Source organism: Hemicordylus capensis, chromosome 5 (assembly GCF_027244095.1).
Source record: "Hemicordylus capensis ecotype Gifberg chromosome 5, rHemCap1.1.pri, whole genome shotgun sequence".
Classification (NCBI taxonomy): Eukaryota; Metazoa; Chordata; class Lepidosauria; order Squamata; family Cordylidae; genus Hemicordylus; species Hemicordylus capensis.
The window spans coordinates 4,673,425-4,794,462 of NC_069661.1; the positions used below are offsets into that span (position 1 = coordinate 4,673,425).

Genomic DNA, 121,038 nt, shown 5'->3' on the forward strand with positions numbered 1-121,038 from the left:
GGGCTGAGGGCTGGCTGGAGGTCTCCTGGGGGGGCAGGGCCGCTGGCTGGAGATCTGAGGTGGAATGGCGTATCTACTGCACCATTGGTGGGGGGTGCCAGCAGTCTAACCGCCATGTATGCTCAGCCAGTATAGTTAATATTTGGAACGGAAGCTGATAGTACAGACATAACGCTATGAGAGTCTCTAGTGCTCTCTCTCATCCAAAGGCAATTAAGCCTGGGCAGTGCTGCCCTTGGAACTCCTTGCCACTGGGAAATGGGAAGCATACAACAGTATGATATGGTGTAGGGGGCCTTTTTGAATGGTTTGCAGATTAACCTTGTCAATATTGTATTGGGGATGTAAATTGTCAGGGTGTTTGTTTGTTTGTTTGTTTGTTTGTTTGTTAAAGATGGACAATCCCCATTCCCCCTCCACCCCTTCTGGCAAACCTAATTGGTTTGGAAACTACCATCCTAATGTGAGAAAATGTGAATGATTCTTCTGTGGTTACTCATTCTTGTGAATGCCCCCTCCCTAACTCCAGAAGTGAAAACAAAGTTCAGCCACATAAAATGTGATAATTGAAAACAAACAATGCATTCAAAATGGTTGAATATCAGTTACTCCACATCAGGAGACAGCAAACCTTTACACACCCTGGAAGAGTGATGGAGATATTGCCACCTTGTGGTGCCCTTTTCCAGGTAAACTCGACCTCACTTTAACAGCTATAAAGGTAAAGTGTGATGTCAAGTTGATTTCGACTCCTGGTGCCCACAGAGCCCTGTGGTTGTCTTTGGTAGAATACAGGAGGGGTTGACCATTGCCTCCTCCCACGCAGTGTGAGATGATGCCTTTCAGCATCTTCCTATATTGCTGCTGCCCAATATAGTACCAGCAGGGATTCGAACCAGCAACCTTCTGCTTGTTAGTCAAGCATTTCCCCACTGCACCACTTAAGGTGACTTAGGTATAGGAAAGGAAAAAGAGAAGAAGTCTCATTCATGTTAAGAACTTTTATTCAACACAGAACCATAAAATAGCTCTTGTAATAACACATCGTTGTCATTTCTTTTTTAAATACGCATTGTTTACATTCGGCAAGGTTTAAAAGCAACAACATCAAAGTGCATTTACAGATGATGGTTCTGCCCCCAAAGTGTTAAAAAATGAAGGTCTCCTGATGGGGTCTTGAGAGTCACCAGGAATACTGTAAAGACGGCATGTTCTCAGGTCTTTCCCTCAGCTGGTGAAAGCGCCCATCTTTCTGCACCACAACTTCATCTTTCTCACTTTGTCCTTTGCCATTTCACCCCAGAATGAAAAGAAAACCCGTCTCTTTTGGCAGTGCAAAGGTTTCCCTCTCAGTCTCACAGGCAGGCCTCCAGTCTCTGGAATGGGGTGGTTCTCAAAACATGGATCTTTCTGGGGGGACGGGAGTGGGAAGGACAGATGTGAAGGGCCTTTTCACACAACCACCTAATTCTCCATGTGCCAGGGGTTCTCAAACTTAGATCCCCAGATGTTGTTGAACAACAGCTCCCAAAGGCCATTGTGGAGGGGGATGATGGGAGCTGTAGTCCAACAACATTTTAAGGTCCAAGTTTGAGAACCCCTGGCATATGTATTTACACAATCCACACACCCTTCCTCATTGTTGTGCTTTTGTTACAGAGAGGTCACATTTCCCCAAATACTTGGTGTCATCTTTTGCATTTGGAAGAAAGCTGACCTTTTCTCCAGAGAGGTTCTTCATGGCCATTACAAGTTCTGAGTGGAATGTAGGTGCACCAGTGTTGCAGGTATCCACTAGGAATCACTTGTTATGTAATCAACGACAAGGACTGCAAACCCTTCTACTCTGCCTTCACCATTTTCTGAACCTTTTGCTTTTAACTGGATACAAAAAAATTCTTTTGAGGTTGTGCACTCCTGTGGTCTAAATCCCCAGTGCAGGAGTGCACAACTAGTCAAATGTTACAAAATGAGAAGCAGCAGAAGTAGCTTGCAGCAAAACTTTCTTCCCCTCAACAAGGTTATCCTTTTAGGTGCAGAGAAGGTACTGTAGCTTTTTGCTGAAGAGTGCTGGTAAGAATATGAACAAAAATGCACCTGTGGCTTGCTTTCAGTGATCGTGTGGAAAGGCCTTGCATGCTAACTGGGTCTGGAAAGAAAGCTCAAGGACTCTTGGAAAAATAATCCCCAGTGATATCCTATCACCCTCCAAAAAAACCCAACAACATCTGTTGGCCCCCTAAAGTAGTGCAGGTCCCAACATTTACAGATACCCAGAAAAGTCTTGAAATTTGAGAACCACCATCCATTCAGGTAACTGGCACGGTTAGCCTGTTGATTGCCATATCGTATGTCTCCCTGTTGTCCCCCACCCCTTCACAACTCCCATAAAATCATGTGCTCTCTGTGTTATTTGGGATCAGTCTCAAGACACAGGGAAGGAACATTTTGGTTCTCAGAACACTGGCACAGTTCCGCTAAAGACTAAAATATACATATATTTATAGAATTAAAAAAATAGCTTAAGAGCTTAATCTTTCTTTCTTTCTTTCTTTCTTTCTTTCTTTCTTTCTTTCTTTCTGGCACACTAACACATTTTCAGTGTGATTTACAATGATTGATCTAGAATGTTTTAAGTGCTTTTGAGAAAAATATTCTTTTCCTGGGAACAAAATCCCTTTGATTCGCTATTTCTATCATAGCATTTCCCACTCACTTCATCATGAGTTGCTGTTCATTCTGGGTAGGACCCCGCTGCTGAAGGAAATCTGGGAAGGGGAAATCCTACATTCACTTCATCATCTCCTTGTTCAGTTGGATTCAGAAACCACACAAGATGCCCAGATATAACCATGACTCCATTAGGGTGATTTTTCTGCTCAAATTGACGTGGCAACATGGTTTGAATGGTTCAAGTTATTTTTTAGCTCTCTCTTCTGAATAAAATGTTTTGAGGAACCTGGTTGTGCATGCATCAGGGAGCATGTCCACTTGTGGTCCACCCTCACCACACTTTTGCACATCTACCATGACTTGGGAATTCATTGCAGAGTTCACATTGCCTAAAAATCATGCAGCATGGGGTAGGTCTCAGACTTGGGAGGCTCTTGACTCACAGTTTTGCAAGCCCTGGTTTCATGAGCCTGGGTTTTTTTCTCCCCCCCGCCCCTGCAATTATTAGGTATTAGGACCTAGTTGGCTCTTGTTTGGGAACCCCTTTCAGCTGCTTCTGTAGTTTTTCTTTGCACCCGGCAGTCTTCTCTGTCGTTGCCCCAGAACTGTGGGACGAACTTCCTGCTGAGATTAGACCTGCTCCATCCCTAATGGCTTTTAGGAAGCAACTAAAGACACATCTCTTCAGCCAAGCTTTTTAGATATTTAGCAGTTTTTGGTAGCAAGCATGACTTGTCCTCTTAGCTAAGCAGGGTCCACCCTGGTTGCCTATGAATGGGAGGCTAGAAGATGCTCTGAGAAGAGCATCTGCATGCTTGCACACAGAAGGTCCCAAGTTCCCTCCCTGACAACATCTCCAGGTAGGGCTGGGAGAGACTCCTGCCTGCAACCTTGGAGAAGGAGTCTGTGCAGACAGTCCTGAGCTAGATGGACCAATGACCAACCCATTCTTTAGGTTGAATGATAAGTTCTTAGCATTATAAGTTCTATGGGTATCCCTTGCCCCCTTCTGAAGCTCTTCTTGTGAAGAAAAATGGTTAAACTGGACCAGACAGCTGGCTGGACCAGATGGGTGGAAAGCTTTAGGCAGGCCTCCAAGCAGGCGATGATGGTTTCAGACTGTCTTCGTGGCAACAGGCACAAAATGGCAGAGATAATAGCGAAGCCAAAGAATGCGAAACAAAGACAGGAGTCTAGATGGCCCCAGTCTGTGCCAAGTCTTCCCAAATGCCTGCCATAATCAGCCCTCTCTGGCGATGGAATGAATGGCCCTCAACTTCACATTTACTACTTCCATGATTGATTTTATTTTTATTTATTTATTTAACATATTTGTATACTGCCCAAAATGTATTGGGGATATTAGGAAGTCAAGAGTGATCAATAGGGTTTTCTCAACCTTATTAACTGCGGCAAAGATGTCTATAGCAGCATATTGGAAAAAGAATATGAATCCTCCAATATCAGATTGATTTGTTAGAAGATGGGATATAGCTATGATTATGAAACTTATTTATTATATAAGAGCTAGACAAGGGGATATATGACTCTCATTTCATTAAGAAACGGTCACTTTTTCAATTTCAAAAAGAATCTTCTCCTTTTGAATTGTTCAATCCATTAACATTTACATTGAATATTTTTATTTTGTCCATGATTCTAAGTTCTTACAATCATTTTCATAGTCCTTCTCCCACCCCACTAAAAAGTTTTTTGAAATTGAAAAGAGCAAAAAGCAGATATCATCTGCCTTCAAGAAACTCATATTAAGTTGAGTAATGTCCATTTATTGGACTGTTAATCTCTGGGCCAAAGTTATGTGGCTTCCAGGGATACAAAAATAAAAATTAAAATGGAGTGGTGATGTAAGTCAAGAATTTGTTGTGTACATTGGAAGAACAATTACAGGATACATCTGGCAGATATATTATACTGATGTTCCAAACTCAGCAACAATATAAAATCACAGTAGCCTCAATTTATGCTCCAAACGATAACAAGAATGAATTCTATGATCATTTTTTTCAGTACATCCTTATTCACTGTTTTCTTTAATCTGAAATGTAAATGTACCATTACTTGTATTTTAATTTTGGTTGGATATAAAAATAGATAAAAACACATTAAAATTTAAAAATTTAATGATGATCTAAAAGTTATTTTTCAATTATTTTAATGGGTAAATGAAATGTAGTTGAAATTTTCATGTCAAATTTGTTTTATTTTAAGTTAAAAAAAGAAAGAAAAGAAAAAGAAAAGAAAAGAGTTCTCTAAGATAAGCCCCACAATACCACTCCATACTTTTATGTCTTTGCAACTAAGCATAAAGAGATGAGTGAAGACAAATCTGAAGTATATGGTTTCCATTTGTTATTGGCCTGTGAAACTCTGAACACTTGATATTTTCAAATTTCAGTTAAGCAAGCATTCCCCTTGTGGAATACTACATTAAACCAATTAGAAATACTTCCAAATTAAATCATAGATGGATATAACCCAACTTGCTATGAGGGGGGTCTTTTGCGAGTATCAAACTCAGGAGCCAACTGAAGACATGTGAATTAAAATGTGTAAACAGGGTGTATAGTTCCTCTGAAAGTTCTGCAAAATGGGTTAGCAATAACATTTGTAATGCAGAGGAAGTAACTTGATTTCTATAGTTGGGGCAGTCCTCCTGGGTACAGTGTTGCTCAACATTTTTAGCAACCAGCAAAAAAAGGAGCTTATCAAGTTTGCAGTTGGTGCACAACTCGAAGAAACTGCAAACGCTGTAGAGGACAGGATTCAATGTCAAGATGACTCGGATACCTAGTGGCTCAGCTTCTCAGTATATGTAATCGGTGTGATCATATGTAGGCAAACATCATTTTGGAGAGCAGGAAGAAAAGCCTTCCAGTTCTGTTCAGATTAATTGCAGCTCCAGGCTTTAGACTCTGCCTCTGGCCTCCTTCAGTCTGGCCAGCCACTGGGACCTGATCCTGTCAACACTGAGTGCTTCGGACTAAGACACTGGCTGCCACTGTAGGCAGCACAGACAGGTGTACAGGCTTTGGCAACAGGTAGGGAAGATGCAAAGGTCAGGGGGTTGAAGGGATTGGCTGGAGAGGTCTAGCTGGAGGCTTCTGGAGGTTGGAGCATCTGGGAAGGCTACAGACCACCAAGTGGCCATTAGGGAACAGGGTCTCGTATTTTGTAGAACCAAAGGAAAGACTCAGATTGGAGCCCAGGATGCAGCTTCCTAAAATCTCAGCTCTAGTTTTTTTAAAAATTAAAAAAGCAAATTCCTATTCCTTTTGGATATTAAGCTATTCTTGAAACTGTCAGGATAGCACCCAGTGACATCTCAGAAGCCAGAACCCGGGGGGATGAACAAGATTTCCCACATGGGCATTACCCTGCACAGCTCTTTGCACTTCCCATGACTAGCAATAGCTCTTCAATAAAATCAGAATGAATTGTGCAAAACAGTAACCCTGGCAAGATAAGGACAGTTACACACATTTGTCCAATGTGTTCGCTTTGTAAGCCCAGAGACGACGTGTTTTATCCAAGATGTCAGCAAGCTTTGTTGCCAACCTCTAATCTGAAACGGCGGCTCGGGGAGAAACTCTCTTCATCCCTCGGTTCGGCTGGGTATTATCAGATGGCGTCAACAAGCACTTCGTTTTTAAAGAAGAAGAGGAATCTGCAAGTCTGCCGAAGATTTGGCAAGGCACCTACCCAATGATCTTTGCTGCTGCTGCGATTTAATATCTACGGAAGAAATCCTTGGCAACAGCATCACCGCTGTATGGGTTAGTTTGGCTCTGGAGAACCAGGCTGTGTTTTAGGGGACGCTTCTCCTGCACCAAAAGGGAAGGGTGCAGTGATGTGGCTGGGAAGGGAAACAGTCCTCCGTTCCCCAAAGAGGAGGGGCCTGTACTGCTTTATCCAGGGGTTCTCAGACTTGGGTCCTCAGCTGTTGTTAGACTACAACCCCCATCATGTGGATGGCTGTGGAGGGTAGGCGCTCTATTTCAGCAGCATCTGGGCACCCGAAGTTTGAAACCTCCACCCTATTGGGCCACTGTCGCTGGGGATGGCGGGAGTTGTGGGGACACAAGGAACCCTGATCCACAGAAGAGAGAAGCGGCAATGTGAAAGGGCTCCTCTTTGCATGGGATTTTGTGCAGTGGGCTGCCATGTGGTTGCTGTCCAGTGGCAGAGCCACCATGGACCTGGGGCGGGGGAGAAAAGTTCTGGGCCACAAGTCTCTGGAGGCAGGCTGCCAGCCCCTCCCACCCCCTGCACTCGCTATTTGCCCCTCGCCCAGTATTGACTGTGTTGCCAAGCCAGTGCAGAGTGGTCCCATCCCAGCAGTGGCATGGGGCAGTGTGCTGGTGTGGTGACATCATCTGACCGCGACCAGCAGGGCGTTGGATTGGCGCAACTGCAAAGGCGGTCAGTGGCAGCCCACTGCCTCGGATCTTGTCCTAGGCCTAGTTTCTACCACCTCCGTTGGCTTAGCAACTTTCTCCCCTGCACCTGCTTTCCCTGCCATGAAGATGGGTGGGGATCAGCCTGGTTCCCACACAGTATCCAGGGAGCAGAGAACACCATAGGGCCAGCTCCAGGTCTGTGGGGCCCCTCTTCCATGGGGTGATGGGGTTCTCTTTGTGAGCGGGTCAGTGGAGAGAGTGGCACCATTACCATCTGCCCCCCCCACCTGCAAATGGGAATGTCCCCCCAGTGGCCCCCACAATGGCACAGAGGACCCAGTGATGGCACAGGGGCCTCTGGGGGGAGCTCCAATTTGCAGGTGGTGGGGAGAGTTCCAGGAGAAAACTCCGAGGTTTTGCCACCATGACTGGAAGATGGGCACAGGGCAGAATCTCAGGGGCTGGTGGCCTCGGGCCCCTGGCAAGCCCCTCACGTGGCCGAATCCTGATGCCAGGTCTTTTAGAACAGAAGAAGAGCCTTGTTGGGTCAGACCAAGGGCTATTGGAAACATAAGGAGCTGCCTTACCCTGAGTAGACCCTTGGCCTGTCTAGTTCAGTATGGTCTGCTCTGTGGCTCTACAGAGGAGTTTTTCTCAGCCCCACCTGGAGATGCTGCCAGGGTTTGAACCGAGGACCTGCTGCATGCAAAACAGATGCTCTACCGATGGGCTACGGCCTCATCCCCAATTCAGGAGTCTTCCCAAGCCCTGCCTGGAGATGCTGCCTGCCTGGGACTGAACCTGCCTGGGACCTTCTGCATGCAAAGCAGATGCTCTACTACTGAGCTGTGCACCCCGCCCCCCCCCCCCCAATGCAGCTAGAAGGAGTTAAAGCCCCTCATTCCAAATCAGTGCATCTAGGGCAGCTTTTTGAGAAAGAAAGAAACAGCCACACAACCCCACCCCCGACCCCCAGCTTGGCCCTGGGGGGCGGTTCACACTAAAGCTGTGCTGAATTTTCATGGGGTTTGTTTTCTGCAGCAAACGGTGCCAGTTCAAGGGGGTGTGTGCATGTGCGCACACACAAAGTTTGCTCAGCATGAGCACTGCTCCCTCCAGGGTGGGGTGGGGACGATCACATTTTGCTGTGAAACTGTGATCTATCCCCCTCTCTTAAAAACAACAACATGGACCATGCTGCTGCCACTTTAAAGCAGCCAATCTACACTGCAAAGAGCGGCACAGTTCCTCCCCCCCCTCGCCTCGCCTCGCCAGCCTTGCTTGGCAAAACACTTGCAGTGGGAGAGGCACACAATGCAGATGGTTTCCTTGAAAACAGGAGTTGCCACTTGAAAGGAGCAGCCCCATCTGGATGGAATTGTTTTACAAAATCCGATCTCTCCCCAGGTTCAGCTCAGCCCTCCTTTGCACTTGCACACTTAATCGTGCAATGAGAACATCATGTGTATAAATGTGCCATTCCAGATTTATCCCCACAGAGTGAGCCCCCCACCCCCGGTCACCCCACACATCCTGTTCCTTAGCGGACTTTGTTTTCACAAATTCATTTGCAGGTCACTGAAGGATGAGAAAGAAACAGGCTGAACACTGATAGCTGAACCAGCCCATACCATTTACAACACCATTCACTCGTTTGCTCCATCTTAAATAGTGAAAAAGCGATTCATGTTCCCATCCCCTCGAGGACTTTGGAACAACCTGATGGAAGCCAGTAATACAGATGATCACATTTAAAACACTCTTCTCTTTCAAAGCACTGCAGAGAGTAGACCTCTTTCAAAAAATAAGAACACAATTGATTTTTGGTTTACACATATGCTACTACACCCAAAAGATCAGGAGCACAAGCCAGTCAAAGTAAAGCACTTTAAGAACCCCCAATTGCTTTCACTGGGAGAGAGTTCAGCACGCGCTCATGGATTTCCCATCAAAATCAATGGGGAGTTAAAATGTGCTGAACTTTGGCAGGTTCATGTCCCAGCTGTCCCGTTGCTGGCAATCGTTTGGATCACCACTTAATAAAATATATACTTTAAGAAAGAAAATATATATATGTGAAAGGTTTCCCTGCTGGCCCCAGTGCAGGCTGCAGGGAAGATGGCACAGACATGGGTAGGAGTCCCAGGGATCATCACCACAGCAGCATCCATTTACGAACCCCTCTTCCCTGCCCTCACAGCAGAGTCGAGGGAGGAGCAGGGGAAGGCCACAAACCAGTCAGACAGATGCATCAGGATAATCAAAAGAGGGAGAGAAAAGCCACGCACCTGCACAGCTCCACTCCAACTACGGTTCACAAGCAGTAAATGCTGCAGACTCCCGCAATTTCATTTCAAAAAATAAATAAATGGCTAAGTCATCCCACCAATAAATAAATAGATACATACATACATACATAAATAAAGGCATAAATAAACATTTTGTTCTCCTCCCCACTCTCCTCACCCTTTCCACCCTCCAAACCTAAGGGGTGAGATATCTCTTAAAAGACACTTTGGTCTCTATTCCGGCGCACACAGGACCCCTTAAAAACAACGACAACAACTGTTCTCCCCTCTGGGCATACTATGGCAGCACAAATCAGCAACACAGAATTGTGGCTTCCCATTGGTATGATTTGTTGTACGTGGCGGCGGCTGCACTGCAGTTTCCGGCATCCCTTGGCATGTGAAACTAGTCCGGTACAGCAACCATGGGACAGTGTTGTAGTAGTCTATCTGGTAATGTTTTGTTGTTGAGAAGTTTGTCCCAGAGGGGTGGGGGGTGGATTTAGAAAGGAAAAGGGAGGGAGAAGGAGAAGGAGAAAATGCAGTTGCTTCTGAATAAACTCTTCGTTAAACCTGCATAAGATTACTTTGTGTTTATGAGGGAAGCAGCTCTCAAGCAGGCAGATACCTCCGGAGGGCAGCTGTTCTTAATAGCCACTCTGTCCGATTGAACTCTGTTGCTTGGAGGACCCAGCACCTGTGGATACTGTTGCAGCAGCCCTCTACAAAGAAAGAATTGTGTGGCATCCAGCTAGATTCATAGTCCTCCTGAGGGCACGTCCCTGGATTAATCAGGGGCCCCAAACCTTGGATTTTCATTCCCAGGGACCTATGGTGGACTTACTTGCGGAAGAGCAAACAACAAAGGCAAAACGTCCCCTAACATTAACATTATTCCTAAGCTGCCTCAGTTCTCCTTGTGTCAGATGGACAGACATCCCCTCTGGCGCCATCTTTTGAGAAGGAAAGGAGGGCAAGAGGAAAGAAATGAAACGGTACTATCAGCAAGCCACCGAGTGATCAAAGCTCTTCTGCCATTTCTGGATGGACAAGGAAACAAAAACTCCAACTCTCAGATAAAACAATCTCTCACTAAGAACAGAGCATATAGACACATGCTGAGTAAATAACTTTGCTTTAAAATCTTTCTTCTTGTTTTTATTTTTAATTCTTTATAGAAATAAATACTGATTTTCTTGCATTTAAGGTAAGTTTGTTCAAGTTTCTGTGCTGTGTCAAAAGCAACAGTTCAGCTCGACTCATCATTGCCGCCAGAAAATGGTGTGTTAAAAAGTATCAAAATGTGGCATTTAGGCGGTTTTGGGTGTTCTCTTTCTCTCCCATCTTTGTTGCTTTTTTTTTTTTGGTTCCCTCCCTTATTGTTCGATTTTTATTTTATTTTTTGCTATATCGTGGCATTCTTTGATTCTTTGACCATGAAGCCATGTTAAACTTTTTGCTCACTTCCTCCTTGTGTTGCTTCACTGCCATTTCTAGGGCAGCAATAAAAAAACAAAGTTTGACAAAATGGCCACCTTTGTCACTAACATGGGGATAATGCGCTCCTGGAAGGCTGCATTTCCCAGCATGCAGGGCCCCGTGAACTGCAGAAAGAATATGGCATTCTGGGGCCTTGTGGCCTCCTTTCTGGGTATTTTTCCATATACTTCAGAAGGTGCGGTCTTCGTTCCCCAAGAGAAACAAAATCATAATGCAGAAGGTTGTGCAAGTCTTTCAGGAGAGTCACAAAAATATGTTAAATAATGCATTAACTTGGCTATCAAAGGAGGCAAACCTTGATGTTAGCAGAAACGGACTTAGACTTGTAAAGAAATAGTCTCCAATGCATTTAAAAGAATGGGTAGAACAATTCTCTGAAATATTCTCTTCTGTTATAAATAATGCAGGAGAATATTCTTTTCCAAGTCTACTTTTAACCTCCTCACTAAAAACTGGTTCAGGATTCTAATTACCCTCTTGAATCTGCTGTTTTTGATCACTGTAGTCATCTAAACCATGACAGACTTCTTTTTGCCTCAGCTGATGAATCGTTCTAGGGCAATGTCACATGATGCCAAAATTAAGTTGCGGCAATATAGATGCTTTGCGAGGAAGCCAAGTATGCCTCTCTCACAAATGTACCTCTATGCTGGTGCAACATGGTGGCCTTGAGCAGGAGTTACGAATCAAGACCTTCCTGGATGAAATCTTACCTCACCCCAATGTATTCATTGGGTGGTCTTAGGCAACTACAGACCCTTTGCCTCAGCCCCCTCTCTGCAAGATGGGGCTAGTAAGACTTACTTACAGCAAGGCAAGTATGTGAAACATGTTGAATCTCTAAAGCAAGGGCCCACAACCTAAGGTACTCAAATATTTCTGGACTAAATCTCCAATCATCACCAGCCACAATGGCCTTTGGCCAGGGATGATGGGAGTTGTAGTTCAACAATATCTGGGGAGCCAATGTTGGGAACCCCTGCTCTAAAGGATGATGATTATTATACACACATTTGCAAAAATGTATGGTTTGGGGTATGTGTGTGTGTGCAAGTCCTAAACCATCGAAGAGTCTTGGGGCACCTTAAAGACTAACAAACTGATTGTGGCATCAGCTGTCATGGGCCAGCATCTGTTTCATCAGATGCAAGAAGTAGATGATAGAAATGGTCTATCCCTCAATGATGCATGAAGTTGGCCTGCCAGATTCTGAAATGGCTCCTTGGGAGTGTCCAAAACCCAAACTCGAAGAGAGGGATAGGCAACCTAGGCTCTCCAGCTGTTGTTGAACTACAACTCCCATCATCCCCAGCCACAACAAATTGTACAAAGTCCATTGTGGCTGAGGTTGATGGGAATTGCAGCCGAACAACATCTAGGGACCCAAGTTTGAGAACCCCTGGCCTTCTCATTGCTGTTCAGACCTGCAGCCAATAAAGTTGTGTTCCATGCCAGACCTCATTCTTTTGTTTTGTATTGGTGGACCCAAGATTACTATATTTCCCCTCAACATTTTGCCTAGATCCACTCTCCTATCAGTCTAGTTCTTATAAAGCAGCCGAGGATGGGGCAAGCCCGTGTCTGGACTGTACCATTTCAGGATGCATGGGAGGCTGGTTCACTTGATTACATGTTCCTCCAAAAACACACAGAGAAAACCCTCTACATATTAAAAATTCAGTGGCAAAGTCATTTCCCTAGTTTTCTCCCCAACATGCTAGTTTATGTTTGCACAAAGAAGCATTCAGCCAGAAAAGCCCATCCCTCCACCTTCTGAAATGATACTGTCCAGTCTAGGGTGAACTAAGCCATTATTTATATTTGCTGCTTCCTGTGCTGCGCTTAGGGGAATAGAGTAAGCAATGGGTCTTCTTCTTTCCAAGATCCTTCATAAACATTTGAAGACACACCCCTCAGTCCTTTTGGCCCCTCTGAAGGGCACATCTGCACTACAAACAATTTCCCCCAAAGAATCTTGGGAATTGTAGTTTGGTGAGGGTACTGAGCATTCCATTAGAAATCCCAAGGCCTCCTCAAAGAACTACATCCCCAGAATTTCCGGGGGAGAGGGAATGACTGGTACAGTATTTTAGGTCTATCTGTGGTGTGGATATGCTTGAACTGGGTATGTGTCTATACAGTATGCAATTGTTAAGTTTAACTTGCATAATTTATTCTTGTCCCAAAATTTTTGAAAAATTTTGGTGTAGGATTTTGATCCTTCCTTCCTTCCTTCCTTCCTTTCCACAGTGCACAGAAAATTCTGCTTTTTTGAAAAGGAAATAACTGATTTTTTTTAATTTGACCTGCCCTCACAATAGAAGGTGAAAAAATGCCTACAATTTGGGGAACCATCTGCCTGTCCTTACTCTTTCTGGCTAATGAACCAGGATTCCAACAGCTGTTTCTTAAGTGGTGGTTCTGAGATTGTTGTCACCTCATTTTCTGCCAAGATTCCTGTGCCTTTGTCAGCTCTACAATAGACAGAAATTCAACAAATAAATTTGCCTCCTGGCCTGGATGCACAAGTTGTCCATATTGAGTTGCAGCTGTTTAAAAAACATGATAGAAACTCTAGGCTGGAAAACACTTCCTCCAAGTTTCTTGATTTCCTCAGGAGTTTCAGTGGCAATGTCATCTAAGAAAGAAATTTTGCAAATTTGGACTAAAGCTTCAGTCATGAGCTCCTAAACCAGGAACATCCACCCTTTGGAGTCAGTCTTTTCTAACTGGAGGTTGTTAGAGCATCCCCGCAATGTACGCTCTGGGCAACCTCCATCTTTCTCTCCTCTGATTTAAAAGCCAGTCCTGGAGTTCCAGGCCCCTCCTCCTCAGGAAATCAAACTGAAGCAAACCTCTTCTCCTTCCAAGAGCCATTTTGATGGAAAATTGGACATGGCCAGTTGAGTTGCACATTTCTGATCACAGCATGCCCCCTAAAGGTTTGTGGAAACTGGTGAATATGGGGACTGGTTAACACTGGGGATTTGTCTGGATGGCACATGTAGAAGTATAAATCCTTGGAGAAGACCGTTGGCCAAATTCCCCCTCCCCACTTTTTGGCAAGCAAGTCGGCTTGGTAGGGATGATTAATAGCAGAAGCTTTCATTCCCTGCAGGAGTGTCCCTTGCGTGCTCTCTGTGCACCGTGATTTATGACTTGCTGAAGCCACCTTCCAGAAGAAGAACCTTTGCTCCGGGGAACAGCCAAGGTGGCAAAATGAGAGCAGTCTTACAGTGTCACAAGTTGCTGACAAACTGCTTCATGGCCTGCGCGGGAAATGGAACGTAGCTTCCTCATGCCCAAGGAGAACTGGCTAAGCCCATTCCCCAGGGAGCTGGGAACACTGGCTCCTTCAGCAGCCTCCAAGCTGCCAAAGAGATAGCTCCACAAGGCAGGGCTGCTGAGGCACACGGCATTTCCCTTGTTTCGCTTTGCCCTTTCCTTAAAAAAATAAAAAAAATAAAAAATAAACAGGAATGCTGGATTTCTGCTCCCCACAGCAACATCCAAACTTGCCCTTCCTTAAAAAACAACAACCAAAAGGAAAAAAACCCCAAAAAACACCACCCACAAAAACCAAGATTAATTTCAGTCATGAAAAAAAGACCCTAGACAGGAACTCTGAGCTTACTGAGCACGGTATACCTCTCCTGGATGGAAGGAACAATCTGTCACGCTAGTGAGCAAGTTAAAAGCCAGGGAGGCCAAAGGGTCTTGTTGATGTCATCCCCCTTGGCCAATACAGTATGGAACTTCTGGAGAAAAAGGGTTTCACTGGTGAAGGATGGCTCTGCAAACAAAGATCCAGCCATTGTGAGCAGAAGGTTGTACCGCCGTCTCCGCAAGAAGAGAGGGAGGGAGGAACCAAGGGAGAGGTCAAGCCACAGCCTCTCTGGCAGTCTTGAGAAATTCCTTTTGTTTGTTTTCGTAGCACCATCATCCCAACAATACATCCTACCTTCCTGGACGGAAAAGGAGCACGTCGCTTCCGGTCTTGAAGGGCCTGCTCAAAAAGTTGTGCGCTTGGCCGGTTGCTTGCTAAGGCGCCGGTTCGGAACAGAGGTGGGCAGGCTGGTGGTGGTGGTCCCAGGATGTCTTAGCAACAGGCGGGCAGAAGGCGTCAGCCGCGACTGGCTTCTTACAGGGGTTAACAGCCTGCTTCCACCTTAATGTGTAAAATCTTTGAAAAGCCCGGCCTCTTCTTCAGGGCCTGGAAGAGAGGGAAAGGGGAGGAAGGTGAATTGCAGGAGCACCTGCTGGGGTCAGGTGGGGAGTGGAGGGAACAAGCATCGACCCCCTGGGCCGGAGAAACCCACAGCTGAAATGATGCAGCTTGCGGTGGTTGGACAGCGCAGTTTGCAGATGGATGACATCATCACCACTGGGCAGCCATTTTAAAGAAAAGAAGCCCAGTGGCAAAAAGCAAGCCTGTTCTCCCCTGAACCCCAATGAATGGGCATGGTTTTGCTATGGATCAGGCCAAAGGTGAATCTAGTTTGGCACCTGCTTTACTAGCCAGAGGCCTTTGGGAAGTCATCTGCCCTCTTCTGCTCCCCTCCACCCCACCACAACTGGTATTCAGTGGTATACTGCCTCTGAACCTGGAGGTTCCATTTAGCTACGGATCTGTGGTGACAGAGATCCTGGGCAGGAGGGCTGAATTACATCTTGCTTCTGGTTAAAGTCAGGAGGGCAAGGAGGTACCACCACAAGAATTGCTCTGTGGGATCTGGCTAGAGTTGCCAACATTTCATGGGCAGAATGAGGGACACAAGTTGGGGCTAGCTGGCGGAGCTGGCTAGGGGGTGGGGGCCGGCTGGCGGCGGGTGGGGGGGGGTAAGTGTATGCAGTGGTAATCAAGAGCCTGAGTATCACTGACTTATATGTAATTGAATGATATGCTATTGAACAATGCCAGCATTGTTAATATTTAACCCCCGCTAACTGGGCAAAGAAGCACCTTTTAATGTGGTGATTCTCTTTATTTAGCAGGGGGAGAGCAACTGGCCCTCTCCACCCCCAGCACAGCATCTCTCCAGTGGCTGTTGCTGGTGTCTATCTTGTGTTTCTTTTTAGATTGTGAGCCCTTTGGGGACTGGGAGACATCTCATTTGTTTGTTATTTCTCTGTGTAAACTGCCCTGAGCCATTTTTGGAAGGGCGGTATAGAAATTGAATGAATGAATGAACATATTCAAGTTATACCACTTTTCAACCCAAACTTCTCAAAATAAGAAGCTGCTCACCCCACTGCCAAAATAAGGGACAGATGCTGTCCCTATAGGGACCAACATTTCATCCCTGAAAGGAGGGACGTCCTGCATAAGGAGGGCCTGTTGGCCACCTTAGATCTGGCTGTCATTCAGCTTCCAGAAAAGGCCAAGGAGCTGCCTACAAGCAGGGTATGAAGGGGGATGGCCTTCCCTCTCAGTTGGTAATCAGAGATATCCTACTTCTCCACATCTGGAATTGCTGAGGAGGGGGTCAGCTGCTCTCCTCCCCATCTGTTCCCACCATTCCTTGACTGGTCCAGGACAGCAGGAGACAGCTGGCTTTCCAACACCCTCCTCTGCCTTTCTCAGCCACTGAAGCCAGGGGTTTCTCTCTGCCAGTTTTTCCTCAGCTCTCTCATTGGAGCATTAGGAAGCTGCCTTCTAGCAAGCCGAAACCTTGGCCCATCTAGCTCAGTATTGTCTACCCAGACTGGCAGCAGCTTCTCCAAGGTTGCAGGCAGCAGGAGTCTCTCTCTCTCAGCCCTATCTTGGAGATGCTGCCAGGGAGGGAACTTGGGACCTAGATGCTCTTCCCAGAGTGGCACCACCCCCTAAGGGGAATATCTTCCAGTGCTCACACTTCTAGTCTCCCATCCAGATGCAAACCAGGACAGACCCTGCTTAGCAAAGGGGACCATACTTGCTTGCTACCACAAGACCAACTCTCCTCCCTCTCTGTCCTCACCCCCACCAAACAGGGGGCTGGGGCAGTCTGGATCATCCTGTCTGCCAGTCGGTTCCAGTCCCTGCCAGATACGATTCCAGCCTCCCTTTGGCTCTGCACCCGACAATCAAGCCCATTTCTACCTACACACCCAACAGTCATGACTGTCAAGCACTGGCGTCTCTTTACCTGGAGTTTGTTAACCATTTCCTCAAACATTTTCCTGGCCTCGGAACTGTTGGGTTCCTTGAAGTAGTCGGCAATCCCGACTTGGACCACGATGGACTTGAGGTTCCGGCAGACACCTTCAAGGAGAGAAGACACACTCAGGGTGAAGCCACAGAAAAACCTCAGCCAGGTACTGAGTTGACATACAGTTGCCCCCCAAAAAGCAAAAGCTCTTTGACTAAAAGCTCTTTGACTAAAAGCAAAGAGCCTGGCCTGTTCCTGCGCCTTTAATAGCAACTGAAAATGCAGCAATTCTCAGGTGAGAGCGCCCATCTTCCTAGTGTGAAAAGGATCACCAACTGAAACTGGTCAAACTACACTTGATGCATTTGGATGATGTATTTTTCTTTCTGGAAAACATCCACGGAGAAGCATGTCTTTTCCTCTTTGCTAAGCAGTTTCCCATGAAACTGATGGTCAGGAAATTTAGGACCAAGAAAAGGAAGTCCTTTTTCACACAGCACATAATTAATCTATGGAATTCTTTGCCATGGAATGTGGTGATGGCCACCAGCTTGGATGGCTTTAAAAGAGGCTTAGACAGATTCATGGTGGACAGGTCTCTCAACGGCTACTAGTCTGGTGGCTGTGGGCCATCTCCAGCCTCAGAGGCACGATGCCTCTGAATACCAGTTGCAGGGGAGCAACAGCAAGAGAGAGGAGGGCATGCCCTCACCTCTTGCCTGTGGGCTCCCCAGAGGCAACTGGTGGGCCATTGTGGGAAACAGGATGCTAGATTAGATAGGCCCTGGGCCTGATCCAGCAGGGCTGTTCTTATGTCTTTATGTTATGTTTCCGAGTTCCCTCCCTGGCAGCATCTCCAAGATAGGACTGAGAGAGACTCCTGCCTGCAACCTTGGAGAAGCCGCTGCCAGTCTGGGTAGACAATACAGAGCTAGATGGATCCAGGGTCTGACATGGTATAAGGCAGCTTCTTGTGTTCCTATGAGGTGAAAGGGGAAGGAGAATTCTAACCTTTTAGCTCCATGCCAATTTTCTGACTTAAACTGGCTCATGGAATTACTATTAGCCACAGAGGGAAAAGCTTGCAGGCATGATTATTTGAGTAAATACAAGTTTTGGCATCTGTGTGTGATTTGGATTGGGGCCACAGCACAGTGGGGGAGGAGTTAGAATCCTTTCCCTCCATGCCCATGGCCCCAAACCGCCCAGAGACGCAAGTTTTGGGTGGTAGGCAAATGTGTCAAATAAAAAATAAAATGAGTAAAATAAATTGGGCACCTCCACAAAAAGAAAAAGGCAGTGGGCGACTCAAATGTGGAAGTCCCACATCAGGTCTATGTAAGCTGTGGGAGAACTGTTGGTTGAAGAGCAGCCTATAGACATTCAAATGAACAACAATAACTAATCATCTTCAGTTTGGTCCATCCAAGCTGGTTGAAAAGCTGGCAGCCTAAATTGTGGCGAATCGAGCTGGGGATGTGCCACGACTTTCTATTTCTTGCAAGGCAGTTAGGGACTCTGAACATCTGGGGAAATGCAAGCTTGACCTCAAGAGCAAACCCCAGCAATCCAGCAAGGGATTTTGATGATCTCCGCTTACATGGTTTTGAAAAAAGCAGGGTTCTAGCCCTTAGAGCTGTACAAGAAAGCATTTGTTATTACTAAGGTCTCAGCAGCCTTTTCATTCTTAGGAGCTCTCTCACTTTCTTTTTTCCTCCAAAAAGATGGAATAAAAGCTTCCCCATAAATTGATGTGGGAAAGTCCATAGCCTGATTCAGACATTATGCTGTATGAGTGTACAGGTATCTGTACACTTGTACATGTGTTTGTGTCAATGACCTTACCAGTGTGCATTTAAAAAGTGAGCCTGGGAACAGGCCCTTCAAATGCATGGTACAGATTTTAAGTTTACTTCTGTACCTTTGTTCAGCATAACATCATGTGAATGACTGTACCTGTGTATAGATCTGTTCAACTCTTGTTGAACATAATATCTGAATGGGCCTCATCTCTAAGCAATTGTGTATGTGTGAAGAATTATGTGTTGGTTGGTATATAGATAGAAACTGATAGTCTTTTGCTTTTAATTTACTGCTAATCATCAGCTATTATATGAGTCAGGAATCACTTTGGCTAACTGCTGGAAGAAAGGTTGTGATCAGCTGTTTCCACAAGAAGCTGCTGAGTCTATTGTGAAAGATTAAGCCTGCTTCAACCACAATAGTTGAAAATGCTTCCTCTTTCTTTTACTTAATTAATAAGGCCTGCAAGCTTTAATTGGTAAATCAATCAACAGAGTAGATCCAGTGTGAAGGGTTTCTCAGTCTTGAGTCCCCAGAAATTGTTGGCGAAGATGAGAGTTGTAGTCCAATAACATCTGGGTTCCCAAGCAGTGGTCCTGCTAATTTTCTTCATCTCTGTGTGGAATGAGTTTTGTTCTGGGCAGCAATATCATGGCAGTGTGTGTGCACCTGCATTCAGAGTGGGGCCTTCCTGGTTCAACCTGAGCAGGATCTAAATTGAACTGGGCGGACATCCAAAAACTTGTGAGCGTGCGCACACAAGTGCACGCCTTAGAGGGAACAGTGTTCCCAAGGCTGAGAATCGATGCATTAGTTAGTAGATTCATGAATTAGTTAGATTTAATTGGTGAAGCTGATAGTCAAGGGCACACTTGTTTGACTCTGAATCAGTTTCAGTTCTGGTACGTTGCTATAAAAGGGAATGAGAAGAAAGAAAAGATGGCCCTCCCTTCTATTAATGATTGCACATCCTCACACCACCTTGATGGTCTCAGAAGAGTGCCTCTCTGGAAGGCTGGGCAGCATTCTCATTGCATGTTAATCTATTCAATTAATGCAGGCACATTAATCAACAAAATTTCACTCAGCACTGGACAGCCCTAGCAACTGATTGCTTGTGTAAAGAAACGAGTACACTTGCTTTCTCTTAAGATTTGTGTTTGACATTTGCATAAACATTTGCTGGGTCATAATGCTGACCTCTGCTATTTTTAACAGTGAAATTTTTTATAAATATTTTAATTGGCACCTATTCCTTTGCTCACGTCAAACCTTCACTGGATATAAAGCCTCTGCATCTCTGAAGCTTTGCATCTTTTGAGGAGGGGGGCGGGTGCGGTTTCCTATCCTTTTCTGACCTCACACATGTCTTAACTTACAGCTGAGTCAGCAATTGACTCCTGGAAGGACAGCTCCTTCCCAGTGTTGTGTGCTGAAACAAAACCTCTCACACTCCGTGACCAGAATGCACAAAGGTATTACTAGAAAAAATGATATAAATAAGGGGAGGGAAATTGAGAGTATGTTCACTTACAGTTGTAACTTGTGCATGTTTCCCCAGAAGTAAGTCTTGCTAAATTCAGTGGGACTTACTCTCAAGGAAGCATGTATATGATTGCATCCCCCAGAACACAATCTAAATCTCTCCCATTGCACCCAATGGGACTTGAAAGTGTTTGTTTATGACTGCAGGTCCGAACACTTGGACTAGTGATTGATTAAAATCAGGAGCTTCTTTTGAGTAAACTTTAGAGCTGATTGCACTTCTGGCAGGATCACACCTTTGATGGGCATGCTTTCCTCTAGGGGTTTTCCCATGGATTACATCTTCCATCATCCAGGAGTGGGCAGCTAGTCCTAATGAGCCAGGTAGGGGGGTGGGGGGCATCAAAAGAGGCACAGCTGCCTCTGCTTCCCAGCCAGCTCGGGTTGCTTATCTCTCTCTGGCGCTGCCCCAGTGTTGAGAGCTGCACTGCCTGCAGGCTGGCCATTTGTCAGGTAGAGCACCCTGCAGCTCTCCCTGACGAATGGCCAGCCTGCAGGCAGCATGGCTCTCATAAATGCTGTGGCAGGGTGAGGCAGAGGGGCCACCGGAACCTCTGCTGGGAAGCAAAGGCAGCTGTGCCTCCTTTGGAAGCCCCCCTTTCCCCCTCCCCAGCTCATTAGGACAAGTCACTCCTGCCATCACGTGTGGCTGGGGGTGATGGGGTTCGTGGTCCAACAACATTTGGGGACCCAAGTTTGAGAACCAAAGTTGGGGACTTCGATTAAGGCTTGGTGGCGGTGGCGGCAGGATGCTACAACTTACTCTTTATTTTTCCCCAGGGTCATGGACATTCAAGGAAAACAATCCCTAATCTAAACAATTTTGCAATAAGGAAAATCCACGCAGAGATCAGCATAAATGACAAGAAATGAATATTTATCCAGCAGAAGCAGTGGGGCGAGGCCAGCTGGGGAAAAAAACCCAATTTAAGCCAATAGCCAAAAATGGCTTTCCAGATTCTGGCTTCGACAGGAAGCCACCCCACTTCTAATCTAAGACAAGCATTGGGAGCCGAACGAGCTGCCCTCAACAGACCCCTAAGGAATTTAGATTGAACTGCTTCTACCTGCTGTATGTCCGCATAAGGGCCCAACCAGCAACAGGGCAAGGGCCTTAGCCCTGAACAGTTCAAAAACCACCTGTACTGATTGTGCTCGTTTCCTAAGATGTAAGGAATAGAGTGCCGAAGCTACTTTGGGGGCATTTTGCGTTATATAATCCCTATGGGCATTATTGGTCATTATCTGTAAATTCACCTGCATGGATCTGCTTTGCACCCAAAGCATAGTTTTTACATTTTATTATTTTATTAAGAACTTCGATATACAGATATTAAAAGCATAGTAGCACAATTATTTAACCGGTTAATAATCTTGCCCAATTAGTATTTTTAAAAGAAAAAAGAAAAAACTCCCGCACAGATGTCAACCAGATCATTAAATCACAAGCCAATTATGTACCTTGAAACTGCACTTTCTCTCCCAGTACTAAAAATAAGTCTCTATCATCCTCAGGCTTTCAATATATTTAATTTTCTTTTCTCTAGAGTGCAATCTGTATGTTAATTTTAAACACCTCATAATATACTTTCCCCACCCATTACCATATTGATAGAAATGCAGCTTTCCTTCCTCACGGTCCCGTTAACACTCGGTTGGGATCTCCAGTCCTTCAAACACCGCACAACCACAGCAGGATCTGATCAAATGGCCACTTCTACCATCTCTTCAAGCCACCTAGTGGCACAGCGGGGAAATGCTTGACTAACAAGCAGAAGGTTGCCAATTCGAATCCCCGCTGGTATGTTTCCCAGACTATGGGCAACACCTGTATTGGGCAGCAGCGATATAGGAAGATGCTGAAAGGCATCATCTCACACAGGAGGCAATGGTCAACCCCTCCTGTATTCTACCAAAGACAACCACAGGGCTCTGTGGTCGCCAGGAATCGACACCGATTCGACGGCACATCTTTACCTTTACCATCTTTCCAGCAGGTACTAATACTGACCCAAATCTGGACTTGAGGATATGACCACCATATATGAACTACATGCACTTTTCCATGTCCACATCTCCAGCACTTCAAGAGTGGAGCTGGACAGATTTTTTAAAAAAACCCTTGCTGGATAAGTTGCAATTGAGCAAATAAATAAATAAATAGGATAGACACTTGAGCTCAATTCAGACATTATGGTGTACGAGGGTACAGATGTCCGTACACATGTCTGTGTGAATGACTGCACCTGAGTTCATTTTAAAAGTGCACTTGGATACAGGCCCTTCAAATGCCTGGTGCAGATAGGAAGTGTACTGCTGTACCTGTGTTCAGCATAACATGTGAATGCCTGTACCTGTGTACAGATCTGTACCTGTGTACACTGACTGTACACTTGTTGAATCAGTGTTGAACATAATGTGTGAATGGGCCTTAGGCAACATCACCACCCCGTTACTCCAAATGCTAGTCTATCCTTTTCCTGATATTTCTTTCAGATCTACACTCCATTCCAGGCAGTAGGGAATCTTTGTAGCTCTTGCTAATCAACCACCAGTCCTTGATAGCAATAGCAATAGCACTTACATTTATATACCGCTTTATAGCCGGAGCTCTCTAAGCGGTTTACAATGATTTTAGCATATTGCCCCCAACATTCTGGGTACTCATTTTACCGACCTCGGAAGGATGGAAGGCTGAGTCAACCTTGAGCCCCTGGTCAGGATCGAACTTGCAACCTTCTGGGAAGGTTAGGAAGTGTTCCGTAACTCTTCTTCCCCATAATAATTATTGCTCAGAGCCTCTTTCAGAACTCATTCCCCTTCCCTTAAGCTTTCTCGGCACCCAGTGTCACATCTGAGAAGATGGAAATAAAGGAACAATTCATTTTTTAAAAATTAAATGGGGCTGGGGCTGCAGTTCCGTGGGACAGCCCCCACTTTCCATGCAGAAGAGGTCCCGGGTTCAGCCCCTGGGCAGCCTCGCTAGTTGGGAAAGACCCTTCTCCACCTGAGGCTCTGGAAAGTGGCCGCTAGTCACTGACCAGTGCAGACAGTAATGAGCGAAGTGGACTAATGACATGACTAATGAGGGATTACTAATACTGAATTTCTGCACTTAGTGTGCATGGGATTGGCTCTAATGGCCTGGCACCTTTTTATGGTCTCTTTTGTGCCTGCCTAGCATCCCCTGGTCACCCTGGTGACTACATTGTTCCAGCCAGTCCCCAAACGCTGTTCTCTTCTCTGTGCACCTTCCTTCCCCCTTTCCCTTTCCCTTAAAGTGGGGAGCAGGAGAGGCTCCTGCTGCCTCATTGGCACCCCAATAATGTTGCCTGAGATGACTGCCTCACCTTGCCTCATGGAAGGGACACCCCTGTCACCCACAGCCTCTAAGGAAATATAGATACACCACCACACGGGTTCTGTAGTCCCTGGTCCATCTCACCCTCTACTGCCTCCTTCAGTTGGCAGCCGATCTCCAAGGCTGTAGGCTGAGGTCTCCTCCAGCCTTGGCATCCAAGATCCTCCCTCGCTGGAGAGACTAGCAATTGAGTCTGGACCTTCTGCAGGCTGTAGCTGCTACTGGGTTCTCCAGGTGTTTCTGCAAGCGGGGCTGGGGATAGTTCTGAACACTCTCACCAAACTCCACTTCCCAGGATTCTTTGTGGGATGCCATGATGGTTAACCAGGTATACAGCTGATCTGCATCTATAGTTCAGGTAGACCTTCTGAGTCCCACCCAGCCATCTTGACAGAACATGACTAACAATAGCCCAGGCTGGATTCAATCAAGCACACATCTCCAGTCTATCCCCATCAGTGGCTCATCCGTTGAGTTCCCTGCAATTTAATCCCCAGGCGTCAGAACGTCCATGTTTCTTGCCCCGTGGCTTGCTGGACAGCCCCATCTTCCTCAGCTCCTTCCTCCTCTTGCTTCTCCTTTCTAGTTGCAGAGGTCAGACTTTGTCCAGCCGAGGGATCCTTCCCCATCCCCTCACCCTGCCAGTTCAAAGGTCGCCCACACAACTCTTTGGATGTGGTACTCACTGTTGAAATGCAGCAGAGCTTTGGGGGTGACGGGGGTGGATGTCAGGACCAGCATCTCCAAGCCCTTCAGGCCTTCCCGGCACACCTCGGCTGCCACCTCCTGGTTCACCTCCATCACATGGTCCAGCTCCAGGACTTGCAGGCGCATACAGTTCCGGGCTAGTGAGAAAGAGACACATCTGGAGGTTAGCCAGCTGTCCCAGGGCTGGGTCTGCAGTAGGTAAACTGTGCAGAAAAGCTCAACGGAATGTAGAAAGCCGCCTTATACCGAGTCAGACCCTTGGTCCATCTAGCTCACTACTGCCTACACAGACTGGCAGCGGTGTCTCCAAGATTGCAGGCAGGAGTCTCTCTCAGCCCTATCTGGGGATGCTGCCAGGCAGGGAACTGGGAACCTTCTGCATGCTAGAGGCTCTGCTGTAAGGGCACTTCACCTTAAGGGTCCCCTAGTCCTGTTGCTCCCATCATCTCCCACAATGGCCACCATTGCATCATGGCAGAGTCCTCTGGGAGAAAGCTCCCCTTGACAGAGGGAGGAACTCCTGGAAGGGAGCCCCAAACTGCCTCTTTAAAACCTGCCAACACCTCCCCCCTGGCAACAAGGCAAAGCTAAGCCCCCCATGACCCTGGGGTCCCCAGATGTATTATAATTCCCATCATGCCTAGCCATAACGGCGTGGAGAGGATAGGCCTTATAGTCCTACAATGTCTGGAGCAGCATTCCCTCTATCAGGGAATCCCAGATGGTGTTGACTACAACTCCCAGCATCCCCAGCAGTGATGGCCTTTGGCTGAGAATTATGGGAGTTGTAGTCAACCACACCTGGGAATCCCTGTTAGAGGGAACACTGACCCTGCTCTACGTACGAGGCCCCTGGCCTGCCTATCACTCTCAAGGCCTCCCTTTGGCTCCAGCTTCAACACATCCAATGATTAATTAATGAATGGATTCCGTATCGATTAATTATAATTCCTGGGGTGGGGGTGGGGAAATGTCCCACTCTTTCCAGGCCAAAGTCTCCATGAAGCAGCTCACGTCTATCGCAGGTTCACGCAGTGCTGGAGACAGGCATGGTATGCATCTAGAAAGGAGACCCAGGTTTTGCCCTCAGGCTTACAAGTCAAGAAGCCAAGAGGAAGAAGTGGGGGGAGGAGAGCAGCGTTCTCTCTATTTTCTTCCCCATCTGTGTGACGGATGAGTTTTGTTCTGGGTGGCAGCATCAAGGTAGTGTGCACGGACATGCATTCAGAGCAGGGGCATAGCAAGGTTCCCGGCAGCCAGGGGACAAAGTTAGGCAGGCCCCCCCAGTCCCTCTTCATCTGTGAGCCCCCCCCATTAATTACCTCTGGGGGTGGGGGGGCCTTGCTGCTGCTGCAGCACCATCACCCCTGCCATTACTTCACATCTTTGCCACCAGGAGAGCAGCGGTGGTGGTGGGTGGGTTTCTCACTGGCTTCCCCCCACTCCAGTACCAGCCAGCATGTGGGCTTCATTTCTTCCGAACAGCGCTTCTGTGCTATTTGAGTATGGAGACCGTCATGTGCCATGCCGTGATAGCATGCAATGGTCTCCATGTTGGAAGTGACAGAGGGGGATAGACTAGTGAGTCAGATGGCTAGAGAGGTCGAGACATTGGTCATCCCTTCTCTACTGCTCTGACACTATCTCTTTGATATGTAGATTGCTACTCTTAGGGACTAACTTCCTGCCTGCCTGCCTGCCACTTCCTCTTCCTCCTTCTCTTCCCTTCCTTCTCCCTTGCAACATGCAAGCTCCTCTCTCCCTGCACCATGTGTGCAGAGATGCAGAATCTATCCCTCTGCATCCAGCTAGCTAGCTAGATTAGAGATCCTATCTCTCCACTTTACTATCTAGAAGGGAGTTCTCCAATAAAGACTCCTTATATTGATTTGAAACTATGAACGCAAGTTATTTTGCTCTCAGCATACACGCATGCCTGGGCAGACTCCGCTGTGTTGTGCCTCTGTGCACTCTGCTATATTAGAAGGGTATCTCTTACTAGAGAGAATTCCCAACACTCCATACTCAAACAGTGCAGAAGCGCTGTTCGGAGGAAGGGAAGTCCATGTGCCGGCCGGTAGTAGGGTGGAGGGGAAGCCTGCCCACTGCTGCTTCTCCAGCTGTGAAGATGGGAAGTTTGTGTGAGTGCAGCGGGGCGGACGGCAGGGCGGGGGTGACTCAGACAAGGGGGAACTGCCCTGGGGGCCCTTGGGGGCCTTTCAAACCATGTGGGCCCAGATGCAATTGTCTTCCCTTGTCCACCGGAAGCTACACCCCTGATTCAGAGTGGGATCTTCCCAATTCAACCTGAGCGGGGTCTAAAATTAACTAAGCGGCCATCAAAATATGTTAGCGTGCACATACATGTGCACGCCTTAGAGGGAACATTGGAGAAGAGTGAGGGACAAAGGCACAGGAAGGAGAGCAGTTGAATGTGGGCAGACCAGAGTGGTGGACAGGGGTGTGGGGAGCTCTCCACAGCCACGAGACCAGCTCTTGCTGTTGGCTCCCGTCTCCCCATTGCTTGTCTTGCGCACATGCATCAGCATGCGCTGGCCACAACCCTGCATATGACATCATGTGCAGTGGCCGTGGCTGCTTTAGGCAAGTCGGATTGAACTGCCCTTCTGCTGCTCGCGTGCAGCGCATCCTTCAAGTGCTGTTTGGGTGTGTGTGTTCGTTCCGTGCTCCAAGCAAAGCAGAGAAAGACGCACCCAGCCTGGGTTGGAACTCAGTCTTGGCTGGGAGCAGCAGAGGGGCCCTGCGGCCACACCTCCCACTAGTGGCCATGGGTGGGTGTGGGAAGAGTGGATGGACAAGTCCAGAGGGCGTGAGCAGGGGGCGAGTGCCTTTGGTGGCCCCTGGATGTGCTCAGGGTGGCAGTGGCCTGAGGACGGCTGTTCCCCAGTCCTCCATCGTAGCCGTTCATGGTAGCCAGTGGTGAATGGTAAATGGGCGCTTCTGTCCAGATAAAGCCAGGCTGAGCATGACAATGGTGTTCTTACAGAGGAACATAGGAAGCTGGCATATTCAGAGTCAGACCCTTGGTCCATCTCGCTCAGTTTTGTCTACAAGGACTGGCAGCGGCTTCTCCAAGGTTGCAGGCAGGAGTCTCTCTCAGCCCTATCTGGAGACGCTGCCAGGGAGGGAACTTGGAACCTTAGGAACATAGGCAGTTGCCATATACAGAGTCAGACCATAGGCCTATCTCGCTCAGTATGGTCTACACAGACTGGAAGCAGCTTCTCCAAGGTCTCAGGCAGAGGTCTTTCCCAACCCTACCTGGAGATGCTGCCAGGGAATGAACCTGGGACCTTCTGCAGGCATGCAGGTGCTCTTCCACTGAGCTATGGCTCCATCTCCTAAGGGGAATCTCTCCCAGTGCTCACACATGTAGTCTCCCATTCAAATGCAAACCAGGGCAGGCCCTGCTTAGAAAAGGCGATGATTCCTGCTTGCTACCCCAAGTCCAGCTCTCCCTCTTTGTTTTTTGCATGGACAAGAGTGGTGCATTTGACTTTGGGGTTCCTGGCATGGGGCACACACTCCCACAGAGTCTGGCCCAGAATAATCCCTACATGGAAAGTACCGTATATGTGTCCTCTGTGCATGTCTGCACAACATTCCCCCCAAACCACTTTTCTTCCAGCATCATCAACAGGGCATCTTCTCTTCCCATCCCCAACACAGAAATACCAGCTGAGCTCCCCCTGCTTTTAAGCTCAACAGTTCCCCACCCCCACACATTTTACAGGGGGCACAAAACTGGGCCTACCTAAGGAAGCCAGCCCTTGCACACCGCAGCCTGCCCCACCGACGCCCAGCGCTCTTAAATGCGGCCAACACCGGCCAATCATCTGCAGGCAACGATTGCTGAAGCGCGTTGGTTGCTGGCTGGAAAGGAATCACACACACACACAAAGCAGAGAAGCTTATCAAGGCATCTCAATTTACATAATGTCACTAACAGACACACAAATTAAGAAGGGAATGTGTCACATCTCCTGGCTTAGGGGAGCTAGGAACATAGGGACATAAACATAGGAAGCTGCCCTAGACTGAGTCAGTCCATAGGTCCTTTTTGCTCAGTACTCTCTACCCAGACTGGCAGCGGCTTCTCCAAGGTTGCAGGCAGGAATCTCTCTCAGCCCTCTCTGGGAGATGCTGCCAGGGAGGGAACTTGGAACCTAGATGCTTTTCCCAGAGTGGCTTCATCCCCTAAGGAGGGGAATCTCTTCCAGTGCTCACACTTCTAGTCTCCCCTCTATATGCAACCAGGGCAGACCCTGCTTAGCTAAGGGGGGAGTCATGCTTGCTACCACAAGACCAGCTCTCTTGAAGTTCTATGGAGCTTTCCTTGAACTGGGAAAACATAACTTTTTCTGTGGTGAAGGGCTTTTCTAGATGACCAACTGCTCACACTTCATTGGGGGGATAAAGGAACAGATACAGCCATGTTTCTCAAAGTGCCCTGGATTTTTTCATTCAATAACAGGAGTCTCCAGTCCTGGGTCCCCAGATGTTGTTGGACTAAAATCCCCATCATCCAGAGGCTATTGTGGCTCTTAGATTCTGGTAACCCTTTGGGGATAAACAATCTTATTATTCTTTGTCTGTGTGAAACACCTGGAGAACTGTATGAACCACCTGGAAAGACCATTGAAAAGTGGTATCCAAATACATTCATACATATATAAATGAAACAAGATCTGGGGACTCGTTTTGGAACGCCTCCTACCCAAGCTGGCCGATAGTCAGATGAAAATACATAAAAGAAGAACAGATCTCAGAGATATTAAAAGACAAAAGTAGAACAGAAGCCTCAACAACACCAGAGGCTGACGGCTTCTGCAGAGTTGAACCATTGGTCCATCTGGCTCAGTGGTGTGTCCCTGGGTTGCAGACAGAGACGGGTCCTTCTGCCTGGAGATGGTGCTAGGGACCGAATCTGGGACGTGCTGCATACTCTGCCACTGAGGAACGATCCCACCCCCCAAAAGACATATCCCCAAGCTAACTTGGCAAAGAGGCACCTTTTTAATGTGGTGATTCTTTTTATTTAGCAGGGGTAAAGTAACTGGCCCTATCCACCCCAGCACAGCATCTCTCCAGTGACTGTTGCTGGTGTCTATCTTATGTTTCTTTTTAGATTGTGAGCCCTTTGGGGACAGGGATCCATCTTATTTGTTATTACTCTGTGTAAACCGCCCGGAGCCATTTTCGGAAGGGCGGTATAGAAATCGAATTATTATTATAATTATTTCTTGTTTATACAGTCAGACAGGTGTTATTGACTGGTTTGTTTTATCCAGACATCGAGTCCTTCCCAAGGACCTGGGATGCCAGAATTTTATTGTCAATTGTTATAGATATCGTCGCAGAATATAGGCTGTTCCCAGTAAAGCTGCTTTTTGTAATTGGCTGATGGTGATCTCTGTGGCCCCTATGGTGTTGAGGTGCTCTTCAAGGTCTTTTGGAACTGCACCCAGGGCGCCAATTACCACTAGGATTATTTGAGTCTTTTTCTGCCACAGCCTTTCCATTTCAATTTGTAGATCTTTGTATTTTGTGATTTTTTCTATTTCTTTTTCTTCTATTCTGCTATACCCTGGTATTGCTATGTCGATTCTTTTGACTTGTTTTTCTTTCTTCTCGACTACAGTGATATCTGGTGTATTGTGTGGCAGATGTTTGTCTGTTTGTAGTCGGAAGTCCCATAATATTTTTACATCTTCATTTTCTACCACTTTTTCAATTGTATGGTCCCACCAATTCTTGGCTACAGGTAGCTTGTATTTTTTGCAGATGTTCCAGTGTATCATCCCTGCTACCTTGTCATGCCTTTGTTTGTAGTCAGTCTGTGCGACCTTTTTACAACAGCTGATTGGGTGGTCCACTGTTTCATCTGCTTCTTTACAAAGGCGGCACTTGCTGTTTGTGGTGGATTTTTCGACTTTTGCTCTTATTGAATTTGTTCTTAGTGCCTGTTCTTGTGCAGCCAGTATTAAACCCTCTGTTTCTTTCTTCAAGTTGCCATTCTTAAGCCATTGCCAGGTCTTGGTGATGTCTGATTTTCCACTTATATTGTGCAAATATTGACCATGCAGGGGCTTCTTTTTCCATTTTTCTGCTCGGTTCTTGACTTGTTCTTTCTTGTAGGCCTGCTTTCTTTCATTGGTGTTGAATAGTTTCTCGTTATTGACCATTTGAAGTGCATCTTCTTCACTGTCCTTGATATATTCTTCAAGGCCTCTTTTCTCCTCCTCTACTGTTTGATGGACTTGCAGCATTCCTCTTCCACCTGAGCTGCGAGGGAGGTATAGCCTATCTACATCACTGCGGGGTGCAGAGCATGATTGATGGTCATTATTTTCCTGGTCTTACGATCTAGCGTCTCTAGCTCTGCCTGGGTCCAGTCTATTATTCCTGCAGTGTATCTAATAACAGGTATAGCCCAGGTGTTTATGGCTTGTATGATGTTCCCGCCATTGAGTTTGGACTTGAGGATTTTTCTAACTCTCCTGATGTATTCACTTCCAATTTTTCTTTTAACTTCAGTGTGTGCAATGTTATCAGCCTGGAGAATGCCCAAGTATTTGTAAGGTTCTTTCTCTTCCAGGTTCTTGATCTTGCTTCCATTGGGCAGTTCTATTCCTTTTGTTTTTCTTATTTTTCCTCTGTTCATTTTTAATGCAGCACACTTGTCTAGTCCAAACTCCATTGCTATATCGCTACTGAATATACGGTCAGTGTTTAGCAGTGATTCGATTTCTGACTGGGACTTTCATCATCATCATCATCATCATCATCATCATCATCATCATCATCATTAATAATAATATGAAGTTGCCATATACTGAGTCAGACTTTGGGGGCCCACTGAACTCAGTGTTGTCTTCACTGACTGGCAGCAGCAGCCTTCAGGATTTTAGAGAGGGGACTTTCACACTGGAGATCCGGCCAATGGCTGACATACTGTGCAGCATCTCCAAGACAAGGCTGAGAGAGATTCCTGCCTGCAACCTTGGAGAAGCCGCTGCCAGTCTGTGAAGACAATACTGAGCGAGATGGACCAAGGGTCTGCTCAAAAGCAGTTTCACCTTTGCTGTAAAGCATTGCCCTTGCTCAGGCTGGTTCTAAGCCCAAGTGGTGGGTGGTGCAGCCCACCCTCATCCACAAGCACCCCAGGGTGTTCTAACACAGGGGTTCTCAGCTGGTGTAGTACTCCAGATGTGGCTTAACTACAACTCCCATCACCCCCAAGCTACAGTTGATTGTGGCTGTGGATGATGGGAGTTGTAGTTAAGCAACATCTGGGGTACCACAGGCTGAGAACCCCTGTTCTAACAGAAAGGAAGGAAGAAGGATGGAAGGGGAAATGAGGATGAATAGAATAAGAAAGACAGAGGAGGGAGAGGGAGAGAGGGAGGGAGAACACAAAAAAGAGAGGAAGCAAGAAAAATGGAGATGCCTTGCAAAGAATAAGAGAAAACCCAGTCTTTGTAACTAAAACCATCTTCATGTTAATTTCCGATTGCATTATCTCTTTCCTTTCCCTCCTCCATTTCTTTTAAAGAAACCACCCACTTCCTTAGGTCCACTGACCCCACTGCCCGAAAATGTAAGTTTCCACTGCACAGGTTTGTTGTTTGCTTTCACTCTGTACTGTCTGTGTCCAGCTGCACATTCGAGGGAACCTGGGTCCTCGGAAGAGCAACCCCGCCACACACACCAGGGCCATGCTGTGAACACACCTCCTGCAATTATTCTTACCAAGGGTGCAAAGGCGCCACCTGTAGGGAGATGATGTCTCGGCAGCCTGCTCCTAACGCCCAGATGACTTCATGGCCCACAGGGTCAGTAGAACTCCTAGAACAAGAAAGTGGGGGTGGGTGGGACACAGACAGATCCCCGCCGAATGAACAGGTGAGCGGCAAATTGAACTCAACGTCCCACCCCTGCTCCCAACCAGTACACTGCAGAGATCTGGTCCCGGTTCAGAGAAGGACCACTTTGCCCACTTGGCTGTCTCTTCCAGACCTTAGGAACCCGGGAAGCTGCCATATACTGAGTCAGGCCCTTGGTCCATCTAGCTCAGTATTGTCTACACAGACTGGCAGTGGCTTCTCCAAGGTTGCAGGCAGGAGTCTCTCTCAGCCCTCTCTTGGAGATGCTGCCAGGGAGGGAACTTGGATGCTCTTCCCAAAGCGGCTCCATCTCCTAAGGGGAATATCTTACAATACTCACATGTAGTCTCCCTTTCATATGCAACCAGGGCAACCCTGCTTAGCAAAGGGGACAATTCATGCTTGCTACCACAAGACCAGCTCTCCTCCTCCTTCAAGGACAAGGCAGAAAATCAAGACAGTCCTGCTATGTACCTAAAAAGGACCCTGCCAGATCGGACAGAAGCCCATCTAGTCCAGTGCTTTTTAATTGATTGATTGATTGATTGATTGATTGTCAAATTTATATACCGCCTTTCATTAAAAACAATCCCAAGGGGGTTTACAAAAGTTAAAAAACATATAATAAAAAAGACAGTTAAAAGTATTAAGCTAAAAATATGAAAACACATCTGACTTAAAATATATAATAATATACAAACACATATATATTACACATCATTATATTGTTCAGCCTTACTCTCCTCGGAAGCTCCCAAGCAGCGTATGACTGTGTTAGCCCTTTCCTCTTGCTGGCTTTGCCCCAACATCTGGTATTTAGAGGTATACTGCCTCTGGGTTTGGAGGCTCCATTTAGTTGCATCAAAGTTGTCAGTAGACCTATCCTCCACTTGTCAAAATCCCTTTTAAACCCAATGGGAGTTTTCCTCTTGGGGCAAACAACAGCTGCAGAGCTCCCTGATCTGGATCAGGAGGACCTTGGGATAGGACCCCTCCCCACCGCACCATGGTCCCACTCTGGATTGCTCCACTTGTGGCTGCTAGTGAATAAAGGAAGGGCTCTCAACCCTGGGTCTCCAGATGTTGTTGGACAACAACTCCCATCATCCCCAGCCAAACATTGTGGCAGGGGAGGATGGGAGTTGTAGTCTAGCAACATCTGGGGACCCAAGGGTGAGAGCCCTTGGATTAAAGAAGCACTAAGCACATCAGGACTCATTTAAGAATAGAACAATAACTGATTTTGAGGTTCTTTAAAATGGAATTTAATTGTTTTTTAACTTTTGTAAACTGCCTTGGGATGCTTTATGAAAGGCAGTATAAAAACGGACCAATCAATCAATCAAAATATTTTTAGCCTCACATGCCGTTTGGCCATAAGCTGGTGGCAATCAGGGCATCCTGTGATGTCAGATTCCATAGGCTTACATAGGAAGCAGCCTTATATGGAGTCCTTCTAGCTTATTATTCATTCATTCATTTATATATTTATATATTTATTTATTTATCATATTTCTATACTGCCTGATATGTACATCTCTAGGCGGTGAGTACTATAGGAGCTTAGTATTGTCTACACTGACTGGCAGCAGCTCTCCAGGATTTCAGACTTGGGGGGGGTCTTTGCCAGCCCTACCAGTTTATAAGAACAGTCCTGCTGGATCAGGACCAAGAAGGCCCATCTAGTCCAGCATCCTCTTTCACCCAGTGGCCTATCAGATGTCCCTGGGGAGCCCACAGGCAAGAGGTGTGTGCATGCCCCTCTCTCCTGCTGTTGCTTTCCCTGCAACTGATATTTGGAGGCATCGTGCCTTTGAGGCTGGAGGTGGCCCACAGCCACCAGACTAGTAGCCACTGGGAGACCCGTCCTCCATGAATCTGTCTAAGCTCCTTTTAAAGTCATCCAAGCTGGTGGCCACCACCACATCCCATGGCAAAGAATTCCATAGATTAATTATGCGCTGGGTGAAAAAGTACTTTCTCTCGTCGGTCCTAAATTAGGACACGTTTGCAACACCTCACAGGAAATATTCTCAGCCCCGCCAACTCACACTGGACACTACAGAGGATTCAATTTGCTCTGTTCAGTACTGACCCTACAACAATCTGTTACCCATTGATCTAAAAGACAGGAGCATGTTGGCTCTTTCGGATGAAGACATTGCACCATGCACTCTGGCCGGTGGGTGAAATCTGGTAGATCGAGGTTTAATGTGGGTTACCAATATTAGCATGGTTGTGTGAGCCCACACCAAGGCAGGAATCTCAGATTCATTTCGGACCATAAACCACCTGGAGCGGGCTCACACAAACACACTAATGTCAGTAACCCACACTGAACCTAGATCTGACCAACTGTTTGAAGCAGGCCATTGTATTGCACAGGGCCTCACTCACTCACTCACTTATGCATATTTAATAAATAAAATTAAATGGTTGGGACCCCTTTAAGGCCTTGGTGTTCATGTGCATAAAGTGGCATGCATGTGCACTAGAGGCAAGAGGCATCTGTTGCAAGAATGGCCACTTAACGTCTAGAGACTTTGGGGAGTAAAAGACTGAAGGATGACATTTTTTAGCAGCAAAAGTAGGGAGAAAATAGGAGAAGAGGGGCATTGGGAGCATATGCTTAAGAGTGACTTCACAGAAAGTTCTGCTGTATGAAATCTCCTGCACTGGGAAGTTCTCCTGTGCGATCCCCACTGAAATGAACAGATGCTGGAATTAGCAGGGAAGTGGATTTAGGTTTAGCGGGATGGGAAGGTTTTCAGTTCTAGTGAAAACTGCCCAGAGATGTAAGTTTGGGGCGGTTTACAAATCAGATAGATAGAAAGAAAGGTGCCATGTGGGTTGTGGTTGCGGCAGTGAGGTCCAGGAGAAGCACCCCAAGCGAGGACTCTCTGGAGCCACCCAGCCCCACTCCTTAAAAATAAGCTTGTGTTTCTCTACTTCTGAGTGACCCAGTTTCACGCTTCAGATGAGCCTAAAAATAAGCAGAATCACATTATCTGGAACGCTCATACATCTCCGAGAAAGCTGCCTGCCAAGGCTCCCGGACCAGTTTTGACTCAGCCTTAATTAAAACATATGAGTCACCGTGACAGGTGAGAGAACTGCCAAGCAACCCAGGTAAACCTGGGATATTCAGTGTGGATGGGAAGGAGGAAGGGAGGGAGGGAAGGAGGGAGGAATATGAGACAGAGGAAGCATTATAGAGACATGCAGATGTATGAAGCTGCCTTATATAGAGTCAGGCCATTGGTCTATCCATCCCTATATTACCTGCTCTGACAGGCAGCCGGACATTTCTCTGGAGAGATCTCTCCCGGATTGGACCCCACTCTCATCATGTTGCCTCTTTGGATGCCTGGGGAAAGACTGTAGCTCAGGGGCAGTCTATCTGCTTTGAATGCAGAAGCTCCCAGTTTCACGTCCTGGGCCTGGCAGCATCTCCAGGTTTGGGCTGGGAGAGACCCTTCTCTGTCTGAAGCCCTGGAGAGCCACTGCCAGCCAGAGTAGACAGCACAGAGCTAGATGGACCAATGGTCCGACTGGGCATGATGCAGCTTCCTGTGTTCCTAACATTTTAAGGGTGAAGAAGAGCCAGTCTTGTGGTAGCAAACATGAATGCCCAGGGTACTTTGCTGAGTAGGGTCTGCCTTGGCTTGCATTCGGATGGGTGGCAACATGTGAGCACAGTCTGCAGTAAGATATTCCTTTAAGGGGAGGGGGCTGTAGGTCCCCGGTAGAGCATCTGCTTGCATGTAGGATGTCCCAGGTTCGGTTCCTGGCAGTATCTCCAGGTAGGGCTGCGAAAGACCCATCTGAAACCCTGAAAAGCTACCGCCAGTCAGTGTCAACACCGAGGTGGATGGTCTGAATGTCCGACTCAGTTTAGGACAGCTTCAAACATTCAAATATGACCATCAGGGTTGGTATCCTGGGGCTAATTGGTTTAAGCATGAATTGGGTGGGGGAAGGAATGGCAAGAATGCAGAAGGCAACACATCTAATGTCAGGCTGGAACCTTTGGCACTAGAGCAGGGTTTCTCAACGTGTGGGTCCCCAGATGTTAATGGACTTCAACTCCCATAATCCCCAGTCCCAGTGGCCTTTGGTTGGGAATTATGGGAGTTGAAGTCCAATTACATCTGGGGGCCCACACGTTGAGAATCCCTGCACTAGAGAAAATGTTAGGAGAGAGGAGGAGAGGGATCAGGCCATGATCCGCCACTCTTTGCGCTTGACACCCCTTCCCTGCCCCAGAGAAAAACTAGAAAAAAAGTCTGTCACGATGCCTCTTGTCCTGACTATTGCTTTGACCTTCCTTCTTCATGATTAGTCTGTTTCTAAATCATTGTTTTAAATTACAAACATGAGCGTGTGCCACTGCACCCACAATTCACAAGAGGCTCTTTGGTAATTTGGGCTGTTGATTTTTTCTAGCGGAAGCTAAACTTGCCTACGCCACTACCATCCCATCTCAAGGTGTGTTTCCCCCACCCCAATTCCCCCACGCTTCATCAAATAAATGAGATGCAAATGAGCAAAATGTTGTGCTTACTTAAGGAACAAAATTAAGAACTATCCTGAGTCTTGTAGTCTGGAGAGGGACCATCCCATGTGGGAAAGGCATGAAAGAGCCATTTCCCAACAGTGAAGGCAGGGCGGAATTGAAACGGAAGACACGCTTGATGGGAGGCAACTGAAGTGGTACGTAAGAAGAGCCAGACTGCAGCAGACTCAAGGCTCGCCCATAAAGATCAGGGCAGTGGGTGTCTTTTTCTTCATGTTGGGCAGCCCTAGAAAAGCCTCTGGGACTGGCTTGCTTGCTGGCCTGAGAAACCTGGGGACTCAGCTCTTGCTTCTTCTTCTCTTGGCTTCACTCCCTTCACTAACCTGCACTAAGATTAGTGACCGTCATCACATCTTGCATAGGAACATAGGTAAAAGGTAAAGTGTGCTGTTGAGCCCTGTGGTCGTCTTTCATAGAATACAAGAGGGGTTGACCATTGCCTCCTCCCACACAGTATGAGATGATGCCTTTCAGCATCTTCCTATATCGCTGCTGCCCGATATAGGTGTACCATCTTGGATTCGAACCAACAACCTCTTGCTTGATAGTCACACATTTCCCCGCTGAGCCATTAGGTGGCTTGCTAGGAACATAGGAAGCTGCCTTAAATCAAGTCAGACCCTTGGCCCATCTACCTCAGTATTGTCTACACTGACTGGCAGCAGCTCTCCAAGGTTTCAGGCAGGGGTCTTTCCCAGCCCTACCTGGACATGCAGCCAGAGAATGAACCTGGGACCTTCTGCATGCAAGCAGATGCTCTACCACTGAGCTATGGCCCACTCCCCGAAGAGGAATAGCTTACAGTGCTCACATGTAGTCTCCCATCCAAATGCAAACCAAGGTGAACCCTGTTTAGCAAAGGGGACAATTCATGCCTGCTGCTGCAAGACTGGCTATCCACCCCAGGCTGGCTCTCCACAAATTGTAGTAGTTAATTCCACAAATTATGTGAAATTGATCTTTGCTAATTGAGCAAAGACCCAGGCACTTGTGTTTCTTTTAGATTGTGAGCCCTTCAAAGGCAGGGCTCTAAACTAAGCAAAGCCTCCAGTTCTTCCTCCAGACACTCCCCCCCCTCCATTTTTGGTTGCCCTGTTCTGCACCTTTTCCAGTCGTACAATATCCTTTTGGGGATGTAGTGACCAGAACTGTACATAGTATTCTAAACGTGGCTGCACCATAGATTTGTATGAGGGCGTGATAATCTGGGTAATTTTATTTTTGGCCCCTTTCCTAATGATCTCTAGCACAGAGTTTGCCATTCTCATAGCAGCTGCCCACTGGACTGACAGTTTCCTTGAGTTATCCGCTGAAACCCCAAGATCTGGAGCACCCCTTCAGGGCTCTCCCACCACATTCTTCGACAAATTCATGGAGGACAGGTCGATCAGTGGATATGAGTCCTGATGGCTATGGGCCACCTCTAGCCTTGGTGGCAAGATGCCTCTGAATCCCAGTTGCAGGGGAGCAACAGCAGCAGGAGAGAGGGGCATGCACGTCCCTCTTGCCTGGGGGCTGCCCAGAGGCACCTGGTGGGCCACTGTGGGGACCAGGATGCTGGACTGGATGGGCCTCCTTGGGCCTGGTCCAGCAGCGCTGCTCTTCTGGTCTTATTCTGGGGCACATCTCTGCCAGGCCCGCTGCACTTCCCCAGCAGGGACGGCTTTCCTGCCCATCAGAACCCTGCTGGCGGAGAGCAGCAGTGCCTGCCTGTTTTGCAGAGAGCAGCCCACGGCTTCTCCCCAGATCCCAGCTGCTGCCTCCCTCCCTCCCTCCCAGCCCAGCCTCCTCCTCGAAGACAACCTCCCCAGCCGCTTCACGCTGGGCTAATTAGGGGCTGCACACGGCAGCCCTGGCAAGGGGACAATGGCTGGCCCAGCCCTCCCGTCGACATGCTCAGCCACTCTGCGGGGGCAACCCTGCCAGAAATAGAGCCCCGACAACCCTGCTCATCAGAAACCCACTTTTGTTCAACTGTCAGCTCTCCAGCCTTGAAGACAAGAAGAGGGTCCTTACGAGCGCACACCTCCGCAGGCGGTGCTCTCCGCAGCGCTGCAGACGGTGCTTGTGGCGCTGTCAAGCACCTTGGCGGGCAGGCTGGATGGGGCATGGAGGCCAACCAGCCTCTGGGCTCTGGAGACTGCAGGCGAGGGGTCAGGTGACGGAATGCTCTGGCATGCAAACCCCCAGATCCTGCCCACAGAAAAGGAGCATGGCCGGAAGAAAGCTAGGACAGGGGTTCTCACCCCTAGGCCCCCAGATGTTGTTGGACTTCAGCTCCCAGAACCCCCAGCAGCAGTGGCCACTGTGGCTAGGGAAGATGGGAGCTGAAGTCCAACAACATCTGGGGGCCCATGTGGGAGAACCCCTGGGCTATAGTACAACCTCCTCCGTGAGATGCCAGTTTTCTGTCTGCTCTTTGGAACACCGCATCACATTTACTTTGGCCCTAATTCTGCTAGCGACCAAAGCAGGGCTTCTCAACTTTGGGCCTCCAGCTGGTGTGGGACTACAACCCCCATAGTCCCCAGCCACAATGGCTTTCGGCTTGGCTGCATGGCCTTCAGCCGTTGTGGCTAGGAATGATGGGAGTTGTAGTCCTGAGGTTGACAACCCCCTGGGACATAGTAGAGCAGTTTACATGACCATAAACTTTGGGAGCTGGGTGTGTTCCTGTTTTGTGATCGTAGGTGAGCTAAAAATAAGGGATGAGGGGGCAGTTGGATCACCTGTCAGGTCCCAGCTGGGTAGGCGGGTTTTCCTTCCTACCGAAGATCAAGCTCCCTGGCCCTGGCCTTGCTTCCCTCTAACCCACGATCACAAAACGGGACTCGTCTCCTAGCCAGTTTATGGTTGTAAGAACTGCCGCCGTAACGTAAGAATGGCCCATATGCTTCTTGATGAGCTACCAAATCTCCACCTACTGGACAGTTTTCTGCCAGTCTGGGCTGCTTTGGGCCTCGTTTTGCAGGGTTTGTCTTGACTGCCAAACTTCTAGGCTGGTTGGGAGCATCTCTATGAGCTGCCAGTTTTGTCTGGAGCGATCCCTGGAGATTCGGCCACCCCACCCCACCCCAAATATTCTTTCCACTGTTTTTCAGCAAATGAAGCTCTTCCATTCTGGAGATGGATGCTGCTTGCTGGAGACTCTGGGCCAGTCCGGGAGGGTTGCCACCTACTTACCGGTAGGTGACGGCTTGAAGCGCCCGGCAGTAGCAGCTGGCCAGCCAGAGGGAACGATCCGTCAAGATGTTGGGGCAGTGAGAAATCCGGAGGATCAAGAGGTTGCTCCCGGTGGCCTTCAACAAGGACTCTAGGCCAGCTTCCAGACAGCCTCTGGGAGGAGGAACCAGATGGAAGAAGGCATCACAACATATTCTACTACACAACCTATACAACCAACTTGGAGTCACACCACACCAACGAGCATGGGGTCCCTTATGGCAGTGTTCCTCTGCCTTGGATCCTCAGCTGTTGTTGTACTACAGCTCCCATCATCCCCACTGTGACTGTGGATGATGGGAATTGTAGTCCAACAACAACTGGGGACCCAGGTTTGTGAATCCTAAATTCCAGTTCCTTTTTCCTTCCAACCTTCCTGCCCTCCCTTCTCTATCCAGGGCTTTAATCCTCCTGGGAATGGCATATATGTGCACACCAGTGCCATCGCTAGGGACAAGGCCAGGAGGCATTTCCCACTGCCACATCTGCCTTTCCGACTGTGTCATCCCTGGTCCCAGGACCAGATGAGACCTCCTTAGAGGAGGAGGAGGAGGAGGAGGAGGAGGAAGAGGAGGAGGAGCTTGAAATTGGTCCCAGCATCTACTCAGACCAGATTGCATCCACATACCCTAGTGGGGCATCCCACAGCTGACACCCCAGAAGATGCCCCACCCAGGGAGTCTGCAAGCTGAGGGGAAACGATGCACCCCACCTGACTGAGCTCCAGACACCCCCAGCTCCAGGCCCTCTGTGATCACCCCCAGGGCCCCAAGAGCAGAGGGGAGCAGAAGGTGCAGCCTGCGACTTGTGCCATGCTGCCTCCCACCTCTGAGCTGCACTTGGGAGGAGAAAGGAAGGACCAAGACGCCAGGTCTGGGCCCTGCCAATGTTCCAGGAAGGGGTAAGGGAGGAGGGGCTGCCCTAGAGCCACTGGCTGGCTAGCTGGCTGTTGCCTAACTCCTCACTCTAGACCAGGAGTTCCCAGCCTTGGGTCCCCAGATGCTGCTGGACTACAGATCCCATCATCCCCTGCCACAACGGCCACTGGAGGGGGATGATGGGAGTTGTAGTCCGGCAGCATCCGGGGACCCAAGTTGGGGCATCCCTGCTCTAGGCAGACTCCTTAGCTGGACAGCCCCTTTGCAGCTTCAGTAGACTTGGCAGCAAGTCTGCTCATGCCTGGCTGGACCCCTCCGCCCCAACCTCGCAAGTACAACAGGGAAGCCAGCCCAAACCTCAAGGTTTATGGAAACACGGGAGGCAGCCGGGCCAACACATATCTGGCGGCATGTTCACAGGGCTCCGTGCAGACGATTAATCCTTCTCACAGTAGGGCCAGTTACGCTGTGGCTGCAGTGAACAGGCTCTCCTGACCTGAACATCTGTGGCTCATACACGATGGGTTGCCCATTGAATCCAGTCAGGAACCAGCTTACTGGCATACCTGTAGCTTACTCCGGATAACTAGAGTTTTGTGGGGAATTCCTTCTCAGCTCCTTTGCAGACCTCAGGGAAGGGACATAGCACAGTGGTCAAGCCCTTGCTTTGCATGAAGGTAGCCCCGGGTTCAAGCCCTGGCAGCATGGGAGCCTAGAAGTGTGAGTACTGACAGATATTCCCCTTAGGGGATGAAGCCTCTCTGGGAAGAGCAGAAGGTTCCAAGTTCCCTCCCTGGCAGCATCTCCAAGATGGGGCTGAGAGAGATTCCTGCCTACAACCTTGGAGAAGCTGCTGCCAGTCTGTGAAGACAATACTGAGCTAGATAGACCAATGGTCTGACTCTGCATATGGCAGCTTCCTATGTTCCTATGTACATGTAAGCACTGTAAGATATTCCCCTTAGGGGATGGGGCTGCTCTGGGAAGAGCATCTGTATGCTTGAATGCAAAAGGTTCCAAGTTCCCTCCCTGGCAACATCTCCAAGGTAGGGCTGAGAGAGACTCCTGCCTGCAACCTTGGAGAAGCCGCTGCCAGTCTGGGTAGGCAACACTGAGCTGGATGGACCAAGGATCTGACTCTGCATAAGGCAGCTTCCTACATCCTAAGGAGAAATTTGGGGGCAGATCCATTGTGGTTGCTGATGCAGGAAGGTCAGTACAGAGTCCAGCCACTCGCTCTCACTCACCGTGTGCTTTTCATATAGTCCTCCTTGGTCTCTTTCTTCCCCCTCTGTCGGGGCTTGAGATTCTGGAGGGTGAGCGAGTGGGTCTGGGTGCACCACTGTGACAGCATCACCAGAAACTGTGGAAGGAAAAGGGGGAGCTTCTATCACTCCGGGAAGCCACATCTGGGGAACTGAGAGCCTTCTGCTCTGGGAGTGAAGGGGGGGGGGATAAGATGGAGCACATTTGTTTTTATTTGCATATAAATTGCATCAACCATGAATACAGATTTCTAGATCCCATTGTGCAAATTTATCCTCTTATATGGCACGGAGAAAGCATGCATGGAGACTGTCCAGGATCGTGCATCCAGGTATTGGAGAGCTGGAGAGGGTGCCAGAGCCATGCTTCCACTCGGTTTTCTAGGACTGGCTTTGTTAAAAGCAGTTTGACCATCAGTCACTGCCGGAGATAATGTTTCGCAGCATAGCTGGGCAGTTGCCGATGGCCCAGGGGCCTCTCAGAAGGGCCCACAGCTGACTCCTGAGGACACCTCTGTGCCTAGAGCCTTCATATGTTGTAGTGGCTAGAGTGCTGGACAAGGACCGGGGAGACCCGAGTTCAAATCCCCATTCAGCCATGAAACTAGCTGGGTGACTCTGGGCCAGTCACTCTCTCTCAGCCTAACCTACTTCACAGGGTTGTTGTTGTGAGGAGAAACCTAAGTATGTAGTACACTGCTCTGGGCTCCTTGGAGGAAGAGCGGGATATAAAATGTAAATAAATAAATAAATAAAAACTCTCTCCAGGTACGAGAAGGCCCATGGAGGACAGCTTGCCAAGGGCCCCCTGAAGCCTGGAGCTAGCTCTGCATGAAAAGTTTCACCTGGGTGCTTTCCAGACTAGCTGCTCAACAGCAGCAAAATGCCTCCGTACAGGCAAGTCGCATTTGAAATGTAAACAGCAGGGGGAGCAGTCCTGCAGCAACTAAAAACCCCCCAAACCCAGCAACCTCTTTATGCCGGATATACAACATCCTACTCTATATCGCAGCGATTCGAAACAAGGCATTGGAAATGTGAACTGCACCCTGCTGTCCAGGTAGGGACTGCAGTGTCACAACACAGGAAGTCTGAAAGCAACCTTTCAATATCTGATGTGACCCCATTGCAGGGTCTAATCTGGAAAGCACCCTGCAGATTTATGAAGCCCAAACCTCTGTCAAAGGCACTGCAGCAGGCTCGCATTTCCCCCCGGGTGTGTTGGCCACCAACCCTCTTGCTCATCGTAATGATGATGATCTCCTGCTAGTGTTTCTGATAATGGAGACGCCAGGCTTAATGAATGCCATTGGCTCAGAGCAGGATTTTGCAAGCTTGGGTCCCCTTTAGTAATGGTGGCAGGGGATGATAGGAGTTGTAGTGGGGACCCAACCTTGAGAATGTTAGTCTTAAAGGCTGTTGTAGAGGTCCATTTTGAAAGGCCCTGCCTCTCTGCACTCAAAGCTGGTTATTACCTTGGAGGACACCCTGGCGTTCTCCAGCATCACCCGGGTCCACACCGCCGGGTGGCGGGCCACAAATTTCCAGTCCTTGCACACCTCTGCAGCTCTCAGCAGGGTCTTGGTGTCGAGGTATGTGAAGATGCAAAAGAGAGCGGCTCGCATCTTGAGGATCTCGGGGCTGATGACCTCATTGGAGCGGGCTGGGCTTCCCCGCTCTGGCCTGACCCCCTTCCCTCCGTCAGACCGGCCTGTGAAGGGACAGAGCAACAAAAAGCATCGACTCCTGACAGATTAGGCACTGAGACCCTGGACGGATTGCGAACAGGCCCTGGCGGGAAACAAAGTCACCCATGGTCTGCTGCATTAAGCAGTCAGAAAGAAAGAAAGAAAGAAAGAAAGAAAGAAAGAAAGAAAGAAAGAAAGGCTGCCTGTCTCCAAAGGGCTCACAATCTAAAACGGAGACATAAGGTAGACCCCAGCAACAGCCACTGGAGGGATGCTGTGCTGGGGATGGATAGGGCCGGTTGCTCTCCCCCTGCTCAATAAAGAGAATCACCACTTTTAAAAGGTGCCTCTTTGCTTGGTTAGCAGGGGAGCTTAAGTGGAGCACTGATGCTTCCCTCCTGCCACTTTCCTGACCAGATCAGTGGCCTTGTGGCTGCTCTTTGCCACAGAAGAGAAGTTCCCTTTGAGCACAGCGTTCACATAGTAAAAGCAATGAGAAGGATGGCTCCCTGTCCCAAAGGGACTCACCGTCGAAACAGAGACACACACACACAAAGGAGACACCAGCAACGAGACAGGCTGAACAGGGTTGGTTGCTCGTCTCTTGCTAAGTATAAGAGGGATGCCTCTTTATAAGGTACCTCTTGACCCCGTGAGCCGGGTTTATATTTTTAGCTGATGGTTTGTATAATGTTAGCTACCTTGAACATAGATTTTAGAAAAATGGGATACACTTTGAGTAAATAACAACAGCAATAATTATCAACAATTATATTAAAAATAATTATATTAATTATATAATAACAGCTACAATACCATCATCATCATCATCATCATCATCATCATCATCATCATCATCATCATCATCATCGAATAATAGCATTTGAGAGGTGAAAAGGACCCTGGAGGTCTTCTAGTGACTAACCCTCAGCTCTGTGCAGGAAACAGCTACCGCATCCCTCATAAATCCAGCCTCCATTGGCTGGCGAGTTTCAGACAGTCTCCAGTGCAGGAGAGCCTGCCACTGCATGAGGCAGGCTGTTCCACAGAATCAGGAATTCCCTCCTATTGGCCAGCTTCATCTGCTTCTTTGCCATTCCCTCCCCTGGGTTCTAGACAGGGGTTCCAGAGAAGCACCAGTCCCCATCTCCTCTGATGTGGCCGCCTTCCAGCCATTTCTTCACTTCTGCATGCCCCCCCCCGCCCCGCCGGTTTCCTCTCTCCCGGCTGCAGGGCATGGCAGGATCTGCCTTACGCTCCTCCTCCACTCGCTTCCTCGGGGAGAAGGAGACTCACCTGGCAGCCTGGAGCTGTTCCCGGGCCGGGAGAAGTTCACCTGCTGGACCTCCGGCCGGACCCCGGACTCCAGCTCCCACACCTCGGCCTCCGACTCGGTCGTCCTGGAGCCCACGTCAGAGATGTCTCCTTCCTCCCCCTCGGTGCTGTTGCGATACGGCCGGCGTTGCCAGTTCTGGATCGCCTGCCTGCGCAGTCCTGCGCCGCGCCTGTCGAAGCCACCGTCGGAGCCCCGGTTCGGGCCACTGGGGTAGTGGGCTCCGTCGGCATTCTCCTCCCCATGGTACAGTTCCGGGCTGTCGCTGTCATAGCAGCCAGAGCTTTGGGAGGCGGCTTTGGCACGGCTGGAGGCTCTTGAGGCACAGAACCAAAGAGTCAGGTGAAGCGGGAACCCAAAGGCCATCTAGACCAACCCCTTCACACAGAAGGGGTGACACATCAACCCCACCCCCCAGTGCTTGAATTATCTGGGAGAGAGTGGAGGGGCTTGGTCCCCTTATGTTTTGTGTCAGCGACTGTATTTTATTTCATTTTTACATTTATAGCCGGCTCTTCCTCCAAGGAGCCCCGAGCGGTGTACGTAGTGATGTTTGTCCTCACAACAACCCTGGGAGGTAGGTTGGACTGAGAGAGAAGTGCCTGGCCCAGAGTCACCCAGTGAGTTTCATGGCTGAAGTGGGATTTGAACTCGGGTCTCCCCGGTCCTAGTCCAGCACTCTAACCATGTTTTGGCTTTAGTTGGGGGAGTCAGGGATGGTTGCCTGTGAATGTCACTAAAAGCCCCCTACCTTTTCCACCATAACTGGACAATGCTCCCCCCCCCACCCCAGATTTCAGACCTCTTGCCACAGAGCCAAGTGGTGAGAGCACGTGAGCAGGAGGGGCTGCATCTCTTCTGAGATCTATATCTACATCTGTATCAGGAGAAGCCCACCCTTGCACTAAAATGCAAGATAGAATCCTCTGCGGTGCATTTTAGACAGATCTATGCGAATAGGTTTATTTGGCATAATTTATTCTGATAGTCCTAGGGAAGAGCAAAAATGTATCCAGAGCACTAAACCACATCCCCTGGCCACTAAGAATCCTGCATAGCACCTTCTACACCTTCTGAGCTTGGTCTGGGCACTGTTTTTGCAGTGCTGAGGACTAGAAACATGGCTGTTTTAAAACGAAAGCGGAGATTCCCAGAACACTGAAGTCTGCACTCAGCACCACCAGGGCGACATGATCCCTTTTCTTAGCCTCTTCTTTCCTGAGCTTGGGTTGCAGACAAGCCTAGGGTTGGTTTTTTTTTAAAGAGTTGGTTTCTAAGCCAAGTTTCCATGGTAGCAAGCCTAAGTTTGTGCACATTTACATAAAATAATGCATTTAAATGAGTTGCTGCCATTTTCTTTCTCTCTCCAGGAGATACAGATACCCTATGTCTTGGAAATGTTTCTGAGGCGTTTTCGGGGCATGTGGAGACGAGATACGCAAGGCCAGGCTGGAAAGAGGTTTCTCCTGACTTACCCAGTGCTGGAAGATGACCTCTGGTTGGAAACGGCATAGGAACCGTGGGCGGTTGCTCCTGGGACCGAATGCCTGTCCCTCTGTGGAGACAAAGAAGAGGAGATCACCCACTTGAAAAGAAATCGCAGCTGAGTTGAACAATTTCCTCCCACTTACAGGGGAGGAGGATTTAATTCTCCCCCACTGTGCTGTTTTCTTTGCTGGAAATGGCTCCCTTAAACTGTTCTTTATTCCCCTAAAGCTACTTTAAAAGTATGCATGCAGCCCATATGCAATGAGGCAAAGAAGAGCCGGCTGTGGGGTGGACGGTTTCAATCAGGAAAAGGCATGGGCAGAACCTGCCCACCACAACCCCAGTGATGCCATCTGGATCTAAATTTCACCTGCCCTCTCAAACGGCTATTGGCTAAAATGTGCAGGAGAGAGAATTGTGGGTCTCCACCAGGTCCTGCACAAAGTAAACAATCTAGGATATTAGCAGTCTGGAAAAACCATGTCAACTGCACAGTCATTTCACAGAATCCCTCCTTCCCTTCCCCCAGATATTAAACTGAAAAACATCAGTTTTCTATCTGCGGGAGGGAAAGGAAGAATTCTGTGAAATGGTTGTACAATTGACATGGTTGAAGAAGTTGCTTAGCTTGCAATTCCAAACTTGGTTGTGTCCTTTAGACCCAGAGAGGCCAGCCTTCGGTCCCCACGCGTGGCGGGCACTGTAGTCCAACAAGATCTGAGAGCCCAAAGTTGAAAACCCCTGCTTCAGATTCAGAAGTGGAACATACACGCAGGGGCGTATCTAGGGTGGGGCAAGCAGGGCATGTGCCCAGGCGCCACTTGAAGGGGGGGCGCCATTCTGTAGAATTTTTTTTAAAAAGGCTGCCAAAAACAAAATGGCCACTGCGCATGCTCAGATGGCCTCTGTGAGGCCCTAGGCCATGCCAGGCCTTGCAGAGGTCATTTGAGCATGCACGGTGGCCATTTTGTTTTCAGCGGCCATTTTTTAAAAAAAAGATTATTTTAAAAAATGGCTACCGCACATGCTCAATTGGTCCCTGCGAGGCCCTAGAGGCCAGCAGGGGGAGGGCAGAACCCCCACGGCCTTTAGGAAGCCCCCTGAAGGGGCTACAGGTTAAAAAAATTAAAAAAAATAATATAAGATAAGATACTGTATACATATTCAGATTGGCACTATGTACAAAGAATCATGGCTTGTGAATAATGAGCTGAAGCTTATCAGCTAGGATTGTATTCATTTGCTCTTACTTTGCTTCTTGTGATAAGTGAGTTAAATGTGATGTCTTAATAATATGGTTATTAATGGTGAGTTTGTCTCTGAATCAGTGTGAAATCTGTATTATTAAGGCCCACTGGGAGTTTCTTGCTCTCTTGCTCTCATTTTAACTGTCTTTCTGAAAGACTAGAATATATTCCAAGCAGTGACACAGTTTACTCTGCATATCCTTTACTTATTTTCAGAGTATCTGGGAAAAGTCAAATTCTCCATTGATTTTTAAAACTTATGTAATGGTGATGCTACAATACATAGTAGAGAATTATACAGGCACTTCTGTTTAGTTTTCCAAGTACACCTCCACATAGTATTTGGGTATTTCATGAGCCCCAGAATACTGAAATTTGTAGTTTTCCAGCATTTTTTGGTCTGACTATGTCCACTGCTAAATAGTTTTTTAAATATTAAAAGATTAACAAGCTTGACATATTTTTGAGCTGATACTATGGTGAAGTTATCTGAAAGATGGGTGTCAGATGTTTGGACAGGGGGCGCAATTTCAGTGTTTGCCCTGGGCGCTATTTTCCCTAGATACGCCTCTGCATACACGGGCCTATTTTGACATGACCTTGACAGCGGTGAAGTGACCGGTGTGTTTGTGTGTGTTTATGTTTAACCCTTCTTCCGTATGTGAGTACTGTAAGATATTCCCCTTAGGGGGTGGGAGTTCCAGGTTCCCTCCCTGTCAGCATCTCCAAGACAGGGCTGAGAAAGACTCCTGCCTGCAACCTGGGAGGAGTCACTGCCAAGTGACTAAGCTAGATGGACCAAGGCAGAAGGCCACTTCCTAGGTTCCTCCTTCCAAAGGGCCACAGGGACGCTTGGAATTTCCAAATGGCATTGGCCATTTGGAAGCTCTATGCATTCCATGGCCCTTTGGAAGGAAGGAACCAGGGCTTTTCAGTAGGCATTCCCGGTCATTCATTTTGGTACATTCCCTAGAGCACCTGCATGCTTGCATGCAGAAGGTTTCAAGTTCTCTCCCTGGCAGCATCTCCGGATAGGGCTGAGAGAGGCTCCTGCCTGCAGTCTTGGAGAAGCTGCTGCCAGTCTGTGTGGATAATACTGAGCTAGATGGGCCAAGGGTCTGATTCGGTAGAAGGCAGCTTCCTCTGTTCCTCCTATGTTCCACCTGCTACTTTCCCCTGCAGCCCTCCCCATCTGCTTCCCTCCCACCCAAATCTCTGCAAGAGGATTATGTCAAATGGGGGAAACAGCTGGGGGTGGAAATGACGCGTCTGTGGTGGTGGTGGTGGGGGAATGCAGCAGGCCAGGGTAAAGGCTATGAAACTCCACCCCCCTGCCCACCCCACTGCCTTTCCCCTCCAAATCACCCCTCCCTCCCCGACCACTGCTTTGTAGCACTGAAGTATCAGCCTGAATTCCCAGGCTCATATTTACCACCAAAAGTTTAGTTTCAGCCTTAATTTTACTGAGACTCAATTTCAGCCTGAAGTTCAGATACGATTCGGGCTGTCTGTGGGCCACAGAACCCGGCATTGTGCTGCCAATGTGAGAGTTGGTCCAAGCGCCTGCTGGCACACAGTACATTTTCTACAGTGCTGCTCACGGATTGGAAGGGAGAGCTGGGAAGATGGGGGGAGGATGAACCCCCCCCACCCCTTGGCAGATAATCACCACTGTCAAAGTGGCTGCACCCACCATCTGTTTAGTCATGAGCGCACAGTCCCAGCTGAGCAACAGAATTCAGAATTCAGACACACAAAAAGGAGGAGCAGGGGAAAGTGGATAAGAACAAACCAGCTTTGCAGTGGGAGAGGATGGTTACCCCACGGATGTCCTTGGTTGAACTGTTCAGAGGTATACATGCTAGCTCAATGGATCTTCCATTCAGAAGCAGTATGCTATGCGCACCAAATGCTAGCTACCTAATGGCACAGTGGGGAAATGGCTTGCCTTGCCTAGTGAGCAAGAGGTTGCTGGTTTGAATCCCTGCTGGTATGTTTCCCAGAATATGGGAAACCCCTCTATTGGGCAGCAGCAATCTAGGAAGATGCTGAAAGGTGGCAACGGGAAACCCCTCCTGTATTCTACCAGAGACAACCACAGGGCTCTGTGGTCGCCAGGAGTCGACACCGACTCAAGGGCACAACTTTACCTTTACTTTACCAAATGCTAGGTAACTTCAGTAGGAGAGGATTGCTGTCATCATGTACTGTGTGTTTGCTTCCTGGATGCATTGGTGCATTGGGCAAGTTAGTTTTGGAAAGAGGATGCTGGAGTAGATGGAGCTTTGACCTCATCCAGTTAGTCCCCGGCTAACTGAGCAAAGAGGCAACTTTTAAAAGTGGTGATGCTCTTATACTTAGCAGGGGGAGAGTAACTGGCCCTATCCATCCCCTGCACAGCATCCCTCCAGTGGCTGTTGCTGGTGTCTATCTTATGTTTCTTTTTTAGATTGTGAGCCCTTTGGGGACATGAAGCCTGTCTGTCTGTCTGTCTATCTATCTATCTATCTATCTATCTATCTATCTATCTATCTATCTATCTATCTATCTATCTATCTAAACTGCTTTGGGAATTTTTGTTGAAAGTATAGGATTCATCATCCATTCCAGACACACATCGGGAGGAGGGGATGGATGAAGCCTGAGTCTCACCCTAGCCCCACCGCCCCAGGGAAACCCGCCTCTGCCTCTGAGAACCATGTGCCTAGGAGAGAAATAAGAGGTTGTAAACTGCCCGGAGAACTTGTCTTTTGGGCAGTATAAAAATGTGTTCAACCAACCAACCAACCAACCAACCAACCAACCAACCAACCAACCAACCAATAAATGTCAGCCAGTACCGGTCTGCCAGTGCTCTTGGATGCAGGCACGCTACACCTCCCCAGGCTGCAATTGGGGGTCGTCTCGCAGCTGCTGCTGATGATCTGGAGCTGTTTCTCGGCTCGGTCGGCCCGGTCCAGAAGCTCCTCGATGAACTGCTGGAGACGCACCTTGGCATTGGCTTCACGGGCTGCAGTCTCCTTCAAGAACTGGTCGATCTGAACCACCTCCCTGCGGGGAGAGACAAGCGTTGGAAAACCCACCACTCTTCTCCCAGAGAGCTCAGTGACCCTTCCTAGGCAACAGGTTATAAACAGAAATAAATAAGTCAATACACGCATCTCCCCAAAGTGTGGCAAGACCATTTCTTCAGAGCTGAGCTGAAAGTTCTTACAAACGTCAACTCAAGGGCTGTTCACACACCCAAGCACTTGGTAGGACAAGTGTCCTATCCAGCTTTGGGAACTGAGTGTGCGCCCAAATTTTAATCTTGAGCAAGGAAAAAAACTACGTAGGAGGAGTGATTGGGTGTGAGGCAGGAGCTGGGGAGGGTTGCATGGCCTCCTACCTTGTGAAAACCCTGGGTGCGAGAGCTGGGTAGGCCATCCTAGCCTGCTCCTGCCTCACACACGATCACTCCCCCCATCGGTCTAATTGTTTGCTTGTACATGATCAAACTCTGGGAGCATGCATAGCTCCCAAAGTGTGGTAGGAGGCTTCTCCCACCCATCTTTCTGTTCCATGAACAGCCCTTCAGTGTTGTGGAGAGCAGGAGGGGCAAAAGATCCCCCCAAATACTCCTTAGCTCACTTTGGGGGGGCTACTGCCTTTTTTGCAGTGGTGGTTGGCTCCTGGTGGTAACCATCCCCCCCCACCAGAAGTCCCCTCATCATGATACAATGCCAACACATGAGGTTGCAAAGAGACTTCTGGGTAAAAGTCAATAAGGTGGCTGCCATCAGGCACTGGGAGGGAGGAATGACATCGCGGCCGGGGGTAAGTTAGCCCAGGTTGACCTCCAAGTTCATAAAAATCCCTGAAACGAGCCTCCCATATTGCCACATGCAAATGGGGTGGTGATTTCAGCTCCTCAGTACATTTCTCACATGGACTGGATTTCAAAAGTCAAGCCTGAACTCTGAATGAATGAATGCCAGGCTTCCCAAACTTGGGGCCCCGGGTGCTGTTGAACTACAACTCCCAAGCGGCCTTTGTCCATCGTGGCTTGGGATGACGGGAGCTGTAGTCCACCAGCATGGGCTGACCCATGTTGGACTACATGACCCATGTTGGAGCCATGTTGGACTACAACATGAGAGAGGAGAGCTGGTCTTGTGGTAGCAAGCATGACTTGCCCCCTTAGCTAAGCAGGGTTCATCCTAGATTGCATATGAATGGGATACTAGAAGTGTGAGCACTGTCAGAGATTCCCCTCAGGGGATAAAGCCACTCTGGGAAGAGCAGAAGGTTCCAAGTTCCCTCCCAGCATCTCTAAGATGGGGCTGAGAGAGACTCCTGCCTGCAACCTTGGAGAAACTGCTGCCAGTCTGTGTAGACAATTCTGACCTAGATGGACCAATGGTTTGACTTGGTATATGGCAGCTTCCTATGTCCCTATATTCCTACAACTCCCAAATGGCCTTTGTCCATAGTGGCTTGGGATGATGGGAGCTGTAGCCCACCAACATGGGTGGACCCATGTCGGACTACATGACCCATGTTGGACCCATGTTGGACTACAGCTCCCAAATGGCCGTTGGCTATAGTGGCTTGGGATGACAGGAGTTGTGTTCCACCAACATGGGCAGAGTCATGTTTGAGAATCCCTGTGTTAAATCTTTTCCACTATAAGAAGTCCTCTCAGTGGCTTACAATGAGACTGAAACATCACAGCATTTTAAAAAACCCAACAACCACCCAAGCAACTTGCTGAAATAAATGAATCAAGGCAGCATTTCAGACTTATAAAAAGCAGCCCTAGAGGGGAAAAGAAAACAACTCCGCATGATGTTATTTACAAGCTCTGGTGAATAGAACGGATTTAGCCTGATGTCTAAGTGATGACAATGAAGGTGCCAGGAGAAAGGCCCTGGGGAGGAAATGCCAGAGGTGGGGTGTGTGTGGGGGTGGGTGGGTGGGTGGGGGGGTGGGGGCTGCCCTGGGTCCAGCAGACACCCAGCACGCTTCTGATGGGGTTTCTGGAGAGGCTGCAGAAGGTTATCTTAATTCAGGCCTGCACAACATAACACCAAGGGGCCGGATTGGGCCCCTAGGGACCTTTTTGCTGAAAATACCTTGCAGCAACAACAGGAGTCTGCCTTGTCCCCTCTTCTCTGAGGGGGGCCACCCTCTCCAGAAACTGCCTTACAACCTCATCCTATTACACAGAAATACGTCCCATGGAATATTTATTCTTTTATTTAAAATATTTCTATACCACCCAAAACGTGTGTCTCTGGGCGGTTTACAATTAAAACCATTTAAGTACCCAGTAAGCACCCAGTAAGCATGCCTGGGATTGCAGGCTGCAAGCAACTGGGATTTAGGGAGAGGAGAGGACTCGACATTTTTCTGGGGCGGGCATGCCACCAGGCACCCCACTGACTGAGCAGGGAGAGGGCAGATTTTCTGACCACTATCCTTAGTTAAAACTGTGCGTCCCTTTGTGTTTGTGTATGTGTGGGGGGGGAGCCACAAGTAGCTAACAATGGCTTTCATTAATACTGTTAATTAATTTTAATGTAATAGTGTGCAGAAGATTGACCTTGGCCTCCGCACAGCATGTCAGTTGTGCAGTTCTGTCTGAATGGCTGGGTTGGTTCATTTGGGAGAAGATGGTCCTTCAGATACCCCAGCCCAGAATACAAGCATCTGCTCTTGAACTCTGATTTTACTGGATTCCAGCATCAAATGCCATGAAGGTTAGGGATGGGCCTGGCATTTACGTAAACGAATGGCTTGTGCCGTATCATTTCTATGATATGGAATGGGTGGAGAGGTGCACATGGGGTGGGATGCCTATGGCCGGCACTATGATGGGATACGATGGGATACGATCAGATACGACACGATACGATACGATCGGATACGATGGGCACTACGATGGGATGCCTACGGCCGGATGCCTACGGCAGGCACTTCTGGGTGGGCAAACACATAATCCAGGCACACAAGTACATGCCCTTCTTTTCAAGTACATCAGGGCCAAAGCAACACGTGACAGGGAGATATGTGGTCATGTCTATTCACCCCGAGCAGTGTGGGAGGAAGCAAGCGGTAGCAGGAGCAGGCCTCTGAGCAAGGACCCTTGAATATAGGAAGACAGGAAGCTGTCTTATACTGAGTCAGACCATTGGTCCATCTAGCTCAGAACTGTCTACTCTGACTGGCAGTGGCTCTTCAGACGCAGGGGTCTTTCTAGTCCTACCTGGAGATGCTGCCTGGGGCCTGAACCCGGGGCCTTCTTCTACATGCAAAGCAGATGCTCTGCCACTGAGCTATGACCCCAGGCCCATCGCCTAAGGGAGCTGTCCAGCAGAATCTAGGTAGCAGGGGCAGGGACTGAGCAAGGACCCTTGGCGGAGCTGTCCAGCAGGAGCTGGTTAGGCAGTGCTCGGAATGGAACCTGCCTCCACAGAGCTGTCGCACCAGCAGCTAGCAGCAAAAAATAAACTGAAGGGCCGTATAGTGAGGTGGATGATTTGCCTCTTCTGGGATCTCAGCCGGGTCCTGATCCGGAGCATCGGCCTGCTCCCTCCTCTTGAGCAAGGCTGGTCTTGGGCAGCCAGATAGGCACTCCGTTCTCAGTTCTGGGTTTCTGCAAGGGCCCATTATCACTGCTGCTTCTGAGACCCCAGGGGTGAGAGGATCTCCTCAGGTGGGAGGTAAGCAATGAAGGCATGCCTTGGGACTCTTGGCTCCCTGGGTCTGGGTGCAGGCAGCTCCTGACACCCGGGAGTGGCCAAGCCGTGCTCTGCCCTGAGTCTTTCCCAGTAACGTTTAATTGAAAAAAATTCCATGACGTGATGGCACTAAGCTAGTTTCCCCCTCTGCCAATTCCATGCTAGAGATCATTAGGAAGGGGGTTGAAAATAAAACGGCTAAGATTATCATGCCCTTATACAAAACGATGGTGCTGCCACGCCTGGAGTACTGTGTACAATTCTGGTCTCCACATCTAAAAAAAGGGCATTGTAGACCTGGGAAAGGTGCAGAAGAGGGCAACCAAGATGATCAGGGGCCTGGAGCACCTTGCTTAAGAGGCAAGGCTACAACACCTGGGGCTTTTTAGTTTAGAAAAAAGACGATTGTGGGGAGACATGATAGAGGTCTATAAAATCATGCATGGAGTGGAGAAAGTTGATAGAAATTTCTCTCTCACACATAATACTAGAACCAGGGGTCATTCCATGAAATTGATTGCCGGGAAATCTAGGACCAACAAACAGAAGTACTTTTTCACACAACGCATAATCAGCTTGTGGAATTCTCTGCCACAAGATGTGGTGACAGCCAACAACCTGGATGGCTTGAAGAGGGGTTTGGATAACTTCATGGAGGAGAGGTCTATCAACAGCTACTAGTCGGAGGGCTATAGGCCACCTCCAGCCTCAAAGGCAGGATGCCTCTGAGTACCAGTTGCAGGGGAGCAACAGCAGGAGAGAGGCCATGCCCTCAACTCCTGCCTGTGGCTTCCAGTGGCATTTGGTGGGCCACTGTGAGAAACAGGATGCTGGACTAGACAGGCCTTGTTGGGCCTGATCCAGCAGGGCTGTTCTTTTGTTCTTATCACCAATAGTCTGAATCATTAGGAGGCATCTTCATATTTTCATACTGAGGTACCACCTGACCCATGACTGGCAACTCCACAGAGGAGCAATAAATCTGGGTTTCAATTTGAGCTGGGCATTGCAAAATGATCACACAACAGTTTTCACGTGTTCAAGTTCTGCAAGAAAGAATTCAACCCATGTTCTTAAGAGCTTCACTCATTTGTGTAAACTGGCTCCTCATTCACTCTTCCTCCAGCCTTCCTTCCCTCACTCCCCTCTCCTCTTTCAAACACCCCCCCCCACACACACACGTCTTTCCAGGGAGTCAAGGCAGCTACAGGGAGTTCTAAAAAGGGCATGCTATGTCTGGTACAGAATGTAGGCTGGATGCATTGTGGTATTGTAGCCAGATTGGCAAGAAATCACAGAGAGAGAGAGAGAGAGAGGGAGAGAGAGAGAGAGAGAGCACACTTTGGGGCTGCAGCTACAACCAGCATCAGGAGGAGAGCTCCAGCATGATTCTGTAGTTGAAGGTGTTCTCTTCTGTATATTCGGCTTTAGTCCTGCTGAACAAAGACTGAAGCCGTCTGCATGCTCAGTCGGCGGTGGAACTTCCCTCCCACTTCATTTTCTTTTATCCACCTTGTCCCTTTGTGCACTCCAGGAGCTGGTTGAAAATCTCCAGGTGGCCCCGTCCACAGCTTCCAGTTATGTAGAAGTATTTGCATGTGGCCAACTGAGTGTCAATGAGGTTCTGATTTTTAGTATTTTGGCTCAGTGTGGTTGCAGATTTGGAAAGAACATGTATGGGTTCTCCACGTGAGCACTGTGGAGAGCCTGCAGGGCTTGTGCAGGGAGAGCAGGCTTGACCCATTCCCCCTGCACACGAGCATTCCCCTCCCCTGCGTGGCCAGACTGGCCGCCCACACAATTACTGGCTCCGTCACGGAGCCGGTAGGGATGGTGCGAATTGGGGACCATCTGCCCCCAGAAGTCCCAGCACCCCTCACGAGTGTGTAGGGCATTCGGGGGGGGGGGCAATGCCAGAAGCCTTGCTGCAGTCTCCCGGCCAGGGGTCTACTTATGTGTTGCTGCACCACAGAGCTGTGCTGCGGTATCTCACGGCTGAAAAAATGGTCTTAGTGGAGCACTTGCTTTAGAGGACTACTTTGGTGGCCTAGCCACCATTGAACCACTGGGCTTGCCCCCTTAGCCTTCCCCCCCCCATCATGAGAATAGCCTCATATTCTGTGAAAAACCACCACAATTAAGTCTGGAAGACCACCAGTCATTGGCAGCAGCAGGTAAACGGAGCAGCAGATACTCCAGAGGACCAGGCCAAGTCAGAGGGTGGTGAAAAAGCAGTTCTCAGTGGTGTCACCAAAGAGCCAAGGCTCAGGTGCTTTGGACAGATTTTGGAGCTTCTCTGGATGGAGGTCCACAGGGGCGGCAGAGGGGCCATCACTAAGTGGCTGGGTGCAGCCTTAACCACATGCACAAGTCCCTGGTCAGTCTCCAAGGTCCCCAGTCAAACGGAGCTGGGAAAGGCCAGCAACCTTGGAGACTCAGTAGGAGGCAGGTTCCTACGTTCCCCTACCTGGAAAGAGTTAAGGGAGAAGGGAAAGGGAGTTTAGAGGGGAAGGAGGTTTTTGGGAAAGGAGGGGGAGGAAGTTTGGAGGGGAAGGAGATTTGGGGGTTGGATGTGTGTGATGGGTATGCTGGCAATTCTTCTGTGGCTCAGATTTCTGTCCAAGTCAGAGAAGAATTCAGAGGTTTCTCATCCACACTTTCCCACTAAGGCGAACATTACGAGCCTCTAGAGTTGATTTCCGAGCCTGAGCGTGGCGAGCTAAATCTTTAATGGAAAAGGATTTAAACTGGAGGAAATATCCTTCTTGTAGAGAATCATCTGCATTATTTAAATACGGCTCTCCTGCCTGAAACCTGTTCTTGAACTGTGGACCGTATTTGTGAATTATGAGGCAGAATGTGATAACATGGGGACCTTTTAGATCGAGAATATTTTAAAACCAAAAAATAAAACATGATGCTTTATGTGTTTGCATGAGCCAGAGGGAGTTACTCATAGAGGAGAAGGTTGCAGAAGAGTCTGAACTTCAAGGGCCTGATGTGGCGATAATGCCACTGCCTCCCCGCAGGGCACAGATCCAGCAGTGCACATAAGCACATAAACAGAGCCCGCCTGGAGAAAACCAAAGGCCCAATGAATGCAGCATCCTCTTTCCAACAGCGGTCAACCAGATATCTCTGGGAAAGCCACAAGCAGGGCCTGAAGGCGCTGCATTTCTCTGCTGTTGCTCCTCTCTCAGCTGTTATTCAGGGGAGGAGGGCTGGTCTTGTGGTAGCAAGCATGAACGGTCTCCTTTGCTAAGCAGAGCCCATCTTGGTTTGCATTTGGCCCTACCCACCCCCAGCCCAGTACTTCCAGTGACTGTTGCTGGTGTCTATCTTATGCTTCTTTTTAGAATGTGAGCCCTTTGGGGACAGGGTTCCATCTTATTTATGTATTATTTCTCCATGTAAACCGCCCTGAGCCATTTTTGGAAGGGCGGTATAGAAATCAAATTATTATTATTATTATTATTTCTTGTTTACACAGTCAGACAGGTGTTATTGACTGGTTTGTTTTATCCAGACATCGGTGAGCGCAGTAAAATATTCTCTTTAGGGGATGCGAGCCGTAGCTCTGTGGAAGAGCATCCATGGATAAGGTCGCAGGTTCCCTCCCTAGCATCATCTCCAAGAGAGGGCTGAGAGAGACTCCAGCCTGCAACCTTGGAGAAGCTGCTGCCAGTCAGTGTAGACAATACTGAGCTGGATGGATTGATGGTCTAAGGCAGCTTCCTCTGTTTAGAGGTATTCTCAGGGACCACCCGACTGGAACACAGGGGATTTCTTGGAAGTGGAGCCAAGGAGGAGTGGAATTCCCAGTCCAGAGCCAGGGGGCCCTCTTAACTCCGAGCCTACCCCCCACTCCCAGCTCTGAAAAACCCATGGATGAGGTTGCACCAGGGGAAGACCATCCTCCAGAGATCCCTGCTCTTCCCCCCATGATGGAACCATCCTCATCTCTGCCCGGTCCTCAGGAACAGCAGTGACACCAAATCCAGATCCAGGCGCAGCAGCAGTACTTGAATGCCCACAGGCTGAGTCAGGCAGGACCTCCTACCGAGGATCCCTTTGGGAGCAGGAGACAGGAACATGCGGAGCTGGAAGAAATGAGGCTGAGGAACATCAGGCAGAGGTCTTCCCGGTCCTAATTAAGGTCCTCTGTTGCTGCCGGAGCAGCAAATGTCTTCTCTGACTGTGCTACCCCGCTACTGCCTTGCTGCCTGTCATGACCAGCTCCTACATGTGGAACTTGGACAGGTATACTGCCTCTGAATATGGTGGCTCTACATGGCCATTATGACTGGTAGCTGGCAGACCTCTCCTTCCCCTTGAATCTATCTTCTTTTTAAAAGCAATCTTAAGTACCACCGCCACTTATTTGGCAGCGAACTCCTTACATAAATTATGCATTCTTTGAAGGGATCCCAAATCAGAGATAGACTCGGGACATTCTGGAGACCAATCTGAAATTATTCTGCAGGATATGGGTTCCTCTCCTCAAAAATCCAACAATTTCCTGTTTTTTAATACTTCTGTCCCAGAAGTGCAGGAACTGGTTGTGGGGAAAGGTTGAAGGCATTTTTCTTTTCCTGCATTCCAGGGCTCTGTCTTTGCGCTGAGAACAGAGTTCTGGGGCCCAGCCCTTGCTGATATCAGGTCCTGGATAAAATTGCTCCTGTCCTCAAGGCTACACACCATCCAAAGTGCCTGTTGTTTGTGTGATTCCAAGTTGCCCATCCAAGTTGAGGTGAAAACCATGGAGACCAAATCCTCATTACTTATTTCTGACCATTTTCAGCTGAGAATGAATCAGTCTCTGCTGGATTTTCTAATAGCCAGCTGTCCATCAGCTTAATTGGCTGTTGATTGGACTGGGAGTGATAGATGCGGTGCCCAAATCCCCAACAGAGAGTGAAAGGTTCTCTGCGGTGGGGTTCTTATGCACACTGTGCCACAATTAAGAGGAGGCATTTTGTGACGGTTGTATTGCTCCATGAAATGTGCTCCCCTGTTTCAGTGATTTGGCAGGAAGCTGCAAACAGGGGCATAATCCCCCCAGCTCCCATGTGGAGGGAGGGCAGTGCTTCCTGCCCTCATTCGGAATTAGCTCTGTGATATCATCACATAGTTAAATCTGACCTGCTTCATACATTATGATGCCAATAAATGCCATTTATTTCCTGGGCCCTGATTTGCTGGAGTCACTTAGAGAAAGAGAATGGCTAGGTGAGGGAAGAAAGGGTGCCAGAACAGCAGCAGAACACAGGAACATAGGAAGCTGCCATATACTGAGTCAGACCATTGGTCTATCTAACTCAGTATTTCCTTCACAGACTGGCAGCGGCTTCTCCAAGGTTGCAGGCAGGAATCTTTCTCAGCCCTATATTAGAGAAGCCAGACTTGAAAACTTCTGCTCTTCCCAGAGTGGCTCCACCCCCAAAGGGGAATCTCTTCCAGTGCTTACACTTCTAGTCTCCCATTCATGTGCAACCAGGGTGGACCCTGTTTAGCTAAGGGGACAAGTCATGCTTGCTACCACAAGACCAGCTCTCCTCTCCTTAACAGAGGCATGTGCTGCAGACAGTGAACGAATGTGGAAAAATATACAGGGAAAGGGAGTTTTAGGAAAAATTCTGCATCCCTCAAACAGCCCTTTTGTCCTAAACATCTTTATGGATTAATCTTCCGCCTCATCCTAGCCACAATATCCTCACAATACCTCCACAGGACACTGCCTGATCCTGTGCATTGTGCACTGAATGGAAATGGAGGTGCAGATCCCATCTTCATGCAAATGTCCTGTTTAAATAAGGATCAAGGAGGTGGAGGTTACCAGAGGGAGCTGTTTCTAAAAAAGAAAGCACTCTCAAGCAGCCACTGCACTCTTTAATATTCAGCTGGCCTTCCCTTGAGGGCTGCTCCTTCCTGATCTGCAGTCTATGCTCAGGTTTCTTCACAGCTGTCACACTGCAGGGGCTGTGGGAGAGAAAGGGGGAGGAGAAGCCACCTCTCATGGGGAGGGATGTGCAAACATCTGTGGGTTTTTTCCCCTAACACAAAACTTACATATTTGCTATTATGATTAAGTGCTGCAACTAAGCAGCAGAGGAGCAAATCTTTTTCCCCCAGATGTGCCTCCCCTCTCCCCAAGTCAGTGTCATCATCATGCAAGCTGTCACACCGTGGTGCCCATTGTGCATGCGATTAAAACAGCGCTTCAAAGCAGTATTGTACTGCTTAGACGTCTGCTGTACGGTGGGGCACAGGATGTACAGTTAAGCAAATTGCCCATGTGATGTGCAACAGTGATTCACATCTGCATTATACTGGAAACATAGGAAACATAGGAAACTGCCATAGACTGAGTCAGACCATTGGTCTATCTAGCTCAGTATTGTCTTCACAGACTGGCAGCGGCTTCTCCCAGGTTGCAGGCAGGAATCTCTCTCAGCCCTATCTTGGAGATGCTGCCAGGGAGGGAACTTGGAACCTTCTGCTCTTCCCAGAGAGGCTTCATCCCCTAAGGGGCATCTCTTCCAGTGCTCACACTTCTAGTCTCCCATTCAGATGCAACCAGGGCAGACCCTGCTTAGCTATGGGGACAAGTCATGCTTGCTACCACAAGACCAGCTCTCCTCTCCAAGGTATCTCCTCTATCTCCTAAGATAGCTGCAGTTTTCCAAGGGTTTAGAGATCTGTGTAGGGGTGTGCATGGAACCAGTTTTGCCAGTTCAGTGAGAATGTGATGGAGAATGAGGAGCAGATGCCCACTGGGAGAGCATTCCAAAGGCTGGGGGCAATAACTGAGAAGGCCCTGTCCCGCGTGCACGGCAGCTGAGCCTCCCTCATTGTCAGCACACGGAGCAGAAGCCCCCCCGATGACTTTGTCAGGTGGGCAGAAACCCTCAGGTATCCTGATGTGTGAGCCGATGTGTGAGCCGGTTTGGCCAGTCCAAATTTGACCTGGACCCGCCCCCCCCATAGAGGGATGCCAGTCCGAGTTGGAACTGGAATGGCCCCAGTTTGAACTGGAGCAGACTGGTCCAAATTTGGAGGTCTACTGGTAAAGGGGAATCCGGTGAGGATTCCCCGTTACCAGTAAAGTGGTGGGGCAGGGGCTTCCCTAAGGCTAGAGAGGGGATGGGAAGGGAGTCAAGTGTACTTAACTCAATTTTGGTGACAGCGGGGGTAGCAGCAGTGGGGGTGGGGGTGGCTTCCTCCCCGTCTCCTCCAGAATAGCTTGGGTCAGCAGTGGTCCGGTTCAGGTCTTCTCTGGCCCATTCTAGTGAACTCAGTGCATGTGTGGAGGTCACTAGAATGGGCCGGAGAAGGTCCAAATTGGGCTGCTGCCACCCCCACTGTTGCTTCCCTGCTGAAAATTGAGTTAAATACCCCTGACTCCCCTCCCACCTTAGGGAAGCCCCCCTACCATTTTACTGGTAAAGGGGAATCCTCACCAGATCCGAACAGCTCTGATTCGAATCGGAGCCAGTCTGGTTTGAACTTGGATTGGCACTGAACTGGGCCGGTTCGATTCAAACCATGGTTTGAATTGAGTTGGCTCACACATCCCACTCGCACACCAGGATACCTGAGGCACCACCTGCTCCCAAGAGTTTCTGCTCACCTGACGAGGTCATTGGAGGGGGTTCTGCTCTGTGTACTGACAATGAGGGAGGCTCGGCTGTCGTGCACATGGGATAGGGCCTTCTCTGTGGCTGCCCCCAGACTCTGGAATGCTCTCTCAGTGGCCATTCGCTCCTCAGTCTCCATCAGAGTTTTTAGAAAGCAAGTGAAATCTTGGCTTTTCACTCAAGCTTTCAGATGAGTGTTTTTTGTAGTTGCTGCTGCTTTGTATTTTATGATTATATTGTGTATGTTTTTTAAATTTTTAATTAGATTTGTATTTTTATATTCCATTTTAATATTTCTATTGTATATTTTTTATCACCGTATATTGTTTTAAATGTTTGTAAACTGCCTTGGGATTTTTAAACGAAAGGCAGTATAAAAATTTAACAATAAATAAAAACAAATAAATCCCTAGATCTGTGCTTTTTAGATTGCGAGCCCTTTTGGGACAGGGAACCACCTTATATCTTTTTCTGTGTAAACTGATTTATGAACCTTTTGGGTTGTAAAGTGGTATATAAATATTTTAATAATAAGATAGTAGTAGTAGCAGTAGTAGTAAAAATCTGCAATTCAGCTAACTGAACACACAATGCACAGTCATGATTCTGAAACAACAAAAATATCATTGGACCCCCCACTCCTGACCAGTTCCAGATTTAGGCACAAGCTAAGTAAGCTACAGCTTAGGGCCTCATATTTTATTTAATTTATGAATTTATTTATGTGTGTATTTATCTAATGCATTTATATATACACCACTCTATATAAAATCTGGGGTTAGTTTTTACAATTTAACAAACAGCAACTAAAGCTTTAAAATCATATAAAACAGATTAAGATTACCATAAATATAACCTCAAACCTTTCAAAACATCATAAACTAAAAGCCGGATGAAACGGGTGTGTTTTCAAAGATTGTTTACAAACAACCAGAGATGGGGAACATAGGAAGCTAGGAAGCTGCCGTATACTGAGTCAGACCATTGGTCTATCTAGCTCAGTATTGTTTTCACAGAATGGCAGCGGCTTCTCCAAGGTTGCAGGCAGGACTCTCTCTTAGCCCTATCTTGGAGATGCTGCCAGGGAGGGAACTTGGAACCTTTTGAGTGCAAGCAGGCAGATGCTCCATCCCCTGAGGGGAATCTCTTCCAGTGCTCACACTTCTAGTCTCCCTTTCATATGCAACCAGGGTGGACCCTGCTTAGCTAAGGGGACAAGTCATGCTTGCTGCCACAAGGCCAGCTCTCCTCTCTGATTTCATTTGGGAGTGTGTTCCAGAGCCTCGAGGCAACCCTAGAGAAGGTCCAGTTTTGGGTCTCCACCAAACGAACTGGTGGCAACCGCAACTGGACCTCCCCTGATGATCTTAATAGGTGGCGTGGTTCATGAAGCAGAAGGCATTCTCTTCAATGCCCTGGGCCCAAGCTGTTCAGGGCTTTATAGATAATAACCAGCAATTTGTATTTTGCCTGGGAACTAATTGGCAGCCAGTGTAGTAAGGTGGTCTCTCCAGGTGACCCCAGAGACCAACCTGGCTGCCACATTCTGCACCAGTTGCAGTATCTGAACCATGTACAAAGGCAGCCCCACATAGAGCGCACTGCAGTAGTCAAGGCTGGATGTTACCAGCATATGCACCATTGTTTTAAGGTCGTTTGTCTTGAGAAATGGACGTAACTAGTATATCAGCCGAAGCTGATAAAAAGCACTCCTGGCCACTGCCTCAACTGAGAAAGCAGGGTGAGGTTTGGGTCCTGAAGTACTCCCAGGCTATGTACCTGATCTTTCAGGGGGGGAGTGTAACCCCATCTGGAACACACAGATCTAAACCACTTCCTAAGTTCTGGCCTCCCACAACGAGTACCTCTGCCTTGTTTGGATTCAACTTCAGTTTGTTTTCCCACATCCAGCTCATTACTAATTCCAAACAGGCATTTAGAGAGGTTAAGCCATCTCCTGATAAAGCGGATATGGAGAAATAGATCTGGGTGTCATCAGCATAACAGCACCTGCCAGCACCAAATCTCCTGATGATCTCTCCCAGCAGTTTCATGTAGATGTTAAAAAGCACTGGAGATATAATGGAGCCCTGTGGAGCTCCAAATAATAGCACTTGCTTGGAAGAGCAACATTCTCCAAGCGACACCACCTGGAATCTACCTGCGAGGTAGAAGCGGGACCACTGCAAAGCTGTGCCTCTCACCCCCAACCCCCTCAGTCCAGAAGAGAGGAGAGCTGGTCTGGTGGTAGCAAGCATGACTTGTCCCCTTAGCTAAGCAGGGTCTGCCCTGGCTGAATATGAATGGGAGACTAGAAGTGTGAGCACTATAAGATATTCCCTTCAGGGTATGGAGCTGCTCTGGGAAGAGCATCAGAAGGTTCCAAGTTCCCTCCCTGGCAGCATCTCCAGGATAGGGCTGAGAGAGATTCCTGCCTGCAACCTTGGAAAAGCCACTGCCAGTCTGTGTAGACAATACTGAGCTAGATGGAACAATGGTCTGACTCAGTATATGGCAGCTTCCTATGTATACTATGATCAATGGTATCGAAAGTTGCAGAGAGATCCAAGAGGACCAACAGAGTCATGCTCCCCCTGTCGATTACCAATTGGAGATCATCCATTAGGCTGACCAAGGCAGTCTCTACCCCATAGCCCACCCAGAGGTTGGTTTGAAATGGGTCTAGATCAGGGATTCTCAAACTTGGGTCCTCAGGTGTTATTGGACTTCAACTCCCATAATCCCCAGCCTCAGTGGCCTTTGCTTGAGGATTATGGGAGTTGAAGTCCAATAACACCTGAGGACCCAAGTTTGAGAATCACTGGTCTAGATAATCTGCTTCTTCCAAGACTGACTGTAGTTGAGAAGCCACCTCCCTTTCAGTTACCCTGCACAACCATGGGAGATGTGAGCAGGGGCGTATCTATGGTAGGGCAGGGCACGTGCCCTGGGCGCCACTTGAAGGGGGGCGCCATTTTTAAAAAGCAAAAAACCATTAAAAAATGGCCACTGGGGGAAAAAAAGGCCACTGTGCATGCTCAAATGGCCTCTGTGAGGCCCTAGGCCATGCCAGGCCTCACAGAGGCCATTTGAGCATGCACAGCAGCCATTTTGTTTTCAGCAGCCATTTAAAAATATATATATATATATATATTAAAAATGGCTACCGCACATGCTCAAATGGTCCCTTCAAAGCCCTAGAGGCCAGCGAGGGGAGGGGGAACCTTTGCAGACCCACCCCACAGCCTTTAGGAAGCCCTCAAAGGGGCTACAGGTATTTTTTAAAAATAATAATATAATATAAGTCACTGTACACATATTCAGTTTGGCACTATGTACAGAGAATCAGGGCTTGTGAATACTGAGCTGAAGCTTGTCAGCTAGGATTGTATTCATTTGCTCTTACTTTGCTTCTTGTGATAAGTGAGTTAAATGTGATGCCTTAATAATATGGCTATTTAATGGAGAATTTGTCTTTGAATCAGTGTGAAATCCTTAGTATTAAGGCCCACTGGGAGTTTCTTGCTCTCTTTCTCTCATTTTAACCGTCTTTCTGAAATACTAGAATTTATTCCAAGCAGTGACACAGTTTACTCTGCATATCCTTTAATTATTTACAGAGTATCTGGGAAAAGTCAAATTCTCCATTTATTTTTTAAACTTATGTAATAGTGATGCTACAATGCATAGTAGAGAATTAGACATTAGTTTTCCAAGTACACTTCCACATAGTATTTTGGTATTTCATGAGCCCCAGCATACTGAAATTTGTAGTTTTCCAGCATTTTTGGTCTGGCTACGTCCACTGATAAATAGTTTTTGAAATATTAAAAGATTAATGAGCTTGACTTGTATTTTTCAGCTGATATTATGGTAAATTTATCTGAAAGATGGGCATCAGATGTTTGGACAGGGGGCGCAATTTCAGTGCTTGCCCTGGGCGCTATTTTCCCTAGATACGCCTCTGGATGTGAGACAGGCCTTTAATTGCCTTGCTCTGAGGGATCCAATGCAGGTTTCTTCAAAAGTGGTCTAACACTTGCCTCCTTGAGCCAAGGAGGCATCCTGCCCTCCCTCAGAGAAGTACTGAAGATACTAACAAGAAACTCTCCAATAACTTCCCGGCTAGATTGTATGACCCATTTGGGCAAGGGTCAAGCGGACAGGTGGTAGGCAAACGTCTCCAAACAGCCTGACTGTGTCCTCAGGAGTCACAAACCGAAATGGATCCAACTTAACCATACATGAGTTGTTGCTGGACACCTGCATAACAGACTCTGCAGCAAGTTGCTGATGACAGTAAGTTGCTCATGGCTCTAAATTCTGATTCAAGGGAGGAGGGGCATATAATAGTCCCCTCACAACCCTAGACAGCTCTGCTGGATGTGAGCGTATGGATGCATTGCGCGCAGAAAAGAACTCCTGCTTTGCTGCACATATTGCCTGAGTGTAGGTCTTCATATGTGCTCTGTGCTGCAATCTAATCTGTCAGATTTGAGCCGAGCCTTTCTCCACCTGCGCTCTAATGGCCTGTCTTGCTGCTTCAGCCCCTGCAGTTCTTCTGTATACCAAGGGGCTAATTTAGAAGTGGGGCCCCTGAATGAGAAATATGACTAAATTTCAAGTTCTACAGAATGTATTTTCATTTAAAGGTCTTTCTGATGCAAAAAGGCTTATTGCAAGATAACTGTTTTTGTTAGATTATTTTTTGTTGTTTTATCTTTGCCAAGTAAACTTATATTATTTTCATTCTCCCTTTCATTAGAATAATAATATTTTTTGTAGTGTTATGAGGCCTTTTAAGACTGACATAGTTTAGGGCCTCAGCAGCATGTCATAATCCAGCCCTTCCTTTCCCCCCTCAGTTTATTTGCTTGCATCCCAAATACACCACCATTGTTTAGTACAGCAGAGATATCTGTCAAAATAAGCATAAGGGTGTTGTGAACATTCAACCGGCTGTGCTTGAAGTAGTGAACTCCCCTGCACAAATGCTTGTGAGTGGGATGGAGGCAAAACCCGTCCTGATCACAGCCTACTTGGAGAGGGTGAAGAGATGCCATCTGGTGGGTCACTGTGTGAAACAGGATGCTGGACTAGAGAGGCCTTGGGCCTGATCCAGCAGGGCTGTTCTTACAGGAACATAGGAACATAGGAAGCTGCCATATACTGAGTCAGACCCTTGGTCTATCTAGCTCAGTATTGTCTTCACAGACTGGCAGCGGCTTCTCCAAGGTTGCAGGCAGGAATCTCTCTCAGCCAACCACTTTGTATATAATTGTGCTTTCGCAACATACTGTATATGCTTTGGTAGTTTGTTGGTTCAATAAAAAATTTTTGTCCTATATAATAATAATAATTAAAAAAAAATAGAAAAAATTACCAAATACAAAGATCTACAAATTGAAATTGAAAGGCTGTGGCAGAAAAAGACCCAAATAATCCCAGTGGCAATTGGCGCCCTGGGTGCAGTTCCAAAAGACCTTGAAGAGCACCTCAACACCATAGGGGCCACAGAAATCACCATCAGCCAATTACAAAAAGCAGCTTTACTGGGAACAGCCTATATTCTGCGACGATATCTATAACCATTGACAATAAAATTCTGGCATCCCAGGTCCTTGGAAGGACTCGATGTCTGGATAAAACAAACCAGTCAATAACACCTGTCTGACTGTGTAAACAAGAAATAATAAAAATCTTGTCCTATCTTGGAGAAGCCGCCAAGGAGAAAACTCGAAACCTAAATGCCCTTCCCAGAGCAGCTCCATCCCCTGAGGGGAATATCTTAAAGTGCTCATAAACAGGAACATAGGAAGCTGCCATATACTGAGTCAGACCCTTGGTCCATCTAGCTCAGTATTGTCTTCACAGACTGGCAGCGGCTCCTCCAAGGTTGCAGGCAGGAATCTCTCTCCGCCCTATCTTGGAGATACTGCCAGGGAGGGAACTTGGAACCTCGATGCTCTTCCCAGAGCGGCTCCATCCCCTGAGGGGAATATCTCTCAGTCCTCATACTTCTAGTCTCCCTTTCATATGCAACCAGGGTGGAACCTGCTTAGCTTAAGGGGACAAGTCATGCTTGCTACCACCAGATCAGCTCTCCTCTTGTTCTTATGGACAAGAGGGCTGTATTTGCACTGATCCTGCTTGCATGCATCTGTGTAGGGAGGAGTTCACTATTTTGAGCTCACCTGGCTGAACGTTCACAACATCACCTACATTTATTACACACCCACCCTGGGGCAGCAGAAAGGTGGCTGCAAATGTGGCAAGGGGTGACGGAGCACCTTTTCTTCACTGGGGCTGGTGTGGGTCTACAAGTTCCAGCTCCCCCTGCAGAAAAATGACACTCTGTGCACCATTCCCACAAGAGGGAAGGCTGCAGCTGCTGCAAGCCTGAGGTTCCTTGGGCAAGGGGTCCAGGGTGTCTTGGGCAGAAGCAGCAGCAGACAGGTGCTTTGGAAGCTCTCACTCCCTTGCAAAGGGAGGGTTTTGCACGGGTTGCTCGGGACACTGGAAACCATCAAACCCTTTCCAGGCGGAGAGCAGACCCATTCTGCCATCCCTGCTTGTGGGAAGGGGCTAATCAGGCATTCAGACACACAGGGTTGGGATGGGGACAGGCTTCATAGGAGTCCTATTCCAAGCCGTAACAGAGAGCTCAGAGGCCTGCTTAGCAACTCCAGTGCTACCCATTTAGTAGGGACAACATCTGACTGGTGACAGTTACTGGTCACAGTTCAACAGTTACTGGTGAAACTGGATCTGCTCTCCCTTTCAGGTTCTGCCTCTTTGGATGATGGAGTGGCAGCTCTCTTGCTTTGGAGCGACTATATAGAAAACCAAGTCTTGAAATTCTGACAGTTGCTGCATTTGCAAAGGAGCTTCCATAAAAATCAAAGGACTGAAAGGGGCTGGAAGGTCAGAACCAGTGATCCCTGTAAGAGAGATTCCCAAATGGTGTTGATTACAACTTCCATCACCCCCAGCTGCAATGGCCTTTGGCTGGGGATGATGGGAGTTGTAGTCAGCAACATCTGGGAATCGCTCTTGCAGGGAACACTGGTCAGAACATAAAACTGTGCTGGATCAGAACATAAGAACCTATAAGAGTAGCAGCCAGTGAGGTGCCTCTGGGAGACCAACAGCCTTTCCCTGTTGTGTATCCCCAGGATCTGATATTGAGGTAGACTGTCTCTTACTCTGGAGGTTCTAATCATGTTAATAGCTCTTGACAGACTCTTCTCCATGAATGCTTTTTAAAAAGCACCTAGGCTAGCCTGAAAACCCAACAGGACAGGAGGCATATCCCAGGATTCCTCGCCTCATGCACACAGCTTAGCAACAAGTAAAGAAGACCTGTGGATGGCTCAAGGCAATGAGGGAACCATTATGCTACAGAGGAAAGCAATTAATTAGTTAATTAATGCAGGCATGTGAAAACTGGTTAGGATAATTGTTCCAAGAAGAAAGCTAAAGAGCCCTCTTCCAATGTGCTCCCTGCAAGGATACAGAGGTGCTGCTGACAGGGCTTCTTCCCACAGAAGGGCTCTGCTAGAGATCTGGTCTAGGAGAGCAGAGCTGGTCTTGTGGTAGCCAGCATGACTGGTCCCCTTAGCTAAGCAGGGTCCGCCCTGGTTGCATATGAATGGGAGACTTGATGTGTGAGCCCTGGAAGGGATTCCCCTCAGGGGATGGAGCCACTCTGGGAAGAGCATCTAGGTTCCAAGTTCCCTCCCTGGCAGCATCTCCAAGATACAGCTGAGAGAGATTCCAGCCTGCGACCTTGGAGAAGCCGCTGCCAGTCTGTGAAGACAGTACTGAGCAAGATAGACCAATGGTCTGACTCAGTATATGGCAGCTTCCTATTTTCCTAGATCAGACCAAAGGGGGTCCAGTATCCTGTTCCCCACAGTGCCCCACCAGATGCCTCTGGGAAGCCCTCAAGCAGGGTATCCCATCTTACGATTTGCCTCCCAGGAACCAGTATCCAGAGATGGAGTGCCTCTGGACAGGGATATTCTGCATAGCCATCACCTCTTTCCTCCTCCATGAATTTGCCTCAACACATTTCAAAGCCAACTAAGGTACTGTGCCTGCTGGCAGCAAATTCCATACATTAATCGGGTGAGGAAGAAGTTCTTTCTTTTGTCTGCCCCTCAATTTTACTGGGTGACCCCGAGTTCCTGTATTGTAAGTTCCTGTATTGAGGATTATTTTAAATTGTTTTATATGATTTAAGGTTTTAATTGTTGTGTTCTGATTTGTCAACCACCTAGAGATTGTATATGGGGCAGTATATAAATACGATAAATAAATCAATGAGAGAGAGAGAGAGAGAGAGAGAGAGAGAGAGAGAGAGAGAGAATCTTCCTGCCATCAACTTTCTCTACACTAGCCATATCCTGCTGTTTGCCGAGGTACACTGCATCCAATAGTGGAAGCTCCACTTGTTTGGTTGTGGCTAACATCAACTGATGACCCCTTTCCACATTTCTGTCTACTCTTTTTTCTGACCAAAAAGAAATCAATGCTTGGGATGTCCGAGGAGCAACACTGGCATGGAAAGGAGCTGCATCTGAGACAATTCCATCTCTTCCGGGACTTCCAAAATTACTGGAACAGAACTGGAAGTGTTTGCACCACTGAAGCTCCTTCACTGCAGCAGAGCTGATAGTGGAAAGGGCTTTCCAGTTTCTCTGAGTGTCAAATTCTGCAGATGATTCCAGATTGCATGCAGATTTTATGCTTGTGCAGCAGCTTCACCAACGCAGAATACACCCAGGTGTGTGTGTGTGTGTGTGTGAAGGATGTGTACAGAGACTGCCAAGCTGGCAAAATCCTGCAGCAGACCAGAATGGGCCACTAAGCAGACGGGGGATTCTAGCTAGGGCCAGTCAAAGCAGGGGTGGAGCCATAATTGGGTGGACGGGTTCAAAGAACCCGAGCCACCCAGCTCCTGAGAGCCACCTGGTTCACCCTACTCCCAGAGCTCTGGCCGACCTCATTCCCAGCCGAAATTGTTGTCAGCTGGGTATCTTCTTCGTCCTCTCCCTCACCCCAAACAAAGAACACACCCAGCCGACAACAAAGCCGGATGGGAAATGTGCTGGCCACGCCCCCTGAGTGTGACATCACATGCAGGGGGCGTGGATGGCACACATGAGGGGGGGCCACAGAGGAGAGGAGTGAATGTGAGCCCACTCTCTCCGAGCCACGCTCCTGGGTCCAGGCCATTGCTGCCTGAGGCAAAAGGCAATATGATGACCCTCGGGTGGGCGCTCACTGCTCAGCATTCTCAGGCCATGTGGCCAATGCAGCAGCACTGGCAACCTATGCGCCTCTGCCACCAAGCCAGGCAGTGGCGGCAGGGGTGTCTCTGGATCGTGTTGGAGCGGAGAGAACAGGCCAGCCCCAGCAGGGCAAGGAGGGGAAATGAACAGGCTGCTCCAGTGGGGTAAGGAAGGGCGGGGCAGTGGGTGGCCCGTGGATGGCACCCATGGAGGTGTGGTGGCGGTGGGCGCTTGCCCTAGATATGTTGTTTTCGTTTCTCCAGGATTCCGAGAGCATACTTATCGACACAGAATTTCAAGCAGGAGAGCTGGCCGTGTGGTTGCGAGCATGAAGTTCCCCCTTTGCTAAGAAGGGTCTGCACTGGTTTGCATTTGAATGGGAGACTACATGTGCGAGTGTAATCCCTGCTCTTTAAGGGTTAAAACATGAGATATAGGCTTGTCCGGTAAGAGGCTGCAAGTTGAATAAAGGCAAAGTTGTGCTGTCGAGTCGGTGCCGACTCCTGGCGACCACAGAGTTTTGTGGTTGTCTTTGGTAGAATACAGGAGGGGTTGACCATGGCCATCTCCCACACAGTATGAGATGATGCCTTTCAGCACCTTCCTATATTGCTGCTGCCCGATATAGGTGTCTCCCATAGTCTACGAAACATACCAGTGGGGATTTGAACCAGCAACCTTTTGCTCCCTAGGCAAGTTACTTCCTCGCTGTGTCATTAGGTGGCCCAAGTTGAATGGGGACTACCATATGTGGGTTGTGTTTTTTTTTTAAAGGCACAATCCTCAGAGGATCCAGAGGTCTGCAGAAGAAAGTCCCTGGCTAGAGAGCTCCTGTGGACTGGTTGTTTGCTAAGCCTATAATTATTATTTTCAGACTTTCAAGAAGAGGGGAAAGCAACAAAAGACTGTATCCCAATGCCACAGCCAAGAAAGAACAAGCCAACACCACTGCCAAAAAGAAAAACCTCAGTTTGGACACAGGAGTCTGAGCAAGTCTCTGTAACCCTGCAAATTCTGTTGTTTGTGATAAGAAAGAAAATTTAAAGTGCAAATTTATCATTTAATTGTTATTATGATTGTGTTCATTTCTATGGAAAGTTAAAGAAATCCCACAAGGCAGGATTACACTGCCAATTGTAAAATAACCCATACATGGTGTAAAGAAAGTGTTATATGAGCACTGTAAGATGTTCCCCTTAAGGAAGCATGTGCATGCTTGCATGCAGAAGGTTCCAAGTTCCTTCCCTGGCAGCATCTCCAAAACAGAGCTGAGAGAGACTCCTGCCTGCAACCTTGGAGAAGCTGCTGCCAGGCTGTGAAGACAATACTGAGCTGGTCTGATTCAGTAGAAGTCAGTTTCCTATATTCCTAAGGACATTAGTACAATACTTTCTATATATCCCTTCCATTCTGCAGAACTTTTCAGCCTTTTATGACTGTGGCCAGTGATTCTTCATGCATTCTGTTTGGTACACATTTGTATTTTTCAGAAGGTTTCATTTGCAGACTGCAGGACAATGGCTGTTGCCATTGCTGATGACCTCACCTAATTATCTAAAGTACTAGCTTAAGTAGTGGTGGTGGACCTGGCTGCACATGCCTTGCTTCCTAGAATAAGAGGACCACAAAGAGAAGGAAATCATCAACATCCGGGCTGGGGGAGGGGAGACAGCTAATATAATCTGTTCTGATTTCAGGAAAATGGCACATGAGATCTAACTTGAAACATTAATTTAAGCCTCTGGGGATCTACATGCTGCTGCTCAGATAAGAAATCGGCTGATAGACCATAAACATAGTGACTGGGATGCATCACATGGGGGGATGGTGGAACTGGGGGAGGGGGGCAGCGCTGGGTGGGCTGGAATAGGAATTTGCTTCTAACCTTATTTAATATAGGTTTTCAAAAATTCACAAAAATGTGCCGTTGGTTAAATCCACAGATGATACTGAAATGAAAGGCAGGGCCCATTCACATGCGCTGTTCAGTGCTCATACAATGAATGTACAGTGTGCTCAGGTACAGATCTGTACACAGGTACAGTCATTCGCATGTTGAGGTCATTCACACAGTTAAAGACTCAGGTTTGGGAGCTGTGTGCGCTCCCAATTTTCAGTTGTGTGGAAACAAGGTTGGAGGAAAAACTGGGTAGCTTTTCCTCTGCATTGAAGGAGAACCCTCCACCACTATCATGGTACAACCAGAGCCAGGGGTAACAGGAGGTTACCCAGTTCCTCCACAGACACAACTGAAGGAACAGAGCATGGCTGCTTTAGTTAAGAACTTAAGGCCATAAGGACAGCCCTGATGGATCAGGCCCAAGGCCCATATAGGCCAGAATTGTGTTTCTTACAGTATTGTGTTTCCTACCAGATGCCTTTGAGAAGGCCACAGGCAGGAGGTGAGGGCTTGCCCTGTCTCCTGCTGTTGCTCTCCTGCAACTGGTTTTTAGAGGCATCATGCCTCTGAGGCTGGAGGTGGTCTGTAGTTGGAACAGCTTTCCCCAGAAGGGGTAGAACCAGAGACAATGGTCAAGTTGCAACACTATTAAAGTTCACAGCTGACTCCAGACAACTGCTGGAGCAACATCTTTGACTTGCTGCTCTGAGTTGCTGGGGAACCAGCCTCTAATACTGACTCCACAGAGAGCTGTCCAGGGTCCTGATCTGCTGAAATTTGCCTTGCCCTCTTGCAAAGTATTGCCAGTATCTCTGTGGGGTCCCAATCAGAAATTGGATATTGCAAAGGAAAAGGAGATGCATTATTGCGTATCTCCCTCCACCCGCTGGGGCCAAAGCAGCCTGCTTGGCAGGGATGAAGGGCCACTGAGCAACTTCCCTTCAGGATGAAAGCCTGAGAAAAAATATCGCTCCCTGACCACATCTGACAAGTGTTTAGGCTCCTCCCATCTTCATTTGGAAGCCAACACTCAATATAATTTTTTTTTAAACTTTTAAGGCCAACACATCATTGGTTAAAAGCTTTCCCCATGGCATCCTAGGTGGCAGCTGTAAGTTTAGAATGGAGCCAAAATAATAGTGCTTTGACTAATAAATGCCTCAATGCCACAAAGTGGTTTGAAACCAGTTTAACTGAAGCCAGTTAAATTGTCAAGGTTTTCCACAAAGAACCCCTGGAATTATTAGTATTATCGTTTTCAAAGGAAGTTGACAACCCCAAGCAGTGGTCCCCTAATTTTTGTTCATCTCTGTGCGGAATGAGTTTTGTTCTGGGCAGCAATATCAAGGCACTGTGTGTGCACATGCATTCAGAGTGGGGCCTTCCTAATTCACCCTGAGCCAGATCTAAAATTAACTGAGTGGACACCAGAAAACTTGTGAGCACATGCACACATGCATGCCTCAGAGGGAGCAGTGATCCCAAGTATTTTGGGAGAGATCTCTTGCCCTCTCAGAGAATTACTAATTTCCCAACTTAGATCTTTGGTTGAGAGCCGTGATAATTCAACTGATCTGAAACAGGTTTAACTGTATAGTCCTGAAGGGAAGGTGCTCAGTGTCCTTTTTCCCTGCCAAGCAGGCTGCCTTTGCCCCATGGGGTGGAGGGAGACACATGTCCAGGGCTGTGTGCCTTTCATGAGCACCAAGAAAATGCAGAAATTGGAGCTGGGCAGAAAATTCAGCATCCTAAGAATGGCAGAATCTTTAGGCTGGCTCTCATGACCGAGAGCTGGGCTCCAACCCCCCATGTCCTCTCCTGAGAAGAACTGGCCATGCATTGGCAGAAGTGGAGAGAGGAGGAGGGTGAAGTGGTCATGTGCTGGCCACAATCTGGGGAGGGCGGTACAAGCCAACCCACACAGTGTACCCAGCACTGTATTGTGGGTGGAGGGAAAGCACACCTTGCACTGTCCTACCCCCACATTGTGACACCATCACTCTCCCCTCCTCCTCCCTTGAGGTTTGCCAACACATGCCCATTTCTGGGGGGGCTCACACAAAGCTTGGAGCCCGGCTCGGATGCTCTTCTTACCCAGCTCTTGGTCATGTGAACCCCCCGCCCCTTAAAAGCATAATTCTAGCTCCACAATGTGTGGTCAATGCTGAGTGCCATGAAATCTCAGTAGCCAGAGCAAGGACTGAGCAAGATTTCCAGGGACCAGGGGGTTGACGGCTCAGTGCCCCGAAGAGCTCTTTGCTTTCTTCAGTGACTACTAAAGCAGATAATTTATGCAAATATTCCCAGCACAGAATTCTAAAATTCTTTAATGGCCCAGGCACATCCTGCAGTCACTAGGTGCTTGCGTAGGAGGGAGATGAACACCAGCCTTGGGTTACAATTACACATTTGCCTGCAAAGAGGTTACCCCTATCCTCCCCATCCAGGATACCCACCGCATCCTCCCACAGACCCAGAAACCACAGAAATCTGGACTCACTGTTGCTTCCGCGTCAGCTCCTGCTCCTTCTGCACAAGGTCTTGTTTGAGGGAAGCCAGCATCTCCACGCTGACATCCACCTGGCGAGAGAGCTCCACCGCCCGGTCTTCCAGCTCTTTCTTCTCCCGACTCAGCCTGATACTTTCTTGCTTGGCTTTCTCCAGCTCGGTGCTCTTGCGGTCTAACTCCACTTGCAGCCGGCCTACTTGGGAGGCGATCTTCTGCTCCACCTCTTCGGTCAGCTTCTCCAGGCGCTTGTCCACTTCCAGCTTCTCAAAAGCCCGTATCTTGAGGCGGGTCAGGCCTTCCTCGTACGCTGCGTCCACAGCTGCCACGGTGGCGGCTGCAGCGGCAGCAGGAGGGGTGGTGGCCGAAGTCATGGCCTTGCGGGTGAAGATCTCGGTCAGCGGGATTTCGATCTCGTGCACGTAGCGGGACGAGACGGGAGAAGACAGCGGCTCCAGCTCGTCGGTGGCAATGAGGTCACAGGTGAAGCGCTGCTCCTTGCCCTGGAAGGAAGTGCTCTCGAAGATGTCCCGGCGGGGGGCTGGGGTCAGCAGGGTGGCCGCCTCTGGTGCCAGAGGGAAGATGGTGGCATCGCAGATGCTGTTGGTCTTGGAGAGGACATAGAGGGTCTCGTAGGTGTGGTTGTACTCCAGGTGGGCCCGCAGAGACGACAGGCTCCGGAAACGCTTGTGTTCCCCGCAACGCGGACAGCGGTAAGGCAGGTCCAGAGAGGCCATCCCTCAGCCGGAGCCCCACCGCCTGCCGTGCAGCCCTCCTCTGCAGGAAACCAGCTGCCGGGCCCCTGTCATGGTGCAGGCACGTGGGCAGTGCAAGGAGCAGGGTCGGTGGCACAAGGGGGAAGGGGGCACCGCGGGGCAGAAATCCAGTTCCACAAGGTCATTGCTGGTGAGGGGCTGGCAGGTGAAGGCGTGGAGGTGGCAAATCCCAGCTGCCAACCCAGATGGTCAGCATCAGGCACAGCGGGTAGCACTGCAAGAGAAAAGCGGGTCAGCATTTTCCTGGGTATTGGGGCCCTTTTTGGTTTCCTGAAACTACCCTTCCCTCAGTTTGCTCCCTGTTCCACCTAGGACATAAGAGCAGCCCCATGGGATCCGACCAAAAGCCCACCCAGCTCAGCATCCTGCTTCCCACCCAGACGCCTCCAGGAAGCCCATAAGCAAGACAAGAAGACAGCCGTCTTCCTCTGCTGTTCACCCTTAGCAACTGGTATTCTAAGGTAAAATGCTTATGAACATGGAGGTTCTGTTTAGCCATCATGGCTAAGTGTCATTGAGAGGCCTTTGGTGGAAATGCCCTATACTCTTCAGCCCTTGTGGAATCTAGTAGCTGTCTTCTGTCTCCAGATATTATAGGTAAGACCTAATGTGGACCCTAAATCCACGCTTTACCATAGCTTTGCTGAAAGTGATCCTGGCTACTTTTGTATTTTGCTGGAGCAGTGCTGAAAGCGGTGGTGGCACAAATGGCCAGAAAGTGAGGTGGGTAGGAAAGAGTTTGTTCTCCTTCAACCTCACCTTTAACCTGGGAAGCCGACCTGGGCTACCCAGGGACAGAGCTTCTGGGTCAAGAGGGCTCTCATTGCTGCAGACGACCAGAGCTACCTGGGTCGCAGAGGTTTAACCCAGGTAGTTCTGGTTGTGAGAATGACCTTATTGTGTGAAGGAGGACTTTCTTTCGCCTGTCCTGAAACGACTGCCTCTCAATTGTGTTGGATGACCCTGCGTTCCATGATTAGCAGAGAGGGAGAGATAAACGTCTCTCTCTCTCCATGTTCTCCACACTACGTATCGTTTTAAAAACCTCTAGCATGTGGTCATCCTATACTGAAGGCCCAAAGCTCAGAGCATTTCAGGAGCTCTTCAAAGGAAAGACGTCCCAATCAGCCAAAGTTGGGAGATGTCCGGCTGCTCTGCTTTTGCCTTTTTATGGCTGCTGCTTTTCGGTGTTCTTATGCTATTAATGGTCTTAATTGATTTTAATATTTTAATGTGACTTTATGGAGGTTTATTGTATTAACTTTTGTAAGCCATCTTGATATGAGTTTTATGACAGGTGTCTGTCGTAAACAGACGGTTTTGTAAATCATCTTGAGATGGTTTAACTTTTGTAAAGCATCTTGAGATGAGTTTTATGACATGGATTGTTCAGTATAAATTCAATCAACCACCTGATCATCTTGATTGGCCTTTCCTGCACCTTTCCCAGCTTTACACTATCCTTTTCGAGTCAGGAGCTGGCAAACTGAGCATCATTCCATGTGTCTTGTAACGGAACATGTGTGCAATTGCGCAAGAGTGCTCTTGCACATAGTGAAAGAATTGCACAATTGCATCTGTGAAATGGATAGCCATGATTTTCAATGGCTGTCCCTTGTGCATGTGTGTTTGTGCAATTATTGCACTGTGCGCAAGAACAATGGTGTAGTGCTGCAGGGATGGGAAGGGACACAGACCTGGTACTTTTCACCCTCCAGGGTCTTAGCAGGGACGTATAGCCCTTTGCTTTCTACATGGGAATAATGTACTGCTCTTGCTGTCCCAACAGTGTGTTGCATAATTGACTATCACACAATCATTGATTGTATTACTATTCTTCTTGTCTCAGGAACACAGGAAGCTGCCTTTTACTGAGTCAAGCCCTTGGTCCATCTAGCTCAGTATTGTCTACACTGACTGGCAGAGGCTCTCCATGGTTTCAGCCAGGAGTCTCTCCCAGCCCTACCTGGAGATGATGCCAGGGATGGTACCTGGGATCGTAAGCATGCACATTCTATAGTGGACTAGTGTTAAAGGTAAAGTGTGCCATCAAGTCAATTTCGACTCCTGGTGCCCACAGAGCCCTGTAGTTTTCATTGGTAGAATACAGGAGGGGTTGACGATTGCCTGTTAGGACATCCTAAACTGAATGACAGGGAATGCCCACTGAAATGCACTGGTTCCCTCCAAATGGCAATGGAATGCATAGAATTTCTGAATGGCCAATGACCATTTGGAACCTCCATGCATTCCAAGGCCATTTGGGAAGGAACCAATGCATTTCAGGAGGCATTCCATGTCATTCATTCTAGTACATTCCCTAGAGTCTGCATGAGCCTTGACTTTTTGTATCAGAACCCAGCAAATAATTGCATCTCTCTAAGCGAGGAATGTGGCCATTGGGAAGGGGGTGCCATTGGGTGTGTGGCTATGGGGGCTGTCATGGAGAGTGCCTGCACTTCTGAATTTGCAGCTACATCTGTGTAAGAGATGTACACATCACATTCTGTTGCATGGCACACATGAAGCATTGCCCAGGGTGTCAGCTAGAGTGACCAGGGTGTACACAATATTCCATATTTGGCACACCACATCTTTGTACAAGGGCATGACTATGCTGGTGGCATTATCACCGGTCCCTTTCTGAATGAAACTGAGTAATGGACAAGCTGTTTGCACAGCGGATGGTGCAAAATCTCTTGCCAAAAGTAGTTCCAAGATGGATGGCTTATCCAGGAGTTGCCTAGCTGGATGGGGAAAAATAACTCACTCCTTTAAATTAGGTTGCTACTGCAAGAAGCGGAAAGAGCAAACAGAACCCCTGGTAAGAGAGCAGCAAGCCAGTGGCTTCTCCCTGTGCATCTTGAACCTGAGCAGGATCATCAGTGCTGACCTGTGAGCAGAGGAACCTGACTGGAATTTTATTTATTTATTTTATTTTTGCATTTATATACCGCCTTTCGTTAAAAAGATAATCCCAAGGTGGTTTACAAAAGTTAAAAACATACAATAAAAAGACAATAAAAACATCATGTTAAAAATATAAAACATATAAAAACAGGCATAAAAACAATACAACAAATACAACAAATAAAAACACAGAGAAGCCGCAGTAGAAAACGATCATGTAAAAGCCTGGGTAAAAAGCCAAGTCTTTAAAAGCTTTCTAAAAGCTGTGATGGAGTCCGAGGAACGAATGGCAAAGATGTACTCGGAGGAATGCGGGAAGGAGGCAAAAGCCATGGGTCCCCCCTCCCAATAGGTCTTAGAGAGACGAGGTGGCATTCACTGCAGGTAAACATGTGGCAAGTACAGCTTTTATGACTTCCTTCTCAGTCATTCTTCCTGTTTCGTTTGATTTTTAAAAAGACCCTCAAATGAATGGGCAACTTGGCTAGCTGTCTGCATTTCCAGCAATGTTGCAGTGCTGAATATTATGGTGCTAGGAAAGGCTCATCTCCCGTGCCCACCCCCACCTCCAAGGAACCTTTCACCATCACGAAGATTCTCACCAATGATTCTCTGCTGGATTGTTTTTGCTAGAGAGACGCAATAATAGTTTATGCCTGTAAACCAGGGGTTCTCAGCCCTGGGATTCTATGTATTGTTGGACTACAACTCCCATCACCCCAAGCCACACTAGCCTTGAGGGATGATGGGAATTGTAGTCCAATAATGTCTGGGGACTCAAAGTTGAGAAATCCTGCTGTGGACTAGAGGGAGATAGAACCAGGAACTTCCTGGTCTATGCATTGGTGACCGCTTGTGGTGAACCTCTCAAGGCTGCAGGCTAGAGGAAGAAGGGGAGGTATTGCCTCTCCAGACCCCAGCATGGCTCCACCCCAACGGTCAATCATAGGAACATAGGAAGCTGCCATATACTGAGTCAGACCCTTGGTCCATCTAGCTCAGTATTGTCTTCACAGACTAGCTTCTCCACGGTTTCAGGCAGGAATCTCTCTCAGTACTATCTGGGAAGAGCAGAAGGTTTCAAGTTCCCTCCCTGACTTCTCCAAGAGAGGGCTGAGAGAGATTCCTGCCTGCAGCCTTGGAGAAGCCGCTGCCAGTCTGGGTAGACAATACTGAGCTAGACAGACAATGGTCTGACTCAGTCTATGGCAGCTTCCTATGTTCCTATGCCAGAGAGGGAACTTGGAATCAAGATGCTCTTCCCAGAGCAGCTCCATCCCCCAAGGGGAATATCTTACAGTCTCCCATTCAAATGCAACCAGGGCAGACCCTCCTTAGCTTAAGGGGACGAGTCATGCTTGCTACCACAAGACCAGCTCTCTTCCTCCCTTCATCCATTCATTGTTCTTGACCAAGCCTGGATATGAATGCTTTGGGGGGCAGACTGAGGTCTTTGCCTAGCAAAATCCAGATGTTGACTTTGCTGTGGCTGTCTAGTCTACAGGGGTAAGTCTAGAACAACCAGTTTTGGGGAGCGAAGGGGTGACAATGTCATTAGGATTTTGCTATACATGGAACACTTATAGAGGTAAGGTAATTAATGGCCATGCATCATTAGAGAACATTTTAAAACTAATTCAGAAAATGGGCCGGATTCTTCTTAGGCAGTCCTGTCTGGATTAGCCCAAACCTTCCAGCCTGCTTTTCAGGCTAGTTCCCTCTGCCTGAGCAAGACCACGTGAAAGAGAAGAGCGGGGTGGGGAGAGGTCAGCAACAGGCCAACCGGCATCTGCTGGGGAGATGATCCTGCACCCCACTGCACACACATGGCCTCACCCAGCCCAGTTCCTGGCCAGGGAGGAAGCGAAGGGGCTTGGCCTGGCTCCTGGGGGGCTGGAGGAGTCTCCTCCCTACTTGGCTGTTCCGGCTTCTGCTGGTTATTCTGGGGGGAATGAAGCTTCTTGAAACGACTTCAGGAGCCTTTGAAAATAGTGAGTTGAGCTCTAGGACTGTAATATGCTAGGGGTGCATTTGACACATTGCTGCAAAGTTCCAGTCTGGTGGACGGGGAAGTGAAAGGAAGGGCAGACAATATTTGGGCTGGAGTACCCACCACCCCTTGGTGTCACCCCTCCTGGTCTGGCCCTCGGGGTTGTGCTTGGCTACCGTGTCTGCTCCTCTGGCTTCCTCTCTGCCTGTTTACCTCTCTGGTTGCTCCTCCTGCTGCCTCCCTGCCCTGAGGGCAATGGCAGCCCACATGCTTCGCAGGCTGAGGCCCTAAGTTCAGTTTCTAGCATCTCCTGTGGAAAGGCTCTTGGGTCACAGAACTGCTAAAGGTGATGGAGAGCTGCTGGTAGTAGTGAGTCAGAGGGGCTACCTGCTCCAACCTCTCCCTCGTCGTCACCAAAGATCGTTCTTATTACTGCCCCTCTGTTTACTTTTTGAGAAATGCCTTTTGTTATAATTATGTTTGCGTGTTCTTCTAGGAAAAAACGGAATCCTGAAACTAGTTCTGATTCTCCCTTTGTGAGGAGAGAAGACACAGGGCGAACGGTGTCTGGTTTGTCTCTGCAAGTGTTGAAATAAATAAGAGAGAGCCAGAGTGGTGTCGGTTTTTTGCTCCAAAGCCCTTTTCTAGAAACTGCCAACCCAATAGATCCAGCGTGGTGTAGTGGTTAGAGTGCTGGACTAGGACCGGGGAGACCCGAGTTCAAATCCCCATTCAGCCATGAAACTAGCTGGGTGACTCTGGGCCAGTCACTTCTCTCTCAGCCTCTCAACCTACTTCACAGGGTTGTTGTGAGGAGAAACTCAAGTATGTAGTACACCGCTCTGGGCTCCTTGGAGGAAGAGCGGGATATAAATGTAAAAATCAATCAATCAATCAATCAATCAATCAATCAATATCACGTTATTGTAAGAGGCCATGAGCAGAGGATAAGTCATGTGTATTTTTGTGTCGTGTTAAGTGTTTGAAGGGTAAATCTGCCTGCAAGTATAATGCTTGCTAGAATAATTATCACTGGCCTTCTGTTTACGTTTTGAGAAATGCCTTTAAAAAATAAAAATAAAAATGAAGTGTGAGTTGCTAGAGTTGTCATTCTACAGGGTTCAGCCAGAAATTAACACTCTGCGGCTGATTTCCTGATTACATCACTTGAGGAAGTCTTATTGGAATTAGGTGGTCCTCCTCCTGAGTAAGAACATTAAGAGATGCCGTCCCAATGCCAGCCTGCGTGTGCATGCTCCCTCTAGTGCACAGGCATGGAACCAGACACCCTCATGGTTCCAGGCGTGGTCTGGAGGTGCAAGACGCAGACACCTGGCTGAAGCTAGGCAGGTCTAGGTCTGGCCAATACATGGGAAGCCACCTGGAAGCCCCAGGTAAGCCACTTGGGTGGAAGGAAAGTGGATATAAACGCCATATACACCATGGACACAATACATGCACACATTTGTACAACTCCTGTGGACAGTCTCATTCTAGGGGCACATAGTTTCTTCTCTGTATCCTCAAGAAACAGCTCTTCCCAGAAGACTGAGAAAAAAGCTTTCTTCTGCTTCTCCAAGGGGAAATATACACAACTGTAAAAATCATTCGTGGGCATGGCCGGAGAGCCCAAGATGCAGCCTGTGGCTGAAGTTAAGCAGATATCAATCTGGTCTGTGTATGGATGGGGGACTTCCTGGGAGCCCAGGCACTCCTGGCCTTGGGCTTCATGATGGAAAAGAGGCAGCATATGAATGAACAAAACAGATCACAGGCTATGCAGGTAACATAATGACTCAACATCCCAGGCTAAGTTACTCAATAGTACTTAGTTACTCAATGCTAGTACTTGGTAGTCAATACTACTCAGGAGTTATTCTAAAGATTAATTCATTTCAATAGGATTTCTGCTGAGTAATTACACATAAACAGGAGTGCTAGTGTATTATGGGTGCAGAGAAAACAGTATTTCACCCAACCTTCTGCCGTTTCCCTTTGCGGTCTTTGTGCTAGAATAGGCATTTTAAAGCTCAGAATTACCTGCTAAACAACAGTCAGTTTTTTCATGAATCCATGGGGAAATGGCTGTTATGATGAGCAGAAGCTGAAAAGCACACATGAAACCTTAACTCCATGGTGGATCTCTGCCGCCCCCCCCCCCCGCTTATATATTTACAATTGGAAATTTGCTAATTGGTTTCTGGGCAAAATACAAAGTGCTAGTTATAACTTATAAAGCCCTAAATGGCTTAGGCCCTGGGTATTTAAGAGAGCGTCTTCTTTGTTATGAGCCCCACCGCCCATTGAGGTCATCTGAGGAGGTCCGTCTCCAGTTACCGCCAGCTCGTCTGGGGGCTACACAGAGATGGGCCTTCTTGGGTACTGCCCCAAGATTGTGGAATACGCTCCCTGTCAAGATACGATCCTCCACATCTCTGGCAATTTAAAAAAAAAAAAACACCTGAAAACCCATCTTTTCACCCAAGCTTTCCCAGCTTTTTAAAATTGTCTGTTTAAATTTTATGGTTGATTTTAAATTGTTGAATTGTTTTAACTTTTTATATGTGTTTTAATTGTTTTATGTTAACTGCTCAGAGATGAAAGTTTGGTCGGTATAGAAGTTTGATAAATAAATAAAAATAAATAAACTAATTGAAGTCCCACACTGACTCAATTTCTTCAGGGAAGGTCTCTTTTGATAGTCCGACTTGAGTACAAGGTCCTTTCATGGGTTCGTTGAAATAAAAGTGTTTTGAATCTCTACAGATTAAGAAAATGGCTCTCAGGTTCTATGCTAGTGTCAGATTCACACATGCTTTGTTGCAGTCAAGCAACAGTATAGAACATTTGCGAGGAGAGAGAAAGGATGGTATGGGCCACAGTTCTGCTAGCTACGTCACTGCCCCTCTATGGGGAAAAATATTTGTATTTGATGTTTCTCTCCCTCTTTTTTTACAGGGAGCAACTGCAGAGAAGGGAGGGGGAGCAAAAAGTGGCCGATCAGTGTGCTTTGCTCTCATAAGAGCATAAGAAGAGCCCTGCTGGATCAGGCCCAAGGCCTAGCTAGGCCAGCATCCTGTTTCCCACAGAGGCCCACCAGATGCCCCTGAGAAGCCCACAGGCAAGAGGTGAGGGCAGGCCCTCTCTCCTGCCATTACCCCCCTGCAACTGGTAGAGAGGCATCCTTGTTTTCAGCCCTGGAAGCAGCTGAGAAGGGCCTCTATCCGGGCTGGTAACCTCCCCACCCCCCAGCAGAGGAGAGTTATGTTTTAAACTTAAGCCCCTTAGGTCTGTCTCTTTATTATGCCTGGCATAATAAAGCATTTTCACTTTATTTGTTATGAACACACTTATATTAAACCACTTATAGTAAACCACCCTGAGCCATTTTTTGGAAGGGTGGTACAGAAATCAAATGAATGAATGAATGAATGAATGAAGTATGGCACATATGAGATCCTCCATTTTAAAAAGTGAGGAAATTCAATTAAGGCAACCCTCACCCACCCAAGTTTACAGCAGGCCTGCTCAACTTTGCCCCCACCCCCAGATGTTCTTGGGCTACAACTCCCATAATCCCCAGCCACAGTGGCCAATAGCCAGGGATTATGGGAGTTGTAGGCCAACATCTGTAGGAGGGCCAAAGTTGAGCAGCCCTGGTTTACAAAGATAGTTAGGGGTGTGGCAGCTCTCACTACTGAGTGCCAAGAGGAAATCTGATGGCCTGTGATGTTCACAACATGGGGGCACGAGATCTGATGTCCCGTCTGAAATATTGTACTGGCCTATAAGATCATAACCATGGAAATGCAGTTTGGCTATGCCCTCCATGCTCCAATCCACTACCTGTGCAGGCTGCTGGCAACAACAAATGCTGGGAATTAGTGTAACAGCTAAGTTGAAGAGGAATTTGATAACATGTGCCTTTGAGAATATGGTGAGGGCTATTATCTCACTAGGCAACAATTACAATCAGCAGAATTAGTAAAAGAAAACTAGAGAAAGGATGGATATGTTTACCATAGAGATGGTATCAATCACAAAATAATAAATCACAATAAAAAAAATTACCGTATTTTTCGGACCATAAGACGCACCTGACCATAAGACGCACCAAGTTTTTAAAGCAGGAAAACAAGAAAAAAATATTCTGAACCAAATAGTATACAAAATAATCCTAAAATATAGGATTTACTATATATATATATATATATATATATATATATATATATATATATATACACACACACACACACACACACACACACACACACACACACACACTAAAATAATCCCCCCGGATTAGGGGCCAAATCAGCCCAAGCTACTGCCGCCGCGGCCAGCGCCGCCACCCGCCCTCCTAGCTGCCCAAGTCCTCACCACCTTCTTCGGCCCGCGTCAATCGGGCCGATCAGGGACCCACAATTGGAGGAGAGAGGAGCTCGCAAACAGAGCTCCTCTCTCTGTAAAGCCTCGGCCCGAACTGGCGCTTTGGGCGCAAAGGATGCCTGGGTTCCCATGTGTAGATGTGTAGTTCTCCATCCCCATGGTAAACATTCCTTGTACCAATTATGATCAGAAGATCATACGGCCATCCACACGAGCCAATTGGCAGTGGTGGGGAGAGCTGGGGGCAAGGCAGGAGCCTACCTGCCTCGCCCCGCCATGATCCAAGCCTGCAGAGAGCTCCACCACTTTTGTGACCACATGGGTGGCATGGGTGGCAACTGGTGCAGAAAGTGGGAGGTGGAGAAAAGGCAACTGGGTATCCCACAAGGCACTGCTATCTCATAGATATCCCACAATGCACTGGTTAAGCCGTGCGGTGCCCTGGGATATCCCCAGTTGCCGGGACGCTCCTTCCCTCAGCTTCTATGGTAATGTCCAGCGAGGCCAGCTATCCTTACTTCCAAGGACAGAGTGGTGAGATGGCCCAAGGCGACAGGGATGGGTGGCAGCCGGGCAGAGACGGAGGAAAGACTGCCAACGGGCAGGGACTCAGCTCCCGTGGCGGAGGAGGAGCAGAGCCCTGATAAGGCCAAAAGGGGAGGCATGGGCGGAGAACATCAGCAGCATGCCTCCTGAAGGGAGGGGGGTCTGAGCAGGAGGAGGGAGGAGAGGGAGAGGCATTGGCAACAGCTTCAAAGGGTAGTCAATTACAGGGGATAAAGAGGGGCACTGGCCCCGAAATTGGGGGTGGGCGATGCATAGCCAGTGAGGAGGCATATAAGGAGCCAGCTGGGGATGAGAGGCTGGCTGGTGGAGAGTGTCAGGGGCCCCCAGAGAGGGGCTGACTCAAGGAGCAAGCAGCCTGGGACGGAGGCGGCCCAGGGTGACGCTCAACCACCTCCCCGTCCCTGCTCTAAGGCCGGACCTGGTAAGCCTAGCCAGGCTGGGTAAAGGAGACAGGGACATGTAGCCAGACAGGTGAGTACAGCTGCCGGCAGCCTGTTTGCCCACATGACTGGGCAGTAAGGTAGGAGGCGTGTTAACCTTGAGCCCTGGTGGGCAAGCTCTGGGATGGGGAAGGATCCCGGCGCTCCTCACGACCGGCCATACCTGGGCTAGCAGGGCCCTAGCTGGGTAGGGCTGGTCCTGAGAATGACTCCCATGGCTAAAAGGTTCTCTTTTAGTACCTGTAAATGGCTGGGGTGGTGGGAGTTGTGTCCTCAGATGTTGTTGGACTACCAGTTTGAGAATCCCGGAAGGAACCCATATTCAGGTAGAGGGTGAAGCCATTGCTTCCTAAGCACGTCTAGCTACACTGGGGCAAAAGGAGTCAGTGGGGGTGAGTGGGAGTGGGTGGGGTTAAAGCCAGCAATGGCAACTAAGAAAGAAAAGAGCCGCCTAGAGCCTTTGGAGTTGGGCGGTATATACATTAAATTAAAGAAACAAATTAAATAAAAGGTTCACTTGTGTCCAAGGAGGCTGGCTGAGTCTGCTCTCATAACAGAGTTCCAGCCCACCTCTCTGCTGGCTCTGCCTGACCCCAAGTGGGTGCCGAGTGGTGTGAATGTGGTTATTATCTGGCCAGCCCAATATGTGAAGTCAGTCCAGCTCCGCTCTGAGAATGGCTTTGTTGCAGACAGCGTCTGATCAATGGGAAATTCTTTGCATTGAATTCATGTCATGATTTCAAGGCGTGGACTGAAATTCAATGTCTGCTTCGTTCAAAGACTGCCCACGTTTCGATTTTCCCACAAGCAAAGGGTTTTTTGAACTTACTGCCTAAGACACAATTTCATGGGCTTTGAAATGTGCAACTTTGTCAGCTGCTGTTTCAATATTTAATAACAGTTTTAGTCATGTAATATGCTGTGATATCTCTCCGCCTGCTTAAGGATGGAAAATGAATCTTTGTGCAACGAGCAAATTTCAAGCCATCGATTCAAGAATTGATGGACCACAAAACATCAATCACAAATTAAGCAATTTATTTGTTGGCTTGTTTTAACTAGCTCCATTCCAGGACTAGGGACAATGTTTGATATGAAACGAATGAAACTAAATATATCTGTTATATATGAAGAGTAAATGTAATACATTGAAATGAGTTCTTGCTGATTTTTACCCTAGTAACATCTGCAACTCTGTACCCTTGAAATGAGAGGAGAGCTGGTCTTGTGGTAACAAGCATGACTTGCCCCCTTAGCTAAGCAGGGTCTGTCCTGGTTGCATATGAATAGGAGACTAGAAATATGAGCACTGGAAGATATTCCCCTCAAGGGATGGAGCTGCTCTGGGAAGAGCATCTAGGTTCTAGGTGTCTGATGTGGATGTGTCCAGCAACTCCTCTTATGTGGTTAGGCTGGATCTGTTTCAGTTTGTGATTCCTGATGATGTGGACAAGCTGCTTGGAATGGTGCAGCCTACCACCTGTTCTCTTGACCCTTGTCCAACATGACTTACACTATCCGGCAGGGAGGTTGTTGTAGAAGGCCTGGTAGATATTATAAATGCCTCTCTGAGGTAGGGAAGGATGCCTCCTTAAGGCATGGAGGCATCCAATTAGAAACACAGGAAGCTGCCATATACCGAGTCAGACCATTGGTCTATCTAGCTCAGTATTGTCTTCACAGACTGGCAGTGGCTTCTCCATGGTTGCAGGCAGGAATCTCTCTCAGCCTTTTCTTGGAGATGCTGCCAGAGAGGGAACATGGAACCTAGATGCTCTTCCTAGCCAGAGCGGTTCCATCCCCGAGGGGAATATCTTACAGTGCTCACACATCTAGTCTCCCATTCATATGCAACCAGGGTGGACTCTGCTTAGCTAAGATATGCTTGCAGCCACAAGACCAACTCTCCTCCATTATTAGACCACTTCTGAAGAAGCCTACCTTGGATCCCTCAGAGTTAAGCTATCTCCAACCTCCCATGGCTAGGCAAGGTGATTGAGAGGGTGGTGGCCTCCCAGCTCCCGGCAGTCTTGGAGGAAACTGAAGAAGAAGTGTGACTCTGTTGGCGGCTTTTGATACTATCGGCCATAGTATCCTTCAGCATCTGAGGGGGTTGGGCGTGGGAGGCACTGCTTTGCAGTGGTTCTGCTCCTACCTCTCGGGTAGATTCCAGATGGTGACACTTGGAGACTGTTGCACTTCAAAATCTGAACTTTTATATGGCGTTTCCCAGGGCTCCATTCTGTCTCCAGCTCCAGATATCTTGGGAGAGATCATCAGGAGATTTGTTGCAGGTTGTTATCAGAATGTTGCTGACACCCAAATCTATTTCTCCATGTCAGCATCATCAGGAGAAGGCATAACCTCCCTAAATCCCTGCCTGGAGGCCGTGGTGGGCTGGATGTGGGATAAAAAACTGAGACTGAATCCAGATAAGACAAAGGTACTTATTTGTGTGGGGTCGGAACTCAGGAGACAATTTTGATCTGCTGGTTCTGGATGGGGTCCTGAAGAGCTGCTCTGATGGCAGCAATGGGGGTCAACTTGTTGCCCTGCTGGTGGCCGAACAATCCACCGCCAGAGGTGACTTCCTACCATGCTTCATGAAAGGGCTGCCCAACACTTCCTATCAATACCCTGCATTTGAGGGGGGGCCTGTATCCAGGGTTACTTTTAAAATGAACACGGGTACAGTCATTCACACCAACACATGTGCATGCCTACAGGAACCTGTACACACATTCAATGTAATGCCTGAATAGGCTTACAATGTATCAGCTGCTCAGGCTAGGAAGAGTGAGATGCTAAGACCATCCTGTGATTAGGACCTGTGTGCATCATGTTAAGAATACGGTTATGATTACGATCTATATGTTCCACATATAGATAGCCATGTGGAGCCTCAGTTGGGATCAGAACTGTGGCATGGGGGGTTGGAGGAATTTAGACTTTAACCCTTTGCCTCTCCCATGGTCATGATCTCGATTGGGCCCCCTGAGGCTGCTGTTTGCCTCAATGGGAGTGTTTCTTTGAGACAAATAGAGGCTGCAGGAAGGGGGCAATCTGGGCCGGGACCATGGGGGCAAAGGGATTGAGCCTCCTGCAACCCCCCCATGGCCCCCATGCAGAGAAAGGGCAGTTGTGGAATTCTCTTTCGATTGCCTATTTATTTATTTAGCGTGTTGTATACCGCCCCAAACTCATGTCTCTGGGTCTGGTGCCACCTTCGTTATTTATCAGGCACCATGCATAGTCTGTCCTGTTCTCCTGAGATTTTCATGGCATTCAAGCCCTATGCAGACATTATGCTGTACGAGTGTACAGATGTCTGTGTAGCCGTGCATGTGTTTGTGTGAATGATTGTACCTGCATTCATGTTAAAAGTGAACTTGGGTGCAGGTCCCTCAAATGCATGGTACAAATAGGAAGTGTACTTTTGTACCTGCGTTCAGCATAATGTGTGAACAGATCTGTGGCTGTATACAATGTACACTCGTTATACAACCATTGAACATAATATATGAAAAGGCCTTTAATTGCTTATAATTATATTTGCTTTAGTCCACACATTTAATTGGAACTGATTTTGGTTGCTAACTGACTGTTTTACTGTTTTAGGTGCTGTTATAGATTATTTATCCCTGTTTATTTGTTGTGGTGTTCTTAGCTGCCTTGAGGCTTCAGGAAGGAGTTGAGATACCAGTTAGAAGGAAGGAAGGAAAGAAAGAAAGGAAAGAAGGAAAGAAAGAAGGAGAGAGAGGGAGGAGAGAGAGAGAGAGAGAGAGAGAGAGAGAGAGAGAGAGAGAGAGAGAGAGAGAACCCTTTCAAGGATTCTAAGAGATTATAAAACAGATTCTTTAAAAAAAAAACCCACACAATTCCAAAATCACATGCCTGTGCTGAAAATTTTGTATGAGGCAGGCTGTGTTTCGTCCTGATGCTCAGTGAACATGGTTTCCACCTCAGCCTGGCTTGCATGTGCAGCCATGTGCTCTGTGCACCCGCCCTGTGGCAACAGAGAAGAGTCAGAGGCAATGTGAGTGGGGGGTTATCGTGGGAAGCCATGACAGGGGGTGCATGGAGACGAGGGTCAGTTTGCCCAGCCAACACCTGCCCGTGATAATGAAGGTAAGTGAAAAGCTGTTCCAACTGGCGGAAACAACAAGAAAAATGGTTGTCATGGAAATGGTTGTGGCCACCAGACAGTGAGAAGTGGAAGGTGCATATTCCAGAGAAATTACTTCCCGTGCTGTCCAAGGGAAACAAGCTTCTGCTTGGATTCCTGGCTAGCCAAATGCCTGATACTATGGCAGGCAGGGGGTGTGGATGGAAGGAAGGTTTCTATATCACAGATGTTCAAGTGTGAGTGTGTGTGCGCGCGCACACACACATGTGCAAAAACACATCACCCCTCCTAGTGGGGAAACCACAGGAAGGGAAGCCACTGGGGCAAGGGTGCAATATGAAACAGGAAAAGGATTAAGCGAGGGGGTTCTCAATTTGGGTCCCCAGCAATATTCCCTCCCATTTTTTTCATGTATGTGTGGAATGAGTTTTGTTTGGGGTGGCAGTACCAAGGCGGTGTGCACGCATGTGCATTGAGAGTGGGGCCTTCCTGATTCAGCCTGAGGGGGATCTAAAATTAACTGAGCAGACATTAAAAAAAACCACCCCTGTGTGCATGCTGGAAAGACATTAAAAAAAACCACCCCTGTGTGCATGCTGGAAAACTGGTTCCCAGATGCTGTTGGATGAGAACTCCCACCATCCCCAGCCATAACAGCGAAGGCCATTGTGACTGGGATTGAAGAGAGTTCTAGTCTGACAACACCTGGAGACCCAAGGTTGAGACACCTTGACTGCATAGCTTTGACCCTCTTACAGATGTTGGAATACTACCACCCCCAACTATTGGCCAGTGTGGCTGGGGGATGATGGGAGATGTAGTTCCAAAACACCCGGAGGGCCAAAATGGTGCAGCCCTTCCTAAAGCCCTTGCACTGCTTCTCCAATCCCAAATACTCCTTGCCCAAAGCCCCTTTTCTGGGACACGCTGCACCCAAGCATCTGCAAATCCACTTGCCAGCTCACCAATGGCAAGTGCCCCCAGCCCTCTGGACACCCTGAACCATGCAGATCTCCTCCCCAGAGGTCTCATTATTTATTATTATTATTATTATTATTATTATTATTATTATTATTATTATTATTATTTATTCAATTTCTATACCGCCCTTCCAAAATGGCTCAAGGTGGTTTACAGATAAAACAAAAACAGTTAAAATCAATCAACAATTAAAACAGAGCTTTTAAAATACTGTAAAACAACAGTTAAACAATAAAAACAGTTTTAAAATCCTGAAAAAACCAGGTACATTAAAACCCTTTACAACAATTTAAAAACCCGGAATGCCAGGCCAGATAGGTTTTAAGGGCTCTCCTAAAAGCCAATAAAGAGTTTAAATTACGGATTTCTGCCGGGAGCACATTCCACAGTCCAGGAGAGGCTACCGGGAAGGCCTGCCTCTGAGTCGCCACCAGACATACCAGTGGTAACTGGAGATGGATCTCCTCAGATGATCTTAGTGTGCGGTGTGGATCATACAGAAGAAGATGCTCTCTAAGGTAACCTGGACCTAAGTCGTTCAGGGCTTTAAAGGTAATAACCAGCACTTTGTATTTGGCCTGGAAACATGTAGGCAGACAATGCAAAAGTTTCAAACAGGCATAATATGATCTCTCCATAATATGATCTGCCCCGGAGACCAGTCTGACTGCCAAATTTTGAACTAACTGAAGTTTCCGAACTACATACAAAGGCAGCCCCATGTAGAGCGCATCACAGTAGTCAAGCCTGGAGGTTACCAGCTGATGCACCACTGTTTTGAGGTCGTCCTCTTCAAGGAATGGATGCAGCTGTCAAATCAGCTGAAGCTGATAGAAAGCACTCCTGGCCATGGCCTCCACCTGAGATACTAGGGTGAGGCCTGGGTCCAGGAGTACTCCCAAGCTGTGCACCTGCTCCTTCCAGGGGAGTGTAACCCCATCCAGCACAGGGAGATCTAACTCATCCCTTGGATTCTGAGCCTCTAGATCGAGCACCTCCGTCTTGCTTGTATTCAGCTTCAATTTGTTATCCCTCATCCAGCCCATTCCTGCCTGTAGGTAGGCATTTAGGGAATTAATGCCATTTCCTGATGATGCAGATGAAAAAGAGAAGTAGATTTGGGTGTCATCAGCATACTGATAACACCCAGCACCAAATCTCCTCATGATCTCACCCAGCGGTTTCATGTAGATATTAAAAAGCATTGGTGACAGAATGGAGCCCTGGGGGACTCATTGCCACAGCCATTTTTGAGAAGCTAAGAAACGGCAGGAATCCCTTCTGAGCAGGATGGGGAGGGCTCCCCAGTTTCTTACCTTCTCCATATCCCAGTGCAAATGAGAGAAGACCCACTCCTCTCCTAGGCCCTCTGCCTCTATGCCAGGGAAGGATCAGCAGGAAGAGAGGGCATGGGTGGTAGGAACAATAATGGCTGGCTGGCTAGTGAGCTGAGCCTGAATTTGGGGCACCCCTGCTTGCACCCACTTGTAGAGTTCAGCTTTGCCCTTAACATAACTGACATCAATAAGAAAGGAGTGCTGCCAGTGTTGGGCACAAATGCATGAGCGAGGGAGATAAAGAAGCACCCAGTCAGCAAGGAAAGATTTTGTCCTCGCCAGCTGGGTGCATGCAATGAGCCATGCATCCTTGCCAAGCGTCGGCAATGCCCCCTGTGTCAGTGTGGCGACGCAGGCAGAAGAGGTGTGGCTGGCATGGGGTAGTGTGCCTGATGGCAGGGGTGGTGCGGGGTGCACTGGAGGGGCAAAGGGGGACCCTGGCGGCCTGGCCCCCTCAGCCCAACTGTGCCTATGCCACTCTTCCCTCCCTACGTTGCCTGCAGAAGTTCACAGGTTCGATCCCTGGCATCTGCAGCTAAGAGGATCTTGGGGAAGAGGTGATGAAGAGACCCTTCTGTGCCCAAGACCCTGGAAAGCCACTCAAAGGGAGGAGAGCTGTTGTTCTTGTAGCAAGCCTGAGCCGTCCCCTTTGCTAAGCAGGCTCTGCCCTGGCTTGCATTTGAATAGGAGACTCCATGTGTGAGCACTGACCCTTAGGGGGTGGGGCCATCGCTTTGAGAAGAGCATCTGCCTGCTTCCATGCAGAAGGTTCCAAATTCCCTCCCTGGCAGCATCTCCAAAATAGGGCTGGGAGAGACTCCTGCCTGCAACCTCGGAGAAGCTGCTGCCAGTCTGGGTAGACAAAACTGAGCTAGATGGACCAAGGGTTTGACTCAGTATAGAGCGGCTTCCTATGTTCCTAGTGTAGACAGTACAGAGCAAGATGGGCCAATGCTCAGATTCAGGAGGAGAGAGCTTCATAAATGTGCTTAATTCTGGCTACACTGTACCCTACACTGTCTTTTATATTTGATAACTGACGTTTGGTATCAGCAGTTGGTGTATTTGATGCCCATACTTAAAAGCACTGGTTCTGTCTGCTGAAAGATCCCCGTGGATTCTTTGCAGTGTGTGGAGCAAGCTCACTTTTCCAAATGCCTGACTGAAGCTCGTGTTTTCTTAACTGAAAGATGAGTCCGGTGATTCTTGGAAAACAAGCCCTTCTGACCATCCCAGCTAGATAGTTTGACTCAGTACTACAAAGCCTGTTGTGATTTTGCAAAGAAAATGATAACAGTCAGGAAAGCAGGGAGGGCAGGCAAAACATTAATCACAATTCCATCACAATTCCATTGCCCTGAGAGCTGCCCTGAGATATCAGTTCCAACCTCTGTCTGCTCAAAATGCAGAGCTTCCTGGAAAAAATAAATGCAGCATGTAAGAATGACCCATGGAGGGACTTCATTTGGGGGGGTGCCTGATAACAGTCTAATGTACAAAACTGGGGCAGACTCTCATTGAATGCAATCAGTGGTCACCACCCAAAGGTTAAAATTATCTATCTATCTATCTATCTATCTATCTATCTATCTATCTATCTATCTATCTATCTATCCCAACTGACATGTGCAACCCTAGGCGGTGTACCTGAGTTAAAATATAAAACAGGATAAAACGATTAAATCAATTATGATATAAAATCAATAAAATTAATTAAAAGCCTGAGAAAACAGGTGCATCTTAAGGGTCTTTTAAAGAAACACTGATTTTAACTGGGAGAGCCTTCCAGAGCCCTGGGCCAGCCATGGAGAAGGCCCAGTCCTGAGTAGCCACCAAACGAGCCAGACCTCCCCAGATCATCTTAATTGGTGGCAGGGTTCATGAAAAAGGAGGTATTCTCTTACATACCCTGGTCCCAAGCTCTTGAGGGCTTTATAGGTATAACCAGCACTTCGTTATTTCACCCGGAAACATATCAGCAGCCAGTGCAGTTCTTTCAAAACTGGTGTTATGTGGTCCCTTCGTGTTGCCCCAGAGACCAATCTGGCTGCTGCATTCTGTACCATTTGTAGTTTCCAGATTATGTACAAAGGCAGCCCCACATAGAGCGCATTGCAGTAGTCAAGCCTGGAGGTTACCAGCATACGCACCACTGTTTTAAGGCCATTCACCTCCAGAAATGGACTTAGCTGACGTATCAGCCGAAGCTGATAAAAATGAGAAGGCACAGATTTCATTAAAATAAGAGGAGCAAATGTACAATTGATGTGACTGGGGAGAGCTTGCAACAGCACCTTCAGATTCAAGGTGCCAAATATGGGGAAGTGTGAGAAAGTTACTTCTTACTTTGTCAGAGGCTATATATAGCTTTCCGTAAATGTGATGACAAAGAGAGGGGAAATCAGGTCATGTGTGACACAGACCCCTGGCACTAGATCAGAGCTGACAGCCAAATACCCCCACAGGCACAAAGTCCAAAGGACTTACAGAAAGACAAAGCAGGGTGTGGTCAGGAAATGAACGGAAGGGTTTTCATTGGTTGGGGTGAGGTTAAGAAACCAACCATGACCCATTAAAAATGGCCCCTTAGATTGCTGGCAATAACCATTTAACCAACAGAATGCCCAATAAGTTGCATTCAAACATCCACAAATGACATGACTGCACATCGTGTTTTGCATTCGGTGAGGTCATTCACACAATCAAAAACTGTGTTCTACCCGGGTTTGGGAGCTGTGTGTGCTCCCAATTTTTGGTTGTGTGGAAGCACGGTAGGAGGAAAACCTGGGTAGAACTAATTGTGTGGAAGCAAGAGGAAAAGCTACCCAGGTTTTCTTCCTCACTTGCTTCCAGACAACCAAAAACTGAGAGCACACAGAGCTCCAAAACCCAGGTAGCTCCTAACCTCAATATCTGCATTTCAAAATCTGAAATTTCAAGATCTTTCAAAGTGCTCCACATTTTCAAAACATTACAAATTTTCATTTCATTCCCAGCAACCACTATTTACAGGAGTCATTATTTGCTTGATTTCCCTCATCACATGCCACATTAAATATATCCACTTTTTCTTTTTTTCTTTTTTGCAAGCATGGTATGATTAATTGCAAAATGGCATTCAACAGTACTTGTGAGAATCCTAGACAGTGGATAGGCATAGGCAAGTCACAACCAACCTGTAACAACCAATCTTGTAAGGCTGAACAAAATAATAATCATACAAACATAGAATATAGAACAGAGGAAACTGCCTTAGACCAAGTGAGACCATTGGTCCATCTAGCTCATTACCGGCTACACTGACTGGCAGAGGAGCCCCAAAGTTTCAGGCAGGAGTCCTTCCCAACCGCACCAGGAGATGCTGCCGGGAAGTGAAGCTGGGACCTTCTGCATGCAAGGCAGATGGTCTACCACTGAACTATGACATCATCATCATCATCATCATCATCATCATCATCACCACCACGCCTCCCCCCCCCACGCCCTGGTTCCATCACTTCCCAACTCTCAACTGAAAATTCAGAGGACATTTTGGGAACCATTTTGGTAATTTTTAAAAATTGCGATTATTTATTATTTTCACTCTACTTTTTAAGCTGAAGACACCCAAAGTGGCATACAAATACTCAAATCACAGTGGCTGACATCCACAAGAACATAAGAACAGCCCTGCTGGATCAGGCCCAAGGAGGCCCATCTAGTCCAGAATCCTGTCTCACACAGTGGCCCACCAGATGCTTTCGGGAAGCCCACAGGCAAGAGGTATGTGCATGCTCTCTCTCTTGCTGTTGCTCCCTTGCTACTGGTGTTTAAGAAGCCTCTGGCCTCTGAGGCTGCAGATAGCCTTTATCCTCAGACTAGTAGCCATTGATAGACCTGTCCTCCATGAATTTATATAAGCCTCTTTTGAAGCCATCCAAACTGGTGGCCATCACCACATCCTGTGGCAGAGAATTCCATAGATTAATGATGCTCTGTGTGAGAAAGTACTTCCTTTCATCAGTCCTACATTTCCTGACCTTAAGAACATAAGAACATGAGAACAGCCCTGTTGGATCAGGCCCAAGGAAGCTCATCTAGTCCAGCACCCTGTCTCACACAGTGGCCCACCAGATGCCGCTGGAAGCCTACAGGCAGGAGTTGAGGGCAGGCCCTCTCTCCTGCTGTTACTCCCCTGCAACCGGTACTCAGAGGCATCCTGCCTTTGAGGCTAGAGGTGGCCTCAGACCTTCAGTTTCATGGGATGACCCCTGGTTCTAGTGTTGTGAGAGAGGGAGAAAAATTTCTCTCTGTCCACTCCCTCTACTTCATGCATAATTTTATACACCTCGATCATGTCTCCCCGTGGTTGCCTCTTTTCCAAACTAAAAACCCCCAGATGCTGTAGCCTTGCCTCATAAGGAAGGTGCTCCAAGCATTGTCAAGGTGCTTATGCAACAAATAAAATCATGCTCATGTAAGTCAGCTCACAAAGTTGCAAGAAGTCATGGGAAATCTCTCAACTGTGCTCTTGTGCAAATGTTCTCAGCACAATATGTATGTATGTATGAAATTTTTACACCGCCCCAAACTTTCATCTCTGGGTGGTTAACAATAACATAAAACAAGTTAAAACATACATAAAATCAAAAAACAATTTAAACAATTTAAAAGTCAAAGCAGATTAAAACCTAAACATCTAAAAAGCTGAAAAGGCTTGGGTGAAGAGATGGGTTTTCAAATGCTTTTTAAAAATTGCCAGAGATGGGAAGAATCGTATTTCAGTAAGGAGCTCATTCCTCAGTCTCGGGGCAGCAGCCAAGAAGGCCCATCCTCATGTGGCCACCAGCCAAGCTGGCGGCAGCTGGACCTCTCCAGATGACCTCAATGGGCAGTGGGGCTCATAATGAAGAACACGTTCTCTTATATACCCAGGGCCCAAGCCATTTAGGGCTTTACTAGTGGGCCCGGGCGCAGAGCATCTGCGCCTCTAGCGTAGCACAGCCTTTCCCTGCCGTCTCGGGGACTGGGGGCAGAGCCAGCTGTGCCGCCGCCGCTGTCGGCTCCCTCCGCCTCGCCCCCCGATGCCGCCGCTGCCTCCTCCCTCCACACACCCCTTTTCCTCCTTGCGGCGGTGGCGGCACTCCGCCTGCCGGCCCAACCAGCTCCTGTTGCACTCTTCTCTCCGGCGGCTGGCCCCAGAGTGCGGCCGGCCCCAGAGCACCGCCGCCGCCGGCCCCAGAGCGCCGCCGCCGCCGGCCCCAGAGCGCCGCCGCCTCGCCTCTGCAGCTGGGCCCGGCCAGGCCTGCCGCCTCGCCTCTGCGGCTGGGCCTGCCTGGCTCCCTGGCCATGGCCTCCGCCGCCTCGCATAATTCTCCTGGGTGTGCGCCAGGACCAATCAGGCGCCCCCGCAGCTCAGCCAATCAGCTGGGCTGCCGGGACGCATTTTTCCTGGGCACACCCAGGAGAAATATATATAGAGATAGGTTATAACCGGCACTTTGCCTGGAAACCTACTGGCAGCCAGTGCAGCTCCATCAGCAAAGGAGTAGCATGGTCTCTCCGAGATGACCCAGAGACCAACCTGGCTGCCGCATTCTGTACCCAATGGAGTTTCCGGACTATGTACCAAGGCAGCCCCACATAGAGCACATTGTAGAAGTCAAGGCTGGAGGTTACCAACATATATACCACTGCTTTGAGGTCACCCATCTCAAGCCGAAGCTGACAGAAAGCCCCTCTGGCCACCGCCTCAACCTCAACAAGATATAAGTGCACCTCAGGTTACACCTCAGGTTGCAAAGGTGTTTGTGTTGGCACAACACAAGTCTTGAATCCAAGTTCCAGACTTAACACTGTGAGCTTGTACAAGAGCCTGACACCAGTGCAACACGGTGGCTCAAGCACTTTGTTAGTCTGGATGTGGTCCGGTGGCTGCAATCTAGACTGGAGAGCTGGAGAGCCAGCGTGGTGTAGTGGTTAGAGTGCTGGACTAGGACCGGGGAGACCCGAGTTCAAATCCCCATTCAGCCATGATACTTGCTGGGTGACTCTGGGCCAGTCACTTCTCTCTCAGCCTAACCTTCTTCACAGGGTTGTTGTGAGGAGAAACTCAAGTATGTAGCACACCGCTCTGGGCTCCTTGGAGGAAGAGCGGGATATAAAGGTAAAAACTACAATAACAATAATAGACTAACATGGCACACACTGGAAAACGCCCCACATGCCCAGAAGAGGAGGGTGATTTTTGGCATTCTCCCCTTCTCTCTGCAGGCCACGGTGCCTCCTGAAGACAGGAATCAGGCCTATCTGGAGGTGCCAGGGAGGGAACCTGGCAAAAAAGCCCTATGGAAGGAGCAACATAGGGACACAGGAAGCTGCTTTCTAGCGAGTCAGACTCTTGGTCCATCTCGCTCAGTTTTGTGACAGACTGGCAGTGGCTTCTCCAAGGTTGCAGGCAGGAATCTCTCTCAGCCCCATCTGGAGATACCAGGGAGAGAACTTGAAACCTTCTCCAGACGCTTTTCCCTGAGCAGCCCCATCCCCTAAGGGGAATATCTTACAGTGCTCACATGGAGTCTCCCTTTCAAAAGCAAAGCAGGGGTGGACCCTGCTTAGCAAAGGGGACAATTCATGCTTGCTACCACAAGACCAGCTCTCCTCCTGTGTGTCCCTCAAGGACTCAGTTTGGGGAAGCAAAGTGGGCTGCAAAATAATGGGGAAATTACCTAAAATCACCCGTGCCCCATTGTGCACATGGACCATGTTTCAGCACACGCAATGTTCGTCTGGAGGTTTGTCACTAACAATAACATGCCAGCAAAACAACCATACAGAACACAAAAGAGCCGCATTACATAAGAGCAGAGAGTACGAACATTAAATAGCGCAGCAGATTGCTTCCCTTGAAGCAAAGCAACACCCTCGCTCTCCAAGTTAGTCTGTTAGGGGGGGAAAATAGCTAAAGCAAGAGAATACCATTATTAGGGCCAACTAAAAGATCACAACGTGGTCAGCAAACCTCCAAAGTTCTTGGAACTCAAAAGCTTGCTCACTGCTTTGGGATATTTTAGTTGGTCCTAAGAAAGCCATCCATCACTCATTCTCAGCTTTTGGATTTCTCCTTTTAAAAAGGAGTCCATTGCAACATTCATAAATCAAAATAGAGGCAGAGTGGCAGAGTGGTTAGCATGCAGGACTAGGCCCAAGCAGACCTGGGTTCAAATCCCCATTCAGCTATGAAGCACGTTGGGCGACTTATATTGTGGCCTAACCTACCTCACAGGGTCAGGGTGAAAGTTAAATGGGGAAGGGGAGAGAACCAGGTATACTGCCTTTACCTCCTTTCAGAAAGAGTGGGATAAACATCTAAATTAAACAAAACAAAACAAAACAAAAGAACAATAAAATTGAAACAAGTCTTTAAAAGTGCCTCAGAATAGGAAGAGAAGGGGCCTGGTAGCTCTCCACTGGAAAAGAATTCCACAATCTCAGCACCATCACCAGAAAGGCCCTGCGGCCTCATGTACCCACCCATCAGATCTTGCTCAGCATCAAAACAGACAGTCCTTGGATGCCAGCCCTAAATGCCAGGTGGGCTTGTGTGGGTGCAGCCACTTCTTATTTTATTTATTTATTTGTTTGATTTCTAGACTGCCCTTACAGAATAGCTCAGGTCAGTTCACAAATCCCACAAAACAGTTAAAATCAAGCAATGATCTAAAATAAAGATTTTAATAAAGCAATAAAGCAGCTAAAAAAAAACACAACAATTCAAAAGCTCACCCCCCCCCCGATACATTAAAAACCCTTTAAAACAATTTAAAAACCCTGGAAGGCCAGGCCAAACGGGTAGGTCTTTAGGGCTCTCCTGAATACCAATAAAGAATTCAAACTACAGATTTCTGCAGGGAGCGCATTCCACAGTCTAGGAGCGGCTAGAGAGACAGCCTGCCTCTGAGTTGCCACCAGATGAGCCGGTGGCAACTGGAGCCGGACCTCCTCAGATGATCTTAGTGTGTGGTGGGGATCAGACTGAAGAAGGCGCTCTCTAAGGTAACCTGTACCTAAGCCGTTCAGGGCTTTAAAACTAATAACCAGCACTTTGTATTTTGCTCAGAAACATATTGGTAACCAATGCAGCTGTTTCAAAACAGGCATAATATGATCTCTCCGAGTTGCCCGGAGACCAGCCTGGCTGCTTCATTTTGAACTAACTGAAATTTCTGAACTACGTACAAAGGCAGTCCCATGTAGAGCGCATTACAGTAGTCAAGCCTGGAGGTTACCACCTAGTGCACCACTGTTCTGAGGTCATCCTCCTCAAGGAATGGACACAGCTGTCAAATCAGCCGAAGCTGACAGAAAGCACTCCTGTCCGTGGCCTCCACCTGAGATACCATAGTGAGGTCTGGATCCAGGATTACCCCCAAGCTGCATACCTGCTCCTTCCGGGGGAGTGCGACCCCATCCAGCACAGGGAGATCTAACTTATCCCTCAGATTCTGAGCCCCTACAATGAGCACCTCCATCTTGCTTGGATTCAGCTTCAATTTGTTATCCCTCATCCAGCCCATTACTGCCTGTAGGCAGGCATTTAGGGACTTAACAGTATTTCTTGATAAAGCAGATGAAAGAGAGAAGTAGATTTGGGTGTCACCAGCACATTGATAATACCAAGCACCAAATCTCCTGATAACCTCATCCAGTGGTTTCATGTAGATATTGAAAAGCAATGGTGACAGAATGGAGCCCTGAGGGACTCCATATAACAGCTCTCGTTTAGAAGAGCAACTGTCACCAAGCTCCACCAACTGGGATCTGCCCGAGAGATAGGAGCGGAACCACTGCAAAGCAGTGCCTCTTATCCCCAACTTCCCCAGGCGACCCAGAATGATACCATGGTCGATGGTATCGAATGCTGCCGAGAGATCCAAGAGAACCAACAGAGTCACACTCCCTCTGTCAATTCCCCGGTATAGGTCCTCCATCAGGCTGGCCAAGGCTGTCTCAACCCCATAGCTCGCTCTAAAGCCAGTTTGAAATGGGTCCAGATAATCAGTTTCCTCCAAAACCGCCTGGAGCTGGTCGTCCACCACCCTCTCAATCACCTTGCCCAACCAGGAGAGAGTAGAGATTGGCCTATAACTATCTATCGCCGAAGGATCCAGGGAAGGCTTCTTAAGAAAAGGTCTAACTATTGCCTCCTTCAGACATGGAGGCACCTTACCCTCCCCTCAATGATGCCTTGAGGCATCTTCTGTGTTCCAAACTGTTTAAAGGTGCATGCCAGCTCTTTAAACTGAGCCTAAACTGAGCTAAAAACAAACAGGCCACCTAATGGCGCAGTGGGGAAATAACTTGCCTAGGGAGCAAGAGTTTGCTGGTTCGAATCTCCACTGGTATGTTCCCCAGACTACGTAAAGTCTGGGAACCTATCTCAGGGCAGCAGCGCACCTATTTCGGGCAGCAGCGATATAGGACGATGCTGAAAGGCATCATCTCATACTGTGCAGTAGATGGCAATGGTGAATCCCTCTTGTAATCTACCAAAGACGCTACGGCGCTTTCCAGACTAGCTGCTCAATAGCAGCAAAATGCCTCCATTCGGGCAAGTCATTTTCAAAACATAAACAGCAGGGGGAGCCATCTCACAGCAACTAACAGCCCGAAAAAACAGCAACATTTTCACGCCGGATATATGACGTCCTAGCTCTATATCGCAAGGATTAAATTCGAAACGAGGCATTGGAAATGTGAATGGTACCCTTCTGTCCGCATAGAGACTGCGGTATCATGATATAGGAAGTGTGGAAGTACACTTCTGAGATACATCCTGACCCCGTTGTAGGGTCTAGTCTGGAAAGTGCCCAGGAGTCGACACCAACTTTACCTTTAAAAAAAAACAAGCAACCCTCCATCGCCCTGTTAAGACATGATGTTGAGTTTCTGCACAGATGTTTGTACACATGTACATGTTTGTGTGCGAGTGACAGGTTCACTTTAGAAGTGACCCTGGATACAGGCCCCCTGGAATGCAGGATACTGATAGGAAATGTACTGCTTTGTGTGTGATGGAGATAACAAGTGAATAACTGTACATGTGTGCAGTGCATGAATAAGCTGTACACAGATTGAGCGCAATGTGTGGGAAAAGCTCATGTGCCCAACGGATCTACTTAAGAGACCTGCTGCTTACACAAATGCGTTCTGCTTCCCTTCCCATCACCTGCACACTTTCGCACAATTCTTGTCATAGCAAACCGCTTCCTTTGCTGTGAGGACACGGCAGGAACCTGGTCCTCTTCATGCTCTCATTGCCTTTGCTCCACCTGTCCCCGTTTTCTGGTTCCTCTCCCTGGTCAGTCACTGTCCCCTGTTTGGCCTGGTTAAGACCTCTGCTAGTGTGAGTTGTCTGGCCGGCCATCCTTCAGGCTTTAGCCCCCTTCCTCGGCCTGGGTGTGGATGCACCTTGATGCATGCACGGAAATGCACACCTGTGGACCATCAGCTGCCTCCTAGCAGCATTGCACATCCTGGCGGGGCTCTCTGTGAACTGCTGATAACCAATTAGCAGGCAATTATGTCTGCCTGACATATCTTTAAAGAACAGAAACTTGCTTGGCTTTCGAATAGAGCACGGCAGAGTAGCGTAAGGAAAATGACTACCGCAGGCAGGACCTACATTTCACCTGTGAAATGTTGGAGGGTATGCCACTGTTTCATACTCAAGCCAAGCAACCTCCCTTCTGAAAGCACCAATGTGCACAAATGATTACTGAGGCAGTGTCTAAACTACAAAACCCATGATGCAACAGTAGTTGCTGTTGACACAGCCACAAACAAAATCATCTGGGGGTACTTACTCAAAGAAAGAAATGGATAGCATCAAATTAACTAATATGCAAACGGAACTTGCCAAAGTCTGAATGAGCAGCTAGGTTTTTCTGCTGAAACCCAGCACTCAAATGAAGGGAACCGTGGTGCAAAACAGGAATCCCTCTGTTATGCACACGTGAAGGTGTGAGGCCATTGGTGTATCTAGCGCACTGCTGTCTACTCTGGCTGATGGGGGTGAGTCCTTGGGGTCTTTTGTATCCCCTGCTGCCTCTTTCTTTCTTTCTTTCTTTCTTTCTTTCTTTCTTTCTTTCTTTCTTTTCTTGTCAGAGGTTGAATCTGGAACCTTCTGCGTGCAAAGCGATGTGCGCGCCCTGCCCCTCACCTCCTCAGGCCTCTCTTGGCCTCTCCAAAAGGCTTTGCACCTGCTTCAGCCTCTGTGGGTGAAACCATATCCCTTTGGTATACAGCTCCAAGCACTATAGAAACATAGAATAGTGAAAGTCGGGATTTCCAGCCAAAGGTGGGCACAGAGCCCCCATGAACTAGTGAGCTTTAGACTAGGACATGTCTTTTTTTTCTCCCGTAAGGTGAATTTCTTCTGAAATGCTAGTCCTTCCCCCACTGTCACACACACACACACACACACACACTCACACTCCAGGACGTACACACACCAGAATATCCAGTGCACTTTGAGAAAGAGATTTTCTCTCCTATGACTCTATGGACCTTTTGCACTGCCTTATTGACCACATTGCCTTCTTAATTAAAAGGGGGATTTTAATTCTCTTGCTTGGTTGGGGATGGGCCTATTGCACAGGGGTAGAGCGCACCTGCTTGGCATGCAGAAGATCCCAGGTTCAGCCCCCGACTTCTCCAGGTAAAGCTGGAAGAGACTCCTGCCTGAAACCCGGAAGAAGCGGCTGCCAGTCAGTGCAGACAATACTGAGCTAGATGGACCAAGGGTCTGACTCAGTATATGGCAGCCTCCTATGTTTATTTTATATTTCACGATAGTTCTCAGAACCTCTAGTTTGCAATATTAATATACACCGTCTACATTCCAGTTCACACGTGCTGGAGCTTGCGGGTCCAAACCCACTGAATGCAATATGCATGGCCTGTAACTTTGTGATAATCTAATGCTTGTCGTGTAGAAGTAAAATCTTTCAAAGCAGAGTTTCCCCATGGAATAACTGAGCCGTGCCACCCAGTCCAAATCTCACTTTTCTAACCTGACCAGTGCCTACGCTGCTATTATTCCCATGGCACGAATCATAAGCAAAACCTGGGGTCTGAGAAATGAACGCAAGCTGGGGAGGGGGCCTGTTATTGCAGGGGAACAACTGAGGGGAAGATCTCCAGAAACCAGCATGTCACCTCTGAGCAGAACCAGTGCCTTTCGAAACGGAACGCACTTCCCGGCGCGGTTACTACGAGACGCTGCAAGAGCAGATCCACACATGCAGCAGAGCCGAGAAGGGCTCAAGCCCCCTTCTCGCTCTCCGCCAGAGCACCAGACTGAAGAAGCGGCTATCCAAAGGCAAGGGAGAGCAGTGGCCATGAGCGCATGCATGCCAGGGGTTCCCAAGAAATCTGTTCGGGAGCCACACTCGGCTCATCGGAGAGGAGGGGAAGAAAGGAAAACCTTCTGGTGAGCGGGCATCTTCTCGAATCCATGCTCGGCACCGTCGCAGCAGCAGCAGCCGCCCATCCTGCTGGCAAGGCGGCGGAGACCAGCAGGCACCGAACGGGTCCAGAACCCGAACCTGCACCGGCACCTGCTCCTTCCTCTTCCTCCTCCCCCCCGATTGCAGCCACAACGGGGCATTTGCAGCCCCAGCCTCCCCGGGTGGAATGCTTAACCCTCTGCACGCCACACCCAGCCGAGAGGGGGAGGCGAGGGCGGACTAAGGCGCGCGGGGGGGTGGGGTGGGTGGGGGTCTCAGGGAGCCTGCCGAGGGGAAACCGCCTGCTGGCGAGCGGGTGACCGGCCCCAGCTGTGCGCGGCCGCGGCGTGGTGCATTGGAGGGGCTGGCCGGGCAGGCGTGCCAGGGCGGGCGGGCGGGCTCGCTGCTGACGGTTGAGCCGGAGGCTCCTGCCCGGGCGTCTGTCTTACCTGGAGAGGCAGCCTCGCTTCGCCTCCTCCCTGGCGCCTGTCCTTGGAGAGCAGAGCCCGGCCTGGGCCCCGGAGGCTCCTCGGCTGCCCTCCGGGTGGCGGCGGCGGCGGCGGCGATGGGGAGAGCGAGTCCAGGCGGCAGGCTCCTGCTGCTGCTGCTGCTGCTGCTGCTCAGCCCTCCTCCTCCTCCTCCTCCTCCGTCCGTCGGTCCGTACCTGCGTCTCCTCCTCCTCCTCCTCGCCGGCTCCTGCGAGATCCCGCTGCTTCCCAGAGAGGGCGGTATCAGCCCTCCTCCTCCTCCTCCTCCTCCTCTGCCAGGCAGCGGCGCCTCCTGACGGGCAGAGGCGGCGAGAGGAGGGAGCGGAGGCAGCGCATCTCTCAGGCGGAGGCAGCAGGCACCGGCGGAGCTGCGCCCGCTCCAAAGCCTTTGTCGGCTGGTGGGGCTGAGGAGGAGGCCGGGCAGGGACTGGGAGCGAGCTGGTCCTCAGCACCCTCCTGCCGCCGCCGCCGCCGCCCGCGATGCGCGAGCCTCCTTGCCCTGCGAGCCAGAGGGAGGGGGAGAGGGGAGGGGAGGGGAGATGCAGCAGGAGCCTCTCAGGGCTGGCGGGGCGGGGGGGGAGAGAAGGCGTCTGCAGCTGCTCAAGAGGCTGAGGGAGGGGAGGCTGGGCATGGCTCGCAAGCCCCCTCCCCCCCCAGCTGGCTGTGCATTGTGCAGCGCCAGGAGGAGAGCCCCACAGCCTCCGCGAGCGCAGCTCCTTCTTCTGCCTGGAAGACGCCGCCCCCCCCCCCCCCACGCCCGCTGTGGGTCTTGAGAGCTGCCGCAGGCAGCTGCCTCTACTCCAGCCCCCCCCCCCCCATGCCAAGCCGCGGGGCAAGGAACGCGCCCCTGCCTCTCTCCCCCCAGCAGGTCTACAGCGACCTCCCCGCCCGCCGCTCTCCCTGATCCCCGGAGCGCAAGGGGGTGTCTTGCAGCCAGCAGCCCACACCCCCCTCCACAGGGGCCCTGCTAGACACGGAGCGGGGAGGGCGCCGCCGCCGGGGCGTGTGTGGGGGCTGCGAGCGGCCATGGCGCGAAGAGGCGCCTCCTCTCTGGCGGGCTCCTCTGCAGCTCCGCATTTCAGCTCCGGCGGAGGGAGAGAGCCGGGCTCGTCAGAGGCGCCCAGGGGCCCTCCAGCAGCAGCAGCAGCCAAGTGTGTGCAGAGCCCGGCGCAGAAAGGCCCCGACTTGCCCGGACCCACAGAGGGGGGGTTTCTGGGCGGAAGCCGGGTTTTGCCCAGCCAGCTGGGCAGGCGGGTGGAAACAGCACCCTGAGCACACAACCCCATGCCTTACCCCACACACTCATCCCCATGTGGAAGAAGAGTGTCTTAAGAACATAAGAGCAGCCCTGCTGGATCAGGCCCATCTAGGCCATCATCCATCATTCACACAACGCACGATCCACTTGTGGAACTCTCTGCCACAGGATGTGGTGACAGCCAACAACCTGGATGGCTTTAAGAGGGGTTTGGATGACTTCACGGAGGAGAGGTCCATCAATGGCTACTAGTCAGAGGGTTGTGGGCCACCTCCAGCCTCAAAGGCAGGATGCCTCTGAGCACCAGTTGCAGGGGAGAAATGGCAGGTGAGAGGGCATGCCCTTAACTCCTGTCTGTGGCTTCCAGCGGCATCTGGTGGGCCACTGTGTGAAACAGGGTGCTGGACTAGATGGGCTTCCTTGGGCCTGATCCAGCAGGGCTCTTCTTATGTTCTTATGTTCTGTTTCACACAAGGGCCCACCAGATGCTGCTGGAAGCCACAGGCAGGAGTTGAGGGCATGCCCTCCCTCCTGCTGTTACTCCCCTGCAACTGGGACTCAGAGGCATCCTGCCTTTGAGGCTGGAGGTGGCCTATAGCCCTCCAACTAGTAGCCGTGGATAGACCTCCTCTCTTCCATGAAGTTACCCAAACCCCTCTTCAAGCCATCCAGGTTGTTGGCTGTCACTACATCTTGTGGCAGAGAATTCCACAAGTGGATTATGCGTTGTGTGAAAAAGTACTTCCGTTTGCTGGTCCTAGATTTCCCGGCAATCCATTTCATGGGATGACCCCTGGTTCTAGTGTTCTGTGAGAGGGAGAAGAATTTCTCTCTATCCACTTTCTCCACACCATGCATGATTTTATAGACCTCTATCATGTCACCCCTCAGTCATTTTTTCTTCTAAACTAAATAGCTCCAGGTGTTGTAGCCTTGCCTCATAAGAACTAGGCCTCTGTTCATCAACTGAAACTGGCCACTTCGTGACCCCAGACTGGGGCTCCTCCTAATCAGAGGATGAAGCAGACCGTCCTGGGAATGACAACGAATATAAGAAGACCCTACAGTTCAGAGAGCAGAGGAACCAGCTCCAGATCCCCATCATGACCTGAGGACACACCCCTGACTTGCAGGAGTCCATCAAGGACCTGTCTGTCCAAGAAGAAGATTCCCCGTGCTTTGGGGGATTTTGCCTACAAAATTGGGGAAGGTCCCTTTAAACTAGGTCCCTTTAAATTATAGATCCTTCCCCAGGGAAGGGGTGGGGCTAATCCACTCTATCTGACAAGAGGTTCCAAGGATCCCCGGAGCACTGTCAAATAGGGGTGTGTGTGTGCACAAAACCAGGTTGACTGGTTCGGTTTGAGTCTGGACTGGATTCGAACCAGACCAGGCACATTTGGTTTTGCCATCCCACAACATCCCCCCCCCCGAGTTTGGTTCGGTCTGGGGAGGGGTTTCACAGTTTTTTTTAAAAGGCCATGCAGAATCCCATTGGGCATGCAAGGTGGCCTCCAAAATAGCCACTGCAATGGGGATGAGGCCCTCAACGCACCAAAGACCACCCAAACTGGGTGATTTGGGCATTAATGGAGGCTGGGGGGGAGGGGGGAATCTCTGGAAACACCCCCCCCCACACACACACACACAGAGCCTTGGAGAAGCCCCCCCCGAGGGGATGAGTAATTTTAAGAAAATTAGCACCCCCAGAATAGGTTGGGGGTGGATGGGTTTTGGTCCGCTATCAAACCATCAAACTGAAGCGGTTCAGTGTGGAAACTCACCTGTTTGCACATCCCTACTGTCAAATTCCCTCACCACTCTCACTCCCCTGCTCAGAGCTGTCCAAGGTGCTGGTCTCATTACTGTGGCATTTTCGGCAGTCCCTCCGGTGACTCCTCTCAGCCTCTGGAATCCTGTCTGGTCGGAATCTTCAGGGGCCAGTGATGATTCCACCTGGAACAGGACGCATCCTCAACACACTGTAACCAACACAAACCGCCCTGCAGTGTTGGCTTGCTTGCAAATTAGTCAGTCACCGCTGGTCATCCTTCAGCAGGTCTTCATGTTCCCTTCTTGCCGACTGCAATTAGCGGCTAGATGGGAGACCAAGGCGACCTTTCACACTCAAACAGGCTTTCAACACAAAACGAGGTGACTATTTCCCACACACCAAAATGGCATTTTTGTGCTATGCTGTGTGAACAAAATTGTGACACCCCCCCATTCCTTTCGACAGCTGCAGTTGGGGTATGGTGGGGATTTGTCTTCATTTTCAACCTTCATTTGTTTGTGGCGTTGCTTATCTCTAGATGATGGCTTGACTTTCCACAGTTGTGTTATCACACTTCTCATTTCTATTTCCAGCATCTGGTGTGTGTGCACAGAGATTTGGCCTGAACAATCTGTACTATCTGAATTTAAAAAAAACCAAAACTATTTGTGCTTTTGCTTGCTCTAGGAGGGCTTGGCCAGATGGGACTTGCATAGAGCATCAATGTCTGTCAGCACTGGGCTGGAGTCAGCCAAGCATGTGGGGAGCTGAAGTGGGAGTCCCAGCAGGATTAGGACTGGCGCTGAGAAGGGGCCCTGCGATGGATCCACGGGAGGCTCAGTCCAGAGGCAGAGTCAATTGCAGGCCAGGCTTGGTGCAGAGAAGTCCAACCAACTGGAGCAAGATGGTTAGGAAGGGGGCAGGCGGGGGAGTGACAGATGGGGCAGATGGCATATATGGGGAGAGAAGAGGCAGGAAGACATACCTAGAGCTAGGACTAAGCGGGGGGGTGTGCATTTTGCAAACAATTTTTTGCTGGGTTTTTTTGCTGCCACTTTTTGATGATTTCTTGGTGGAGGGAGTGTTCCCAAAGGAAGCAAAGGTGGAGGGAGTGTTCCCAAAGGAAGCAAAAAAAAAAAAAAAAAAAAAAAAGCTGATTCAGAGTGAAGGCAGTGCAGATCCAGCAAGTATTGCCTTCACTTCCAGTTGCCTTCACTTCCAATTGGCTCCAACAGAGCTGTGACATCATCATGCTCACCACATTGTCTCTGCTCCTGGGCACTCAAGGGTGATGGAGGTGGCTGCAAGTGAGGGTCAGGAACCCTGCTGGGGAGCCTTGAGGCAACAGTGCTCTGGGGCTCTTCTGAACTGCTCCAGCCCGGAAAGATCTGGGAAATGGTTAGGTAGTGGGCTTCTCTGATGGAGTCTCCTCTGGGCTGGGGTCTGGGCAAACCCCAACAGCCACTCAGGCAAGATCAGAGTCTGACAGGTGCCTAGCTGAAGGCCTAGGATGAGTCAGAACCATTATTTGTCCAATAATATTTGCATGCATTGGACCTGGGAGAAAATAATTGTCCCTTCTTCCTTCCTGGGGTCCCACTGCAGCCTTGGGTGACTCACAACAAGGCGGCACAGTGCACAGAACAGAGGCAGTTCTCAGTGGAAGCACTGGCTGACCCCCACAGTGGGGGAACCCCATCAGCCCCAACCAGTTCACCAGCTGATGGCCAACATTAGCTGCACATTCTTTTCCTTGGCGTCCACGCAAGGCGCCATCATGGACCACAAGGCAAGATTCATCAGTATCCAGCTTGAAGGGCCTTGTAAGACATGTGGTGGCAGAAAGAACGGCAAGCAACTCCATAGCTGAGGACCAGATGGCTTTTTTCCCCCGTTCCAGGCCATCCCTGCATCGCATTGCAGGAGTAGAATATGACTGTTTGCTGTTTCTGCGTCAAATGTGTTTCTGTCTGAGCAGGAAGTGGGGCGATAGGTAGTACCCTGCAGAGCAGACCGCATAGGCTGCTTTCAGGTAGATTTGTCACCAGAGCAGGAAAGCCAGCTTGGCCAGGTGTCCTTCTGCCTGCCCCACTTGCCGGCCAAAAAATCAGGAAAGCTGCATCTTCCTCGGCTGGTTTCTCCCCGCTTACTTATTTCCATTTGTGGGGCTGGGCCTTGAGTGGGAGGCTGACCCAGTGGTGGAAGCCGGAGACAGGTGGTGAGGTGTTGATGACAGCAAGGAGGGGTCTTTCGACGACGACGACGACGACGACGACTACTACTACTACTACTTATATACTGCTTTTCAACAATGTTTCCAAGGCAGTTTACATAGAAAAATAAAGAATAAGCAAAAAAGATGGTTCCCTGTCCTCAAAGGGCTTACAATTTTAAAAAAGAGATATAAAGTAAACAGCAGCAGCAGCCACTGAAGGGATGATGTGCAGGGGTTGGATAGGGCCATTTGTCCCCCCACTGCTAAATATAACAGACTCACCACTTTGAAAGGTGCCTCTTTGCTCAGTTAGCAGGGGTCTTATCTGGCCAGCCTGCTCACTCACTCAGGGGAGCAAAGGAGCTGCAAAGAAGATGGAGGAGAAGGCTCAGGTGTCATGGCTCTAGGTCTGGAGGCCTGTCGTGCTGGGGAGGACAGGAACTATTCGGGGGATGAGTTGGGGTGGGAAGCTGTAGCCACCATGACCCAAGGAGGTGCCATTGCCTTCCTCCTCAGACCCATGCTCCCCAGCCTCACTGGAGTCAGTGCCTACAGAACAAAGTGTTGGCCCTTTAAACTCTGGAAACTCCTGCATGAGGGGGGAAAGCAGGAGACAGGGAGAGCTGAACTCTTTGAAGGCTCAGTTGGGACCAGCTCCCTGCTGAAGCAACATCTATCTCCTGGTGGATGCCCTGCACCTAGCCCTCGGAATTCTCCAAGTCCTGATCTTGCCCTCGGGGGAGCTGGCCATGGTCCTGTTGCTCTGTTAGTTTCCTGCCCCTGAATGGGTCCCCTTCCACTGCTGACCTTAGCCTCCTGGAACCCAGCAAACCTCTGCCTTGGAACAGGATGCCAGGCAGGGAGTGGACAGCCCTCAAGGCAAGTGCTCGGCTTGGGTTTGCATTTTCTGCCATTGATACACTTCCTGTCCTTGTGACAATGGCTGTATTCTCCATCAGTAAAATGGGTAGATCTCATCGAAATGCTTGACCTGTAGTCTGTGGCTTGCCCTCCACTCTCCCCAATGTGAGAGTCAAACCACGCACGATGAGGCCATTCAGGAGGAGAAAGAGTAGGACTGGTCCAAGGCCAACTGGTGTGAAGCATGGCTGAGTAGGAATCTGAACGCAGATCTTCCCGGTCCAAGTCTGGTTCCCTTGTACTTCACCACAAAGGCAAAAAGTTAAGCTGCTCAAAATGTCAGAAAAGCAAGAACACGAGGAAATTTTGGACAACTTCTTTGGATCTCAGGAGCCACTTAGCCTTAGCTCGGCATCAAGGGCCAGCAGGCAAGACTTAAATAGGCTTAAGATGGATCAAAGGAGATGTTTTGTACAAGTACATAGGTTAGATGTGGTTTGGTGCAAAAAGATCTCGGGTTGTAGCAAAGCATGCTGTGGCCAAGAAGCAATAGTTGACATTCTTCTGCTGAAAACACAAAGAACTGCAGTTATTGGACTCTGTGCCTGGGGGACCACACAACTACTTGTGTGTCATTGTTCTGGCAGGACCTATAGAGGGCCCTTGCTGGATCAGGCCAAGGCCTATGTAGGCCAGCATCCTGCTTCTCACAGTGGCCCACCAGTTTCCTCTGGGAAGCCCAGAAGTGGGACAGGCAGGCAAACACCCCTCTCCTTCCACTGCTCCCCTGCAACTGGTATTCAGCGGCATTCTGCTTCTGTGCCAGGAGGTAGCAGATAGACTTATCCTCCATGGATTTGTCTAAGCCCCCTTTAAAGCCATCAGCACGAATGGCTATCACCACATCTTGTGGGAGTGGACTCCATAGATTAAGGATGCACAGAAGGAACAAGTTTTTTAGCTGTCCTAAATCTTTGGCCAGCCGATTTCATGGGATGACCCTGTGTCCTAGTATTTTGAGAGAGGGAGAAAACGATCTCTCTGTCCACTCTCTCCACACCATGCATAATTTCACAAGCCCCTCTTAAAGTAAAGTGTGCTGTCGAGTCGGTTTCGACTCCTGGTGACTACAGAGCCCTGTGGTTTTTGCTGGTAGAATACAGGAGAGGTTTACCATGGCCTCCTCCCACACATCTTCCTATATCGCTGCTGCCAGATATAATACCAGTGGGGATTGGAACCAGCAACCTCTTGCTTGATAGTCAAGCATTTCCCCGCTGAGTCATTCGGTGGCTTCCATTTCCCTCTTAGTTGCCTTTTTTCTAAGCGAATGCATCCCAAACACTGTACCTTTTCCTCATAAGGAAGGTGCTCCAGCCCCTGAACATTTCTAATTTCATAATATCCTTTTGGGGATGTCAGGACCTGAAAAGCAGATAGGCTATTCCTGCATTTTGTCCTGGCTCCCACTAGGTGGCATTACCTGTTGGATCTGCTCTGTAATGGCCAAAAAGGCATCACTAGGGCTGAGACATCCAAACCAACCACGGCCTTCTTTGTTTCTATTTTATACCGCTTCTGTTCTAGCTCTCTGGGTGTTCAAAGCGATGCAAAAGTTACGATTGATCTGATCTTACCCAGGGAAGGGGTGTTTGCCTGTTCTGTTCACCTGACTGTTGTATTCTGTCTAGCAGTTCTTTATGATTTGTTGATTCAAATTTTGTCCCAGTACGGATCCCATAGAGAGCGTGTGGGCAAGGGGTAGAGCCTCCACACCCCCTGGGGGCCTCCAAATCCTTTTTAGTCTGTCCTGGGTGGTGTGGCCGTGTTAAAATGTTAAAAATATTGTGTGTGGTAGGTGGGAAGGGTCTTAAAAAGCCTTTAAGCCCAGGCTCCCAAATTGCCTAGGTGCATCTCTGTTTACGAGGGAAGCAAGCAGCTATAAAACACGGACCCAAATAAACTGCTCAGGCATGTACCACATCCCAATTACTCGGGCTGACATCCTGACTAATGCTGCACTTTTGCAACATGCTAGCACAAGAAGACTTCACAGTTGTGCTAAGTCATGGAGATTTTCAGAACTGCCCTTTTGTGCAAAGGTTTCCTGAAGAACATATGAGGTCATGTGCCACAGATGGTGCACCTTGTTGTGCTAGTGCCACACTAGTCTGGAACACATGCTCCAGGCTTAGAGCAACTAACTAACATGGATAGTTATGATTTGGAACATAGGAAGCTGCCATCTACTGAGTCAGGCCGTCGATCCATCTAGCTCAGTATTATCTACCCAGACTGGCAGTGGCTTCTCCAAGGTTACAGACAGGAGTCTCTCTCAGCCGTATCTTGGAGATGCTGTCAGGGAGGGAACTTGGATTCTTTCCATGCAGATGCTCTTCCCAGAGTAGCTCCATCCCCTGAGGGGAATATCTTACAGTGCTCATGCGGGTAGTCTCCCATTCAAATGCAATCCAGGGAGGACTCTGCTTAGCAAAGGGGACAATTCATACTTGCTAACACAAAACCAGCTCTCCTTCCTCTGGAATGCCTTATCCATGGTGAGTGAGTTCTAGAAATGTATCACATGCAGGTTTGGGGGTAATGGGTTCACTTCTATGTCCAGAGGAGGGCACCTCCCAGAACCAAAGAGCCATCAATTTGGATCAGTTATTAGTCTTTTTAAAAAATTCTCATATAAACCAGGGCTGCACAACTTTGGTCCTCCAGCTGTGTTTGCACTACAACTCCCATAATCCCCAGCCGTGGCCAATAGTCAGGAATTATGGGAGTTGTAGTCCAATATCTGCAGGAGAGACAAAGTTGTACAGCTCTGAAATAAACATTTGTTCCTGATCTGGAAAGCAAACACAAATAACAAAACACTGAAAATTGAGTAGGCACTGAAAAATTCATAAACGTTATACAAGATTAACAACAGGGAAACCTTAGATCAGTTATTTTAAAAGCGCATCAGGTCTAACATCATGGTTGTATTTAATTTTACAGAACATTGTGAGCATAGACTGGTTTGGCATACATTTGTTTTCTATAAAGTGTCCTTCCTAAACCTGCATATAAGTTATGATTTGGATGGTCAAGGCCATTGTGGCTGGGGATGATGGGCTTTGTAGCCCAACAAAATCTGGGGACCCAAGTAGGGGACCTCCGTCGTAGAGGTATCATTGTTTTTAATAAAAATCATCTTGCTACAGAAAAGACAGCTGTGTAGGATGTCTGTCTGCCGGGGTCTTGAATGGATAACCTGAAAAAGGGAGAAAAGGAGAGGAAAGGTTGTGCCGTCGAGTCAGTGTTGACTCCTGGTGACCACAGAGTCATGTGATTTTCTTGGCAGAATACAGGAGTGGTCTGTCAGTGCCTCCTCCTGCACAGTGTGAGATGATGCCTTTCAGCACCTTCCTATATCACTGCTGCCCGATATAGGAGTTTCCCATGTTTCAGGAAACACACCAGTGGGGATTCGAACCAACAGCCTCCTGCTCTCTAGGTAGGTTGCTTCCCCATTGCACCATTAGGTGGCTGAAAAAAGGAGAAGCTTAGAAAAAAGTTGACTGTGGGGAGACATGACCGAGGTCTCTAAAATAATGCATGGAGTGGCGAGAGTGGAGAGAAATTTTTATCCCTCTCTCGCAACACTAGAACCAGGGGTTATCGCATGAAACTGGAGGGTCGAAAAATTTAGGATCGGCAAGAGGAAGCACTTTTTCACACAATGCATAATGAGCCTATGGAATTCTCTGCCACAAGAGCCTGGATGGCTTTAAGAGGGGTTTAGATAAATTCCCTTCAACACAGAAAATGAAATGTCAGGAGAAAAGATTCTTACCTATTCTCCTTGTTTACTATGTACAGGGATATTTTTTATATGAAGGAGGAGAATTCAGTCAGTGAGGCTTCACATGAACTGATACAGTTCATGTGAGAGGTGAGCTGGTCTTGTGGTAGCAAGCATGACTTGTCCCCTTAGCCCTGGTTGCATCTGAATGGGAGACTTGATGTGTGAGCACTGGAAGAGATTCCCCTCAGGGGATGGAGCTGCTCTCTCTGGGAAGAGCAGAAGGTTCCAGGTTCCCTCCCTGGCAGCATCTCCAAGAGAGGGCTGAGAGAGACTCCTGCCTGCAACCTTGGAGAAGCCGCTGCCAGTCTGGGTAGACAATACTGAGCTAAACAGACCAAGGGTCTGACTCATTATATGGCAGCTGCCTGTGTTCCTAGTCCAGAGACAAGTTGACCTCCTCCGTGAGAAGTGGGCTGAAGACGTGGCATCAACTCACACAGAACCAGGGGCAGGAAGGGACAGGGGTGCGGATACAATTGAACAAGAGGGGAGGCATCAATGTCCCTGGGCTGGGGCTCTGAGGGAGGGGGTTCTGCCCGCTGGTTGACAGCTTATGTTTCTCTTATCTGTGTGTTGCTGGTCTAAGGCCATAAAGGAGATATTTATCAATCTGTTTCTTTTTATTCACCATACTTATATACTGCCTGATATATGTATCTCTAGGCATTGTACATAATCCAAAATACAATATAAAAAAGGATAAACACAATTAAAACAAAATTTAACACTAATTTTGATGAAAAGCCTGAGAAAACAGGTGTGTCTTAAGGGTCTTTGAAAAAGCAATCAGAGAAAGAGACGCTCTTGCTTTGACAGGGAGCATATTCCAAAGCCCAGGGGCAGCCACAGAGAAGGCCTGGGCCCAAGTTGCCACCAAAAGAGCCATTTTTGGAAGGGTAGTATAGAAATTGAATGAATGAATGAATGAATGAAAGAATGAATGAATGCATGCATGAATGAGCTGTTTGCAACTGTAACCAGACCTCCCCAGATGATCTTAATAGGCAGCAGGGTTCATGATAAAGGAGGCTCTCTCTTAAATACCCTGGACCCAAACCGTTAAGGGCTTTGTAGGTGATAACCAGCACTTTGTATTTCACCCAGAAACATATCAGCAACCAGTGCAGTTCTTTCAAAACTGGTGTTATGTGGCCCCTTCGTGTTGTCCTAGAGACCAATCTGGCTGCCGCATTCTGTACTGTTTGTAGTTTCTGGATTACGTACAAAGGCAGCCCCACACAGAGCGCATTACAGTAGTCAAGCCTGGAGGAGAACAGCATACGTACTACTGTTCTGAGGTCATTTTATCTCCAGCAATAGACATAGCTGATGTATCAGCCGAAGGTGTAACAAGTGCTCCTGGCCACTACTTGACTGCTTGCTCTTTGCTTCTCCCCCGTGTGCCTCTCTGAAGATGAAGACTGGGTGGGGGGGGGTCCATCTTCACTTTTTGGCCCAGGGCTGACCCCAACCTTGCTGTGCCCCTGGGAAGGGAGAGTTCTGGCTCAGTAATAGATAAATAGGCCTCAGCTGTAGGAACGACGCTTGTTTCAACACTGCATTTTCTTGTCTAGTATGCTGTATTTCAGATATTAAGGAGAGAGGACCTTTCTAGCTTTTGATGATGTAGATCAGGCAATAGTACCTTTTTGGCATCTAAAAAGTGGGGGGTGTCTATTGAAAGTGGCTCTTTCACACCCTTTGTAATTTTGCTTTTGCTCCTTCAGCAAAGTGCTTCTTATTTCTTTTTTAAAGGCTCTGTTATCTTTTGGAAGGTAGTAGGGATTTTAAGGATGCTGTGTGCAGCCCTTACATTGTACAAATTCCGTGTAAGAGGTACTGAAATCCTGGCTGAGCAGAAGAAACATGCCAGTGGCTCCTTCTGCTCTCCACCCACCCCTAACCAAATGGTATGGAACTGCCCTCAGTCTTACTACACCATCTGTAAAATGGGAACAAGAGTGTTAATTTGGAGGACTGAAGCGGCTGTGGGTTAGTAGGAATCAGGACCTGCAAATGAATGTTATGTGCCAAAGTACTGTATCTGGCAGATATTATTTAGATGTAGCAAACTTCTTTTGCTAATCAACCAGAAGGACAAGCAAGCTATGCAAGGCATGGGAACTGATGTTGGAATATAAGAGCCAGTGTGGTGTAGTGGTTTGAGTGCTGGACTAGAACTGGGGAGACCCAAGTTCAAATTCCCATTCAGCCTTGATACTTGCTGGGTGACTCTGGGCCAGTCACTTCTCTCAGCCTAACCTACTTCACAAGGTTGTTGTGAGGAGAAACTTAAGTATGTAGTACACCGCTCTGGGCTCCTTGGAGGAAGAGCGGGATATAGAATGTAAAAATTAATAATAATAATAATAATAATAATAATAATAATAATAATGATCTGCTAGCTGATTCAGTGTTGATCAACAGGCAAAGAGGAAGCCCAAATATTGGTTAAAGTGTCTATATGGTGGGATCAAACAGAGCTAATAATAAACATGCAGACTGCCAGTTTTTCACAACAGTATCATTGCGATATGATTGAGCACCAGGCACAAAGACACGTGTTGGAACACACTCATCTCTCTTTGAGAAAATCCCTTACTTGCTTTTGTTTGGCTCTTACTTGCTTTTGTTTTCCCTTATTTGCTTTTGTTTTGCTAAATGAGACATAGAAAAACACTCCCACAAAATGAATGTCCCATAGTGGTGGCAGCCATGGAGGAGGAAGAGAAGGAGGATTAAGGATTTCCACCCATAGAGTTGGGCTACTGTGGTGTTGCCCATAGAGTTGGTGGCTAGACTGGTGCTAGACCACTAGTTAGACTGGTGCTGGTGGCTCTGTGGCGCTGCCAGCTGCAGCAGAGGTGAGGAAGCAGAGTGGTGGTGGTGGTGCTGGCTACAAATCTTCTGTTTCCCCACATCTGCTGCCGGAAGTGACCCGCGTCACCCTGATGCATGGGCTGGGCCCGCCCTGGTGGCCACTATGAGGCTGAAGACCTGGCTCGCTGTCTTGTCCTTTATCTATTGTATAAAGAGCCAAAAGATAGATTTTTACAAGAACTTATTTGCAAGTGAATCGATTTGACCCAGACCTGGACAATCTGCTCTCTTCTTGTGGCTATAGATGTGTTTGTAACTCACAGGGCAACGTTTTTCACCAAAGCTGTTGGAGGTCTTAGAGAAAACTGGATAAAACAAATTTGCTATTCCTTGCGTGCCAGATCAATTGCTGTAATGGTACCGGTTTTCCAATGAACCTTCAGAATTCTATGCCGTCATCATTTACCATTGAATGAACTTGCAATGACCTTTCGGTTGCAGATACATTTTACTGCTTGCTTGCATGCGTGTGGGGGAGAACCCTGCTCAGTTCCCCTTCTAAGCTCTGAAATGCAGCTGCCCATCTCTGTAGCCCTTAAGGAGGAGAGAGAGAAAGAGGGAAGCTGAGACTTTTAGGGACAGTGTGGCTGTGACGGAGGCCTGCCCTTGGATTGGGACCAGCCTGTCTGCCTCTAGGGTCTCTCTGTAGAAGGCACAGACCAGGTGAGTCATTTCCAGATCAGGACATGCCTTCCTCGACCCCCCAGTCAGGATCCAGCCCCCCCCATTTTCAGTTCCTTAAGCTCCCATTACAAGCTTTCCCCGGGTCTCGCCTGCTGCTCCTCCTTTCAGATGGGAAAGTCACGCTGTACACTGACTCTGCTAAGTCTGCCTGGCCACGTGGTTCCTGGGGACAGTTAGGGCCCCTGGCTTGACCCCTTCCTTGAGAGAGGGTGGGCTGCCTCTCAGTTTTCCCCTCTTCCTGCCACTGTCTGGAGGTGCCAACACCCCCTCCTGATCCTCATTGTGATGATGTTGTATGATGCGGGTATCAATTTGAACAGGGACGTAGCTATGGGAGAGAGGCCCCTCTGGGGTGGAAGTAACCGTGACTAGCTGGGAGAAGCTCAATTAGCAGCAGAATGACGAGAGAGCTGTTCAGTTTACCAGCCTGAGTTGCAGATACAAGTACATGAGTCGACCAGCCTTGTTGCTTGGTTCTTCTTGAGAAACATCACATTCCGCACATCCTGGGGCTTTCCAGGACATTCCAAGCCAGCCCGTGGCCCACCTAAGCCTGAACATCGTTAACTAAATTTGTCCTCCTAAGAGCATTTCAAGGCATTTTATTTCTATCCTGCTCCTCCAGCTCACTGGTGCTCAGCATATGCACACACACCCCCTGTGGAAGGAGATTACAATTTTCTCTGTCTTCCCTTGTCATGAATTGTGCTTTTAACACACAACAATAATGGCTTTTAACACAGAACAACTGAATAGTTGTCATTTAGACAATAGGATATCGTGAGATTTTGATAAAGAACAATTTTTGTAGCCTCTTGTATAAGAATTTCATCCTATCAGTTCATCATAAAAAGGAGCAATTTTCCCAGAAAAAAATGTCATATATTTTGGATTAGTCAGCATTTTAACTTCATAGTCCTTATCAG

General features: G+C 48.5%; 1 protein-coding gene across 1 annotated transcript; it reads right to left on the bottom strand.

Moving 5' to 3' along the window:
- Window positions 1-986: 986 nt before the first annotated feature.
- FBXO41 (F-box protein 41) lies at window positions 987-107,145 on the bottom strand. The gene is made up of 13 exons (XM_053254834.1): window positions 106,546-107,145; window positions 76,087-77,082; window positions 50,872-51,082; window positions 46,772-46,851; window positions 45,260-45,612; window positions 43,751-43,986; window positions 42,258-42,373; window positions 40,094-40,246; window positions 32,201-32,296; window positions 28,203-28,321; window positions 24,406-24,564; window positions 17,008-17,123; window positions 987-15,092 (listed from the first exon to the last, which is right to left on the bottom strand). Exons 2-13 carry the CDS (start codon window positions 76,827-76,829, stop codon window positions 15,030-15,032), a joined length of 2,445 nt encoding a protein of 814 aa, XP_053110809.1. The 5' UTR covers window positions 76,830-77,082; window positions 106,546-107,145; the 3' UTR covers window positions 987-15,029.
- Window positions 107,146-121,038: the final 13,893 nt, after the last annotated feature.

Coding starts and splice junctions, on each gene's coding strand:
- FBXO41 (XM_053254834.1), bottom strand. CDS start 76,829: ATGGCCTCTCTGGACCTGCCTTACCGCTGTCCGCGTTGCGGGGAACAC. Junction 45,613..46,771: donor AGGTCATCTTCCAGCACTGG/GTAAGTCAGGAG, acceptor CTGTGCCTCAAG/AGCCTCCAGCCGTGCCAAAG. Junction 42,374..43,750: donor ACGCCAGGGTGTCCTCCAAG/GTAATAACCAGC, acceptor TTCCTTCCACAG/TTTCTGGTGATGCTGTCACA.